This window comes from Zeus faber (assembly GCF_960531495.2).
Source record: "Zeus faber genome assembly, chromosome: 9".
NCBI lineage: Eukaryota > Metazoa > Chordata > Actinopteri > Zeiformes > Zeidae > Zeus > Zeus faber.
This window is the reverse complement of record NC_137197.1, coordinates 31,267,217-31,411,395: the sequence shown is the minus strand read 5'-3', so window position 1 is coordinate 31,411,395 and position 144,179 is coordinate 31,267,217. Positions and strand designations below refer to the sequence as shown.

At 43.5% G+C, this 144,179-nt stretch overlaps 1 protein-coding gene across 1 annotated transcript; it reads left to right on the top strand.

Annotated features, from left to right (window-relative positions):
• Positions 1–50,023: 50,023 nt before the first annotated feature.
• gal3st2 (galactose-3-O-sulfotransferase 2) lies at positions 50,024–138,129 on the top strand (the record flags this gene model as incomplete). Its single annotated transcript, XM_080006769.1, has 6 exons — positions 50,024–50,091; positions 69,455–69,565; positions 71,741–71,757; positions 72,097–72,455; positions 73,844–74,722; positions 137,863–138,129. The coding sequence occupies 6 exons, from the start codon at positions 50,024–50,026 to the stop codon at positions 138,127–138,129; spliced, it is 1,701 nt and encodes a 566-aa protein (XP_079862895.1).
• Between the last annotated feature and the right edge of the window lie 6,050 nt (positions 138,130–144,179).

The following is a 144,179-nucleotide window of genomic DNA, read 5'->3' as shown; positions in this document are numbered from 1 at the left end:
GTTTTTCTTCAAAAGTGTAATATCTTTACAACCAATCAATGTCATGAACCATCACAACCAGGTTCTGCTTTGTTGAATCCATGTCAATATAATAATGATAAAAATAAAATATAGTGTAATTATAACAGTATAAAATAATAAAAAAAAAAAAAAAACATGTCCTTAATATATGGCGGCCCTTACCAAATTCTAGGCTCTAGATAATAATAATAACTACAAATATAGTTGCAGGCAGCAATGCAAAAGGTCCAATTTAGGTGCAGCAATTCATTCTCCTGATAAAGCTATTCATTATAATCAAATTAATACAGTTTTTACACCAAAATTAGTGGATGTAAACCCACTGATATTAGGCGATTGGCGCCTTTCCCATTGCAATGAGAAATGCCATCTTTTTTTTTCCTCTCTGGTACGTCACATTCAATGTCACGAACACATCGGAAAAGGGGCGTTTCATGGTTCCAGTGTGGTTGGGAACACAACAGTAGAGGAGACCACCTAAACAAACAACATAAAAACAATGTAAAATTTGGATAAAAGTATTTTGAACCGTTCAAAAGAATTGGATCGCTCGTGAAAGACCCAACACTAAAGTAGAAGCAGCATGGGTCCATATCCTTGCTACTGATGCGCACCCATGTACCGGCTGGTGTGCTTACTGGTCCTTCAGGGATGATTTGTGGAAACTCTCCTCCGGTTCGTAGACCGGCAGGGGGTGTGGGTGTTCTCCGCTGTGCTCCCCATGGAGCGATCCCCATGTGTTTTTTCCACACAAGTATTTCTCATGTTCATGTGTTCGACCAATCACCGTGGACAGTGTGTGTGTGGAGCACTGCCAAGCTCTGGGCACCGATGAGGCTAAGCCAGCATCCTGGGGGCCTCTGTACTGACTGGCTGACTGGGCAGGGGTACGGGCAATATGTATCCCGCATCCCGAGGGCCTTCTGGGTACTGGGGTACTGCCGAGTCCTGGTACCGGGCCTTGAGCAGCAGCGCAAAGTGTGCTGCATCCGCCTTTCCTTCAGCCGCGAAGCATGCTCTCTCAGCCTGCTCTGCTGCCTCGATGCGTGCTCTCTCCATGGACCTCTTCGCGTCGATGCGTGCTCTTTCCATGGACCTCTCCATTTCAATATCCATTTGACGCTTTGCGTACGCGGCCTCCGTTCGTGCAACTGCGGCTCTTGCGCGGGCCGCTGTGATGGCCACACTGACGTTGGACCTGCTGGCTGATTTTAACGACTTATTGGCCGACTTGAAGGACTTGCTGGATGACCCGCCAAGCCCACTTTCCGCAGTCAGAGTTGTACTGCCATTGCGGTCCAGGCCTTCTGCCTGTTCCTCCAAGCCATGCTGCCCGCTTGGTCCTTGGAGTTCCGTGGAGCCTCGGGGTTCCGTGGGGCCTGAGGGTTCCATGGGGCCTGGGTGTTCTGACAGCCTTGGTTTCAGCAATGCCTTGAGGTGAAGCTAATCTTTATACTCTTCTGCCCTGACCACGTGAAGACTTACGTGGCTATACAGCGAGCTAAACACTCTTCCAATAGGTGCCCGGAAACGTGATCTCACTGGGTACGGAAAAATATAATTTATTTATAATATAAAAGAATTAAAAAAAAAAAAACATCCTTAATGTAACACGTCCCTTCCCACACTCTAGACAAGGAGTGGGCAAACTTTTTGATTCAAGGGCCAGATAGAGTTTTGAAGTCACACTTTAATTATAAAGCACATTTCATACCAGGGCAACACAATCAAAGAAAGAACATTTCAAAAGAATGCCCCTGAAACAACAGCAACAAAAACAACAACAAAAGCAACTACAACCGCAGTAGCAACAACAGCAAAAACAACAGCAAAAACAACAGCAAAAACAACTACAACAGCAGTTGCAACACCAGCAACAACAACAACTACAACAGCAGTTGCAACACCAGCAGCAGCAACAACAACAACAGCAGCAGCAACAACAGAAACACAACAACAGCAGCAGAAGAAATTGCAGCAGCTACAGAAACAGCAGCAGCACAGAAACAGAAAAAAGCAGCAACAACAGAAACAGCAGCAACAGAAACAGCAGCAAAAACAGTAGCAACAACTGAAACAGAAACTAACACCAGCAGCAACAACAAAATCAACAGCAAAAACAATGACAACAACAACAGCATCAACAACTAGCGCTAGCCAAGCCAAAGCTCCAAAATCTGAAAAACAGTTCAGGTGAGGGTCAAATAGTAAGGATATCACAGTGCGAACAATCCGAAATTCATAATCAAAAATCAGGTAGAGTTGGGAAACGATTCACCAAAGTAACGCAAACACCAAGATGTCACTGGAACCGGAAGTGGTAGCTCTCACCAGAACCAGAAATCTCCTCATCTGTACTGAGTCAACAGTGTGCACCATCTCCTCTCAATCCAGTCACAGGGCTTTAATTAACTGTCTGTAAATTACGAGTAGACCTTTGATATGAACTTATTTTCTCAGATATGTTTTAACAGTAGTGCATAAGTAGCTAATTTGTATTTTTTAACAGTGCCATTTCCATATTTTTTATTCAGGTCGGCTAACTTCCTTTTGGATCCAAACAGGACCAACTTGGCCTCGCTCAAAGAGGCTTATAATTCAGGTAGAGTGGACGTCTCAAACTTGTCTGACCGTAGAGTCCAAAAAAAATTATATTTGCTAATGTTTTGATATAGCAATCACTGGAAACATTTTAAGACACGCTGAAATGTGTATTGGTACCAGTGGGTCGTCTGCCTCTCCTCCTGCTTCTAATGGCCCATTACACAGAGGCAATGGCCAATGGCCGGATCATTTAGATCATGTAATAATGATAATAATATGTAATTGTGGCAGATTTGCCACCATACCAAGTGACGCTTTCAGGGACATCCGGCACAGAGACAGACGGTGGGGGGTTGATAACACCAGTTTATTGTAGAGATGGGGCTAGGCAAAGGGACATGACAAGGGCTCCCATCCTGACTGAGTGTGTGGATGGGGTTTTTAAACCTGATGCTCATTAGCCCAACCAACGAGCATCAGGTGTGGCTGCTCAAGCCTCCCCATACCCCCAACACCAAACTCAGGAAGAATTCCTGGCCAAAGCCTACCCCCCGACCACACCAAGCAGAGAACAAAAATGAAAAAAAAAAAAATGACACAGGGTTACTATACCTGAAATTAATATAACACTGGACTCTGAAACAGGGTTCCCATACCTCATACAAACAAATGTCCAAAAATTGAACAGGTCCCCTCCCAGAGGACCTGAGTTCCCCAGAGCAGAACGGTCGACCGGCCTCCTTCCACCATGGAGCCGACAGACTGAACCCTCCAGGCTCAGGCTGCTGCGCTGCTGATGACGGCGTGGCTGGACTTGGCTGCTGCGGAGGCTACTTGAAGGGGTGGCTTGGCTGCTGGGCTGCTGAGCGGTCCTCGGGGTGGCTTCTGGGTGGAAAAGATAACAGCCAGCAGTTACCTGTGGTGGTTGCTGCACTGCTTCTCCCCCGGTCTTCCACCAGACCCCCCAGGTGCTGCCGCTGCCAGTCGAGAGGGGGTTGGTCTGGCTGCTGAGCTGCTGGATGGTCCTGGCGATGCCTGCTAGGCAGAAAAGCTATCTGCCAGAGGTTACCTGTGGTGGTTGCTGCGCTGCTTCTCCCCCAGTGCTCCGCTGGACCCCCTAGGTGCTGCTGCTGCCAATTGGGAGAGGGTTGGTGCTGGGGCCGCCTGTCGAACCACTGGGGGCTCCAGGGCATCTTCAGGCAGCCCTTCTGCGTCCCTGCTCAGGTGCCAGTGTGGCAGATTTGCCACCATACGCCACCTAAGTGGCGTTTTCAGGGACCTCCGGCACAGACGACGGGGGGGTTGATTACAGCAGTTTATTGTAGAGATGAGGCTAGGTGGAATTAGTCAGGAGCCGATGGAACATGTCATTACAAAGGGCTCCCATCCGAGTGTGTGGACGGGGTTTTTAAAGCCGATGCTCGTTAGCCCAACCAACAAGCATCAGGTGTGGCTGCTCAAGCTTCCCCATCCACCACACTAATATATTGTGATTCTGACATAGAAATACATCTTATAATATAATCATCAGTTGAAGCTCTGAATGACACGTTGGGATGCAGCGCAGAGTTCAGACTGAACGGGGGTTTCGACAAAGATTCTGATTTATTTTGTTTATTTATTTGTTTCTTTCTTGTATGGAAATTTAAAAACTTAAACATAACTCAAAGAATTAGAGTGGGGTTTTTTTTCTCCTCCAGATGGAGAAGTGTGTGCCGCGACAGTTCCAGTGCTGGTGTGTTTTTATTCTAGATTTAATTATTTCCGCTAGTTTCCTACTTCCTACTTATATTCTATAACCCAACCAACCAACCGTTCTGCCTTGGATAAGGACAGTGGATTGCGCAATGGAGAGGGCAATCTCTGGGCCGCCGTGTCTCCGAACAAACCAAATTTTTATTTTTGATTTTAGATTTATTTTCCTTCGTTTCCTATTTGAACAAATCTAAAAAGAAATCCCTGTTGCTTTCCATTGCTATGGGACATTTTGTAAAAACTGGATGTTTTGGGTTAATACTTTACTTGTAAATAATAAATCCTGCTCTTCTGTACCGAGGAGATTTTCTCAAGGCTGCTTTTTGGTTCTGCATCGAATACCCACTGTAGGTATGCCATGAGTCTCTCCATCACCAGCACAGCCCGCAGACGCCACCGCCGTAACTAACGTGCACCTCTCCAGAAATGGAACTATGTGTCAAGGTGACGCAAGACTGAAGAGCTGTGATTGGTCCGCTTTTCCCCGCTACATATTTCGAGGGTTTCGGTTCATTTCCGCCAACAGTGAAAAACAAAATGGAGCAGATGACTGAGGAGGTTCAAAAATATGTAAATTTATACAACACATCACCTTCTTATTATAAAGACCAAGAAATGATACTCAATTTGTGGCGCCAAATATCCAGAGCCGTTTTTATTTTATTTTATTTTATTTTTTTTACCTGTGCTGTCATCATGCTAGGCATACAACACAGAGTATTTGTATGCAATTGCATCTAGGACTGACAGTCAGGACACTAACACTACACTAACAGTCAGGACTAACTGACTGTTAGTCTGCAAGTGGAGTTCAAGTTCCCGCTGGTGTTGGAATGCGTGCTCATATGGTTCATGATCTGTTGACATGATATATTCATGCCAAACCAGGGCTGAGCCTTGGCTTTGCAGCTGGTAGGTGTGTATGTGTGCGTGTGAAATAATAAAGTCAAGATTTTTAAATTCAGCCTCATTTAGAATTAAAACCAAACGTGAAATAGTCAAGTCAAGTTAAGTCAAGTCACACTTTATTTATAGAGCGTATTTCATACCAGGGCAACACAATGTGCTTTATAAATTTAATAAATAATACATTTAAAAATAAAAATAAAAATCTCAGATGTACTGTATCTTCGTAGATGTGTGCTTTTCTACCTGAGTACCGGCTCAAGCTATCACAGGGATCAAAGATGGCTGTATTTCGTAGCGGGCGGAAAACATTTTTTGAAATGTTTTTGTTTTTTATATCTGACTTGCTTTTTCTCATTTCCAGCCTTTGTCCGCCTCTCTCCCTTTCGCTGCGGCCCCCGCAACAAAATAAATCCTTGAATCGCTGATTCAAATGAACGCGGTTGTAATCTGACCCCCAGGACTTTCTCTCCTGAACAAGACACTGGCCCTTTATTCTCCTTCTGACACACACAAAAAAGAAACCCTTGCTTGCCCGACATTCGGTCCTTATTGAAGCCATGCCCAGATTTTTTATATATATATTTTTTTTTAACAGGGTAACCCTAACCCTTGAGGTGGTTTAAGAGCTTGAATTTAGTCCTCAGAAAATTTAAGCGCCGGAATACCTTCAAAAACCCTAACCCTTTTTTTATGCTGAAGTTATTGAAAAGTCTTTGGAAAAAACCCATTCCCCCTGGGTTTTGTTATTCCAATGGTAACATAATAAAAAATTCCAAGAATCACTTCTACAACATAGATTACGCCAGGGAAATGTGGATTTAATCCAGCATGGTTGGAAATAGACACTTATAATAATAGATGACAATGACATTAATGATAGATATATAGATATAAAATTGATATACTGAACTAATATAAATAATAGACAATTAAATTAAGGTTATATGAAATTTCATTGATAAAGACGCAATGACAACTGATTATTGTTTTGTGTGAGGACCTTGAAAATGAAAAAATAGTGCTTAAAAAAAGTTGAAAGTCCCTCAATACAATTTTGTAATGCCAGAATGATCCCTGTTTTGAGGACCAGGGCTGCTGGTGATTGTATATCAATCCTTTCTCAGTGGCACTGAGAGAGGTACCACAGGTAATAAAATAAAATGGGACTTTTTCATGTTTACACAGTGACTTAAATAGCCGTTTTCCTGCCGGGGGCCCTTGGTAATTGTCTTGGTAGTGTTATTATGGGCTAGGACTTCCCACAATGTCTTTCATTGTCACTTAACCCAAACTGTTAACCAACTCGAGACTTTGAGTTGGTTTTTTTTTCCCACCGAGATGATAAATCTGAGCTTGGAAACTCTTTCCGTCTGGGTGTATGATTATATGTTGACGATTCTCCTTGTGCTCTAGAATGCAGTGAATAATTGTGTGTGTGTGTGTGTGTGTGTGTGTGTGTGTGTGTGTGTGTGTGTGTGTGTGTGTGTGTGTGCATGCAGGCCAGACATTCCAGGGGAAGCACGCAGCAATCCATTAACAGACTGAGAAAGTGCAAACCGGCGAAGGCATCTGTTACAGATCCCCAGTAATGAATGGAATAGAAAGCCTATATTAAGAAGAAGACTTGTTGTTTTTCTTTCTTTCGTTCTATGACTTCTCTCCTTTGCACATGTTCACGGGAGCATTTTCCTACATCTGAGCAGTGGTACATTGTATTGTATCTCATTTTATTTGACTTTATTTGACTGTTTTGGTTTTTAGATCCACGCTTGTCTGCATTGGGCAAACCACAGATGCTACCCAGCTGATTTCTGGAGTTTGTGGTTACAGAAGACATACAGATACAATCCACTGTATAAACAAAAGAGAGAGGCAGAGAGAGAGAGAGAGAGAGAGAGAGAGAGAGAGGCAGAGAGAGAGAGAGAGAGAGAGAGAGAGAGAGAGAGAGAGAGAGAGAGAGCGCGGCAGAGCGAGAGAGAGTTAAAGAGAGAGAGAGAGAGAGAGAATTTTTTTTTCTATTTATTTCTATAGAGGTGGTGAGGGGAAGCGCGCTCAACCCGCTGAACCTGTTTGTGTATGAGGTTGCCGCCTGTATTTATTTTTTGCATTTTGGAGCCATTTCATGTATTTCTCCGTAACTGCCGCTGTGCAGTACAAGGATCCCACAGACAGCAGTGTTTCCCAATATTTTATCTGCACACTTTTCACAATGAAAAAATCCCGGGGCACATGACTAAAACGTTCAATTCACAAACTAAAATTAATTTACTCTCGTTCATCGCTCACCGGAAGTCTTCCTTCAGTCACTGTGCATCAAACCAACCAAATCAAATAAACAAAGAGTCTAAAAATCAAGAGACTTTTTTTATACTGATTGACTTGTCAAGAACCTACCGTCTAACCTTTCATCATTGTAATCGTCACTTTCAGAGTGAAAGTGATGGGCACAGAGTTGTATTCTGGCTGTAACTGAAAATCTAGATGAATTGGCACAACCTTGCAATTTTGATCTTGCAACACAAAGGCTCATTTAAATTTTTCTTTGAGTGGAATTTGAAAACTTCTTATGGTACAGCACGGTACAGTTCACGGCACCATCTATTAGTAATCTCATTATCAAAAAGTCTGTTGAGTGAGTCAGCTATCTATGTAATGAGAAAAATCCTCCACCTTCCTCCAAAACTCTCATTTGAGTGCTGATAATGACGCTATGACGCTATGTTCACTTTCCCTCTCCATGCATTCACTAGCTAGTAGCCTAGTGTTAGTGAGAATCATTTCTCATTTTAATTGGCCTTTAGTGTTAACCCCAACCCTTAAAAGCATGACACAACATTATTATTAAGTCAGCGTATTGAGATATTGGCACAAATTATGGATTTGATTTAAAAAAAAATTTGAGCTTTTATGTGTGTAAGCAACAAATGTCGTATACAGAAATCACCTCAACATCCAAAAATATCCCCAAGGCTTTGACCCTAATAACATCCAGTCCTTGTAGAATACCACAAGCTGGACAGCATCACAGACGTATACTTGTCTACACATCCATCTGTTAACGTTTTGTTTCGTGTGTGATATAGAATGTACAGTATGTATGCATACACCCACTACGCGCTACGCCGAACACAGCAAGCACAGGCGTGCTAAACCGACGGGGTCATCCATAAGTGAATAAAAATGCAGGCCCTTAACGCCGCCGTCCTGAAAAATATAGAAGGCTTAGTTTTGACGCATTCCTTGTTCTCGTTGAGGTTAATGCCAGATGCTACCACATCTGTCTTCGACAGATCTGGAGGGACACATCGGGCTCCAACTCCAAATTGCATCATGGTTTTGACGATGACATTAGGGAACAAAGATAATGGAGGCTAAGGAGAAAAAAGGGTTAACCAAATCCATCTCTAAATCCCTTATCTATTGTTCATTTTGGAGGAAAAAAAAGTTGTATATGTTTAAAGCAAACAGTCGGGCACATCGACTGTGCACTGTGCGCTGCGTGCGCTGTGTGACTGTCGCGCATCTCCTGACTCTGGCACACACCAACCTCACTGCAAGTCAGACAGACATTAAAGAACACTTCCTGCCGTGAGTCAAGCCAATCAGCGCCACTGGGGCGCTGATTTCCCCGACTTGAAGCAGATGTGCCGACGTGGGGAGAAGCCCGTGCTGGCGTCTGCAGGCCGCGGCTTAACCATGCCCCTCGTCTGCCACATACCTTCACCTCCCAACTTAGGCCCCACCCCCCCACCCCAGAGCGGAAGAGAAAATCGGCCACATCCATCTGCATCCCCATTCCGTGGACCACATTGAAGTTAAAAGGCTGCAGGGCGAGATACCAACGGCTGATCGGGCATTGGTATCCTTCATGCCGTGGAGCCATTGGAGCGGGGCGTGGTCGAACAGAGGGTGAAAGGGCGTCCCAGGATGTAATATCGGAGGGAGCTGATGGCCCACTTAATCGCCAAACACTCCTTCTCGATAGTGCTGTACCCAGATAGTTTGTGGCTGAGTTGCAGCACCAGCTGATCCGAACCCTCCACCTGTTGGACAAGACTGGCCCCCTGTCCGATGTGTTGGTCTGCAGACAGAAGCGGAGAGAAAAATTAGGGTTACACAGCACTGGCTTCTTAGAAAGACCTGCTTTCACTTCCACAAATGCCTGTTGGCAGCTCTCCAACCACTAGACCGGATCTGAAGCACCCTTTTGAGTTAGGCCGTTCAAGGGGCTGGTCAGCTCTGAAAAATCGGGGACAAATCGCCAATAGTAACCAGCCAGCGGCAAGAAGTGCTTTACCTCCTTCTTGGTCTTGGTCTCGGCGTGTTCGTAACCACTAGACTGCAGTCTAACGGCGTGACAAGGTCCATTGCAAGTCTTTCGAATGGGGACTACCACTAGTAGAAGGAGCCTCAATGGTGCTCTAGGTGTTGCCGAAGGATTGACAAACTGGCACTCAGGATACGCAGTGCACCACTTGTGTATGTCCGCTCCAAATGAAAACCGGGCCATGTCCCGCTGGTGTGTTTTATTATGTCCGAGGTGACCGGTCATCAGCCTTCCAACGGAAAAGGAGCCATAGCTGGAGAGAAGGATTACCCCATCCTGGGACACCAGCGTGGATGGGCCTCTGGTTGGGCTGGTTGGCCATGTTGGGGAACAGAATGGACTAATGTTCCCTTCAATGGCAGCCTCCAAGCTGTCAATTTCTTTTTCGATCAAAGACCTGACTGTAATCCTGGTACACAATGTATATTGTATCTCATTAAGGAAGTTATCACCTCAAATTTATTTTTGTATGTAAATTACTTCTTCCTTCAGATTTCAGGAGTGTCCAGGGGATCGAAAATGTCGTCAAGCTTTGCCTCCTTGTGGGACTCTTCAAACAAGAACTGATCCTCAACCACCAGGTGAATCCATTCATTCAGCACATCTTGTGTTGGAAAAGGTATCTAGATGATGTGTTTTTATTGGGACAGGGACTTCTAAGAGACTTCACTGCAAGAATTCTACAACATTACACACCACAACTCTAAAACGAACACCTGCAGTACACTATGTTATTTGATGCAAATGAAATGAAGTTTGGAGACATACAGTACTGGTAATTCAAGAAAACAAGAGCCTAAAAACAGACCTATACCGCAAACGTACGGATAGAAACTGTCTTCTCCACAGTGAATCATATCACCCAACGGCTATCAAAAAGAGCCTCCCTATTTCCCAGTTCAACCCAATCAGACCAATCTGCATCTCTAATGAAGATTTTAAGACCCAAACCAAGGAGCTTGAAAAACGTTTCAGTAAAAGAGAATATAAAGACACTTAAAAGTACCTCATCACATTTTTCCAATTTGTCACAGGCTGAATGCCTTGCTACTACTAGACCAAAATAAACTGAACACAGAACTATTTCTGCTATTCAGTATTCATCTGTATCCAAGGACATAGAGAGTGCAATAAAAGAACATTGGCACATCACTGAGACAGACCCAGTCTTTAACCCCCTCGAGTGGTCTATAAGAGACCCCCTAATCTGTGTAACATACTGGTGAGGGCAGATTTTCCCCTCATCACCATCCCATTTTCTGAGCTCTGTCCCCACTGGAGATTATCCATGCCGGCATTGCCAACAATGCAGTTTCACACAGAAAATTAACTAATTAAATCACGCTTACACAGGTAGAAAATACAACATCAAAGGTGTGATCTCATGTTCAACTGCCAATGTCATATACCTGCTTAAGAAAAAAGTAAGACCACCAGACCTCTAAAAACTAGAATCGCTGAACACCGCAGAGCCATCAGATATAATGTAACATCTAGACATTAACTCATTGCTCCTTAATCATGGTAAAACCGGTAAAATTTGCATATACTGTATATGAAAGTTTGTATATTTGTATATATGCATGATATGAACTGTGATATTTGCTATTTTTGTATTAACACTAGCTGCACTATGTCACATGGTCTTGTAATACGGACTATGGCGGACAAAGGGGCGTGGTCAAGCACCGGCTGCGGACGACAGCACGGTTCCCATTTCCAAGCTGCCTTGATTTGGACCATAAAGAGAGGGAGGGGCGCACAGCTCGTGAGCAGCCCAGGAGTGGAACACCAATCCTCCTGCGTCCGAGAGAATTATTTGCAACATTAATAATAGATCCTCAGAGATCTTTATATTGCCAGACACTGAACTGAACAATAAATCGCAAGACATGTTGGCGCACCACGGCCAGAAAGTCTCCCTCCCTCTCTGTAAGACAGACAAAACATTATGAAAACTCCCTGCCTTGATTTGGACCAATCAGGGCCGTGCGGGTGAAGGGAACCATGCTGTCGTCCGCAGCCGGTGCTTGACCACGCCCTTTGTCCGCCGCACGGGCATTTAAAGATGGCGAGTCTGAGGAAGAGCCTTATGCTCGAAACATCACTGCACTGAATAAAATCCTTTAAAAGGGATTTATTTTGGTGTGCGGATCTTTCCTTTCTACTTGGCTAGAATCTACTGTCCAACCACAAATGTAGGAGATTGCTTCGGAAATCCTCACCCAGAAGTTTCCTAGTGAATTCCATGACCAGAACATGTGAACTAACGTACAATGTCAATGTCCGATATCTGCTGGGTTTGTTCTGTAAGGCACATAGTATGTTCTCTTTTCCTGTGAGCTGCATATGAAATGGTCTGACTGAAATGATAACTCCCATTTGATAGTATATGACATTCCAGGGTTGTTATTAACCTCCAAATAGAAGTCCATGTGGTCGGAGATGAGCTTTCTTGATGAACAATATGTTAGTAATAGTGGGTCAAGTTGCCGTAAGCACTGATGTATGGGACTGTTTGTAAATGACTGTCTCGTTGGACGGGGCAGTGGTCGGACATCACTATGCCATAGTATTGGCAGTTAGTCACAAAGAAAATGGTCCTATGGTCAATCAAGTAGAAGTCAATTCTTGAGTATGAAAGGTGAACTGGCGAGATTAATGAAAACTGTCTGGTAGTGGGATTGGAGTGCATCCAAGTATCGAACAAGTTGTAGGATTGCATGAACAACAAAATTGATGCACCCGATTTAGAAACAGTTCAGTTTTGTCTGGGATTATATTTTATCTAATGTTGGCTGTAGTGTACAGTTGAAATCTCCCCCTCTCCCAGAGTTAAGATCAGAGAGATTTCCTATGAGGTGAGAGATGAACTGAGGATTATCCTACTATCCTAGTACACCTAGATTGCCATGTAGCTTTCCTGATACAATGACAAATTGGCCATTGTTATCTGGTATTACACTGATTGGTGTGAATGGAACACCTTTCCTTATTAGTATTGCTGCCACTGGACCGGATCTGTCTCCATAGATGGAGTGGAATATCTGTTTTATCCAGCCTTTCTTCAGCTTGGTGAACTCACTGGTTCAGAGATGGGTCTCCTGAAGATACATGAAACCCTTAACCCAATGACTTAAGGTGTGTGAAAACCCTGCTGTGCTTAATAGGATGTTGGATCACATTAATGTTCCACTTAATGAAGCTAATTTAGCCTAAGCCCGAAGTGTGAACTATTGTCTTGACATATTGTTAAAAGATACAATTGTGTAGCCAGTTGGATGGTTGTAGGTAAAATATAGATCCCTGTCATCATAGAAAATGTTGAAAAAAGTGTACAGACAAGTAATTATTTTCCACTCGGCAAAGAATACAAACAAAATATAATTGCCTTGGTTCCCTGTGCTGACCTTAGAGAAGATCCACTGCTGGTTGTTATGATTCGGAGGCAGGCCTGGTAGAGGATGCAATATTGCACCTCCTCCAGCCCCAAAGCTGTTGTCTCACCCATTGTATCCTGCTCCTGCTTTGGCCACTCATGCACTGTATTCTCGGTAGACAGATATGGCCAACCTTTCCAGTTTGATCTGTTGCATTTCTCTGGCAAGAAGAAGGATATTGGTACAATCTTGGAAGTTGTGCAGGCGAGCCACAATGATGTGTGATTGGTCACCCTGGCTGGGCATTGGTACTGTAGCAGTGAGTGATGTGATATTCTCTCCACATTAATAAAACATTACCATAGTGCTCTGAGGGGATGCTTGCTCCAAGATTTAGCTTGAGGTGGTGTCGTGACTAATAAGGTCCAGACCTGGGCCAGTAAAAAGTCTGGATCTCTGGATTACATTTCTATCTGTTCTGGCCTCAAAAACTTGCAAGAAAAAACACTGGAAGCGAGCAGAGTCTGACGTGAAAAAGTTTATTGTGTATATGAGAGTCAAGTACAGCAATAAACAGTGAGTGGCTTTCGAAAACCGACTGACAAACCGTTTTTTCGGACCTCATTATATACCCAAGAGGTTCCCTCCTCCTAGTACATGTCCTGCCCCTTTCAGTGCAGGGACCCAATCAGAGTCTTGGGGGTGTGTCCCAAGGAACCAATCACAGTCTTGTTACTAGGGAGTTTTTTCTGGTTCTCTGAACTAATGATGTTCTGTTTCAACATGTCTGGGCATGTTTTTCTTTGTTTAAACTGTGTCTGGCTGGTGTTCTGTCCAGGCTTGTTTTTGTAGACTTATTTCTTTCTGTTAATTTTACAATTCCCTTAGTTTTGGGTTTTATAGCATACATTTTTTTAAATACATATACCTTCAATATTGGCGGCTTTGTATAACATGTAATCAGTTTCTTGTCATGTGGGGATTAATAATTAACCACAACATTCACCCTTTGTGACTTCTTAAATCACATTCTAACAGAATAGGATAAACTAAGGAATTGAAGTGGTAGCACTGAGTATGCTGGACAATATATGATGTTAAGTGGTAACAATGAGTATTCTGGATATATTGCAACCAAACAAGCAAAAAACAGATGTACCTGTGAGCAAATGCATAATAAAACAACTGTAGTGAGTATATGGAGCAAATGCACAACACAAAAACTGTAGTGAGTGCACGAATCCTACAAGGATATATGCGGTCCAATAATATGGTGGGTGATGGGTGTATGTTATGAGTGAGAATCAGTGAAATATGTAAGAAATATGGGTATGGTGTTTTGTGTTTTATGCATAAACATTAGTGCGGTCATATTTGGTTATCAAAAAAAAATGTTTATACTCGATAATAGTAACTTATGATGGAAAATTACAGAAAATGAAAATGATAGAATCATTTGTGATAGATAAATATATGCAAAACCATATTTTCTGTGGTATAAACAGAAAAATATTACCAAATATCAACCTTAATACAACAACAACCTTAATACAACAGGTATGTAAGAAACCATTAATCTGCGGTAGCCTTTGGCTGTGAAGGTTACCAAGTCCCCCTTCTGCTAAATATGCAGCAGTTGTTGATTGAGAGTGGTTACCTGCTGGCGTAGATTGTCGATGACAGAGTATGTCCACTCTATCTTTGGATGATGACAGCTGATTTAGGTGAGCCTTAGCTTTGCGGCAGCCCCTTCGTGACTGGAGCTGCAGTTGTTCCCTGATGCGTATGGAAGGTGGCTGTAGCTTGTGGAACCCTGGCCAAGGGGGACCGCAAACCAGGTCAAGACAGAGCTGCCACCGTGGCAGGGTGGGCAAAAACGGGTCCACTGTGGTATCTGGGTCCTCCTGTGGCTGTTCCTGACAAGGAGCTGGATGACGTGTCTGAGGAGGCTGGTATAGTGGGACTGAGATTGAGGGGTCACATCCAGTTGTACTGGTCGATGATGATGAGGGAGGAGTCCACCGGGGCTGGAGTTGTAGAGGTGAGGAGAGCCAGCCATGTGTGGGATGTGGTGGTGTCCTCGGAGTGGTAGGGTGTCGTGGTTAGGGTCGAGGTGGTGGGGTGGTCTTGGTCTGGAGGTGGCATGGCGGAGGTGGGTGGTGCTGGAAGTGCGTGGCTCGCACTGCTTTTGGGATCCCAGGCGGTGGACCCTAAAATATGGAGTCTGTGCTTTGGGCCATGGGTTGTAGGCCTATGGACAATGGGGCCTGCATGGGTGGGAACTTGCCTGAGTGGAGCCTATGGCGGCTCTGAGGCCATTGATTTATTGTGGGAAATATCTGTTTTTGGGGCCACTGGTTTTCCAGGGGGACATACCGGGGGAGCATTTGCGGGGGATATAAAGCCTGGTCCTGTGTCATGAAATGTTGGTAGGGGGTACTATCAAAAGACCTGAATGAGAGGGTGTCAGCAGGCATGAATTGAACATATGGGACAGGGTTAGCAATCTGGTTTGAAGGGGTGTGTATTGTAGGGGCCGGTATGTGTGGGGCAGGATGGTGATCATTGGTGTCCTTCCAGTTGTAGCTGTCTACCATAATTATCTATTCAAACAATAGCAGAGTTGGTGGTGTCATAACTATACAATCTGCCACTGTACGGGCTCTTCCATAGACATGCATAAGGTTTGCACGGTTAGTTGTTAGTGGGAAGTGGTGGGGGTCCGTCTGACCTGTGTATTTGCACACCTCGGCGTCCAAGTTCAAGTTCAAGTTCAGCGTTAATGCGGAGGCTATCCAGGTGGTAGATGTCTGCATGTGGTGCCTACTTGTTTCCTTGCACGTGCACAAGGAACAGGCCTGTTATAGCCGTTGTTTTCTTAACCATAACACAAATCAGTGGGACAACACAACAAAAAGTCATCATTACTACTAACAGAATTGAACCAGTAACCATCCCTACGCCTTGGAGAACCTTGGGCCAGTAGGTTTAGTAAAAAATTCCATACTGCAACGGCCTATGTGTTCCAATTGGAATGTTGAACATGTTCTTTCCTTAGTCGTTTCAATTTCTTTAACGCTTCAGTGAGATTGCCTCCTTTGCCTGCATGAATGACTGTGCAACATTCGTCTCCCATGATGCCACACACCCCCTGATCTTCGGCAAGTAGTGTTTCTAGTATAACAAATCTGTTTTGCAGGGTCATAAGGGAAACAGCATGCAGTTGTTCTCTCACGCCTTCTAAAGCCTGTATAGTGTGGTTTATAAAGCGTCTTAACCCGACACTATCCAATCCAGGCCTATTACCCACTTTGTCACGGGGTACACCATAAGGCTCTTGATTAAATGCAACCTGAGGATCTAGTAGCCATGGAGTGGTCACACTGCTTTAGTGCCTTGTACCTTGTTACTCTGTTGGAGGGGCTAGTATTGTTAATTGTCCTGTTAACATAACTGATAACAAATTCCCGTCCACTTAGGCTGGAGCTGGGACACAACTTATTTTTCTCGCACAGCCGGAACATGTCTCCCAGGGGTAGAGTTAACTTAGAGAAGTCAGGCAGTCGGTATCGCTGTCCTATTTTTCTCGTACACACCATGGCCCCCATTTGGGGCTAGTTGTTGACATTTGAATTGTGCCTTTTCTGTGGTTGAGAACAGTTTCATATAGGCTGTGGTGGAGTTATTCGGGAACCATGTTTAATTTTTACATTGCACTAAACATTCCGTGTCATTAAGGGCTGGGGTGTTGCGTGCGACAACATTGCTTAGTTTGTGTCCCCTTGCTACACAAAGCAGAAAAACTATGTGACATGGGATTCTTATAACCGGTGGTGACAAAAAATCTGCCCCTGTCAGCATTTTGTTTAGCCTGGCTGGGCAGATGTTTTGGGTTAGTTGCGCATTACCCCTACCGCTAACGTCCCGTTGGCTGGCTGTACCTTTGTTCTGTTACCGTGTTTCAAAATTCCATTAGAGCGCTCAACTGTCCCTTGCGACTAAGGATGATACAGGCATCCAAATCTTTGTTTGATTTCTAGCATTTTTAACTCTGTCCAAAAAGTCTCTGCCAAGTGTGGTCCGTTGTCTAAGCTTATGCTGTCCGAAATGCCAAATCTTGGAAATACATCCCTGCACAAAAACTTCACCGCTGATCTGGAATCTCGCCCTGGTGTGGGCATGATTCCACCCACCTGCAGAAACGACAGACTACTACCATATCTCCCTATGTGTTGCATCTACATAGTCTATCACTAAATGTCTGAAAGGGCCATCTGATGGTGGAATATGTGCTGTGGGAGCCGAAAATGCTCTTCTGACATTGTAATGTTCATATACTTCACATTCATGCAATGTTCTGTCAACCGTGACTGATAAAAACCACCATAGAGCTTTAGGGAGTCTTAAAACCTCTCACCTTGCGCAATGATCTTTGTGCGCATTTCTAATGGAAAATCGTAGTAGCGAATCTGGAGCACAAAATGGCTGTCATTACTCCGCCACAAACCTTTCTGGGGCCCATCTAATGTTTTCAGAATCGCCCCTCTTTTTATCCACACAGATTTTTCCAGAGCGCAGGCTCGGTTCTGGGCCTGTATGAGGGAGGGCAGAGTCAATGATGGGCGCCAGGTCCTCAACTACCAGGGGTCCTATCGAAGTGAAGCATTGTTACCATTGGCTACCAGATGGTGTTTTCTGGTGTGCTGGACACTTGACAATGGCGAGCGCGGTAAGGAGGTACATGGCCGCTAGCAGCTGGGTGATAGCGTCCCCATGAATTACGGGTGTGCAGTCAGCTCTACGGAAACCTCTTTGTTTCCATATGTTGCCATAAACATGACATACTGCATGTGCGTACACTGAAACTGTGTATACATTAAGGCGTTTGCCTGCCCCCAGCTCGCATGCTGATGTTACAGCTTTATTCATGGCTAGTTGGGCAGAACATGGCTGAGCAATTTTGGCTGTTTGGATATCCATGAAAGTTTCGCCATCATCATTTAACTGTACAACGGCAAATCCCGAGTGGTTACCGGTCACATCGTTGAAGCAGGAGCCATCCACAAAGAGTGTAAGATTTGCTGAGAGGGGTTGGTTTTGCAGATCTTCACAAGTGTGCAGGAATATTTCTGTGTCCTGGACACAGTTGTGGGGTGTACCCTCAACTAGTAATACCATTTTGTTTGCAGGATTGATGGTTTTACAGCGGTAAATGGTAAGCTTGGGGGCAGAAAGTATTACTTTGTATCCCGTCCTTCTGGCCACAAACCGAGGTCTTGTGAGCAGCACGTGAAACTTCTGGAACGTACAGTATACAACATTACTGGGTGGCCCATGTTTAAGGGTGAGTCCTTTTGGAATGCAAAAACTGCCACCGCCAGTCCCTGATAGCAGGGAGACCACCCTGCTTCCACGTTGTCTAATTTAATGCTGTAGTATGCTAGTGTTTTTTTCTTATCGGCATGTCTTGCATCAGCACTGCACACGTGTAGCCTGCATGTTCTGCCACATATAGGTGAAACGGTTAGGAATAATCTGGGTTGCCGAGCGCTGGGGCAGATGTCACTTTTTAGTGCAACAAAGGTGCACTCCGCCTCCTCAGTCCACTTTAAAGGTGCTCTATTGCTCGTTTGTCCTGCCGCACTAATTAAAACATCTAGTGGGGCTGTTTTTAAAGCATAGTCACAAATCCAAGGCCAACTGTATCCATGTACCTTGAATATTGGTGGTTTAGTATAACATGTAATCGGTTTCTTGTCAAGTGGGGGTAAATAATTAACCAAAAAAGTGGTAGACATGCTAATTTTGGGGGCGAAGACACTAATAAGGTCGCCTGATGGATTTTGCTCCAGCGGCCGCCATCATGGTTCAGCTCTGAAACTGGTTTTGGAGAATCACCTTTCTGATGTCTCATTCTTTTCTTTTTGTTTGTTTTGTGTGAGATGGTAAATCTACCCACTGCAGAACCGGCAGTAGAACTGGCTATTCCCAAACACCAAACTAGACGGGTGAAAATACAGTTCTCTTCCTTTGGGGTATGTCAAATTAATTCTGTATCTTAGCTATTCAATTGAATTCTTCCTTGCTGTTGCTTTGAAACTTTTTGCTGTACATTTGACACACCTGGCGTTAAACATACAGCACATGCTCTCGCGTCCTAGTTTTTTTTTATTTTGGAAATTCATTTTTTTTATTGTGGTAATTAAGATTCAGATCCTTTTTACCTTTCCTTCATTGTGCTAACCTTCAGCTATTTTTAAACCGCTATTGGAGCTTGATGCAGAGAAGACACAATATGACTCAGGGCCCTGCTGAGTATGCTGCGCATCACCTGGTGCAGGTGTATTAGAAGTGAAGGCGAGCAGAGGAGTGTTTATGATGTCTAAATGATCGTTTATGGAATTTAAATGAATTTGTATTGATGGTATCATAATGATAATTTATGGTAACTAAATGAAAAATGTATTGTATCCACCAGAAACCATAACAGGGTGGACCAATGATGTCATTGCACAGTTAGTCACCATATGTAACCATTTTTCTAGTTGTCATCCTATAGCCAGAACTAATTTTAAAGAGATCATTTTTCTGTTGAAAAGACGTTTAAAAAAATGGTCACTGGTTCAAAACGGGTTCTAAAGTGAATATTTTTTCACCGACTATTTGCATTAGACATGGATTAAAAGTTAATATTTAAACCCTATTTCACCTGAATACCGGTTTTCAGTGAAGAAATTATTACGTGGGTTCTGAATTAGGCTCCAAAATAACGATGATAGGCTTATTTGCACACTATAGAGGATACAACATTTCAACATTGCAAAACTGGTGTTGAAATAGATGCATAAATACCGTTTTTTCCTCACTGCCGATACTGATACCAACTCTTTTTTCCCCTCAAATCACTAGACATGGCCATACAAGCCCTTCATGTGTGTGTGTGTTAGGCTTGGCATCATTCTTATCCATCTAAAAACACTATGTTCAAGCTGGGACACTTACACTTTTTGATTCAAAGTTCCCAGTTACATAAGTTGACATAAGATGACATACACCATGACAAATTAATGCCACACAACTTTGTTTATATTAAATTAATCTTCCCAAATCCAAGCATGCATCTCCCCTACATGATCAGTTGTCATATGAAGGGGCTGGCCAAGTTCGCTGATAGCAGTAATGAGGTCCATAACAGTTTCAACCCGACCGTTGTTGGAGCACTGAAGAAACATTAACATTCTAACATTCTTTAACCATCCGTGCTGTTGTGCTATGTACAACCCATTTCCATCTAATCAGCCATATAGTTTGGACTAGGCACAATGTAAACCTTTCTTTGTAATTGTTGTTGTTCTCCTGTACTCGGCACCAGCACCATCGACCTTGCAATCTTTTTACATGGTCTCTGAGACAGGAGGATGTTTTGTTTTGAACTCACTCATGGTTGTGTCCAATTCCTCATCAGAAATTTTACAAAATTTAGTGTGCCTTATGTTGTATCCCCGCATGAGCTTGTTAAACGTGGCTCTGGAGATATGCAGGAGCTAAGCTACTTCAGAAAGTGTTATCCCTAGCAGCAGTGAACCCTTGATGTCCTCTTTGGAAATTAAAGTATGCCCATCCTAAAAATGAGGGGGAAAAAACAGGACATTCACCAATATGATAATAAATTGTCATTTTTGCCATGCATACTATGTAACCCAAGTTAATACATTTCACATTAACATTGACATAAGCCTACTATGACCAATGTTGAACTTCAATATTAACCTAAAACAGTTTCATCAGTTCTTCTTTAATGAAGTACATTTAGACTTCAGGATTCAATTTGCCGACACCCATCCTGATTATAACTCGTCCAATGTTGACTTTTTGTCAAATCCCTTGCCATCACTATAGAACTCACGGGTTGTTCAATAGTGTCCATGGTAAAGCCTCTCAGTATTGGATGCCTTCAACTTTTTCTCCTGGACCACAGAACAGAAGCAGTTTAGTCTACCCTATTGATAGTAAAATACATCTCATGACGCACTTGGACACATCCTCAGTGATAGTAATTGGGATCATTGGGTGTTTTGGGTCTTTCTACTTGGGACACCCTCACCTAGGCAACCCGGAGTGATCAGTTCCCGGCCTGTGTCCAACAAGCATTCATCAATGTCTTGTCCCTTCTGATCCACAGCCATCTAGAGGCTTTCTCCGCTGCCTCTGAAGCTCTACCAGTAATGCCCAGGAGGCTATAGGTTTGGCACAACGACTTGCTCGCAAAGCCCCTGCCTCCCACCTCGATGGGCAAACACTTTGCATGCCACCCCTGTCTGCAGCACCTTTCCACCAGCTCCACATATTTCTCCCTCCTTTCCTTTCGTTGCCCTCTTCCATTCGTTCCTCCCTCCAGCTCCAGCATGACCACTTGTTTGGATGTTTCCGAGAACAGCACAATGTCCGGGTGAAGGGTGGTACTACAATGGCTTCAGGGAATTTGAGTTGGGTTTCCAGATCCACCCTCATTTTTCAGTCGCGAGCTGACCCAAGAAGACCTGCCTGGGCTTTTGGGCACAGGTTTGGATGTTGTCCCGCTCTCACGGTGCTACATATGGACTCAGCGATTGCCTTCAGCACTTGGTTGTGTCGCCAGCGATACCGGCCCTATCCCAAAGCTTTAGGACAAGCGCTGAGGATGTACTACAGTGTCTCTCTTCCTTGGCACAAGGGACATGATGGTGAGTCTACCTTCCCCCAACAACAGAGGTTAGATAGGCTGGGCAGAACATTGTACACGGATTGAATGAGGAACTTGATGCGGAAGGGTTCAGCCTTCCACAAATCAGACCATGTGACCTTGCGATCCACTGCCTGTTCCTACCTGGTCCATGTACCCTGCTGCCTGATTCCCGCCATCGGGCTAGCACGCATCTCCTCGACCACAGCTCTCACTTCTTTCTGGATCAAGTCCCACCTCTCTCTTTGCCTTGGTGTAGTTGGTGGTTTGTATGCTGCCCAGTCCTGTCCTGCCAACAGCAACAGATCCCACCAGCACTCTGTGGCATAGACGTGGTCCACTGCTTCCAGTGCCCGCCACTTCCTTCCAGTCCTCACCTCAATGCCTGTCTGGGGGACGTTTTGATCCCTGGACTCCCTGTATTGCAACACCTCCCTTGCTCTGGCAACCTTGAACTCCTCACTCAGACTGTTGCAGGGGAGTGTCAGTTTATTACTGTTGCCATACAGGGCAATGCTGCTCAGGATTCTTGGCAATCCCAACAACCTACGGAGGTGACGGCTAATCCTCCTCTCAAACACCTCGACTGTTGACAGTGGGAATTCATACACCAGCAGAGGCCACAGTATCCTGGGTAGGATGCCATGCTGGTATATCCAGACTTTGAATTTCTCCAGTAGTCCTGATCTGTCAACAGTTTTCAGCCATCCCTCTAGTTCTTGGTTGGTTGCTCTGATGGAGGCAGCGTCCTTCAGGGAGCAGTTGAAGGTTTTCCCGAGACTCTTTATGGGTTTTTCTGGATACCTCCGAGGGAGAAGCGGAACCGGTCTGTAGCCTTCCCTCTCTTCAGCATGAGAGACCTGGATTTTGACGGTTTGAAAGACATCCAAGCCTAAGTGATTAACCTCTTAAAGCCCTGGAGGATCCACCTGCTTCCTGGGACTGACGCGGTTGTAACTGTCTACACTCCACCTCAGCCGACTTGACCAGCATGTTCATGGCCAGGGCAAAAAGGGGCACTGAAATGGTGCAGCTAGTGATGATCCATTTTTCCAGTTTGTGCCACCCCGATGTGATAGGCCCAGAAGTAAATCTATTAAAGATGTTATAATAATCCAAGATGAGGTCCTTGGTGTTACTTAGGATGTGATGTCATTCCAATGCTGTTTGAACCAGTTTGTGAGGTATGGAGCCGAATGCGTTGGCGAAGTCTAACCATATCACTGCTAGGTCGCCTTTTCCTTCTCGTGCCTCTCAGATGAGCTGTGTTACCCCACCCCTGTGTTCTAGGCAGCCTGGAACCCCTGGAATTCCACCCTTCTGCACGGAGGTGTCCATGAAATGATTCTTCAGGAGGTACTTGGTCAGGCATTTGGAGATGATACTGAAAAATATCTTCCCTTCCACGCAGAGCAGTGAGATGGTCCTAAACTGCCCGATGTTAGTAGAGTTCTCCTCCTTTGGAACCCACACTCCCTCTGCAAATCTCCATTGTTAGGCTACATTCCCCCTCTTCCAGATCACCCTCAGGATCTTCCACAGACTTGAGCTTTGGGCACCTCTTATACACCACGTAAGGCACTCCACTGGGTCCAGGTGCTGAGCCTGGACCCAGTGGAGCAGCCTTGACCACAGCTTGAACTTCTTTTAAACTGGGCTCTTTGGTGCTAAAGTCAGTGGTTGTGTTACGACCGGAGCTAGGAGGGACCCAAACACACGACACAGAGACGAGAGGCAGAGAAGGGATGTTTATTAGGCCACACAGTTTAGATGGCCGTAGGGACCCAGTCAGGTAGGGATGGAGCAGGGCAGGGCAGGGATGATGACGACCAGGAAGGAGGGGTCCGGGATCCGGGTGGAGAGACGGGGAACCCGGCTGGATGGAGAGGGACGGACAGACTTTGTCGACAAGAGGAGATGAGCAGGCTAGGGAAAGACGACACAAGGAGACATAAACTAGGAACTTGGAACAAGCGCTAGGACTAGGAACTAGGAGCTAGGAGCTAGGAACTAGGAACTGGCCAGTAGCAATACAACTTGGGTAAGCTAGTTGACGGTCTGGCAATGAGTGACTGGGGAACTGGAGAATAAATACTGTGTGGGTGATGAAGGTAATTGATCCCAGGTGTGTGAAATTGGCCTAAGGGAGGAGACGCGGATGGGTCAAGAGCGGCCTCTAGTGGTGCTGGGAGGCCATGGGCCTAACAGTACCCCCCCTCTACGGATGCCCCTTGGTGGACATCTGGAACCGGAAGGGCAAGTGTGGTTGAAATCCCAGATGAGGGAATCATACAGGATTTGTTTCCAGGGGACCAAGGAGCATTTCTTCTGGACTGTACCCCTCCCAGTCCATGAGGTACTGGAGGCCCCTCCCCCAGTGCTGCACGTCCAGCAGGCCCACACTGTGTAGGCCGGGTGATTGTCGATGGTGCGGCAGGCGTGGTGGGGCCTTGGCGAGGAGGGAGAGGGGGCTGGAGACCACCGGCTTAAACAGGGACACATGAAAGGTTGGGTGGACACAGAGGGAGGGAGGGAGTGAGGGAGGCGGAGACGTACGGCAGAGGTTGATGATGGATACAATGGGGAAGGGACCAACATACCAGGGAGCGAGTTTTCGGGAGTCCAGCTTGAGGGGCAAGTCCTTGGTGGAGAGCCACACCTTCTGTCCGGGGACATACATGGGTGTGGGGGCACGGTGCCGGTTCACCTGCCGCTGGGACCTGGTGGATGCCTGGAGTAGGGCAGAGCGGCCCTCTTTCACATCCTCCGGCACCAACGGATATGGTCTTGGGCGGAGGAGCCTCCTGGGCAGGGAACAGCGGGGGTTGGTAGACCAGAGAGCAGTGGAAGGGTGACAGGCCGGAGGAGGCGTTGACCAGGGTGTTGTGGGCGTATACGGCTCAAGGCAGCTGGTCGCTCCAGGAGGAGGGGTTGGTGGTCGTAGGACAGTGGAGCATGGCCTCCACCTCCTGGTTTGCCCGCTCCATCTGGCCGTTGGTCTGGGGGTGGAAACCGGAGGAGAGACTGACCTGTGCCCCCAGGGCGGAGCAGAAGGCGCGCCAGACCTGGGAGGTGAATTGGGGACCTCTGTCTGACACCACGTCTGCCGTGGCGGTGGAACATCTCAGCCACGAGCAGGTCTGCGGTCTCTCTTGCTGATAGTTTGGGCAGGGCGAGGAAGTGAGCCGCCTTAGAAAAGCGGTCCACCACCGTGAGGATGGTAGTGTTGCCCCGGAATGGTGGGAGACCGGTGACAAAGTCCAGGGCAATGTGGGACCAAGGAGGAGTCGGAATGGGTAGGGGGCAGAGGAGGCCGGAGCGGGGTCGGGTGGAGGTCTTGCACCGGGCGCAGGTGGGACAGGCAGAGACGAAGGACCGGGTGTCACGGAGCAGGGTCGGCCACCAGAAGCGCTGTCGGAAGCCGGCTAGGGTGCGAGTGATCCCAGGATGGCAGCTGAGGCGGGAGGCATGGGCCCACTGCAGAACCTGGGAGTGTGCTCTGTCAGGGACAAACAGGCGGTTAGGGGGTCCGGTACCTGGGTCGGGCTGGTGGTCCTGCGCTCGGGTGACAAGAGACTCGATTTCCCAGGTGAACCTGATGCAACCTGATCTACATATATATATACTGTGTATATATATATATATATCAGGTATATATGGATCAGGTTGCATCAGGTTTAAAAACCCTGTCCACCCCCGTATCTATCTATCTATGTATATATATATGTAGAGGGGAAGACGAAACAATATATATATATATTTTACATTTACATTTTAGTCATTTAGCAGACGCTTTTATCCAAAGCGACTTACAATTGTTCAAACACCGACGGACGCAGCCATCAGGAGCAATTAGGGGTTAAGTGTCTTGCTCAAGGACACTACAGCATGCTAGCAGGAGGAGCCTGGGATCGAACCAGCAACCTTTAGATCACTAGACCACCAGCTCTACCGCCTGAGCTACCATCCCCCCCAGGGATGGTAGATGGATTATAAACAATATATATATATATATATATATATATATATATATATATATATATATATATATATATATATATATATATATATATATATATATATATATATATATTGTTTATATATATCGATCAGGGATATATAGACTCTCTATATATACACTCAGTCAGGATAGGAGTGTAATGACATGTTCCATCTGCTCCTGACTAATTCCACTTAGCCTCATCTCTACAATAAACTGGTGTTAACAACCCCCCGTCGTCTGTGTCTCTGTGCCGGAGGGCCCTGAACGCGCCACTTGGGTGGCGTATGGTGGTGAATCTGCCACAATAAAAACATACAATAGGCCTATATAAAATATTTAGGCACCTACTATGTTTAGTCGTTTTTCTATATCTATGGCACACCATGTGTAACCAGGAGTTAAGATACACCCTCTTGCGCACCGGGCAAACTTATTATGCTGTCAGCTCCGAGCTTATCTTCTTTCTTCGTTTGATTTTTACTTAGATCTGCAATTGTCTGTAATAGGTATCCACGCTCACTGAATTTTGATTGACACGGCTCATTACCATACCATCGACATCAAAGACAAACAAATTTATATATTTATTTGTCTATTTATTTCTTTTTTTTAATTTGTGAATTTATTTATTTATACATTTATTTGTTTATTATTTTTATTAATTTATTTCTACATATATTGCCATATTTATTTATGTATATATTTATTTATACATTTATTGACACATTTATTAACATACACTATTCACAAAAAGTTAGGGATATTCGGCTTTCGGGTGAAATTTCAGGATGAACCTAAAATGCACTATAACCTTTACAGGTGAACTTAATTGACGTTCTCTAAACTTTTGAATGCACATGTCCAACTGTTCAATGTTTCAGTACTTTTTGCACAACTTGCTGTTCTCTAACAAGGAGCTGAACAGCAAAATTCACAACAGGTGTTTGATCCATAAATCGACCAATACATTTCCTGGTTTAATAAGAATTGGTATTTAAACAGTCCCCTTCATCATGCTGTTCTGTCAAGGAGAGCGCTATGCATCAGCCACTGTTGTCACCAGACGAACCTTTGGTGGTGGTAGTGTTACAGTGTGGGCTGGTGTGTCTAGTCAATACAGAACTGCCCTACACTTTGTGAATGGTACAGTGACAAGCCCATACTACCTGAATAACATCATTACCCCAGTCATTGTGCCCCTGCATGAACAACACAGGCCTAAGTTCATCTTCATGGACGACAATGCTCCAGCTCATCAAGGTCGCATCATTAGGGAACGGCTGCTGGAGACTGGGGTACCTCAAATGGAGTGGCCTGCACTCCACTCCACTTTCTCCTCAGCAGACAATAAGTCGACTTGAGACCAGCATGAGACATGGTTGTCAAGCTGTAATTGATGCTCAAGGGCACATGACAAGTTATTGAGACTGACATTTTTTGTGGTGGTATACCCACCGCCGTTGTTGGCTTTTGTTTCAATAAATTGTTTGAGATGAGGAAATCACCATTGCATGCTTCTACTTAAATGCCCTACTTTCATGATATAATATCACTGTAGCGTGAACTTTTTACATTTTCCATAAATTTCACTCGAAAGCCAAATATCCCTAACTTTTTGTGAGTAGTGTGTATATATATACTCTTCATGTTTGGCGGGCTAGTAATATATATATATATAGTTGTGGCTATTGAACTTGCCATTCATGAAGACCTTCCAAACCTTTTGAAACTTTTTTTATGTGGTTACCTTATATTGTTTCTGATTCCAATGTAAAACACATATTCCTTATCGTACTGCGGCAACACATTTACTGTCTGTCTCACTTCCTAGTCCCTTGCCTTGACATGCCTGAGGCAGCACCTCCCGTTCAGCGGCCACATTATCGAACCGGGCACACAGCCACGAGTTGGCACCGACACATGTCTCTCAGGAAGTTTGGTTTGAGGCATTGATTGGTGGAAAACTGCAGTGGGTAGAATCTGATGTGTTTGGAAAAACCCTTATGGATTTGTTCATGGTGTGCTCGGATGCGGCTGTCTGGGCGGTCGCATGTACCAGACGCTGACAAAAACCAGGTCAGGACAGGGGGTTACAGGGACTGTTTTTACCATTTTTTGTCTGGGCAACACCAACAGCAGTATTTGAAAGAATTTCACTTCCAGACCGCCAGGCTGGAAGTCCAGTTCAATTTATTTTTGAAAAAAGTAAAAATAAGAACACATTTAAGGCCCCCGTCCATTTCACACATGCTTTCTTGCAATCTTCTTTATCCTACACAACAGGCATGTGGTTAGCAACTGAACGTCATAGACAGAAATATAGGAATACTTTTATACAGAGAGATAGATAGATAGATAGATAGATAGATAGATAGATAGATAGGGCTGTCTGCAGCTTGCTTTACTCATTATAGCGCCACACTTCCTGTAATCCTTTACTGGTTCAATGACATGTTGTTTGGCGCACACGTACCTGCTGTGCACACACACATACTGTAGGATATATATGGGTGGAGGTGCCAGTGGTTAGAGTGGTGTTGATCGCATGTGTGTAGCGGTGTGTTGCCATGTACAACGCAACAACATCAGGGAAAAATGTACCAGCGTACAGAATGAAGGGGGAAAAACATGACCTACCATAAACAGGAAGACACACAGAGAGAGAGAGAGAGGCACCATAGATAATCAAATGGATGCAACCGAGCAATGGAATGACAGTGGCGGAAGGAAGGCAATTGAAAGAAAGGAAATACACTCTGAAAAGCTGCAGTGAAAGAGGACTGAGATGAAAAATATTTGGCAGAGGGAAAAATGTAGAAGGAATTGAATAGAGATGAGAATATGTGCTGGAGGATGACTAGGGAACAAAAATAAATATTTCAACCACGGTATCAATCTCTCACCTTACAGTCAGGTCGCAAAATAAACAATTCTCCCAATTTTTCTCTGAATGTTTAGTTGCTAGTTTCAGTACACAATTGATGATATTGATTCTTGCTGTCTATTGTTTGGTGTATTGTAATTTATATTTATTTTTTATGTTATTTTTTTAACTTAAGTATATGTTTTCAATTTGTCTGTCTCCTAGTTATTGCATATTGACTCCTGCATATTACAATGGTTTTATCGCTTCAATTTCCCTCCGTGGATTAATATGAGTCTATCTATCTATCTATCTATCTATCTATCTATCTATCTATCCCCGAACGATGCTCTCAACTTATTACTCTCACACAACACTCGCTTCAATATTTGGTGCCTTCACACATGGGCACTGTTATGCGATTCATTTGGAAGTTAGGCACTCCCTGTGTCTACCCCCCCCCCCCCGCCCCCCCCACACACACACACATATCAACACAAATGCACACACACACACACACACACACACACACACACACACACACACACACACACACACACACTCTCTCTCGATATATATATATATATATATATATATATATATATATATATATATATACATTCTTTAGAAAAGCTATCCCCTCCATGCTCAGCATCCCTCTGTCTCTCTCTACCCATTTCATACTTTGGTGAGGGAATGTGTTCATGTGCACAGCGCCTATGCACTCGTTTTGCAGACTGATGCTGCCCCGAGTTGGCGGGCATCGCGAGTCCCGATATATAATCTGTAGAATAGGGGCAGGCAGTGATGTAAATAGAGGAGGGGAGAGGAAGAAGGATGAAATAATATCTGACCTGTCAGACATGGCCGTGGCGATGGACATATTTCATATTTTGAACTAGCAATTGACACAGCACATTCAAAGCCTAACATTGGCTACAGGAGGTTGTCGGTAGGAAGCTACGCAACTTCCTGTCCAGAAGTTTCAATAAAACCTGATAAACCTCATAGCAGGTTCATCAGGTAGCAACAGTTGTTGTTGTTGTTGTATTGTGAGCTTGCCATTTTCCTAAAAATTTGTTTTAACGTGTTTTTTTTAAGGCTTAAATGTTTGCCCCGAATGTAAAATGTATGTAAGAACAGTGAGAAGCTGCAACAGAGCGGTATCATATCCTTTAACTGATAATGAAGGTTGAATTTTTCCCAACACCTTCATTGTCAGAAATAATTGTCTGCCACAACAGAGACAAAGCAACACATTACCAGCAATATACCTCCAACAAATCAATGTAAAAAGAAAAATACACATAAAAAATGTGTGGCCAGTGGGATCTCTTAAAACAAGACAAAAAGCTTGACATCGAAGTTATTGCATAGTCTGTTATTTGTAGTTCAAGGAAGCGTCAAAAAATTCCTAATGAACCATAAAAATAAAGAATAAACCTAAAAATAAACAATAAACAGGAACCAAACGTGACAAAAAGTAATAACCCCCCTCCGAAAAAAAAAACAATAAACAAGAACAAATATTTACAACCTAACCTATACACATGTATATGGTATATGGTATATACAACCCGGCCTTATTAACATGTTGGCCATATAAACAGTAGTATGAACGGCCAACATGTTAATAAGGCCGGGGGTTGAAAGAACCAACCCATCCTTTTTAAGAGTTTCTCAAAATGTAGAACGGACTCATTTCCACATGTGCTCACCCTGAATTTAGTGCAACCCAACCGCCGTGTGGTTGTCAGCAAGACAGAAAAATTAATAATGAGGTGGGGAATAAATAGATCCAACAAGTAAATAATAGACTCGCAAACCCCCCTGAAAGTCACAAAACCCAAGAGCCATGATCCCATTCGGCACAATCTCGATTTCAGATCAAGGTTTCAGCACAATGGAAGATCAAGTGGTCCCATGAGGCCAACAAGGCATCAGCGTTTGAGACAGGGTTGTCAAGGCTGGCATAGTTTTCTATATATCGTACTGTAGACATCGTCATAGAAGTCCCCAGTGCGCAGCCATTTTGGGTGACTGCATGAGGGGGAAAAGGATCTTTTTGAAGATGTTAAAATTAAAAAAAACAAAGTTGGGGAACCACTGCGTTAAAAAACCCATTGCTCCATAGGGACCCAAATCGTGGTTGTGTAGACACTTGACAAACATCTTTCATTATATGAATTCTTGTCCTCAAACAGATCTTTAGTGGCCAACATAGATGCCACGGTTTCTGAAATTATAGATAGATAGATAGATAGATAGATATTAGTCATCCCTGGAGGGAAATCTCAGTGTCATAGCAGCTCACATCAAATAGGCAATAATAATGAGCCAACAGAGTAAAATGGCAATACATAATAAACCCTGAAGTTACTTGAGGAAAATATGCAAAAAACCTGTTGAAAAACAATAAATATAAACCTAAATCGTAAGAAACACACACACACACACACACACACACACACACACACACACACACACACACACACACACACACACACTTCCATCTTGTTTCACAGGAACGGGAGTTAATTCTATGCCGTTTGATGTAAAATAACTATGTGTATTTCACCCATTAGCACAATCAAATATTAAACATCTGAACACCCACCAATTCACACTCACACACAGAAATACAACCATGCACCTCATTTGGATTTGTTTCTCAAAAAATGCATAAAAATCTAAAAGTCCAATGCATTACCGGTGAATGGATAATAAGTCGGTGGGAAGGTGAAGGTCATTTCTTTGCTGTGTGTGTGCTCAGGGTAAATAAGTAGTGCAGTGCAGTTCCATCCAGTGGACATTATTTATAGAGCTTTTTACAGGTTCTTTACAGCTACAATCTCAAACGGCTTTATGGGCTCACATTGAGCGCTGTGGAAAATAGCCAACACTCACTTACTTTTAGCTCCATCAGAACTTATAAGGAAACCCGTGCAAAATGGATTATGTTATAGCCATTGTTATTAGAATGTTATAGTGCTCTACACTTCCTCTTTACTCATCATACTTATTCGGGTAATTAGTTATAATATTCATAATTTGCTTTGTGCAATATTTCAATACATTTCCAGGCTATATCAGTATCGATTTGTGCATTCAAATGCAGAAACATATTATCTATTAACTATAAGACTTCATAGTTATAACTCTGTCTAGACTATAAGATTGCTATAGTTAAATGATTGTATGTGTGTGATATTTTCTCTGTAGTTTGTCCACAGAAAAAATAATGCTATGGTTACACCACCGGCAACATAGTAATTAATAATACAGAAGCAGATGTTTATTGTGAATTTTCTGGTTCATAGGCTTATTGCCAAAATTGTAGTGACTGTTTAAAGGTTATATTTAATGTCAGGTTTATTGTACTCCATCAACTCAATCGCCATTTCTATCGTAAGTTCATATTTCTGTTCTTATTCTGTTCTTATTTCATATGTTATTGTATTTGTCCGTATATTTTATTCTTGGACATGACCTTTAATTTTTTAGGTTTATTATTTTTCATTTTTATCTATTAGTTTTATTATCTTTCTGTCATTTTTAGCCTCTATTTTTTGTTCATCATTAGGTTTAGGGTACATTGCCATATTTAATTGTGTACAGTTAACTGTTAGGTTTATTGTATATTTTCAAATTTTTTCTTGTTTTCTTTTTATATTTTCGTTTAATATATATTTTCCCACAGTCAAAGTGTGGTTTCTTCAACAGTGCTTTCACAACAGCAATTTTTAAAGCTTCAGGAAAAACCCAGGTCTCAAGTGATGTATTAATGATTTTCAAAGCAGAGCTTGAGATACTATATTAGTAGTAGTAATAGGGTATTTTTTCTATGTTTTTCTATAGTTAGTATTATATATAATATCATACTAATACTATTGTTCATTTTTTTTGTGGGGGAAAGCATGAAAAACCCAGAACTGATTAAAAAGATCTCCTTCCAGCTCGACGAGGCAAAAGGTGCTTGGTGAGCAATATGCAATATGGAGACTCATGTGGGAAGATACAAAATGAAATTGCAGCATTAGACATACTATCATGCATCCAAGGTAATAAGCAACGGCATTTTTGTGTTCATGTTGGAAACTGTAGCTCTCCCCCTCGACACATTATACAATTCTGCAGTTTTATGAGTGCCTGTTTGGAAAACTGTGAGTAGGCTTTAATGCTTTCAAAACTTGCATATAAAAGCCCTAATTGCAAGAGCTCCTCTTTAGCTGACACATGTTGCTAATTGGCAATCAACAAAATGTAACTCACTGGTGAAGCTGCTATTGTAATTCTGTGTTTCTTTTATCTTCTTCGTGCCCTTGTATGTAAATTGGCACGCAAAACTCTTGGGTCAAATAAATCAAGTGGACAGGTGTGACCAGTCGGTCACTTCCCAGGATGGAATGGAGGACGAAGGAGAAGGCCAATGGGTTCAGCGCTGTTTAGGCATGCGTTTATTTCTACAATTTGTACGATTTATACTCTTGAACCCTGAATGTAAGGGCTTGCTGGCCAAAATGATAAACAATAAGGGTAAATGTTTTAATCCGGGCGCAGGAGGAATCTCTCGTGCTCCTGGTGCTGTGGCTGGGGTTTTGGCTCCTGGTCGGCTCTTGAGCCCAGTACGCCAATCTTCTCTGCAAGGCAGACACACGGTTAAGAAACCTTCCTGCTCTGAATCGGACCAATTAATGGAGCTTATTTAGGCCGATTTGGGACAGCTGTGCGGCCACAGAAAGGGAGCCATCTGCTGGCGTGGCTTTACTACACCCCCTGGTCCGCCACAGCAGGTTTTAGATTGAGGCTCTGCATTTTGATCATTCTAGCTACAGTTTTTCTGAAACTTTTGTTCTGCACTCTCCTTAAACTCTCCTCAGTAAGTCAACATTCTGACATATGACACATCTATGAGCAAAGACGCCACATGCGTCAGCCATAGCAAGAGTTATTAACAATGGCAAATGCTTTTGACATATCATTTAAGGGACATGCTGTGAAACTCAACATTTTAGGCAACATTGCCAGTTCAATCAGCTGAGTTTTGCTGAAGGCAATGTTCTGGTTTGAGGCATGACAGTTCAGACCTGGCAACCGTCAACTCACATGGTGCTTCCTGGCTGATAATCACTGCACCTCTTCATTGTGATACGATAACATTAGATAAACAAACAAATTGTGACATGAATGAATCCACCTTTTGACGCCAAACAAATGGGAACAAGGGGTGACCAAGGAAAAGAGGAAGCTGGTGTCTCAGCCGTTGTGGACAGGACAGGACGTGCAGATAGGACTTGAACAAGTGCACAGTTAGGAGGAAAAAGGCTCTGACCCATACTCAGCTCTCAAGTCTTGCAGAGAATATGAACAAGGCTTCTGTTCCCTGCCGATTTAATTTTGTTGTTTTGTTGGGTTGGGTATATGTCAGCCCTTGGGGGAAAGAGTGATATGTTGAAGTAGGACAAGGGGTGCTTGCCTGTGTTTAACATGTTTAGGTTACAGAAAGTGAACCAGACATTTATTTCCCTTGTTCACAATGTTCTCGATGTGCTGGAACAATAAGCCCGATCCATGGCGGCCAGACCTCACAACTTATACCCCTTTCCCACAGCACCAAAAACCTTGTAACTCCCGCTAAGGTCTGGAATTTGTCACCAGTGGGAAAGGAAAAACCCGGGTCTCAGTCCTGGGTAAAATGACCTGGCAATAGACACGGGTTTTAATCGGCTCCACCTCCGATTGGCTCTGACATGAAAAGGACACCCGGGTCTTATTTTAGCGCCTTTACCTGCGTGATGTGATGCACGTTGGAAATTGGCCCATAAATTGACAGGAATATCTATGTATCATTCCATCATTTCATATCCAATTTAGAATCCAAAATCACAAGTTATTGAGATTTTTTCCACACGGGGGACCGTGAAATGTTGTGAGTGTGGGGCTCGCACCGTGGGGACCACAGTGGAGAACCCCCATGCTCCCCGCTGGCCCCCCGCGCACTTCCACCTGAGGACTGGTGCCTGCACTGGCAAGTTCTGCATGCTGATCCGATTCTTTTGAACAGCTCAAAATACTTTTTTTCAAGTTTTACAGTTTTATCTTGTTGTTTGTTAAAGTTGCTGTCTCCTCGACTGTTTTGTTCCCAATCACACTGGAACCATGACATGCCCCTTTTCCAGCGTGTTTGTGATGTCGAATGTGACGCATCATTCTCCTGGCAATGGGAATCGTGTCAAGCGTCTATTTTTAGCAGGTTGACCCGCTAATTTTGGTGTGAAAACAATATTACAGGCCTTAAAGGATCTACTGATAACATCTTGGTGCCAGATACCACAGGACACCTTTGTTGGTCTTGTGGAGTCCGTGCCTTGACGGGTCAGAGCTGTTTTGGTGGCATGAGGGGGAGCTACACAATATAAGTGGTCATTAAGAATGGTTTTAATGTTGTTACTTATGGGTGTATATAGAACCGTAACTGATAACTTAAAGCCTGGTGGACATAACAAATGCAGGTGTTTACATTTAGGTGTAGTGCATGATAGAATCAAGCCATGACCATCACCATCATGTTTTGTGGCATGTATAGAAATGCCGAGCAAGCCCAGTTGACCTTGATTTTGGATCAAAAGAAAAGATCTAAGTGATTTTGAAAGATGGCCCATTATTGGGGCACGGATTGCAGGAGCATAAGTCACAAAGACTGCTCGTGCACTAGTGACATATATATGTGAGGAAAACAGAAGAGCAACTCTTCCTCAGGTGACTGAGAATGTCAATGCAGGACATGATCAGATTGTGTCAGCAAGAACAATCCGTTGTCAGATACATAGAGAGGGATATTTCAGTAGGGTTGCAGTGTACATTTGAGAGTTCAGTGGCACTGGTCTACAGAGATATGGAATAAAGTGATATGGTCAGGCGAGTCATCCTTCACCATATTCTCCACAAGTGGGTGAGTGCATGTGTGGCGCACACCATTGCTGTTGGGGGCATTTTCCTGGTATGGTTTAGGTCCACTTATAGGGTAAAGTCACTGCAAATCGGAACAACGTTTTTCGTAATGATCACCTTTGACCTATGATGAAATATTTCTATTCGAATGGGAGTAGTCTCTGCCCCTATCCACAGGACACCAGGGGTTATTGAATGGTTTGATGAGTATGAACATTTTGTGAATCATATGCTATGACCTTCACAGTCACCAGAATGGTGTTGCATCCATGCAGTAGAGTTCCAGAGACTTGTAGAATCTATGCCAAGGCACATTTAAGCTGTTCCGGCGGCTCGTGGTGGCCCAACACCTTACTAAGACACTTAGTAAGGTGCAATACGCCATTGCAAATACACCATTGCAGGTACAGTTTATCACAGTTAATTTTTTCATCAAATAGATTTTTTTTTTACATGTTACGTTTTCATTTGGGTAAACCAATATTACAAGCTCAGAGTTTCAGACTTTTGTTCTGTCCTGTTTTGATTTTCTATCAAATGACATCGATAACAGTTTGGCTCACGCAACACTCTCATTGTAATAGAATGGAACGATGAACCTAAGTGAGGGGGTGAGAGAGAGAGAGAGGGAAAGGGGGGGGGGGAGAGGGAGAGAGACTGAATTCAATGCGAGAGGTGTTGCAAAAAGACAGGCTGATGCAAAATAAAGGAATGAACGGGATTCGAGAAAAAAAGGGTGAATCAAAGTTGTGGGAGTTTGAGTGCCGGGGGAACGGCCTGAGATTTAAGAGCAGAAGGGAAAATGGACCATGGTTTAATAAGCAAAAAAAGAATGAGGTGATTGTTTTCCCAAGAGGCAGAATTGCTATTTTAGAGAACACGGAAGGGAGTTTTAAAAGTGAAATTAAACGATTGGATAGATATGTAGTCCAACCCAATGAGTCAGTCTTCATCATGGGATTTACACCAAGCACGTGTGTTTATGTGAGCCACCGGGTCGACTTTCAGCATGCACTCTGGGAAATGACAAGCCACTCTGAGTTCATAAAAACTTTATTGTTTTCGAGGATGGGGGGGAGACCTCACTGGAGGGAGAGAACCTTGCCGGAGGCCACAGCAGGTCAGCGTCATTTTTTTTTCCAAACTCTCCTCTGAGCTCATCCTGCCTAACCTGCCGTACTGGCAAAAAAAAAACCTGTTATTGCATTAAAATGAAGAAGAAGAAGACGAAGAAGAAGAAGAAAAAGTGTCTCTCTTCCTTCCTTTTCCCCTTCTTGCTTCTTTGTTTTCCCATTTTCGTTGGATGTTCTGTCTGATTTATACAAGTGGGCATGAACTCGGTTTTTACAAGACAAACGACAAACAGCCGTGCTTGACGATTGCCAATAATCCCTCCGACTTCACTTTTCAGACTTTTATTGGGGCCGAATTTCAGCATTTTAACCAACTTCTCAAAGGGTGATAATTCCTCGAAAGTCCATTTCGCATAGCAACGGTTGCCCCCCTTTCTATTTTGTATTTTTTTATATTTCTGTCTATTGAAGCGCTTCCTGAGGCTCCTGAAGTTCAGGAAGGTTCTTTCCACCCTAAAGGCAAATTAATGCAGCGTACTCTGTGGACGTAATACACCTCCTACCTCCCACAGAACTGTTTACTCTTTGCCCCTTCGTCCGCATCTTCTGTTCAACATCTGTCTCGTTTGGGGGGAACCCCTCATTTGGGGAACCCCTGGGGTGACGGCGACTCTAACTGGCTTGAGAATGACTTTTTGTGGATACCAAACCATTGAGCAATGCAGCCTACACCCCTCTGGTTGCTACACAATCTCCCCTTTGGATTCTGTTGCTATGTTCATGTTCAATATAATCCATTCAGATCAGCTACCACTCCCACCCCCAAAAAATGATCAAAAAAATGTATCCTTTTCGGAGCATACTGACAAGCAATTTAACATACTTTTTTTTTTGTAACTGAAAAGCACATATAGCCTCGCCGCACCCACATAACTGAGTAATACAGGGAAATATCAGACTTTTTTTTTTACATTATTTTGGTTCTTCTCTTCTCTTTGACTGAAAAAATATTTTTTTGTATTGTATTTTGAGCCACCTGGACACAGTGGCATTTTTCTGTCTTGTGGAAATAATCCTCAGTTTGAAACATGCAGTAGTAACAGCACATCTTTAGAGCCAAGCAATGATCCTTTGCATTTCAGCGGTGACAGACAAATGTCCAAGGTGTCTCGAATCGATTGCAAAAGCTTTTCAAAGCTTCCAAATAATCACTGCTGTGTGTAAAAAAAAAAAAAAGGTCACAGTCAGGGTCTGCATTTTGAGTAATACGTTGGGAGAGACGTATGTAGTAAATAAAATTCTGTTAAAATAAGACCTTTTTTCGTCCTTTATTTAGACCATAAGTGTAGGCGAACACTGTGGAAAATCTACTCCTATTCTTGGCATCAAGGACGAGGCACCTATTTGGTATGGTTCTCGTCATTCACACAGAACAATTGCAAGCGCAATAGGAAATTCTCTTTCTACTTTTAATCCACCATGGGAACCCAGGGGCTATGTTCAGACTGCCGGTAAATGCATCCCAAACCCAATTTTTCACAATCCCCTCATATGTGACCCAGATCTGATCCGATACAGATCTGGTGCAAGGCATGTCTAATAACCCAGCCATGTGACCCAAGTCTTTTGCATTTTGTTTAAATGCTCAAATTGACGAGTCTCCCTCCCCTCAAATGGGAATAGCAATGGTTCCTTAGAATGCATATTCCCAGCAGTAGGACATTAGTAGTTAGTACTCGCCAAATTCCTCAAATTGAAACATCTTTACATAACAGTCGACCCAGTAATATAAATCAGGGCATGGCACAAATCATCGTCAACTTACAATACAATTTTGTTGAAAATATAATATCAACAACTTCTTTGGCTTAAAATTCCGAAGGAAGTAAGGCAGTATACTTCAAACTGAGGAAGAACTCAATGAAAAGCAACCACCAGCGAAAACATGTCCTTGTCAATTGTTAGCAAACTCAATATGTCGAGTATTCACAATGATACAGTGAGGGCATGAACTGGAAAATATGGTTTATTAGTAATCTTTATTACAAATTAACCATGATGTGAGGAAGCGTGGGATATTTCAACCAGTTGCAGTCAGGTGGAGGTTGCCAAACCTTTTTGGGGGTAGTTGACCAGTTCTTTGTTCTTGTTTGAAAAGTTCTGTTTTGAGTATAATGTTACCTGTTGATTTGTTTGAATTTGTTCAAGAAATTGCAGAAAACCTACTCCATACCTGGTAATCAAATGCAATGCGACAAATAGTCCCACCAGATTTCCCACCAAGTTGAGTTCTTCTAGAATTCCTCTCTTTACATTTGTTCTTGTCTTGATGGATTTGTTACCAAATCACTTTGACAGTTAAAGGCAGACTTAATTGTCACTATCATTGATGCCACTAGCCTTCTTTAAATCGTTCGTCCGCTATTCCGACATTTCTATCTTTCTATCCCTCTCTTTCTCTCTCTCTCTCTCTCTCTCTTTCCCCGAAGCACTGGATGCCCTTTTCCGTTCGGCAAATTAGTGCCATAAATACCACGGTGGCCGGAGCTCGGCAAATGCACTCCAAATCAATTGTCTACTCTGTAACTAACCTGCCAACAACCCAGGCCTAAGGGGCTCATTCAAAACCATAAAAACTACAAAAGCAAAGGCCCTGGCACTTTCCCCTGTCCATCAAACCCTGCCCTGCTAACCCCCGCAAGCAAAAAAATCACACACCCACACACACACACACACACACACACACACACACACACACACACACACACACACACACACACACACACACACACACACACACACACACACACAGACACACAAACTATGGAGTCACACAGTTCTATCCGCAGATCAGACATTCATTGCAGCAACTACGATTAAATGAGAAATGCCGCCAATACATCAGTAGTGGGTGTCAGTTTGATATTGTGTGTATGAGTGTGTGTGTTAGTGTGTTTGTGGAACATCAGCATTCTTATATACTGTATGTAAACCATTCAACGAAGCCTGCATTTGCTACTGGATCTGACCGATTGCATTTATCTGGATTGTCGTTTGTCACTTGTCTCTCTTTTGTGTTAAGGATGTTGCGAACCCAATTGCTCAGAAAGGGGTAAATATCTTTTTTACCAAGTACAATTACAAGCTATGACAGAGACTGGGGGGAACACATTCACTTAAACACTTTCCTTCTCTGCTGACTTGTCCTTGAGTCGAGTGATCCACATTGGACCACATAAAGCTATTCTGGTCAGACGAGATGGCCCTAACTTTTCTCCTTAAGTGGGTCTGCTTCACAAAGTCAACTGTCTCTCTCTCTCTTCGTGGCCCAGTGAGGATAAGAGGAGTTTATAATGAATATGTATTCCTGAGAGGCTGAGAGAAATCAAATTAGGGCGAGCCCCGCTCCTCTGACAGACTGAGAGGCTGACCTTTCCATTGATGACTAGTGTAGCTCATAGACTAAGGCACTGAGACAAAGACACAAGGAAAGATGACGTGTGTCTGAATGCGTGCGCATGTCTATCTCTGGCCTTTAATAATGTTCATGGCTTCAGGGATGATATCTTGGCATTTTGCATGTGTGCATAATGTATTGTGTGTTGTGTGTGTATTTGTGTGTGGGATTTTTTGAGTGTCTGGGGATAAAGGAGATGTGGATGCAAGCAAGAATGGCGCTTCTATTCCAAAGGCAAACTTGCAAGAGAAAATGAAGGAATAAAAACAACAAAACAGAAAAAAACCTCTGAGAAAACGAGAAAACAAATGACTTTCTAAGAGGGAAAGCGAGTGACCGAGAGGTTACACAAATGTGACAGAGCCCGACACAGAAGTATTTCTCACTTTCCGACACTTCAAAGTCTGTTCAAATGGTCAAATGGTTCAAATAAACACGCTGCTTTGTTTTTTGTTTTTTTTCTGGGGACAAAAATTATTGATGGCTCCATCTGGCTGGCCATGGTCGGCGTGGCATTCCTGCAATGATGGTTGGTTGGTTGGTGCCCGGGACACTTGTTTAGTGAAAGCTAGTCGCCCGAGTGTGGGGCGGCTTAGCAAAATCGGCGCGATAACGCGTTGACACTTCACACGTCTTCCTGTCGTTCTTTTTTTAATGTGTTGTACAAAGCGGAAATCCTCCCGACTGTAAATTGAAACGTTGAACAAGGCTGGGGCTTGGGAAGTTCCGGTACCATTATACTTAGGCTGTACAAATGTACACCTGGAAACCATGGACCCATTTCATGCTGGTTTTACTTTTGTTGGTCGCTTATCGATGAGTTGAGTCCTTTGAAATTCTCAGCGACGAAATAGATGTGAAATCTCAGATAAAACTGTCCAAAATGACTGTGGCAGACGAGTGGCGGGGTTAAGGCACAGTCTGCAGGTGACCGCTGGCTTTGTTCTGAGCGCAGCGCATCAGTGCAGCTGGAACCAGGTTGGCTCAATCAGTCCCATTGGCACTGATTGGTTGATCCAGCTGCGAGAGTTTTCATATAAAAGACTCCCCTTTCACCCTTATGTCCAGCATAGCCTTCAATTCTGCCTGCACGATTAAGCGTTTATGCTCAGGCATGCGATACAGACGGGAGCCTACTTGTATCCCCGGGGTTGTCTCCACATTGTGGTGGTGTATGAGGGATGTGTGGCCTGGCAGGGTTAGAACTCATCCGAGAAGCATTGCTGAAACACCACCACGCCCTAACTCATCCTCCTGGATCACCGCGGTGGCCAAAGACACAGATCCCCTGCTCTTTCCACTCCTTTAGGAGGTTAAAGTAATAAATCTGAGTCGCCCTGCCCCTATCTGTCTGCTTGACCTCATAATCGACCTCTCCAACCCGCTGCATAACCACAAAGGGCCCTGGCCACTTTGCGACTAATTTAGAGCTGGACGTAGGGAGTAACACTAACACCTTGTCTCCCGGTGCAAATTGACTGAGTCAAGCCCCTCTGTCATACAACCGCTGCTGCTGTTCTTGGGCCTGGACCAAATTCTTCCATGACTAAAACTTTTTTCTAACTGGTGCTAGGCCCTTCCTCCCAGTTTCCTTAATTAGGTCCAGACCATTTCGTAGGTCCAGATCTAAGTTCAGAGAGAGAAAATCCCGCGAAGGCCTCCCGTGAAGGATGGAGGTCAGTGACTGGTATAACCCCATTGTGCTGGTGTGTAAGCCTGTTGGGTAGGTCCAGTTAGACTATCGAAAGGTGAATAAGGTGTCAAAATTTGTCGCGTACCAGATGTCCTGGGTCGACAAGCTGCTTGACCGGTTAGGCATGGCTCAAGGCATTTTTCATGAGACTTTATTTAACCAAGGACTACTGGCAGATTCTCTTGTCCCCAGAGTCCAGGGAAAAATCGTCTTTCTCAAGTCCGCAGGGGTTGTACCAGTTTGTTACACTTCTGTTTGGGTTGTTCGGGGCCCCAGCCACCTTTCAGAGATTCATTACTAGGTCCTGCGTCCACACACAGCATATGCTGCCGCCTACTTGGACGATGTCATCATCCACAGTGACAGTTAGGGGCAGCACATGCAGGGAGGTATGTTATCTGAGGGACTTGGGTGGAGGACTGGTCCGACCCTAGGTAGATTAAACCGTTGCAGTCACAAACAAACTGGCTATTACAGGGGGTTTGTAGCTGACTTTTCGGAGCTGACCAGCCCTTTGCTGATTTAACTTGAAAGGGTGCGTCAGATCTGGTCCAGTGGATGAAAAAGCGCCAGCAGCAGTTTGAGAAGGTAAAATCAACTCTCTGTGGGAAGCCAGTGCTATTTACACCAAATTTTTCTCTCCCTTTCTGCTTGTAGACTGATGCGTCGGACAGAGGGCTGGGGGCAGTGTTGTCCCAGCAGGTGAGGGACAACGACGGGCTGTTGCTCTGCATCGAAGTACAGCAACGTGGAGAAGGAGTGGCCATCGAGTGGGCGGTCAGCACCCTCCGTTATTACCTCCTGGGGCGCCCATTCATCCTCTGTTCGGACCATGCTACGCTGCAGTGGCTCCACAACATCAAAGATACCAACGCGTGGATCACCCATTGGCGCCTGGCTCTCAAGCCCTTTAAGTTTGGTGATCCATAGGCTGGAGGCGCAGATGTTGGTAGTCAACTTCCTCTCCCACTCTGTGGGAGGGGTATGTAGCAGAGGAGGGGGCGTGGTTAAGCCATGGTCAGCAGGTGACAGCACTGGATTTGTCCTGCGTCAGCACAGCTGTACTGTACTATACTGTGGCAGGGAGAGTTTTCATATGTGTTGTCTGTCTTGCAGTGAGGGATTGCTGGGTGCAGGAGCCGAGACCCTGTGCACCAGATTGTGACCTAAACAGACTCGGACGCTGATTAATCTGATTTCGCTTTATGTTCATTTTTGGCCAGTGTGCCTTTTTGTTTATTAGTTGAATAAAAACCCCTCGGGGCTTTGGCCGGGTGGGGTCTCACCTTTGCACCTGCAGGTGTGTCTTATGCCTGCACGTGGAGATGCGTTGTATGCTGAGCCGGCGTTAGACAGAGCTCAGCAGAGGGGCATTCATTTTTAATGAGTGGGCACCTTTTTTTTCTAAATTTTGACATTGTTCGATACATATTTGATTTGTAGTGTGCATTAAATTTGAAGGTACACAGGGGTTTTATACCAATAGAGCAAAGAAAGTAAGCATACTTGCTTTTCACTGACGGTAGAGAGAAAAATAATCTCCTGGTGTTCTAGTCTTCTGCTGTGGTCTACCCTGAACATTAACATCCAAATAATCTCATTGAGTTGTCATGATCCAAACAAACACACCCACAATATAGGCTAGAGCAAATGAGAACAGCATCTTCAATTATGTGAACAAAACACACCCACAATATACAGTAGGCTACAACATCCAGAGACCATGCAGTACTATTGTCCAAACCAACACACATTCACACCATGTAGTGGAAGATATTAATGACTGCATTAACAAGTGTTGAACGTTCCAAAAAAACTTCACTTACTCTTCAGTTGCAAATAAAAAACACGTTTTAAACACAATCTATTTAAGATTCTCTGCTTTCTTCTCTAACCACATATTCGTCAAAACATCACTCATCAGGCTGATCAAACAGGAAGTAGTACTCTGGCGGCGATGCACTTCAAAATAAAAGACACATCGTGAAACAGTAACAGCAGGGATTTCTCTTGTAAATATATTAATATTCTTGTTAAATATAAGCATATTTTAATTTACTTATTTAACTTGTTAGTATGATCAATTCTAACCAATTTACTGTATTTATTTTAACGTATTCTCTATTTTAATTCACAACACGGCTATTTCTCGATGGTGGGAGTAACATTACCGGACAAATTGACAATTCTCAAACCCAGTGAATTCGACTTTGTTTGTGAACCACTGCGTAGCCTATGTCATATACAATTGCATCCATTATGACTCTGCTCATTGCCTCAATTAGTTAATTTTGTATTTCATGGTTTGTGTATGTTGCGTTGCGAGGGATTGTTTTTCCGACTTTATCCAGTGGTCCAAAATGTCCATAATGGCAGACATGTATCGATTCCTGGAAAGCTGCTCTGTGTTAATCAACGTGGAAATCTGTCCGTCTCAGTGTGTTTCCCTCGTTCCCTCCAAGCGGCCTTGCATGTCAGGTGCTCTTTGGAAGTCCCATGTATATGGAGACCTTTGTTGGATTTGATTGCATGCTTCCAGTCGCAATAACCCTTTGTGATAAAAGTTTAGTCAACATTGGTACTTGCTGACCGAAATTTCCTGCTTGGGAAACAGAAAGCGGTATCTGTTGTTACAGAGTACTCCAGCCAGTCTCTCCCATGATACCAGTTACTCACAAACAAACGTTTCTTCCCACCACAGCTTGGATACTTGTCGATTTCACCCTGGTTGAGCTTTTCATCGCCGAGATCTTTCAGTAGGCCTTGAGGTGGAGGAGGGTCCGTACTGGTGTTACTACTGGCGTTAGCTGGGGAAGCTGTGACAGACTCAAGAAGATTAGCTAGGCTTCGGTTATCTTGCTGTATGGGGTTTACAGGTGTGGATGGAGCGGCTGTGGTTTTTGAGCCATTTTCTTATGTCCATTTTGGCAAACTTTTAGATAGTTTGCTTTGGCTGTCTTGCACAGGTGGTGAATGTATTTCCCCTGTCAACTAAAAGTATATTTTTACGCAAGTAACGTAACATAATGTGTAAGTGCGTGTGGGAGGCGGGAGGCTTGGCGGTTTCCTCACAGTTATACTGTGATTTTTATTGCATATTTTCAACTTTTGTAAAGTTGTAACTGTTTGTAAATGTATACGTTTATTATTCCTTTGTGAAATGTGAATTAAATAAAACCAACATTATTTTGTAAATAATATCATCATTCAAATTGGGAGGTGTGGCGGACAAATGAGTGTGGTCAATGGCTGCGGACAACAGCGGCCACCAAGCTGCCTCCAAAACGGCCAATCAGCGCCCACACGGCGCTGATTATTCTGACTCGAGGCAGGGAGATTTCTCAATGTTTGTCTGTCTTGCAGACGGGGTCGGCGCACGGGCTCGTCAGCAGCCCAGCAGCGGAACGCCGTTCCTCCTGTGCCCAAGATGATCATTATTATTATTATTATTATTATAATATTCATCATTATCAATTGTGATTGATACTTGTGGCCAGCGTACCTTATTGTTCAAGGTGACAACAAAAACTCTCGCCATGTTAGCGCACCACGTCTCCCTCCTTTAACCATTACCTGTGGGCAGAGACTCCCACAGGGGGCCATTAAAGCCTAGTGGGGGGGGGGGGGGGGGGGGGGGCATTGCCCCCTAATGCTCCCCATAACGCCGGCCCTGGTTGTACGTGTGTGTTTCGGGGGTGCAGGGTCTCCTCACGCCATGCGTGATGGTGCTGCATGGGCTCCCGGCTTCCCTGGGGGCCAGGGGGTCTTCTGTGGCTGCAGGGCAGGATGCTTGGGGCTTTCCTGCGGTTGTGGAGTGTCTATTCAGCTGCATGACTCAAGGGTGGCTGCGGGGCCTTTTCCTCTGCTTGGAGGCGCTACCATATAATTCAGACCTCATACACCAGAACTAACTGGGACAAGTGCTGTGCCCTCACCGGTGGACACACACACATACAGGCAGACTCATCACAGGCACACACACACCACCAGCACCTGCTTTGAACACACCTCTGAACACCCTCCTGATTACATCCTTCTCCTTTTCTACCTCCTTTACTGCCATCACAGGAAGAGGCCACGTGCCAAATTGCTGTTCCAATTTTCTGTTTTGTCGATATGTTTATGTTTACGTTTTTCCATATACATGTTGTTGTTGTTTTCAATGTTTATTTGTCTCAGCCATGGTGAATCCCCCCTCTTGGGGTAGTAATGTTGGTTAGTTAATTATGGACTGAAAACATGGTAAGATCGTTCTGAAAAAAGGTAGATTGGTGGCGGTTCTTTGTAACAAAAAGCTGGGCACTTGTCATCCCACATTTATTGCAAGCAGTTCTTGATTATTAATGATGATTAAAAAGAGGCATTGCAGGTTGAAAAGTTGAACTCTACTTGCAGACTAACTCGGTCCTCGATGCAAACGCATAAACATACTCTGTGCTGAATGCTAAGCATGCTGACAGCACAGGTAAAAAAAATAATAATAAAAACCCTGCCGTGTCGGCACCTCAATGCCCGAAACTCCCCGTCTCCCTCCCTGAGCCTGTATCTGTGGGTAGAGTCTCCCACACTGACACTTGTAGAGAAACAGATACAGTATAGTAAATAAAAAATGAAATTGTGACAAACAAATGCGAGACGGAACAGGGACAAGCAAAGACGAGCAAAGGGCTCAGCCGTCTATTCTGGTCTGTTGGCACCCAGCTAATGAAGACATACTATACATGGAATCTAAACGCATTGGAAAAAAATGAACAACAGGATGAAGCATTCAGGCCGTGATCAGAGTATACTGAAGTGTCTGTGTATGTGTGTATGTATAGGTCTTTTCCACTACAAGAACCAGGAACAAGTGTTTTTCCACAAGTAGTTCCAAAATGGGCTCCACTGATCCCAAAAAATGTCCCCACAAGTGAGGTGGTACTTGTTGGGGTAACGGGAACCGCATTGGTGTGGACTCTCGTATTGAACAACACTAACTGGTCCAATGCAATGTCAGAATTAACAAGCAGACCAATTTCTTTCATACCAAAGTAGAGAAAAATAAAGATCCAACTTCAACCTGATTCAACCTGATCCTGCTTCAACTTCGTGTTTACTTCATTGCTGTTGCGGTAGTTTCGTTGCAATCCAAAATGGTTTATAAACCTTACCGTTGAACATTTCAAGTCACCCTCTCCTGGTTTGCATACTCTCCACGGTTCCTGCATGCTGAACAACTGAACAACAACAAAGAACTCTTTCCTGTTCAACTTAGGGCCACTTTACGTCATTTTCACGGCCGATTTGCCAACAATTTCAGATCGGATGGAGTCTGGGGTAGTCGCATTGGAGAGTCGTAGCTGTCATCGATATGTGTGTGTGAGTGAAAGACTCAAATCTCTCTCAGTACGATCCCAATCGGCTAGGAATCTCAGGAGAGAGTGTATTTGGCTCTCGCGAAAATACATTCTCTAAATGCTTCCTCATTCAATTCCTGGACTGCTTTGACACAAAAATTTGCCACAGTCGTCACTTTTAGGCAACATTCTTTTCAGCCGGTCAAATTGGGGACCTTGTAAGGGCTGGCGGTGGGTCGCCGTGGCCGCATGCTAGTAAGGGCAGAGGACAGGTCAGTAAAGCCTGTGTTACTGGAAACAAAAAAAGAAAAACTACAGTAATACCTTATGCTCTTCTTTCTAATCTACTGTCCACCACCTGCCCAAACCAAGCTTTGCTGTACACCGCTGCCTCTGTGCGCACGCTATATCTCCACACACACACACACACACACACACACCCACGCACACCCACGCACACCCACACACACACACACACACACACACACACACACACACACACACAGACACACACACACAAACATACATACACACACACACATACACACACACACACACACACACACACTGCACTGCCTCCGATGCTATCCTCTTCTGTGGGCATGCAGGAATTATTGTGTGTGTGTGTGTATGTGTGTGTACGCAGGCTTTGTGGGGAGGATTAACACAATGCCATGTTCACCCCTGTCGGGTTGACTGGCGTAGGCTCGGTTTACCTCGCTGTTCAGAAGGACACAGTAGGCTTTTGTGCCCCCCCCCTCACAAAGCCTGCGTCTTTAAACCACCTTCACATCACCACAAGAGAGGCACAGACCTTGGATTACACAGAGCTGGTACAGCAAAGAAAAACACCTTCTCTAATGCAAAAATGCGCTATTCTTGAAAGAAAGGGGTACTTTCTACTGGGACACACATACCTTGTGAGTGCCGGTGTAAGGCGCCTGTGTTTAATTGTAATTAAATATACCATCACTGGTATAATGACATAACACTCAAGATATATTTTGGGGGCTTTTTTTAAGTGATTGTTATTCATGTGAGGAACAATGTCATCTGGGATTATCAATATTTGAGTAGTCCATAGATATAGAGTCTAATAATAATAGATAATAGTCCTTTGAATAATTGTCCATAGATGCTCAGTCATCACTATCTAGTTTGCTGTAAATGGTTGCCTAGTTTGCAAAATGCAACCCATTAACACTTTTTTCCTCAACATAGACTGTAATGGGACGTGACCAGACCACTATCCAGAAATGTTCATAGTTCTGTATTTTTATTTAAATATAGTGGAGGATTTAATCTATCGGGGCTAAATCATCACAGCATCGGAACAGTTTCTTTGTTTCCCCCCATTGGTAGCGTGGTTCAAGTCCCCGTTCCACCCCAACTGATCCAGTGACATTCAAATCCATATCCTGTACACTGAATGAGAAGCTCAATCACAAACACATACAGTAGTTACAGGAATCTCAATAATGTCAGACAGTCTTACATCATTACATCTGCACGAATGTAAGAGAATAGAAACAGGATGTTGAGTGAGGGCAACCCACTGTAGCCAATGTTTGGATGTTGTGTGGCAATTGCAAAAAGATGTCCTTAATCAAATCAAAACATGTTAAAAGAAAAGACATGTGGGACTACGCCCGTTTTAACAAGCTTTTTCTTTTTTAAGAAATAATGTTCCCCCTATCCCACTGCATTTAAGCAAAGTGGGAAGCTGCAGCAGAGTGGTTTCTCAGCAGCAAAGCTTTCATCCAGGTCGTACTATGAACGGTTCTACATTTTGGGAAACAACATTTTAATAAGGCCAGGGTTGGAAAAAAAGCAAACCTATCCTTTTACTGTCACAAAAGAAGCAGCTCATAAATGGCGCGAGGTTAGTATGATATAGTCTTATCTAAGGGTTTTTTTACGCTGCGATTAAATGTGACAAACTTAATGTGTACCACGGAATATATAGATGTGACAGACTAACCTTGTGGGGAGCTGCTGGGTCACACAATTGAACGCTAAGTGGACGAGTCAGCAAAGCTAAATTCACACTTTAAGTTAGTCACTACAGCTAAAAGTGCTATTTTGGTAGAATATGCCCACAGGGATGAATCCAGTTTTTTTCCACCATGGTTAACAAGAGACTTCTGTACAGAAGTTTCTCTGTATGTGGTGCTAATGGCCGCCTTATGAATAGTATACAAACAAAGGACTCGAAATCCGCAAGGATTTTCAAGTCCCAGGCACAATTTTAATACTTTAAGAAAATAATGAGGAAAGCTCTTGTCTTACAGGTTGTTACATGCGTTTGATTTGACATGGCCAGAAACACTTGTGATCGGTCCCCGATTAGTCTGAGACTGAGGCTGATTTGATATTATCAATAATATTGATAATTAAGTTTCAGCTCCAACAGTGTGTGCTGGAATCCCAAGATGTGGTCCTCTGTGATAACCATCCTTGCTAAATCCTGTAGCGTGTTCACTATTGGGATTGGCCTTTAGGTTATAGTGTTCACTTTTTTGTTTTACCACTTGCTTTGGCATTGTTAACATCCAGTATGTTTCCCATGCCAATACAGCCCTTTACATCGAATTGAGTTTAGTGAGAGAGAGAGAGAGAGGGAGGCAGAGCGAGACGGTGGGGGTGCAGACAGACAGAGAGGGTGAGGGGAGGAGGAGGAGAGAGATCGAGAAGGAGGGAGGCAGAGACAGACGGGGAGGAAGGTGGGGGGAGGAGGGAGAGAGAGGGCGGGAGGAGAGAGAAAACGAGACGGACGGAGAGAGGTGAGGAGGGGGAGGAGAGAGCGAGGGGGAGGGAGGCAGAGACAGACGGAGAGGGAGGTGGAGGGAGGCAGAGAGCGAGAGAACCAGAGGGAGGTGGAGGGAGGGAGGGAGATCAGAATCACAGGTAACGGAGAGACTATACAGGAGTAAGACTAGAACCGGAGTTTGCTGCGGGACCGGGGTTCTGCTCCCATCCCCGCCCCGAGATGCCGCCTTTACCACGGCAGTCCGTCAAGGAGCAGGCGCTGCTCTCTTTAACTCCTTCCTGCGCCTCGTAAGTCAACCATTATTCGATTTCTTTCTGTGTGTTGGGGTTTTACCCCATAATCCGTGTTACATTTGCCGTGGGTTGTCCACACCGACGCGCTCCGATGGTCATGGAAGCGCGTCCTAGTCGAGGGGGGGTAACGCCGGCGGTACGGTCGCCGTAGCGGGAATTGTGATAGGGGATAACAAGGTGGAGGTGAAGAAAGTATTGAAAACTGGTTTCACGTACAGTATAAGTAGCGTGGTTTTGTTAAATATTATACTGAGTTACGAGTAAAATTAATAAAACATTCATATATTCTATTTTTTTAATTCTATATTCATTTTATTTTTAGTTGTTAATAAATAACTAAACGAAGTGCCAATAAAAGAAAAAAGTTAGTTCGCTTACCTCCAAACGAATCAGAGTAAACTGGAGTAAATCGTTCGAAGTTCGAAATAGAAAATACGATTTTTTCACAGATCATGCATTAAAAGCGAACAAATTACAAATGATGTACAAATTGATAGTTAACTATTTACGTATTTACATATAATATATATAATAGTAGTATAAAACCATCAGAATATTTTATAGAATCCCCTTTGTGTACCCTCATGTTTAGTTGTTTTCCTCTCTCTGTTCCGATTGGTTAATCAGATTAGTTGACATTAAGTCATCACATTACGTCATTTTACGTAACGTATTTTTGCAGATGACATGTCAAGGCAAAACAGAAAACGACAAAGACGAGCGTTGTGGTTTACTTTTGTGTGATGATAAACAAGCTCCCTAATAGTGGTCCATCTCTATCCAGCACCTAATTTATTGAAGAGTGATCCATCTACCGTGTATCGCACCCCTCTATTAAACATCTCAAACGCCCACACAATGATACTTACACTCGATAACAGCAGCTTTAAAGTGGACTATACCATAGAACAAGCACGGGTGAATCATCTTTAAAAAAATGTAATTGCCAGAAAATGGTCGATGTATGCTTTGATTTTTCTAGCCTCTCATCTCAGTGGCTTTGGACAAAAGCATCTGCTAAATGAATAAATTTAAATGTAAATTTAAATGCCATTTGAATGTTTCCATTATGATCAGGAGTAACCTCGAACCTTGAAGTGCATGAGCACCTGTTTCTAAATTCAACAGATACAAGTACAAGATGCTGTAAGGAATCAGAATAAAATGTGCATGTTAGTGCAATATGATATGTACTGATGTTAGGGCATTATGTCAAAATAACAACTTAAAAGCTAGTCAACATCCACAACTCATGCGTCGTTAGTGTATTGTCAATACAACAACTTAAAGCTGCCAACGGAAACAAGAACAGTTGTTCATAGCTAAGATAGCAATTCAATTACTAAATAACTTAATAACCCAAGTGATGCTAAGGAGCCACGTCATTGTTAACAGGACTTTGAGTACAAGTAATAGCCTTATGGGTAAGGGGGAAGATGTTTGTAGAACACATTTTTAAGAGTCAGAGTGCTCTGGGTCCATTGGGTGTCATAAAAGAATAAGTAAATTACAGCAGATTACATTTATACTCAAGTATCAGTAGAATTTATAGACTTGCAAGATATACTAAAACGGTGATTCTCAATTTTTTTCATATTAATGTCTGTCAGTGTTAAATATGATTTAGTAAAAACTTCCACACCTGTCTCAACTTTAGTTCAGGAGATAACAGCGAAACTGTGATCAGAACATTTTTTTTCTACATTGTCTGATTGTGATCACTTCTTGCAAATTATATGATGAGGTTAAACTATTAATCATTTTGCCTAGGACGCCCCCGGAACGTCTAGAAAGACCCCCATGATACAAACCACTGCACTAAAAAAGTACTGATCTGAAAAAGTACTCCCAGTAAAGTGAGCCGTTGTCATAAGTTCTTCCCCTGATAGACAGCACTCCTGTGAAAAACATTCTCTGTGAAACATAGACTACTACTTAACTACTGCAGCAGATGTGGATTCAATGACACTAATACCATTTTTACACCAAAATTAGTGGGTTTTCCTGCCAATCGCCCGTCAGTCGCCCGTCAATCGCCCAAAATTTGCTGGTTTTACATCACACCAGGGTTTTTTAAACATGGGTAAACCCGCTGATTTTAGGCGATTGACGCCTTTCCCATTGCAAGGAGAATTGCTGTTTTTTTCTGCCGTGTCACATTCGACGTCTCAAACACGTTTGGAAAGGGCCGTGTCATGGTTCCAGCGTGATTCGGAACAAAACATTAGAGGAGACAGCAACTTAAACAAACAACAACATAAAACTGTAAGACTTAGAAAAAAAAGTATTTTGAGCTTTTCAAAAAAATCGGATCGTTCGTGAACGACCCAACACTAACAGTAGTAGCAGCATGGAGTATCCATGCCGCTACTAGCATGGAGTATCCATGCTGCCGATGCGCACCTGGTGTGCACACCGGTCCTTCGGCAGCGGGAGCGGAGATGATCCTCCGGTTCAGAGACCGGCTTGGGGCAGTGCTGGAGTGGCTCGGAGCTATGCTATGCTTTCCCACGGAGCGATCTCCACACTCACAACATTTGCAGGGAAAAAAGTCATAAACTTTTGATTTTGATTTTGGATTCTAAATCGGATATGAAATGATGGAATCATACACAGATATTCTTGTCTATTTACGCAGCAACGTCCGGAACTCCAACGCATGTCGCATCACGCTGGTAAAGTGACCAAAATTAGCGGGTCGACCCGGGTGTCCTGTTTACATCAGAGATCATCATGAGAGGTGGAGCTATTAAAACCCCTGTCTATTGCAGGGTCCTTTGACCCGGGACTGGAACCCAGGTTTTACCTTTCCCACTGATGACAAATGCTGCATGTTTGCGGGTGTTACTGGGTTTTTGGTGCAATGGGAAAGGGATATAATTTTCTGCTCTGATAACCAATCTAAATTGGAGCCCTAAATCTAACCTCTTTCCTAGTTTGATGATCGTTGACAGATGTTTAAGATGAATTATGAATTGGCCATTATGGATTAAATGGTCGATCATTTTTTTTTGATGGGGGATTATCATTTACAAATATTGTCCAGGCACATATGTATTATTATAACCCTTGTTATTATAAAATTATTAAGATGGGATTATATATAGTATTGTTTTATAAAACCAATACTATATATACTATATATTTAATATTTAATATTATATTATATAATTGTATGAAAATCATACTATGCTGACGATTCAAATGTGTGTCAATAGTACATTCTTTATAACAAATCAATGACAGCTGCATGACGTGATCTACGGTCACTACTCTAAGAAACGCTACCAACCTCTTCTGTTGACCTACATCTGGATGCCCAGACCTCGGTTACGTCACCCAAGTCATCTGATTTTAATCACCTAGGCTGTAATTGGACACCGATTGGTAACCAATCCCTTGCCCATCTGCAAACTCGGAATATCAGTGGCCAACTGAAATGAGGCTGAAATCCCTAGACTCCATAGATCTTGTGCGTTGTATTAAATAGAAAAAAAGTCCATGAAAAAGTAAGACTTACAAAAAATTAAGATAAGACTTATGTTCCACTTTATTATGTAGTCAAAAAAATAAAAATAAAATACTCACAACAGGGCTGCAATCTGTACATTAAGTAGTTACTAGCTTTTTATTAATATGGTTGAGGTTAGCAAGTTTGTTTTCCATACCATCATTGAATACATATTCAGTGAGGAAAAAAAGTATTTGATGTTAAAATAACATGACAATAACAGCTGATCTCAGGGCCAGCGGCTTCAATGGCAGGGGCCACTGAATTTAGAAAGTTACTGGTCAGCAGAACCAGTGGAGCATTTTTGATCCTTGTCAACCACTGAATGGATAACCCCAGTTCAATGGAGTGAACTGAGAAGAACACATGGTCAATTATAGATTGCCCCAAGGCGAGGGGTGTGGGGGGGGGGGGCAAGGGCTCTGCATATACATGCTCACACCACACCTGGAAGCCGCTCTTTAGGGGAAGAACCACCCTATGCTTTTGTTCCGCTGAGGAGTTCTACTAAAGCAGTTGGTAGACACATGCTTGGATCGAGAGCTCACAGATTTCGCCCTTGTTAAGAATGCTCCTGCATTTAATAAAGAAGAACAAGAGTTTGTGACTGTTTGTGTAACTGATAGGGCCCTTTGTGTGGATCCATTTTACGGACCCACAGATACAGACACAGTTACAGATGTAAATAAAGAAAATGGATGGAAATATTACTCACCTCAAGGTAGGATACATCCTCACGTAGAGCACGTTGAGTAAAAGAATAGGGGTGACAGTCAACATAATACAAAATTAACAAGAAAAAGAAACAAATACTAAGTTACACTGGTTGCCGTAGAAGACTATTTTTGGCTCCACAAAGACAAAGGTTCCGAAAAGGACATTATTTTAGATATTTGCATTGTGCTTTTGCTTAATTGCCTTTTTGAATGCTAATCACCCACTACTCAATAGCTCGATAACTTGATAAGTTTAAATAAAGATGCTTTAAATATTACGAAGAACTTTATGAGGAACATGAGGAGCCATCCACTAAACAATGTAGTTTTTCATGAAAGCACACAGACTTCTCAAGAGGAACCCTTGGGAACCACTGTTTTTCTGTTGGTGTATAGTCCATGAAGGTCTCTGGTTGACAGCATCTTACCATGTCTACACCTTGAAGCACCTGACTGGTAGATTGCAACTGAACTTAATGAACCAGTAATTTCGTAGGCTGTAAATCGCACTCCATCATCCTGTAGTCCTCAAACAGCTGAAAGGAAAGAGGAACGCTGACTATTTAGAGTTGGCCTTGAGGTTTTTTACATGGCTGTTGTATCAATGTCTCTCTGTTTGGCTTAGATCGTAGGTAGATGTGATTTCTGTGATTGGGTTTGGTAGGTCGGGGGTGGGGGTTGGGGGGGGGGTGACCTTGTGAGTGATATCAGTTTCTAGGGGAGAGATTAGCAATGAAGAATGAATTCAAAGTCAAGAGTGTTGGAACAAGAGACTCAATTTCTAGATAAAGCACGTCTACCTACTGTAAGACCGACTTTGTGAATGCAAGTTTGGTTCTCAACCCTACTACTGGTCCTATAACAGAGGGGGAGATGTCTGGAATTCTTTCAATAAGCCAGAGTCGCCGGTACCCAAAAGTGCCTCTCAACTCATACGTCAGAGGGCAAAAGTTCAGGAGGAGTGTTTGTATACGCACACACCCGTGTGAGATGTTTAGTCGCGCACTGGAAAGGGGCGTGGAGTGGAGGACCGTGGTCCAGATGTTGCCTTAACCTGGAGAAACTTTGGAATTGTTTTGCTAAAAAAAAGTCTGTGCTTTTTCCCTGATTCATTCCTTCTCCTGCCCCCCTTTTTCTCTTCCTCACTATGCTCTCTTTACTTTCTCTCTCACTGTTGTTTACTTTATTCCTTCCTTTTACCTCAGCAGTTAAGTTCATGTGTCTTGGTGCTACTGTAACCACACCGGAGGTATGCACATGATGGTGTGTAGTCGCTTTGCCTAAGTCCATTGGAATGTGCGTTGTCTTCAATCTTTATAATTTAAGAGGCGCTACAAGCAGTCATCAGTACACGCGGTCAAGATGATGAGTAATATTTTCTGCTCAGAATAGATGTTTTTTTTTTTTGCTCTGCCTGGGAAATAGCAGTGCTGCCTTCACGTAAATACAATGTGCTTGTCTCATCTCTGGTTGGTATTGCGGCAATAGAGTACAATGGACTACAATGCACAAGTGGATTGTTTTCAATGTTGAATTATGAGTTTTGCAAGGACTGTGTCACAATCACATTTGGCTTTCAGAATTATACCAGCTTGGCTGCACATATCGCTAAAAATGGGAATTTAGCTTCTACCCCTGTGCCAAAAACAGGGTGACCAGATCAGATGATTTATAAGTCACTTGTATGAAATTGTTGAGGATATGACATTTCAATTTAGGTTGTGTTTCTGTATGTATTTATTTGGTATTTACTTATCGGGGAACCAAAAAAAACAACAAGGGAATATATACAGCTTTACAAACAATGTGTCTTAAAAATGCACAACCTCAAAGAAATAAATATCTATATTAAAAATATATACGCCCAATGTATTTTCTTCATGTGCATTTAGGGACTTGCTTTTCATCAAGGCTCAGAAATACTGCACGGCTATGCAGTTTTCCGTCAGGACCAGTATATATTCATCTCCTAACAAAAGAACCCAGCGGTTTTTGAGGTGGCCATTCGCTTTTCTCCACGCACGTGGGATCTTAAATGCATGCAAAAGAAAATACAGAAACCCAGCTCACCTCCCTAATCGCTTATTCCACATGTATTTCGGTCTGAGGGTCTTTTTTTTCCAGATCAGGGTGATTTCTTTCTCTTTTTATCAAAAAGCGTGGACTTGAGAGACATGAGACTGACTGACTGCCGATGAGATGGCTCCCACCACCCGCCTTCCAGGGATTACTCTTTCGCTTAAATGAGCTGCTGCATGTCTTAAGTGTGTCGAGTTGGTAGGCCAATGTGTGTGTGTGTGTGTGTGTGTGTGTGTGTGTGTGTGTGTGTGTGTGTGTGTGTGTGTGTGTATCTGTGGAGGGAGACAGCGGGCAGTCTGTGTGTTCTAAATATTGGACTGCCTGCTGTGTGGTTAAAGGGGACCTATTATAAAAAACTCACTTTCGCAGCGCTTGTGCACATACATTTGCATCTCTGATGGGCCTACTAACATGTTCAGCTTTGCTGCCCTGCCACACCTCACCAGGGTTATTATTCTAATTAGAACTGCCCCAGCATCTGAGTAACTCCACCTACGGCTGTAGCGCGACCGGACCCGCCAGCATCGAAGCTAAGAGCTAAGCGTGGGAAGTGCTCTGTTGGCTGCAGAGACCACCCAATTTTTTTTTCAAAACAAAGAGGAATTAATACCAACTGTCCATGACAAAACTGCAGATGGAAACAGCCCATTTTCAGACAGGGTGGACTGGGCACATGTTAGATTGGCTCAAATGCATAATCTAAGTGGTATTTTCAGCAAAAAACTTTAAAAACATTTTATAGGGATCACAGAGGCCTATATTAACTTGGTGAAAAGGGCCATAATAGGTCCACTTTAAGATTTCCAAAGTTAAGAGTAGTGCGGTTGGGAGCGTTGTTCTATGTGTGTGTGAGTGTGTGTGCTTGCGTCTGAGTTAAAAAATGCAATCCGCTGGCTGAGGTGTAAATTCGAGTCATACCAATGCTGCAGATGGAACTTGCAGGACTCCTGGGGAGACAAATGGATGTAGGTAGAGCAAGGGAGGGAGGAGAAAGAGAGAGAGAGAGAGAGAGAGAGAGAGAGAGAGTAGATAGAACTACCTAATTTCTTAAGTACTTAAAGTGGACCTATTATCATCCTTTTCAACAAGTTAATTTATGGTGTAACGTGATGAAGACCTATAATTAATATTTATAGTTTAGTTTGACGGCACCAATTTTGTAATAAAAAATGATAGATAACAGGCGGCGATAGGGGTCCGTAGCCTTTAGCGTCCCAATTCTGGTCAGAAATTCTCACACGGAATATCAGATAAATACCCAAATACTTCTTAATCAAACAATTAATGTTTGTTTATAATAAAATAATTCAATAATCAGGTAAAAGGTTGAGGTAGAAAAAAGGAATTAAACCGAGTTAAACAACAAACACGTACAAGGGTGTTGGCTGGCCGTGAATCCGTTCCACTCTGTTAGGCGGATCCGATGTTAACTACAATGGCGGCTGCTAGTCCTAAAATGGTTCACTGTTTATGTTAAACAAAGAAACTCTCCATGTTCACTTTTAAAACTCTGGATTCCAATCCCAGAGAAGTTTTCGTCTCATCACAGACATTGGTTGGTTGCCAAGATCATAGAGATCCAGGCTATTTTACTCCGCCGCAGATGTGGTTGCTATCAACCAGTTAGCTAGGCTAATCGATAGCACGGATGCTGGGCCAGGGAATCTTACTTTTGGCACAGCGCAACAAGCACATTTTATCCTGGATGATAGTGGTTTAATACTGGCACAGAGCAGCTATAAAATATTCATCAATTAGGCCTGAAAAATATAATGCTGGACTCCGATGCTTTCAAAGAATGCACAATGGTGCTCCGCGGTGCTTAACGCTTTCAACACCAAGCTGATTTCAGAGAAGCATTGTGATTTTGGTGTGGTCTGATATTTATCTAAATATAATCAACTTAACACACTCTTACTCAAAAGTGGTTGATATATCTATTTGAAGGAAAATCATAGCTTCACTGATATGCCTTCAATAGTTTGGTCCGTATCATTATGCAGCTTTTTGACAGATCTAAAACACACAAGATATAAAGAGTATGTTTTTGTATTTTGTGTTGCCGCCCGAAATGTTGTAATAGGCTGTTGTGTGGCCACTTGGAGCGGGGGTGTGTTTGTCACTTTAAACATAAGTAAAACAAAAAGGTTGTCAGACTCAAGCTAGGGCTAAGTGGAGAGGAGAGCAGAGCTGCATAAAGTCTGCATGCTACTGTTTTCAGCTATTGCCTGGAGGTGCTGTACAATGCTAAGCTTGCTTAGTAAAAGAAAAATCCCATCTCTTTACCCTGTAGCTACTGCCAGTAACGCCGGTAACGTTAGCTAACTTGACAATGTTATCGTCGCGGCAAACAGGATTCCATGATCCACGGTCTCTAGCTAGCTTAGCTAGTTACTCATCCACCTAGTACTCTGGTTAGCTAATGTAAGCGTTAGTGAATGGGTGTACAAGATGCAGAAATAATTTCAACGTTAGCCTGTGCGACTAAAGAAAGTTGTTTCTCACTCATCGTCAGGTATTGGATTCTCAGCTCGGTCAATTCTTGATTCAGTATGCTGTCTTTCTTCCTCAGTATCAGTGTCACGACCAGGGCTAGGAGAGACCCAAACGCACGACACGGGGAGACAGGAGGCAGACAAAGGATGTTTATTAGCCCACACGGTGGAGCTGGCCGGGGGGACCCGGTCAGGTAGGGACAGAGCAGGGCTGGGTAGGGATGATGATGACCGGGAGGAGGGGTCCAGGATCCGGGTGTAGAGATGGGGAACCCGGATGGATGGAGAAGAATGGACAGCCTTGGTCGACGAGTGGAGACAAGAGGGTAAACCAGGCTGGCTGGAGATGGACGGACAGACTGGGTCGACGAGAGGAGACAAGCAGGTGGGGAAGACAAAACAAAGAGACATAAACTAGAGGCTTGAAACAAGCACTAGGGGCTAGGAACTTGGAACTAGGAATGGAGCCAGTAGCTGTACAACTCGGGTAAGCTAGTTGACGGTCTGGCAATGATAGACTGGGAAGCTGGAGACTAAATATTGTGTGGCGTGATGCAGGTAATTGATCCCAGGTGTGTGCAATTGTGGGGGGAGGGGGGAGCTGCAGATGGGGCAAGAGCGGCCTCTCGTGGTGCTGGGAGGCCGTGGGCCTAACAGTACCCCCCTCTATGGACGCCCCTTGCAGGACATTTGGAACCGGAAGGGCGAGTCCGATTGAAATCCCGGATGAGGGAGGCATCCAGGATCTGTCTCCGGGGGACCCAGGAGCGTTCCTCCGGACAGTACCCCTCCCAGTCCACGAGGTACTGGAGGCCCCTCCCCCGGCGCTGCACATCCAGCAGGGGCCGCACTGTGTAGGCCGGGTGACCGTCGATGGTGGGGGGGGGGGTGGTGGGGCCTTGGCGGGGAGGGAGAGTGGGCTGGAAACCACCGGCTTAAGCAGGGACACATCAAAGGTGGGGTGGACACGGAGGGAGGGAGGGAGACGGAGGCGTACGGCACAGGGGTTGATGATTGACACAATGAGGAAGGGACCAACATACCGGGCAGCGAGTTTTCAGGAGTCCACCTTGAGGGGCAAGTACTTTGTGGAGAACCATATTATCTGTCTGGGGACGTATGTGGGTGCGGGCACACGGTGCCGGTTCGCCTGCCGCTGGGACCTGGCGGAGGCCTGGAGTAGGGCAGAGCGGGCCCTCTTCCACATCCTCCGGCAGCAACGGATATGGGCCTTGACGGAGGGTACGGCGAGCTCAACCTCCTGGGCAGGGAACAGCGGGGGTTGGTAGCCCAGAGAGCATTGGAAGGGCGACAGGCCAGAGGAGGTGTTGACCAGGGTGTTGGCAGCTGGTCGCTCCAGGAGGTGGGGCTGGTGGTGGTCAGGCAACGGAGCATGGCCTCCACCTCCTGGTTTGCCTGCTCCGTCTGGACGTTGGTCTGGGGGTGGAAGAGGACTGAAGGAGAGACTGACCTGTGCCCTCAGGGCCGAGCAGAAGGCGCGCCAGACCTGGGAGGTGAACTAGGGTCCTCTGTCCGACACCACGTCTGCCGGGATGCAATGGCGGTGGAACACCTCGGCCACCAGCAGGTCCGCGGTCTCCCTTGCCGATGGTAGTTTGGGCAGGGCGAGGAAGTTGGCCGCCTTAGAAAAGCGGTCCACCACCGTGAGGATGGTAGTGTTGCCCCGTAATGGTGGGAGACCGGTGACAAAGTTCAGGGCGATGTGGGACCAAGGACGAGTCGGGATGGGTACCGGGCGGAGGAGGCCGGAGCTGGGTCGGGTGGAGGTCTTGGACTGGGCGCAGGTGGGACTGGCAGAGATGATAGGACCGGGTGTCAGGGAGCAGGGTAGGCCACCAGAAGCGCTGGTGGACGACAGCCAGTGTGCGGGTGATCCCAGGATGGCAGCTGAGGCGGGAGGCATGGGCCCACTGCAGAACCTGGGAGCGTGCAGAGTCAGGGACGAACAGGCGGTTAGGGGTCCGGTACCTGGGTCGGGTTGGTGTTCGTGCTTGGGTGACAAGGGACTCGATCTCCCAGGTGAGCGTGGCGGCAAGGCACGGCGTTGGAAGGATGGGTTCTGGGTCCCCTTGTCTTCTCCTCTGGCGCAAACACACGGGACAGTGTGTCAGGTTTGGTACTCTTGATGCCTGGGCGGTAGGATAGAGAGAAGTTAAACCAGCCAAAGAACAACGCCCACCTGGCCTGCCGGAAGTTGAGCCGCTTCACCGTCCAGATATAAGCCAGGTTCTTATGATCAGTCCAGACGACGAAGGGGTGGATTGCTCCCTCAAGCCAGTGGCGCCACTCCTCCAGGGCTAGTTTGACGGCCAGGAGTTCCTGGTTGCCTATGTCATAATTGCACTCGGGTGGGGTGAGCCTGCGGGAAAGAAAGGCACCGGGGTGGAGCTTACCGTCGGTTGGAGAATGCTGAGACAGTACCGCTCCTACCCCCGTGTCCGAAGCGTCCACCTCTACCACAAACTGGAGGTTGGCGTCGGGCTGGGCCAAGACTGGGGCCGACGAAATGCGGCTTCTGAGGTCGAGGAATGCGGGCTCGACCGCGGGGGTCCACTTAAAGCCCACTGTGGTGGAGGTAAGGGCTGAGAGGGGAGCGGCGATACGGCTGAAGTTTCGGATGAAGCGCCGGTAGAAGGTTGCAAACCCGAGGAAGCGTTGGAGCTGCTTCCTATTGGCTGGGGTTGGCCACTCCATCACGGCGGCCACCTTCTTGGGGTCCATCTCCAGCCTCCCTCGGCCAATGATGAATCCTAGGAAGGAAACGGACCGAACATGGAAGACACACTTCTCGGCCTTAACGAAGAGACGGTTCTCCAGGAGCCGCTGCAGCACCAGGCGTACGTGTTTTACGTGGTTGGAGAGGGATTTGGAGAAAATCAAGATGTCGTCGAGGTACACAAAGACAAACGAGTTGAGCATGTCCGGAGGACATTGTCAATTAGGGCCTGGAAGACCGCTGGGGCATTTGACAGACCAAAAGGCATAACCAGATACTGGAAGTGTCCGAGTGGGGTGTTAAATGCGGTCTTCCATTCGTCCCCATCGCGGATGCAGACCAGGTGGTAGGCGTTGCGGAGATCAAGTTTGGAGAAGTGGGTGTCCATCAGGGGCAAGGGGTACTTGTTCTTGACTGTGATGTCGTTGTGTCCCCTGAAGTCGATGCAGGGACGGAGGGTCCTGTCCTTCTTGGCGACAAAGAAGAACCCTGCGCCCAGCGGAGACGACGAGGGGTGAATGATCCCGGCAGCAAGAGAGTCGCGGATGTAGGTTTCCATGGCCTCCTGTTCGGACCGGGAGACATTATACAGGCGACTGCAGGGGAGGGGGGCGCCTGGCAGGAGGTTGATTGCGCAGTCGTAGGGGCGATGAGGTGGTAGGGATAGCGCGCCCTGCTTGCTGAAGACAGGGGCCAGGTCCAGATATTGTGAAGGAACCGAGGGCAGGTAAGGGCTCTTGGTGTCCCCCGGCGGCGCGTCTGGCAGCGGGATTGAGGCCGAGCAGAGGCAGTGGGCATGGCAGTGTGTGCTCCAGGCGCTCACGCTACCCGAGCGCCAGTCCATCTGAGGGTTCTGGGTCTGGAGCCAGGGGTACCCCAGAACCAGGGGGTTCAGTGGGGAATCTATGAGGAAGAACCTCTAGGACTCACGGTGGTTGCCGGAGAGCAACAGCTCTCGGGGGCCGTCTGGTGGGTAATCCGGGTCAGATGTGACCCGGTCAGCCCCTTGACCTCGAGCGGTGTGGGGAGAGGGACGGCCAGCCTGCCTTAGCTGGACTAGCATGCCAGCCTTAGCTGGCATGCTAGTCCCAGGTCGACTAGCATGGAGGTGCTCCTCGATGGAGATCCGGGAGCGATCAGGTTGCATGGGCTCGGCATCGGAGAGTCGGGGGACTTCGGAGGCGCCCAAGAGTACTGGGTGCTGGAGACCGGGGCGTGGCCGCCCAGGTGGGAGGCACGGGCTGAAGTCTCGCCCCCTCCCTCTCACGCCGCCGCTCCCGTAGCCGGTTCCAGGCTCCAGGCGGTCTCCACCCGTTGGTCCAGGTGCGTGGGCTCGTCCCGCCGCGCCAACTTGTCCCGCAACTCGTCGTTCAGGGCGCGCTGAAACACGTCCTGTAGGGCTTCGTCATTCCAGCCACTTTCTGTGGCTAGTGTCCGGAACTCGACGACGAGGGAGGCGACGCTACGGGGACCCTGGCGAAGGGAGAGGAGTCTTCTGGCACAAACTGGGTGGTCGAAGACTCGCCTCATTTCGCAGGTGAACAGATCGTAGGAGAGACTCATGACTCCAAATCGCGGAACCCCAGCCGAGAGCCGACCCTCTCAGGCAGGAGATGAGGAATGCGATGCGGCCGCCATCGGAGGCATACGACAATGGCTGCTGCTGAAAAACCACAAGGCGCGGCAGGTGCCAAAATCGCCGACGAGAGAGGTGCTGGGAGCCCTGGCGGAGGGAGAAGGGAGGGCCGGTGGAGCAGGAGGGGACATGGGAGCCGGAGGAACCTGCAGGCTGCTGACGCCGCCGAGATGGTCCGGAGGTGTTCCGCAATTTCCCAGAGGGCCTGGTCATGTTGACCAAGCAACACTCCTTGATCCCGGAGTGCGCGGCGGAGCCCCTCTGTGTCGGCTGGGTCCATGTTATCTTGGCCCGACCGTACTGTCACGACCAGGGCTAGAGACCCAAACGCACGACACGGGGAGACGGGAGGCAGACAAAGGATGTTTATTAGCCCACACGGTGGAGCTGGCTGGGGGGACCCGGTCAGGTAGGGATGGAGCAGGGCTGGGCAGGGATGATGATGACTGGGAGGAGGGGTCCAGAATCCGGGTGGAGAGACGGGGAACCGGGCTGGATGGAGAAGGACGGACAGCCTTGGTCGACGAGCGGAGACAAGCAGGTAAACCGGGTTGGCTGGAGATGGACGGACAGACTGGGTCGACGAGAGGAGACAAGCATGTAAGGGAAAGACGAAACAAAGAGACATAAACTACGGCCTTGAAACAAGCACTAGGAGCTAGGAACTTGGAACTAGGAATGGAGCCAGTAGATGTACAACTCGGGTAAGCTAGTTGACGGTCTGGCAAAGAATGACTGGAAAGCTGGAGACTAAATATTGTGTGGAGTGATGCAGGTAATTGATCCCAGGTGTGTGCAATTGGCTCAAGGGGGAGCTGCAGATGGGGCAAGAGCGGCCTCTAGTGGTGCTGGGAGGCCGTGGGCCTAACAATCAGGACATAATTTATCGAATCCGTCCACATGTCACACTGGCGCGGGGCCGTGGCCACGTCATAGCGGGGCGGCGTCATTATGCAAAGAAGCATCAGGTCTGAATGGAAGGATGTGGGAGCTGCGAATCCATTGACATGATAAATAGGTGTTGGTTTGGAAAGACTGATAGAGAGAACAAATACAAGGTCTAACTTAATGCCAAATCGAACCTACATTAATAATTATCGTATTAATCTAAAATGGAAGGTCAGAAAGTTGCGATTGTAAGCTTTCTGGCAATTTTTTTGCCGCGCATGTATAATAAAACTACGCAGGGGTAGAGAGAGATTTATAAATCAAAGTCACTTTTTTTTACCTGCGATCATGCGGGTGCGATAAACAACCTCAGAGGGTTAAACACAAACGACACAGTGCTTCAGCACTACAGATAATGTTTTTTAGACAAGAAACAGGGTGAATTCACACACAGATTTCTTGCACTGTAAATAAAAAACACGCTTTAGTCACTCTCAGGGAAAAACAACGGAAGTAGCCGATAGCAGCTATGAGATCAGCTCCTATCTCTAATATCTCTCTGATATACCATATAATGATGTGATTTGGCCCCACATTGGGCGCCACTTTTAGCTTGATGAGGACCTATAATTAATATTTATAGTTTAGTTGGGTGCCACCAATTTTGTAATATATCTATAGAGGTCTGTATTTTTCAGGGTTGCCTGTTCTCCAGTCAGAAATTCCAACACGGAATATCAGTTAAATACCCAACTACTTATTAATCAAACAATGAAGGTTTATTGATAATAAAATTAAAATAATCTGGCAAAAGGTTGAGGTAGAAAAAAAGAAATTAAAGTGAGTTAAAGGACAAACACACACAAGGGAAGTAGGTTGAAGTGAATGGGGGAGTATTAACAGTAGATTGACTGGAAGGAATGCATTTAGATGCGTACAAAGGACGCAGCTAACTCACTATGAAGCTGAACAATAAAACAAAGAGATCACAGTGCCCAAACAACATCAGCTGCTATGAGCTTCCCGGACTCTCAGGATTACTGGTTTTGCGTCCATCTGTGACACCTATGGATTGGTTCCAGGTGTTTGGAGTCTCGTCCTTGGTACCAAATAATTCCACAGATCCCCACGTATTATTCGGCCCGGAACGGCAAGATGGGGCTTGGCGGGAATCTCCGGGGCTCGGGTGTATTGTAGGTTTGTGGGTGGAGTCAGCAGATTCAGAGGGAAGGTCCAGTGTGCGTACTGCTTTGCACCAGTTGAGGTAAAAGACACGAGGTTTAAAGGTTTAAAAGTGTGTCTGAGGAGCTGTACGACTTGGCTGAGTCGTGGCGCTTAAAACGTGGTTTCAAAAACGGAGGAAGAGAAAAAAGGCTGCATGGCAACACGCCAAAGAAAATGAAGTTATTAGGTAAACAAAGATGGTCACTAGAGCGCTGGAGTCTCAGGGAAGAGAACTAGGAGACAATGGTGTCTCGCTTGTATTATTTGCCTCGAGGGGGCAGAACTGGAAGTGACCTCCTTTGATGGCCACTGGTTGAGGGATTGTTGGGAGTAAAGAAGGCGTTCCCTTTTGATGTAGCTAATTTCAAGATCCCTGTTCTATTCAGAATTTTTCAATCCGTCTCGTTCAGTCATTTGATATAGGTATTAAATTTGTGTTTGCCAAATAAATCTTTTAATTAAAGAGAGAGAGAACCACAGACGAAAATCTGAAAAGTCCATATCATGTTACCAAGTGCCCACAACATTCATTTCATATTGCGCAATTGGCTGAACTGCCTAGGAGTTATACTCTTTTTCTCCTCTTTCTGTATCCTTAGAATTATACTCTCTGAGGAAGATTCTGGAGGAAGAAGATTCCTTTTGCTGCAGTGGCGAGCGTCTCTGATGTGGGTATTATCAACGATTTTGGAAAGGGGCGTTTGGGAACCCGTCTGGTCTGTTGCCAGCAGCTCTTTCCAGCTCTAGGGGCATTGCATTAGTGTCAAGACTCAGGACAGATACACCGAGTTCTGTGAACCTAGTTGGGGTTTGGCTCTGTTTTGCAAACCCCTTTACGGCCAGATCATGCTGGTCAGCATGTCCGGGTCTGCCGCAACACCTAGGTGATGGCCGGTGGTGGAATGGCGTTAGAGAGCGTTTTAAAGTGCACATCTTCCTTCATACCAGGTTCATTTCGGGGGCTGGCGAGCATAGTACAATTGGGGAGCTTCCTGTCTGTTTTGCTTGATTGACATGGCTGCACTAAGGCCTTTTGGTTTTAACGATTCAGAGAATTCCTTCTTTAGTGCCTAGCAGAGGAGCACATAGTTGTCTGTGACGCTTGTGTGTTGGCGTTCAAAGACTTGAACTGACTTAATTAGGTAGATTCTGGCGTATGTGGTGACATCTGGGTATCTTTCCAGGAGTCGTCACATAGGTAGGCCCCAGTGTCCTGGCTGCCTGTGGCGTTGGGGTCGAAACGTGGTATGCTGTTGTCAATCTTGTCCAGTTTGGGGCTTTCCTGCAGCCGGAAGTATCTACGCGCTGCGGAACTCGGAGGGAGCTTCCGCTTCTTGGAGGCGCCACGACGTAATACCGACCTTATACACCAGAACCAACTGGGATAAGTCATGTACACACACCGGTGGACACCTTACACACACACACACGCACGCACGCACGCACGCACGCACGCACACACACACACACACATACAAGCGGTCCCATCACACGCACAATTGCAATCGGGATACTGGGGGGAATTATTTTCCTTCCTATATGGGAAGCCACCACCTTAACACAGACACAAAAGTATGAATAAATAAAAAAAGTGTGATGTCCAAGTGTGCACCCTTGGAGAGTTACTGGAACAAAGGGGGAAATGTGATGTGGCATTTAAGGGGGTTAATTACACAGAGAATGTGTGACGTAATTATGGCTCTTTGAAGAGAATATGGCTCTGGTCGGCTGATGAGAATCACACTGATTTAATAAACGTATTATTTAAAAATATACAATCCACCTCTCACTCTCCGCTCATTCCCTCCAGCTCCGTGCTGCAGTTGGCAGGCAAGTGAAGCACTTGGGCTCGATGTCCTCTCACCCCTAATTCTAAAAGACATGTCAAGGGTCTGAGTGGCATTTTTAAGAAGAAAAATAATATTATTTAACAATAAAAAGACCTGTCTCCGTAGACAGTGGACGTGTTTCAGTTTCTCATCTTTGCAGCCAAGCCCCACGGTTCGGATCGGACACGCCATTTTTCGGAATGTTTTTTTTCCTTCCAGACAACTTTTGAAATATCTGTACAAAATAAATATTTATAAAAACAAACTATTTGTGCTTTTTTTGTAATTTGCGCCACCCCTACTTTACGGCAATGTTACTGCTTCCATTCCCACACACTTCCATTCACAGCCGTACTGGCATTTTCCCAAAGATACTATGTCGAGAGTGGGGAAATTTAGGGAACGACTCTTAGGAAACAGGGTTGGAGAGAGGAGGTTAGAGACTGGATCCCTTTCGCACATGATGCTAATACGGAACATTGCCAGTAGATTTACGACTTTCAGTGCAAGTGGGAAAGAGGCTTAATTTAATAACAGGTTTGCCCTGCATAGTGCAAACATACAATATATGATTTATTAAAAATAATAAATCATACAAATACAAAGGGAGTAGAGAAATATCTGCAGCCCTAATAGGTTTTAAGTTAAATTTTGACCAGGCACAGCTGCCGAATGAGGGGAGCACATGTCGTCAGGATTCAAACACTCTGCTGTCACCTAGTGTCTACAGACTACAGACTCCTTTACTAGCGGCAATGCCGCCTCTGCACTCTAGCGGCGGTAAACCAGATTTAGATTTGAAACCAGATTCATCTAATAATAGGTTCCCTTTAGTCCTCTTTTCCCTTTTATTTTTGCTTCTCTGATGCAGCAAAAAAAAACACCGGCTCTGCAATTGTTCCAATTGTGTAGTCTCTCTCTCTATCTCCCTAACTCTATTCCTAACCCCTACCCTATCTCTAACACTAAGCCTGAACCTAACCCTAATCTTTACCCGACCCTTACCCTAACATTTTCAACAGCATGTTAAAGTGAAGCACATACTGTCATTTTAACAGGAGTTATTTCCTATAAGCTAATCCCTCCAAGGCTCGATGTTGGAGGAGGGTTGGAGGTGGGGTTATATGGTCCCCAGGTTTAAAAAAAAAGATAGCACTACAAAACTGTCTGAGAGTATTTGGAATCAAGGTTGACCAGTGTCTGGAATCAGGTTTTGATCAAGAACTTGGGTATATTCCCACAAATGTGGTCCTTAGAGGTACATTTCTATTGGGATGAGATGTGTCGTTCTGCTTACCAGGAATGAGGGGCAGAGAGAGGGAGTGTGAGAGCGAGAGTCAGAGTGACACGGTAAATTTGCAGACAAACCACTGCGAATTGAGAATGGTGTTGAGATTGTTTTTTTGTTTTTTTTGTCGAGCTTGAAGTTGGCAACCGGCGGGAAATGAAATGGAAAATTCATCACGTTGAGGTTTGATATCCTGTTACACCTTGAGGCAGGTTGAGTGTCTGGACTCATTCCAGAGGGGAGGGCTAAAAGGCTACTGAGCATCTTTCTCCGGGTCTCAAGCTCATCATTAACCAAGTCCTCAATTGACACAAACGAACACACCCAAGAAACCTTACATTGTCAATTCAATGTGGCTACATCTCTCAAAGGGACATTTGGTAAAATATCATATTTGATATTTTTGAATATAGGCCCAAGCCTATGACTCACTCTACCTCGTATACCACAGCCCCCCTAAATTACATTAATGACATTCCTTTGATGATGTACTGCACATCTAGAAATCTGAACCATGTTGATACTACAAGATCCTCCAAAACAAACTCAAAGTAGCTCAAGATTTGTTTGGTTTTCTGGAAGAAGCATTTGAAAGAACAGCTTTTTGCCAACACCCAAACAGTTTTAGACAGATCAACTATTCTGATATATGTATTTCAAATGGCCCTGTTCGTTACTATATCAATAAATGCCATCGACATGATTGAATCTCAGCCTAGTCTCTATAATCACACCATATACTGTACCTGACCGCCCGACTACACTTCATGAGTCTCAGCAGCAAAACTTGGTGTTCTCTGACCTTGGAATATAACTGCTTGAAATATTGTAAGGAAAAAGGCTGTTTTCCAATAACACACCACACACACACACACACACACACCAGGAGGGTTTGAAAGAGCTGTCCTTGTGGCCTTCGGTAACAGTGGCTTGTGTGCTTGCTGCCTTCTGTAGGTGGTTGAAGAGGGTGCTGTGCAACCACCTGCGCTCTCTGTGGATGCTACTGGTGGTACTTACCGTGGTCTGCGTGGCCATCCAGATCGTCGGAGTCGTCCGGCAGTCCAGGTACAGTTGCGCAGGCCTCAGCAGGATTTGGAATTCAGTTCAGATGTGACGTAAGGTTTCTGTTTCGATCAATAAATCGAGAAGCCATTGAAGATTGTCATGTGGGCTTCACTGTTGCACCGGTGGCCAGCTTTACAGAGCCCCCCCTACCCACCTGACCTCACTGCTTACTGGGGCTGCGTACTCGGTTACTTGCTGTGCCTTGCCTGCCCACCATTAGGAAGGGGACAGAGCCCCTTGGCCCCCTCGTCCCTCACCCTGGCAGATGTTGGCTACCCACCTGACCCATCTTGAAACACGGACCAAAGAATATAATGCATGCACGAGTCAGAGGGTCTAACGAAACCCTGCTATGCAATGAAAGTGAGGGCTGGCGTGCGCCGGCCGAGGTGAGATCCCAGTTCCCGGGGCTTTTGCACACCACTGGCCTGCCTACGCACGGTTCATCGGGGAGGTGGAGCTTGAGTGCGTGCGATAGTACCCAAAAGACAGTGAACTATGCCTGGGCAGGGTGAAGCCAGAGGAAACTCTGGTGGAGGACCGTAGCGGTCCTGATGTGCACAGGCGTAGATTTTCGGGGGGACGCAGGGGATACGACCAACTGAATATTTCGAACACGTGCATTTGCGGCCCCCTCCCCAATAAAAAAACATGAAAGAAGCTTTCCTTTACATAAATAAATACATTTCCACCATAAATTGATGCAGAAAAGATACAAATTGGTGCATACTAATTCACCATAAAGGCAGAAATGAAGTGTTTGACGCTCAAACACTTCTTAGGGGGACGAACCCCTCGGAACCCCCTGCTTAATGTTTCCCCTACAATGTTCAAATGAAACCTATGCCACTGCTGACGTGCAAATTGGTCTACCAACCTGGGCCTTGGGTGCGAAACACTAATCAAACCATCTGGTAGCTGGTTCCCTCCGAAGTTTCCCTCAGGATAGTTGGTGCTCAACACTCGCAGTTTAATCTGGTAAATCGCTATCTCAAGCTTTTTATGTTCACATTTGGGTGGGGTTGGTTGGGTTTGGGGCCTCTCTGTTGCAAATGCCAGGGCCGTTTTTTGATCCCAGTCTGTCACTGCTGTTGTCTTAGTAATTGATTTTCGAATTGACTGAGCGGAACCAAAGTTGATGACTGAATAAATCCTGTATAATACAGTTATAGATAAATTAAATCATATCATATATTATTTTCATTCTAAAGCATATTTTTTACATCCACTAAAGCTTCTACAGGATCTACAGGAGCATTATCCCTATAAAAGATTTAAAAAAATGTAGACATTTTAGAGAAAAAGTTGACTTGACTAGGCAAGAAGGTTTTACCACTCCTATAAAGGGGATCCGACCAAAAGACATTTGAGAACCACTGCCTCAGTTTGAATGAAATGTTCAATATGTCACTTTAAACATTATAACTTTAAATATTGTGTGAAACGACGGATGGCCATGCCTAAAATATTATCCCGTTATCCATTTTCAAATTGAGTCATGTCAGCTTCCTCAATGATTATAATTCATACTAATATATACAGCATAATATAAATATATAAGTCATACCACAAGTCCATAGTCAGGGAATGTAAAACAAAATTCCAACTAGTACTAATTAAGATGTAAAGATGTCCAGTTTTTAAGATGTATTTCATCCATTGCTGACATTAAGGGGGTTAACGTTGGCCCACTATTACAAGTAATGAATTTGGAGAACCCAAGCCAAACATTTGCTAATTGAATGCTAGGGTTATTTGGCTTATGGTATTAGAATACACAAGCACAGAATACGATACGATTAAATTGAGCTACCACAGAAAACACACTGAGCCAATCCAGTCCGGTCTGGTTCGGTCACTCAAATAGGTTTGCATCGTGAAATGCACTGCAAGTTGTGATAAATTCAACAAATTATCAATTTAGTTCTTATAGAGCATACTCATTCAAGAAGGAGACCACTAAAACATCAATTTACACTTCCTAATGAATTCCTGATCAACAGCTTTGCCTGTTATTAGTACATTATGAATGGTCCATAAGAGCTTTGCTGATGAAATCTTATCATCATTGTGTAATCATTGTGATATATTGTCGAATGTCAAATATCCGTGATCATATGCAGTGCTGTATTGTATCAACATATGGACTCATAATATATGTCTCTTTGCTTTCAGAAATGAGAAACCTGCAGGTGAGGGACTTGCCAATCTCAGGTACAGCGCCAAGTTCCAGCATTCTCTTCCCACTTTGCAAAAGGGATTGACAAAAATAATACAGACTTGGCACCACCTGGCAACAGATGTTCCGCACAGGAGCGTGGCGAAGGACGGGAATGGCGGGGGTGCGGCGGGATACCTGGAGCTCTCGAATGAAATGCGAATATCGTTGATACACGTGGATAAGACAATTAACACGTTGGCAGATTTGCCGAAAGAGCGAAGTAAAGTTATGGCCACAAAGCTTTCGCCACCCAAACATCCAGCGGTAATTAGCAATTTCGATACAGAACGTTCTTTGGTTACCCAACCAGAGGGGGCGCTGTCTTACACGGCGTCAAACCGCAGCACTTTCAAGCGCAAGGCAGATGGGATCAAATTGAATCGTGCCCTGAACCCCCCCAAAGACTCCAGGAAAATAAGTCAAGGAACCTGTCAGGCCAAAAAGCATATTGTTTTCCTCAAGACACACAAGACAGCCAGCAGCACCATCCTCAACATCCTGTATCGCTACGGCGACAAGCGGAACTTGACCTTTGCCCTCCCGCTGAACATGCACAGCCAGTTGTTTTATCCCTTCACTTTCGCTTCCCATTTCGTGGAGCGCGTCAGAGGCAGGAGCATGAAGGAATTCCACATCATGTGCAACCACATGAGGTTCAGAAAATCTGAGGTGAGTGTTACCAAAAAGAAAATAGATAGATAGATAGATAGATAGATAGATGGATAGATGGATAGATGAAAACATTTGGAAAGATAACAGTTAACTACATAATAAATATGACAATATACACTTAACGGATTGATATACAACAAATATAACCTAAAAAGTACAGAAACACAAAAGAAAATAAATTAACGTTTTAAAAATAAACCCCAAAGATTTGGTCATATACAATAACTTATAAATAATGTAAATAAACATTCACTAACAGTGAACAAGAAAGAGGAACTTTTAAGATGAGAAGAAATGGTAATGTACAATAATCCTAATGATATGCTTTTAAATGAAAAGCTAAGATATAAGCCTAAAAAATATAGAAAAATAGAAAAATCTAAATATCAATATACCTCAATTCACACATTCTGGAAGTTGTGCAATTTTTGGGGGCAAAAAATAAATAACCAAAGAGTTACTTTCAGCCGTTATGTGTTGCAACCATGTGAAGTTGAGGAATTCAATGTATGTTTCTTTTTTAATAAACTAAACCACGTTGTCTGCATTATTTTTTTAGTTCTCCTTTTGGATTCAACAGTATTTTATGAACCTAAGCATATACACTGACTATGTTCTAGTTTACCCTCTTAAAACTTACAGAAATGAAAACTTAAACTTAAACCCTTGAGAAATTCTGTTGAAAAGGATACAAAAAAACCTTCTGGAGGGTTGACTCAACCTGTTTGGAGGATTTCATTTTGTCCTAACTCTGAAGTTCTATCTTGCATAGTAGTTACATCATATACCTTCAGAACCAGAAGCAATCAAGAATAATCATCATACTCCCCCGCCGTACCACTTTCTTTCTTCAGAAATTCAACAACATTGAAATATAGAACTCTGCAAATCATTTCAACTTACCCACTCCATAACATGTGAAACCCCTTGCCCATACACAAGAAATTAAAATGCTTTACAGCCCATGCTACTACCACCACCACCGCCACCACCGTCAAACTTCTAGATGCACTTTACCACAGTTACATGACACTTTGGATGGCCACCATTAACATCTGCATACAATTAATCTGCATGTTTTCATACTGTACACAAGGCCCTGTGAACAAAATTTTCAGGATATCCAACATCTCTAATGAAGGCCAAGACTAATCATTATGACACCAGATAACAGGACAGGGTACTTTTAAGTGCCTCATACAAACCCTGCATTGGGGTAAGAGTAGTTTTCGGCACTATGCCCTTTACTGCATATACTGCAAATACTCTTGGAATTTGAATAACTAATTCCCCCAGATGATTTCAAAGTTTTAATTTTGGATATTTTTAACAAAACTGTTGTGACAACGCTTTCAACCCCTCTCCGTCTCTGTCCCGTCCCACAGGTGGCGAGGGTGATGCCGAAAGACACCTTCTACTTTTCCATCCTGAGGCACCCGGTGACTATGATGGAGTCCATCTATATATACTACAAGAGCATCCCAGCCTTTCACAATTCCCGCAGCCTGGATGACTTCCTGGACTACGGCTGGCGTAGCTACAATACCTCGCTCACCAACAACCATTACGCTCATAACATTCTGGCCTTTGATTTCGGCTTCGACAACAACGTCGCGTCTGATGCCGAAGACCTGGAGGAGAGAGCCCGGGCGGCCATTGCCACCGTCGAGCGAGACTTTCACCTCATCCTCATTTCGGAATACTTTGACGAGTCCATGGTCCTGCTCAAACATGTCCTGTGCTGGACCCTGGACGATGTTGTTTCCTTCAAGCTCAACAGCCGGAGTCAGCGGACACGTAACACACTCCTACCGCAAACAGCGGACAAGATCATAGCTTGGAATGCCCTCGACTGGAGGCTGTACCAACATTTCAATGCCACTTTCTGGAGGAAAGTAGACACTGTGGTGGGAAGGGAGGCCATAGGAAGGGAAGTATCCCGCTTGCGAGAGCTGCGGGCCCAGCTGACGAAGACGTGCCTCCAGGGCGGCGGGGCGGTGGACCCCTCGAAGATAAAGGACACGGGGCTGAAGCCGTTCCAGTACGGTGCCGCCGTCATTCAGGGCTATAATTTAAACTCCGGCCTAGAGGGTCAGACAAAAATAAATTGTCAGAACCTTATCACGCCGGAGCTACAGTACACGGATATTCTGTACACCAAGCAGTTTCCTGAGCTCGCCGCCAGGCACAGGAAAGCATCTAAAATGAGCGCATTGCAGCGGCAGCCGGGCTTAAACAGAACCATCATGTTGGGACAGGCTTGGGCAAGAAAAGCACATCACAGGAGTACTGTGAGACACAAAGACCTAAATAGTAAAAAACCAAAGTTGCCCCAAAGTGCCCCGTTAACACACTTTACTCATAGAAATAGCAAGAAAATGCCCTAAAGGTGTTGACTTCTTAACTGATAACTTGCATTGATAATTAATGGGACCAATAATCTTTATATGGGCAGTTAGGCAAAAATGTAAGTTTGTTAAGTCCAGGTAGTTTTAACTGTTAACATTAGACTTGTATGACTTCATACATCTAACAGAAGCACAAGTACAATAAAGATTGACTTCGAGTTTCCAAACCCTATGATCAATTTGTAGGGGCAGAGCAGGTTGAACACAAACTATTGCAATATCAATATTGTTGATATTCATCTCATTCCTCATCATTCATCCCAAATGATGTTGCTTAATATCTTCTGTATCGTGACTAACATCACTTACTACTGATTTGAGTCAATCAGATACAGTGGTACAAATACATTCAGAAGGTACTGCGGGTGTGGCCCCACCGGCCGACTGAGTCCTACAGTTTGATTTTAAACTTTTGCCCCACTTAGAATTGTAGGGATGATCTGGCAGTGGCATGCTTACACTTTCGTAGGAAGCAGTCACTTTGGCACTCGAGCAAATGGGTGGGGGACAGGTGATTACTCCCCAGCTCCCATCATGCCAATGTGATTAGAAATGAGAGAGGGTTACAAGGAAAGTGATAAGTTATTTTTCTTTGACTGAACATCGAAGGGATTTTAGTTCTCAGTTAACAAAAATAACTTGTGCTGTACCTCAGCTTAATTTAATTACTTCCTCTGTCACAGAAACTATGAGTATTTAGGGGTTGACGCAAGACCAATGTATGTCATTATCGAGAATAACTTTTGTGGCCACACTTTTTTTGCTTCAAAATACCTCAGCACTGATTCCTGAGCAAAAAGCTTTAATTATATAGTCTTCAGTTTGGGGAGCAGTACAGCAAACACTGGTAAGAGAAACGAAATGCGGAGGAATGTCAAGTTCTTCAAGTTCTTTGAATCCACGATGACTTGACCATGAGATCTTCACTCCAAAAGAGAACTAATGCTTTCGATGGTGTCTTAAATTGTAGTCCACTCTATTATCAGAGAGGTGCTATTATAATTACTACCAAATTATGACATTTTGACAAATCAAAACATAATTTCTCAATCTTACTGCACTTTAGTTTACTCAGAAATATTTAATAGTGAGCAATAACTAAGAGGTGAGTATTCTTTGTAACACAAATGAGCGTTCGTGTACCTTTTGAAGATCTTTTATGTCTGAATATCAATGCTACGTGGGCGTGTGTATGTGCATGTAAAAAAAAACGTCAATAAACAGATGACATCATTACAAATGGATTGCGATTGTGACGAGCCAGGCACGGTGTGTGCGAGTATTTGGACAACAGAGCACAACCATGCCCAATTAACCCATTCCCTGTAGCCGCATCTGTCCCAGAAGGTGCTGGCAAAACAAGCCGCAGACAGGACTGTGTGCCAGGGGCGTGAGGCAGCCAGAAACTGAGTTTTCAAACTTTTTTGGAGCGATTCCCCGGGAAACCCGGGAACATAGTCATCAGAACACCAGCAGCTTGTTTTTGAGGTTTTTTTCTTGTCATATTTGTTCATTTTGAGATTCTGAATAAATGATAAAACGCAACAGAAAATACGTATTCTTTTCTGTTGCATTGAAGCTCAGACCAGAGACCGGATCCCACATCTAACCAGCTTGTTTATATTTCAAGTTGGGATTGTCTTTTTACATTAGATCCAAAATGGGAAAATAGCGCTATATGCAGAAGGGAAGGATATGCCTTCAAGTTTGTGTATTTCTCCCTCACATCAATGTACATTGACTGAAGAGGATACATTTGCCCACCCCACCACCAACATGATGGTGGTGAATGTCATCCCAGTAAAATGAGACTGTAGTTCCAGGGCCTCAACCAATCACTCAATCTGTTGAAGTTAAATTGTTATAAACTTTGTTCGTGGATGGACTTATCGTTACAGAGGAAATCTGAGACAAATACTTTAGGTTAATAAAGTATTTAATCTTCTACAAGAGGAGCAGTTTCAGTGTAACAACATAAGAATGTCACAGAGGAAGTGCTCAGTTCTCACTGTAGAGCTCAGCTTTTTATACAGTCTTCTTGGAGTGGCGAAGCTGGCGAGTCGTTGAGATGTCGGTCAGGAGATGTCGCGACGCCTCCGCATGGGTCATGCTGATGAGACAGTTTCGCTGATGGAGCAGTTTTGTTGAGACAGACCATCTGTTGAGGTTTCCCGTATCTGATGGTCGAGACATGTTGCCTTTTTCCTCTTTACATTAAGGCACAGAAAGTGACTAGTTCATGTAATTTTTAAGACGTGAACTCTATTTAGCCTATAAAAGAAAAGCAGAGTCCACATACCTTGTACAAAAGTTCATGTGAAAAGTACAGCAAAACATAGACATAAAATTCTTATAACACAATCACTCATTTTATGTGAAATTATTGTTATTTTCTTTTCTGGCGTATTTTGCATGTGTTAGTTGGTTCGTAGACACAAGAACAAGTGGGGATGCATACAGTATATTGATAAATTGGCAAAGTTACTATATGTTTCTTGTTCATAATTGGATTCATGTGAGAAATAATGGCTGGAAGTAAATTAAAAAAGGAAAAACAACAATGGCTATGCAGAAGCAGTATAAAACAACAACAAAAGAAACACTATTTAATGTGTTTTTGGATTTGAAACCTTTTATTTAATGTAATACCACATTATTTATATTTTTGTTGTTCCTTTGTTCAATTTATGTTTGCTCCATATACCGCAGAGCTATATTGGATATATAATATGAGGGTGGTTATAAGAAAACATGCCATTTTGTGTCCCTCAAACAAATATGCTGAAAATCTGAAAAAACAATTAAAACAAATAAAACATTTTATATTTTGTTTCCATGATATATCTAGTAACGTAAAAACACATGAATTGTTTTTTCTTTTGTTTCAAGAGTTTTAAAAACTTTTCTGTGCAAAGCATCTTGCAAGAAATGTTAAAACTGCCTGTCCCTCATAATGTTTTATCTTCTTTTACTAGCTATTGAGTCAAACTATTATAAAAAGTCAATAGGCACTATCATATCAAAACTTGAAATTATATGTGGCCGCAAATGTCGTTTCATTACTCATGAATGGGTTTTATGTGTAAAATGTTGAAAAAAGCAACTGTTAATTCAGGTCCCCAGGTTGTTGTCAACCCTGTTACTTTTTACAAAAACAACCCGTCAGAGATAATGGACTGTTGCAAAAGTTGCACCATTTCCAGGAAGTGAAATAATTTCCCTTTTATGAAGTTCATAATGAAAAGACAAGTGTCCTCTTCTTTTAATACATTTTCTTTGAGTTATGTAATGTCTGACAGAGGGGGCAAAATGGCACAGTGCATTGCACTGCTGCCTCACTGCAAGAAGATCCTGGGTTTGATTCCCACCTGGGCCGCTGTTGGCACCACACTCTGGTGGTTTATCTCCCGATTAGGGGCCTTTCTGTGTGGAGTTTGCATGTGCTCATATGGGGTTTCCTCCATATAACATCATAAAGAACATGATGCATTTTATTTAAGTTTTTAAGCTATTACATTGCAAATGTTATTTATTCTGTATGCTGCTAGACTACCTGAGTAACAAATTTTGTTCCTTCATGTTTTTAACATGTTTGAATGACAATAAACAAAACTGATGAAGTGATGAACTAAAAACATGCATAAGAAACATCGTCTGACCAGCGATGGACATTAAAGTTGGTTCCCGGGCGCTGTAAGCTGCCCACTGTTCCTGGCCTGCCCACTGGAGGAAGAACAAGCCTTTGAAAAGACATTTCACCCTTTTGCGTATGTGTGTGTGTCGGCCGTAGCCACATGTGTTGTGGCGTGTGTGTGTGTGTGATTATAAAAGACGACCTAAAGTTTGTCCAGTTTAATCTTTAAGCTTGTTGTGTCATCCCTCTTACCACAAAAGCATATGTAAAAAAGCAATTTGTTTGGAATTTTAAATGTAGATATATAACAACATTTAAGCCTCTCATGAATGCGCACCATGTGGTATCATGACCTTACCACATGGTTGGTAATGGCTGCCAATAAAATTTTTCATCAACCCTGTGAAGATTCTAGGGTATCCGTATTGTTTGTTCATCCAAAAAGGGGCTTAAAGACTTCTAAAACAATACTTTAAATATCATGACATTAAGAATGGGAAATGGCACGTTTTCATATAATGCCCCATTAACAGTCAAATGTTTTATTTATTTTATTTGATGCAGAAAACTACAAAACTAAAATGGAACAACTTGGGGTGGAACATTACAGAAAGCCCTGATAATTAATTCTTTTAAAATTGTTACAGTATTTTTTGTTAGTTTTGTTAGTAAAAAAAATAAAAAAATCTTATTTTTATCCATTTTGAAATACATACATATTTCATACATTTATATTTATATAAAATATAACGTTGCCTTAAGCAAGTGATTGTAACTAATGTGAAGAGAACAAATTTTATTTAATTAATTTGTTCTCTTCACATAAGTAACAATCAAAAGACCAAAAAATGACACTCCCCCCCAAATAAAGAACTCTGGCAAAATAAACTTAAGGGTCAGAGGTCAGTGGCTTCGCATTTATGCTGTGTTCATGTGGTACTCAAAAATCTGTAATTCTGTGTTTCTTGTGTGTTAGATTGCCTCTATTCGGGAAACACAGACGCCCAAAGCATGTGCTTCTATGCCAAGCTTGGGACTTTTACAAGGTACAAAATATATGTCAACATAAGATGATAACTTCTGACTTGTTTAGATCGAGGTGAGATGTGTTCTCACATAAAAACCCACAAAAAGGGAATTTTATTCACCATTGTGTGTGTGCTGCCATGTTGTTGTGACGTCAGGTGTGCTATCTTGGTAAACTTTTCTTGAACTCAAGCAATCTGCTGTGAATTCCGACTTGCAATTCCGATTCAAATGGTCGTTCCTTTACACGGTTTCTAGTAGGAGGTCTGAGTTTTCCGAGTTCCCAATTCAAGTAAATGGCGCCTTCAGGTATAAAAGGTAGTGGCGACCGCTGCCACACACTCCCTACCGTACCCTCAAACCTACAAAGTGGAAACACACATTTAAACCTGTTCCCCATCCTATCGATGAAATTTAATTAATACCTTGGAGGAATTTTCAGTCTTTTGAGGACACATATAATACAATTACACATGCCAAATGATGGAATTGAGTGGATTTCACCATGAAAACAAATAAGACAGTTCCACCTGAGTTTTGGTGTGACGGGGGAGATGAGGAGATGGACTTCAAATGTGTAGGAAACTTTGTTTTAAATTCTTAAAATAGGCTGTGTACTGTGTGCACGAGTGATGATAGAAAGCTGCAGGCATTGCAGAGCCAAGGCCTGCTTTGTTCCTGAACACTGACTTTTAATTTAACTTGGTTAAACTGGAAGCTGTGTCTTGCTTCCACACTTGGGGTTCGTTTTTCAAAAGCCAATGATTTGTTTTATTTCCCCACAAACTCAACCATACTGTATTGGTCTTTTGAAACATTGTTTTAAAACATGAAAAGAAAATTAATTATGTGAAGGTGATCCGGTTACATTACAATGATATCATGGGAAAATATGACGATCGATGATCAGTAGTAACCTCTACAACTGTGTTGCTCTCGGTTGTGCTATTTGACTCAAAATATTGTGGAGGACTTTCTTACTTACAATTTGCAGCTGGAATGTCCATTTCTGCTTATATTCCTGAGGTGATAACTGTTAAAGCCAGCCATCGGTCCCCACATCCTCCACATCCATGAACCAAACTCCACCACTAGAGGGAGCCTTTGTCTAAGCTCTGACAGGTCCAGCAGAAGGGGTATTTGCAGCATGGCTCTGGATCTACACCTTGTGTTTGCAAGACCTAATGACAGTGAGACCCAACAATAATTTGCTGCCCTGGGGTCCATGTCCCAGTATGCAAGGATTGACTTTACATTATGGTGCATAAGCCAAAGTAATTCCTTATTGCCATACTGCATGAATACATAAATAGTTACTAAACATGTATGCGTATGCCGGCCGCATACATTTGTGCCTTTGGGTGTTTTGGAGCTAAACCTATATGGACTTTGCATAGTTTGTGAATCGCGTGTGTGCGTGTGTGTTTATTCAAATGACATCAGTGCATGTGCGATGGATTATCTGTGTAAATATTTGTATAATGTGTGCGTGAGCGCCTGTGCAAAGTGCAAGCCGGCGCAGAGGCATGAAGCTCTAATCAAGAGGTGTGGCACTCGTAGGCAAGGATGAGCTGTCTGTATGTATCTTTAAATGTTATATATCTGTATATACAAATAGCCTATCCCATATACATAACTCTATTCCTATTTTGTACCCCCACTTTGTATTGTCTTTTTGAGTCTTTTATTTTATTTATATTATTCTATTCACTAACGGCATTACGTTTTAGGAATGAGTTTGTTTCACTTAGTTAGCCAGGGAGGAATTGCATTGCAAAGACATTTCACTGCATATATGTATGAACATATGTATATGTATGTGACAAATGAACGTCTTGAATTTTGAATCTTGAGTTTGGAAACATGGACCTGGGTTATTTACTCGTCAACCCAATCATGCTCCGATGGATAACGGACAAACAGCAGCCAGCATGGAGGACATTCTGCATCTTGCATTATAACCTACACGAAACACACATATACAGTATATACCCATATGTAAACAGACCTGAACAGACTGTTTTGTATATGCGGTCACACCATGGTAATATATGAAATATGGTCTGCATTTTAAAGGGCTGACAAGCCTGTCAGGAGCCAGCTACTCTACTCTCAAGAGTACATTGACTATGTACTAGTGTCTATTGCCTTTGTTTTGAACTGACAAAAAAAAGATGAAACATGTTTGCTGCTATATTGTCAAAGTATGTCACATTGGGAAAGATTTATTGATGATTAAAGATACCCAACCCTTCCAAAGCCAACATACATATATTTTCTGTACCTGCCTACCTATCAATGTAAGACACGTTTCAAAACATTATTTGCATTATAGCGCAGGTATGGCAGTCTTATAAAAACTTGATACATGATGAAAACAAAACAAAAACAATGCTTTAATCAAACAATTCTTCGCGGTAAGCTCTGTAAACTGAGATCTGTTCGTACATGGAGTAAATAAGGGGAGCAAGGGGTGTTGGTGTAGATGTTTCCCACTGTGTGTGTAGGCTCCAACACATTTTTATGCTTTATCATTTCTAACATGGTGTTATGGGCACTAAGCATCTGCTCTTCGGTCTTTTTTAGATTGCAGAAGATACTCTTGTCCTCCAATTTGATAAAGTAATAACATATAGTAAGACAAAATCAGACTGAAAATAAGACTGGTGGTTTTAAAACCACCAGTCTTACTTGATGCACCAATGAGTTGGTGGGGAGAATAACGCATTTCAGCCTCACTTGTGGAGAACAGCATCTTTGCGTGTGTGCATGGGTGTGTGCTATGGATGCATTCTTGAGCGGGTGCATGTATGAGATCCTGAATAGGTATGAGAGCGAGAGACTACATGTCAATAGGTGAGAGATGGATGGACGAAAAGGGAGGCAGTGTTGCTGTGCAGCTGGTAAGGGAGCATGGGTGGGGATGGCGATGGCGATTGAGCTGTGGGTGGGGTATTGGAGGGTGTACCAAGGTCAAGCTGGGCTGCTCCACTACTACCCATCGGAATAGGGCTCTCCACTCCTGCACTCAGTATTCCCCCGGTCTCCTGCCAATCTGTCTGCCACAGCCTGCACATCACTCATATCCACATGTGTGTTGCCATGTCTTCTGGAGGTGTCATGACTTCCACAGAGCAGACCTCGCTATGCAGTTGTAAACACAATATAAAATGTACAAGAATACTGTCTGTGTTTCTGTTACTGCTCACTCTGGTTTATGACAACTGCACTCTCGGTCATTTATTTCCTGCCTTCTCCTCTTCTCGAATGAATTCTAATGCTGTCCAACACCGACAGCTTGCCGTGCTGTATCTATCGTTTCTACTTGGACACAATCTTCCACCCCCACGTGAACCGTTGGAATAATCAAATTTGCACACTCAGTTTCTTGATCAGCTGTGCCCCGTTAAGAATGGATTGCATTGATGCCGCCGGGTCCTTCCAAATAGCACGATGGGAAGCCTAGGCTCACATTGCATTACGACTCTCGTAACCAGGAAAATGTACACCACACAAAACCTGAGAAGAAAACCACACAGAACAGAACAAAGGAGTCAAAAATAACGACACGGTTTTAACATGGCGATCACGAAGCCCACCGTCCAAAGCCTCGGCTTGCCTCCCATAAATAAAGCACAGCCAAATCCTAAAATTAGGCCATATGCCCCCAAAGCCCCCACAGATATTAGTTCTGGTGACTGCCTGCCTTGGTACGGGCCGGGCCTGACTTTGGACTGGGCCAGGCAGATACGGGTGCTCTTGCGCTAATCTGTGTTTGCTGTGCCACCTCTTCTTATCCAGGACGGACAGATTAACACGTGCACGCCTCACTGACCTCATTCGTGCTCTGGCTGGCTTCACCACCCCCCCCCCCCCTCCTCTCCCCCCACCCTGGCTAGTCCCAGTCCGACAGCTACCCCAATGGTGCAATTCTGATAAGATACACACACGCATGCACAAAAACGTACACAGGCCAGGAGGTGATTAAGCTAAATTCCAAAATTTAGTCCAATGGGGCAAATGTTTAAGCCTGAGAAAAGAAAAACCTTTCTAATCTTTTTTTTGGAAAATGGTAAGCGCACAACATTGTCTTATACTGAGAAGAAAAAAATGGTTTGAGGAAAAACTGCATTATACTGTATATAGTTCAGAATTTTTGAAACAGCTCTTCTGGCTACCATGTGAGATTGAGATACCAGGAACAGGAAGTTGTGCCGCTTCCGACTGGCAGACAACGTTATGCTGTACAGGCAAAATCCTCCTTTTCCGCTTCTACAATTACATGTTTGCCAAGCACTATCTGAACAGCATGCACCCTAGGCAAGGACGCGTTTTTCCCATAACAAGGAACACCTGTGACCCGCTAGCAGAACACACAGAGACACATAGTCGAAGACAAATCCTTACAAGGACTTCAAGGTCATCAACAGACGGGGCAGTGCATCACCCCACCCCAACTGTCCCACACATCGCACCACATATATACACACGTACTTCCTGTATCCAGCAGGACAGGTGAGCTCGACTACAGGCTGCGTCCTGCGATTCGCTCTCTCCCTCTCCTCTCTTTGCAAAGACTAACTCTGTTCCTCTAAAATAAATACACACGCATCAATTATTAAATTAAGAATTTGTTCACGATCCTTTATTACAAAAATGACCACGACACTGGATAAATTGCGAAAGTCTTTCAAATAAAATGTGATATTTCTGTTATTCAAAACATTTTCAAAAATGCACTACAATAAGATAAATTATTAAGACAATCCCATTTTTTAAAACTGAATTTTTTATCAAGGCTTCAACATTTTCCCCATCGGACTACATTGAAGCACAGTATGAAGCAGTTTTTAAGCACAAGTTTCTCAGAAGCCAAGTTAGGCGATGAGCATATCTGATGAGAACTACCATTTTAATAAGACCTGGGTAGAATTATTCTTTGGTGTCCATGGAACACGGCGACTAAAATATCTAATGTTTCAAATTCAGTATACATTTTATCTGAGTATTGCTTTTGATTGCTCTGAAGACTGCCTTTCCATGTTAGTTGACAGTTCCATTGAGTTGAAAGACGACGAGACCGGGATTTGTTAAATATAGTGTGAATATATGGAAAGTTTAACCATAGTGTAGGTCTGTCGATAAAATGGGCATTAAGGCAACATGCAGAGGCAAAAACTTCCTGAGTTTAGAAAAACACTCAGAAGGGAAACGTTGTTTGTTGTAGCCTGTTTAGAAAATCGCTCATTTGTGAGCCTTTTTGTCTTTCCCTGCCAGCTGTTGGTTATGTTTTGTGCATATGTTATCTTCAGATGTACATCTGGCATCCAACACCGCCATGCCTGCAATGCAAACACAAGCACCTTTTATGAGTTTTCCTTTTCTTCACAGAGTACATAGAAAGAGTGAGAACTTTGGACACAACCTGATCGATAATCAATGACACAAGAAGTAATATTTTATTGGCTGCTTGCGCAAATTTATGTGAATGTGAACATTATATAGTCAATCAATGCCAGTCAGTCCACTGTTACCTCGATGGCTGCTGAGATATCAGGCTCCCGGAACAGGCAGTCCACACTGGAATCTCTGTTTTGGAGGAAATGTCCTCACCCTCAGAATTGGCAATCTCTGCTCAATACCTGTTTCATGAATCACTGCGCTTACATCCCTGAATTTAGGAAGAACATTCAGTTAAAAAACAACTGGCGTTGCAAGTCCCAAGCAGTCATGTTTGAAAATGAGGGTGTAGGTTCTATGGCTTTTACGGATTCCTAGCTCTTTGTCGAATGTCACTGATTACGTTTGTAATTAAACCGAAAGAAGCATTGGGATTTGGTTGTCTTTGTCACTAAAATGTGTAACACCGCTATCTTAATGTAACCATTTACAGGCTGTATTTTGAATAGGGCCCATTATTATCCCTTTGAGATGTGTAAAATAGTTTCTGTAATGTTGTGTACTAAATACCTCCCACCCCACTTCCTTTTGACAGACCTGATACATTTTTAGTTTTCAAAAAAAAACCAATAAAGAAATCTTTTGTAATTAAATCCACAACAATTATAACCGTTATTTAGGTTAAAATTTTACTTAGGTCTGTAATACACCCCACAATTTTCCAATCTTGTAACGTTGGTTGAATTGATCAGAGATAGTTGGGAATAGAGCCCATACAATTATTTGAGCTGACTCCGATAATTTTGTAATATTGTTTGATTCCACATGATGCTTTAAACCAATGTTAAAAATGTTGCAAGGAACATAATGTGAATTAGGTGCGCTTCAATCAGTTTGGTTTGCCCAAATTTTTATATTCCATTGTTCAATGTCAATAAATGGCTCTTTGACATAAAGTTGATGTGTATCACACTATTATAAACATATACAGTGATGGTTGCATAAATGTAGGAAAAAAATACATTAAATTGTTAATCGAAATTATTTGGAGGACCATTTAATTGTCAACTAAAAAATGATATGATCCTAACAGCGCTAATTTGGAGCTGCAAGAGTCTCTACCCACGGGTACCGGTTAAGGGAGGGAGTCAGAATCTTTCACAGGAAGTCATCAATCAAAGGCAGACAAAATGTTCAACTGTATAATATCTGTCACTGTTTCTGTGACACCCAGTCAATAGCTGTAGAATCTCCTGTCTTTGAGAACAATGTTAGAATGTTGTCTGATTAATTTTCACCCCATTGTCATCATTGTGTTACTGTATTTTGAAAGGGACGAGGCAACTCTCGCCAGGGAAGCCCATATAAAGCCAGTACGGCACATATCACAAAAGAAAGCCTTATTTAGAGCAATTGTCATAGAAAATGCCGAAGACCAACAACTTGATCGTCATCAATTAGTGTGAAAGAATGTGTGAGATCGTGGAAATCACGTTGGTGAAATTGAATAATTTGAAGTCAAGATTTATAGTCTAAGCGAAATCGGTAACCTTTGCACTTTCAAGGTTACAAATATTAATCTTAATTATATTTAAGTTATTGTAAAAAAAATGTGGTTGTGAAAAAATGTGAAAAAAATGTCTGAATTTTGATCTGATTAATCTGAATGGTGACTTTTTGACCAACAAACTTATTAGTACCCAAAGCGCCAGTCAGGAGCAAAATCCTCCCCTCCTAGAAAATGCCAATAGGTGGGCTATAATTGTTTCTTTGTTTTGGTAATAGAATTTGACCAAAATGACTACACAGCTGTGAACATACAACACATACAGAACAGATGCAGGGTTTCTACTGAATTGCCATGACTAGCGTAAAGAAAATTAAATTTTCATTATATAAATCCAGAGAATCTATAAAAGAAAAAGGGAGAAACTGTATTTCATGCAGGAAAGGCTCTAAATAGTACAGCCTGGTCTCACGCTTTTTTCGTGGTCATAGCCACAAAAATGTATCTATGGAATCATGTCCCATTGTATGATTGTCTGACTTTTGTGCTATAGAGAATGAAATTCATTTGAATAGGGAGATTTTATTCGACTTTATAAGTGGGATGGCATGGGGAAGGAGGGCTGCACAGATACACTAAAACTAAAACTAACCGTACGCCACCGCGGATAGATGGGGTGGGGGCGGGGGGGATCGGGTGCTGTATGTATTTTAAATGCATCACTTTCAATTTCCTTGTGACTAGCACAAAATAAAAGCAACATAATGGTTTGGATTTTTTCTATGGAATCATCTATTAAATTGTATTGTATATCTATTAGTATAGTATATTTCTTACCTAAAACATCTTAAATATGATAATACAGTAATATTATTAATCATAAATGTAACTACTGTACAGTACAGTATTTATAATCGAAAGAGAGAGAGCGACGATGGCGTGGTGTTGTTCTCCCTCGGGCTAACAACCACTGAAAACATGGAGTGTTTTGAACGTCGCGCAAGTAGTCCACCCGTTCGTTAGTACGAACCATTGTATGTAACTCGATTTTTTTAAACAATAGACTTTATGGAGGTTGGAACGTATGGGCGTTCGTAAGTTGTGTGTTCGTAACCCCGGGGACTGCCTGTAATCTGCAATTATTTTTATATATTTCAAACCCTAACGCTGAACCTTAATTCTAAAAACGACACAAACTACAATTCTGTGCCATTTTGTGATGGATCTTGATCTAATTGCCTCATGGGTAAAGTAGTTATATCAAGTTCAAGATATTATTTGTCACATACATATACATACGGTCATACATATATGCAGTGAAATGTCATGACACCGGGTGATTACGCACAATAAGCTCTATCTTCTTCTCGTTCTTTCGGCTGCTCCCGTTAGGAGTCACCACAGCGGATCATCTGCCTCCAATACCATCTGTTCTGCGCATCTTCCTCCCTTACAAGAACCGATTGCATGTCCTTCCTCACCACATCCATAAACCTCCTCTTTGGCCTTCCTCTTTTCCTCTTTACTGGCAGTTCCATCTTCAGCATCCTTCTCCCAATATAACTCTCATCTCTCCTACACACCTGTACAAACCATCGCAGTCTGGCCTCTCTCACTTTTTCACCAAACTGTCCAACCTGAGCTGTCTCTCTAATGTATTCATTCTTAATCCTGTTCATCCTTGTCACTCCCAATGAAAATCTCAACATCCTCAACTCTGCCACCTCTAGTTCACCCACCTGCCTTTTTGTCAGTGCCACCGCCTCTAAACCGTACAACATAGCTGGTCTCACTACCGTCCTGATGACCTTCCCCTTCACTGTTGCTGGAACCCTTCTGTCACAGATCACTCCGGACACTCTTCTCCACCCACTCCACCCTGCCTGTACTCTCTTCTTCACCTCTCTCCCACACTCTCCGCTGCTTTGGATTATCGACCCCAAGTACTCGAACTCATCCGCCTTCTCCACTTCCACTCCTTGCATTCTCAGCTTTTCACCGTCCTCCATCCCATTCAGGCACATGTATTCTGTCTTACTCCTGCTAACTTTCATTCCACTTCTCTCTAATGGTTGCCTCCACTTCTCCAGGCTCTCCTCAACCTGCTATCTACTCTCGGTACAGATCACTATGTCATCCACGAACATCATAGTCTACGGAGACTCCTGCCTGAGTTCATCCGTTTGCTGTTGAGGTGTCTTGGAATGTGTGGCATCCCAAGACAACCCCATCGTATAAGATAATTACTAAGAGACGGTGCCAGGGGTCCTGAGAGAGAGCGCACATCACCAGGAGTCCCAGCGATAAGGTAGGTGAAATGTGACCTGTGACCTATGTGGGGGAACCAAATGGTTAACATTGTCTTTGTAGGGGAACCAAATGGTCAACGTTGTCTTTGGGCAAGCATAAAGTTTCGCCCAAGTTTCATTCGGTAGAGAATCCATCCGGCTCGGTTCTCTCCAGGACGTCTTAGGCAAGTCTAGTCTGATGCTGTACATTTGTGATAAACCTATAAGTCAGCATCAGCGGTCACTCCTTCTTCATCAACACATCAAATTCATCACCATTGCAAACAAGAAAGGGCTTAGAGCTGATCCTTGATCCAATCCCACCTCCACTTTGAATGCCTTTCGTCACGCCTACTGCACACCTTACAACTGTCTGACTGCACTCATACATATCCTGTACCACTCTTACGTACTTCTCTACTTCTCTACTCCTCTCATTCCACTACCAAGAGTCCTTGTTTTCCTTCCTCTTCCCACATGATAGACCGAGTACTTCCTCACTACTTTTTCCGTTGTTTCCCAGTCATCCGGTAACCGTTCCTTGCCACCTATTGCCTGCCTTACTTCTTCCCCAAATTGCATGCAAAACACCGTCTTTTTCAACTTCCACCATTTTATCTTTGGCTCTTCTTTCACTCTCTTCCTCTTCTTGGCCTCCAGAGTAATCCTACAGACCACCATCCGATGCTGCCCACCAAAACACTCCCCTACCACCGCTTTACAGTCACTAATCTCTTTCAGATTGCACCTCCTGCATAAGATGTAGTCCACCTGTGTGCACCTTCTTCCTCTCTTGTATGTCACCGCACAATAAGCTCTATATGCTTTAAAAATACAAAAAAATACTAAAATGTGTGTAATCGACACGAGGTACTCACGCAGGTGTCCACTAGGGGTGGCGCCACAATTGTGATTCTTGGTTCTATAATTATTAAAAAGAATTAATTGTCTGTGTTGTATTAAACATACATTTAAATCCTTCTAAATGAAACTTACCTTAACTTACCTCCAGTACTTACCTCACACGTGCAAACTGTTGTGTCCATTTATTCCATCATTATATATTATATATCATATACTTTTATTATAAACCTACAACCTATAACCTACAATTGAAAAAAATGTATCGGTGAAAAACAACATGCATGTGTTACTATGGGTTAATTTGGTCAGGGAATATACCCATGTTGTCAGAATTTACATATGTAATTGGCAAATCCTTGATTCATATGTGACCCACTGTGGAATTTATGTACATTTGGTATCTTTTACTTAGTTTTTTGCAGCATTTGAAAGTGAAGAACCAGAGCTTCATAACAAGGTGTCACTTGTGCGAATCAAGAATAATATTTTTTAAGTTATGACTTGTTAATGACGAAAGTGTGGCAAACTGTGTTTCTGAGATAACATAGTGGGTCCCAACACTTGGACCCATTCAGCAACAAAAATTTAAAATATGTTGAGAGATTAAACACAATGAGACACAAATATGGAAAAATCTTTCTTTTTCAACTTATTTGGCAGCTTGTGGCGATTTTAGAAATGCACGACATAACAGGTTTTGCTGCGGTGAGTCACATATGGTTAGGCCACCACCCCTCTAAATGTACATGTCCAGAGCTCTCCAAAACAGTTGACCTTATTTTGGTAGCTCTTTTAATTACTGCGCTATAGGACTTCAAATGGGGCGTCTGGTCTGGTTCAAAGGTCAATATCTAATTTTAGGGTGCACTGAAATCTCTCAAATTTACATAGTATGTTAACCCACAAACAAGACCTTTCCAAAAATATGTTTGATTTTGAAAATCAAACCCTGCCATTGCAGTGGGCCATCAAATATGGATTCCCTTAAAAAAAAGTTGATTATCCTTTTAAAATGAATCACACGCGTTGACTTTGTCAGCTCTTTATTGAACATAATAAAAGGGAAATATACAGCAATAAACTCAAAACTAGCGGTCGTTAAGAGGTAAAAACTCGACGGCCACGGTGTGCCCTGGCGCACGGCTCGAGGAAAGCAGCCAGCCGCTTTTCATTATAACCGACCCACGGATTTCTCATTTCTCAATTCGTCTTTAGTGATTTCCTGTGCCGGCGCAAGTAACGAGACTGTGTTTTACTGTATGTTGGCTTGCACCAATATGTTGTAAATTCCTTGTTTTTACCGAAGGAATACAATTCTTTTGAGGGTCACAAAAGCCCAAAAAACAGACAAAAAAAAAAATAGGCAGTGTTTAATAGTGTTGTTGTGTATTTGCATGCATTTGTATCTAACCATTATCGCCATGCCATTATCGGAGCGTAGCAATGGCTGATTTGCTGAAATGAAACTACATCATAAAATTGTTAATGGTAGATCGCTATGTGTGCGTGAATTTAAAAAGGACTACTGTATTACATTAATCTACTCTACATCTGCAGGCAGGTGTAGCCGATGTACTCGGGCATGACAGGAATTACATGCAGAACATGAATGGGACCGGGCCTATGTGGTCCATAATCACATGTCAGGCAGCGGCGGTTAACCAGCAACACGTTGGAGGGGAGAGGCAGACTATCTTCTTGATGGGGGGGCTCCATCTCCTCTGAATGATTTAGAAAAAGAAAAGAGCCACAGAGGAGTTACATTAAAATGCGGCCGGTATCAGTACTCTCAGGAGATATATTTTGCATTTTGAGTGAAAGGGGTTTGAAAAAGGAACCGCCGACACCCGACAGAAGCAGCACCAACAACAAGGCCTGTTTTACAGCAACTATTAGTGATGACTGGGCTTGGGGAGGTGGTAGCGTAATTATCTCAACAGGATGCCAATTTCTCAAGGGTACATTGTGCTGTCCCTTCTTTGTTGGGAGTTCTTTTGTTTAGCTATGACTTAATTAGGAAATGGGAGGGATTGGAAAATACAAGTGTTTCTTCATTTTTGAGGTCTCCTCTGTGTTACGGATGAAAGAGACACTTACGCCACGGAAATTCAAGGAGCATTTAAGCTATTCATCTCGTCGGGGATGCGGGGCTCGAGTGAATTGATTATGGTTCATTATGGTTGGCGCTCCCCCATTCAAGCTGGCCACGGGGGGTTTGAAGAAAGGAAACTCAACAAACAAGCATACAAACCAAAAAAACGGGCTTTGATTTCCAGATCGATTGTCATTCGACGCTGTGTTTTTCCTTTGGAAAATGTAACCGTTCTCCCTCCCTGTAATTAGATTTGCCCACCTGTTAGTTTTCTGGGTGGAGATCAGCCCACAGGGAGTTGCGAGGGAAGATGGTCTGTGGATTGTACAAAACGAAAAGATGGGAAAAAAAAGTAGTGGGTAATGAAAGTATGTTATTAGAAAAAAGGCGGGGGTCAGGCTGTGATTGAGCATTTTGGTTATTTTGGAACTGCTGTTGAAAAAGATTCATTTATCTTCATCTTTGTGAATCCGTTACCCATTAGTAATGTCTCCGATATTTTGGGCCAAATTATCACAGACCTTGAGTAATGTCTGCGTCTTTTCATTATGTCGTGGTATAAGGGCATGGAACAAATTTATCATGCAAGTCATATCCTTCAACAATGTGGCCGTAAATGGTTAACTCCAATATTTATATCGAGGTGTGAAGTTTTCTTTACAACAGGCAACCATACCAGACCCTGTTTATATAGAATTATTTGTATTTATTGTAACATTTATTATTTAATAAAGGATGTGCTCTTTTCACTTGGTGTTTTCTATGATGGATTTTCCAACGCAGATGAAGAAATACTTTATTCATTAGAAAAAAATGGTCGCTTCATATCCAGCCGAGGCGCTCAATATGCACTTGATAAGACAGGCTTTAATGAGACAAGCGCTTAATGCCGCTCTGATTCACACACAACCATCCAGACGAGGCAATTGTGTTTATGATTTTAAAGGAGAAATTCGATTGAATTGCCACTTAGAGAGTAGTAAATATATAGTAAGAAAGGTAGAACTTGATTTGATTAAATGTAATGGGTATTTCCAAGAAGCGAGTCAAACACCGTCTTCAATGAATATTGTAGACCATAGTTATTTTTTTGGCTGCATGTCATCTGAAAATAAATTTTGTCAATTAAACAAAGGTTCTTGACATAGCTTAAGAGAGTCTTATGAGTCTTACATCTTCATCTTACCCCCTCGTGTTTGCTAGAGCTCTGGAAATTGGTATAATAATTCCTTCGCCTCAACGTGATCCGACAAAAGCCAAAGGATAAGCAAGACAAAGGGGGAGAGGATTATCTACTATTTGTAGACTTTTGGAAGGCTATTGGTGGCCAGCGTGGTAATCAATATTGGAATACACAGTCCTGAAGCTGGAAGTGAAATTTTGTCTAAAACAAGGCTAATTAAAATCATAATCACCTAATGGATCCAGTGTGGAGTAATATTACACTAAATTATGGTTAACCCATCACCCCATCATATTGGGGGAGGTGGTGGGGTACATTAAAACTCTGACCTTCCATTCAATCATTGTGGATGTGAGTGGACGTGCGCAAATGCATCAGAGAATGCAACAGTTAAACCTACCACCATGTATAATTCATTATATATATTTAATAAGGTATATGCAAATCACCCTCCACATGAATATGGATCACGTGGGCACCCGAGACTGTAATTTCACCATGGATACAAGCAGTCATCTGCAAGATCACATTAATTTGGGAGGCATATCCAGAGAGATGTACCCGTGGCAAAGAAGATGTTCTCCAGCTATATTTCTGTGTCTTTCAATTTAAGAAAGCCAGTATCAACACAAACAAAAATTAACTTTTTAAAATAAACATATGTTTTTCTAGATTGTGGTTTCTTAAAGCAACACCACATATGTATGTAGCTTTTTTAACTTACTGTAAAATAACAGCTTCAAAATCATTTTGATGGTACACTGAGTTGTAACGTGATGGAAACCATAGAACAAGTGCATTACGCTTAACGGCAAGGAGCACTGTAACCTAGGTGTATGTAACAAAGACTGTTATTGGACTGATAAAGGTCAAATTTGTCCGATAAAATAAATTATTTCGGACACCGGACCAACGACATTACATTATTACGACAATTGTGTAAAAGTGCAATTGTACTCAGAAAATGTAGGAGTGCTAATACCAAAAGTAACATAATTCTGCTTTAAAAGAGAACTTTTCTGGTTTCAACACAAATCACACATTATTAATCTCACATTCCACACACACACACGCACACACACTCCCAATCTATTATTGTTCATTCATATGAGAAAACATTGTGCGCATACATATTATTAGATTAGATTCGATTCAACTAATTGTCATTGCACAGAGTACAAGTACTTAGGCAACGAAAATGCATTCCTCAGCATTTTACCCATCCTAGTAACTGATGTATCTAGGAGCAGTGGGCTGCCATATAGTGGCGCCCAGGGAGATGTTAGCTGATGTGTCCTGCTCAAGGACACATCAGCATGCTACCAGGAGGAGCTGGGGATTGAACTGGCAATCTTCTGATTACGAGATGACCCTCTTCATGTAATGACACTTTTCCACCTCTGTGCCGGAACCTATGAACCAGCTTTGTTTTGCCTTTTCTACTGCCAACCAAGCTCCATGTGGTGTGGGGATGCTGTGTTTTGAGCAGCCACACCTGTTTGTTGGTCTAACAAGCAGCAGGTAAAACTCCCATCCCCACACTAGGCTCCAATTTTAGCTCCTAGTCTGATCTAGTGAGTGAAGGGTACCAACCTGACCACATGGGTGGAGTTAAGACACGCTGGAGGTTAGTGGTGCAACAGATCACAAAACCCACAGTTCGGATCATATCACGGTTTTGTGTCATGGATCGGATCAGTTTTCAGATCAGCAAAAAAAAAAAAAAAAAAAGGAACGGGAGACAAATATAACTTTGCTTTCCATCTATTCTGTAAAACACTGAAAGGAAGGAACTTTTGCCGATGATCTGAAATGCAAACAACATTTAAGATGTCCAATGTTTAAATAAAATCGAAAAATACATAACAATTCAATACTCAATTGTTAAATTAAAATGAGGCACGCATGATACCTTCTTCATTTAAACAAGGTAGTGAATGGAAAAATGATTAGATCCGCCTGCAGTAACTGAATTTAATTCCAATAAGAAACCAGTATCATGTTCAATTTCTCACATTTATAACAAACGGAATTTCATGAATGAATGGTAAATGGTTTAGAATTAAGCAAGTTACAGTCAATTTTGTAGAGAAGTCTGCGTCTCTCAATATACATTGTATTTGTTTACTAGCGGCTTTTGACTACTCCAATATGGCATACAAGCAGACGCATAGCGGCGCCATACAGCAGCTCATTCACCACGTGGTAAAGTAGCAGCAACATAGCGTGACGTAAAACATAGCACACATCTTTCTCGTCTATCTACTTTCCACTGCAACTCTGCATCGAGATTTAAGGAATTATTACTTTAAAACCTAACAGCGACAATACAACCAAATTTCACTATGACAGTTAAATTTTGCAATTGCGGTTCACATGCGTGCCAAACCGTAGGGGGCGTCCCATACGGATAAAAAAATCATCTACGTTCCATTACACCACTACTGCAGGTCAACCGTCTTCCCAAATGGAAGAGCTAGATTTAGCTAGACTAGAATATACTATTGTGCTGGGTTTTTTTTTATTATTTTTTTTTTTTAATAAATTGTTGACTTAAACGTATTCAGGCAAGAAGGACCAGACTGACCACCTCACAGTTCTTAAGGAGATATAATTGGAGCACAAAGAACAACTGGAAAGGTATGTACAGTATGATCAATGAGAGAGAGACTCTTCCTGCTGCTCATGAAGGACTTTGTCTGTGCATGGGCTGATGAGGCTGCCATCAGAGAGACGGAAGCAGAAGAGTTTGTTTCCTTCAGTCAGGGTTTCCAGGCTGTCTTCAGACAGCCTCCCCTCGCACTGGACTGAAAGACTTTGGTCAAACTGTTTGATTTGGATATAGTTTTACAATTTGTATATAGTTTAAGGATTTGGTCTTGTTTAATTCACTTATGTTGTTCACCTTTCGTGTTAAATTGTACTTTTTTCCTTTGTTTTGTGATAACTTTGCTTATTTGCGTCGGTTTTTGTTGTTTTGATGTTTAAGTTTCAGGGGTTTTTAATGATGAATAAACATTGTTTCACCATCAGAGGGAATAAAGGGTTAGGGTTAGGGTTAGGGTTAGGGTTAGGGTTAACCCTAAGTCAAAGTCAAAGTCAAACAGTGTAGGAAATTGCACAAGTTGTTTTTTTTTCACACTAAAAACAGTGGAACTACAGTGAATTAGGGTGATCGGTCCTCGACGCACACCCACTTCCTCAGCCTCAGCCATATGTGGCAGTACCACTAGGTTATTCCAGTGTTGCACGACACCCCACTGAACTCTGTACTCCTCGCCATCAGCTTCACAAATATCATGCAGAGTGCAGTATGCATGCATCATCGATCTCATCAGGGTTAAATCACAGTAATTTTTCTTCATGAGGCAATGCCACCTGCCATGGGTCTGCCAAAGGTTTTTTAAATGATAACCCTTGCTCTGCATGTGTGGATGTTGCACAGCTGCTGCTCTGCTCTTTAATCAGTAAATGGCCTAAAAATGACAGCTTTGTAAGAAATATGTGACACCCCCTGGGAGGTAGTAGCCATCATGTCAACTTACATATGTCCCTGGTGTGATCTGGAAGATCTGGTAGAAATCGGGCCTCATGCACGCTCCCTGCCAACCCTGTGAAGACATTCCAGAACGGCCCCCTTCCATCAACAGCTGTTTGCAGGGTGATGGAGTGTGGTACTCAAAGTCAACACAGAACACCCCCCCCCCTTCCCCTATCTCTGCTCAAAATAGTTGGCCATTTCCTCAAGCTCCTCCAGGGTTGTAGATCGGATCAATTGGGCACTATTACCTCTATTAAAGCTGTGCCTACCCTTTTGTTTTGGGGTACACACAAACTAAAGTTTATTTCCAGCCTCTCCATCACGCGCCAGATTTAATGGCAAAGGAAGAGAAATGTTTCTTCTGACATTTGGAAATACTATACTCATTGGGCCTCACTGGACCTATAACTTCCCACCACTCGTTAGCTCTGTTGACAGATGGTGCGCTGGCAGTATAAGCTACAGTTGTGTCCCAAGATAAGGGACATCACCAGCTCAGCCACTTCAGAAAATTAGAGAGCCTTAATGGCTCTCTTCATGGCTCTGTTGAGCGGTGGTAAAATATCAGGGTTAAGTTCAGAAAAGTGAAATAACTGGTTAAAAGGACCACATTAAAAATGACTTAACTTTGCCCTTTATTTTTTTTGCTCATCAGCATAATTCTGTTTGGCCTTAGTTGAACCCTTGCTGATACCAAACTCCTTGTCGCACGTGCAGGAACACCTCGATCGATTCCACGCTCCATCTGTCACCATCTGGTCTGTCTCGGTCGGTGATAAACAACACCATTAGCCAGAGGTGGAGGGTGCTGTTGACCTACTATGTACATAGTGTTGGGGAGGCTCAGCCCCACCCCACCCCACCCACAACCTCCTGTTCCTGTTCCCCCTGCCTAAATTCCTCCCCTTTGGATGTGGGCCTAGAAAATGAGGAATCAAATTAGGAAAATGTTTTTCTTGCTGACATGGCTAACTGGATACACACAGATATCCCAGGATGCATTTCAACAAGGACAGTGGATCAGAAATCAGAAATTGAAAACAAGTTCTGTGAACATACCTGAAGGACATACGTACTTTCTGGAACAAATCTTCTCTTTTGACTAGTTAGTATTGATGGACGGACGTAGACACGAGAGGTCGAGAAATGCAAGATGAGAGAGAGAAAGGAGAAAAGAGGAGGTAGGTAAAAAGTGAGAGCAGGAACACAAGGAAAGGTCAAATATTAGCAGTTGTTACTGATCCGACTGCTAATCATCCAAGTGGTGGATTCCGCTGAGGCCAGTAGAGGTTTCCCTGACATATGTATGTGTCGGTATGCATATATTAGTCCGAGGCTCTGTGTGTGTGTGTGTGTGTGTGTGTGTGTGTGTGTGTGTGTGTGTGTGTGTGTGTGTGTGTGTGTGTGTGTGTGTGTGTGTGTGTGTGTGTTTTGCGCCAAGGGGTCTGTGAATAATAACACAGGAATTAATGACCATATGTTGCTTTGCCTTGGCACCAGAATTGACAGGCTTGTCAGGTGTGTCTGTTTATCAACAGGGATTGGGGATTGTCAGAGTGGTGGTTGTGGTGAAGAGGAAAGGTGGGGGGGTGATGATGATGATCAGGTTAAAGGATCACTACAGGCTCATTAGACCTGACAAATTATCCATCTTGTACAACTGGTTGTACACACACACAGACACACCCACACACACACACACACACACTCACACACACACACACGCACACTCACACACACACACACACACACACACACACACACACACACGGTTATATTTGAGCTTATAAGTACTCATAACCTGGATTTTGTTCAATTAACAGAGACCTGGCTGGATAGAAATGGCTCAGTCGCACTCATTGAGACAGCACCTCCTAATTTCAAGTTCATCCAAACGACTAGAGCTGACCAGAGAGATGATGGAATAGCTGCAGTCTTCTCTGATATCTATCCCTGCAAGGAAATCCTCCTTGGAGAATCTACGTCTTTTGAACACCTTGCTATATCAATAAACTCCAGTGCCCCGATTTTAATCATCGCTGTCTATGGGCCACCAAAATCTAAATGTGGCTTTCTTGATGAATTCTCTGAGCTACTGTCCAAGGTCTCCACTGATTATGATTCTGTTATTATCTCAGGTGATTTTAATATTCATGTTGACAATCAAACAGACCCAGATTAGCCTATTAGAGGCATTTGACCTCTCTCAGCACGTTTCTGGACCCACCCACATTAAGGGGCATACTCTGGACTTATTCATATCAAATGGACTAAATATCACTGTACCCTATGTCATGGATGTTGCTATTTCAGATCACTGTTGCATTTTCTTTGACGTGTCTGCTCTTCCTGTACAACAGAGGGCTACCCGAACAATTAAAAAACTTATCATTAACAATAATACCATTGAAACATTTAAGAGAATTGTAAATGAGTTACCGCTGTTCAAGGCATCATAAACTGAGGTTCCTGTGAACAACTTCAACTCCAAAATACAAAATATCATTGATAAGATTGCACCTGTTAAAACTAGAAACATAGAAAAACAAAAAGCCCCCTGGAGAAATAGAGCAGTTGTTAGGCAGCTTATGAGAGAGTGTCACCAGGCAGAATGAAAAGACAAAACCTCAGGTTCATTATGAAATTTACAAGGAGAGACTCAATCGATACAATATAGAAATAAAACAGACCAGACAGTCTTTCTTCTCTAAAATCATTAATGAAAACCTCAACAATAGTAAAGTGCTCTTCTTCACTGTTGATTGACTTATTAATCCACCATCTACAACCCTGTCAGAGATTCTCTCCACTGAAAAATGTGAAGAGTTCGCTACATTTTCAATAAGAAAATTAATTAATCAGACAGAATATTAGTTCCTCAACATCCAGAAATACACCTGCCCTTCAGTTCCCCAGTAATATGACTGCTGCCATGTCTCATTCAGTCCCCTTAGACATAAAAAGACTGGATGATATTGTTGGTCAGCTCAGGTCCTCCACCTACTGCCTGGACCCCCTCCCTACCACATTTTTTAAAACAGTTTCCAACTGCCAAGCACATGAGGTATTAGAAATTTTAAACGGCTATCTTCAATCAGGTATATTCCCTGCAGCATTTAAAACAGCTGTCATTAAACCACTCCTGAAGAAGAACAATCTCGATGCAACAGTTATTGCCAACTACAGGCCCATTTCCAACCTGCCGTTCCTCAGCAAAATACTTGAAAAAACAGTTTACCTTCAGCTTAACAACTATCTAACCTCAAACAGCCTTTTAGACACCTATCAATCTGGCTTTCGACCTCACCATAGCACAGAAACAGAACTTATAAAAGTTCTGAACGATCTACACATAAACACTGATGCAAAAAAACGATCTGTTCTTCTGCTCCTGGATCTCAGTGCTGCCTTCGACACTGTTGACCATCAGATTTTATTAAGGAGATTACTTAAATGGGTTGGCCTATCTAGCCCGGTTCTAAATTGGTTCAAAACCTACCTACGTGTCCAAGTTCAAGTTCAAGTTCAAATTCAAGTTCAAGAGATTATTTGTCACATACATATACATACGGTCGTACATATATGCAGTGAAATGTCATGACACCCGGTGATTACGCACAATAAGCTCTATAAGCTCTAAAAATACAAAAAAATACCAAAATGTGCGTAATCGACACAAGGTGCTCGCGCAGGCAGCCGCAAGGGGAGGCGCCACAATCGCGATTCTGGGTTCTATAATTATATAATAGAATTAATTGACTGTCCATTGGAGATTTTGTGTCAAACAAAGTGGATACTGTATGTGGAGTGCCCCAAGGTTCGATTCTGGGACCATTATTGTTTAACCTCTATATGCTTCCACTGGCAGTTATTGTAAAGAAACACAAAATAAATTACCATAATTATGCAGATGATTCACAACTGTACATATCGCTATCTCCTGATGACCTACTCCCAATACACCCCCTCGCTCAGTGTATTAATGATATTAATGCATGGATGTCAAGGAACTTTTTACAACTGAACAAAGACAAAACAGAAATACTCATCTTTGGTGCAAACGCTCAAAGACAGAAAATTGTTCTCTGTCCCTGGAGAGCAAGAATGAAGCCAAAAATCTGGGTGTAATCATAGATGGCAATCTAAATTTTAAGAGCCATATAAATCAAATCACAAAATCAGCCTTCTACCATATAAAAAACATTTCAAAATTAAGAGGCTTTCTGTCAAAAGCAGACTCCAAAAAATTCACTTGTGCAGCGGCTACAGTTAATCCAAATGCGGCTGCACGGGTTCTTACTGGGACAAAATTTTGAACATATCACACTGTTCTTAGATCTCTACATTGGCTCCCTGTCAAAAAATGAATTGATTTTAAGATTCTGCTACTTGTATATAAAGCTATAGTTATTCAGGTAGTTTCAGCTAAAGCTAAAGCTAATGGCCTTACACCTCAGTATATAAAATAAATGCTAATTATACACAAACCAGCAAGAACGCTCAGGTCCACAGGCAGTGGTCTTTTAACTATCCCTTGTACCAACTCTAAAGCAGGAGAAGCTGCTTTCTGTATCTATGCCCCAAGTAAATGGAACACCCTACCGAGGGACCTGAGAGAGGCCCCCACACTGAATACTTTCAAAAGCAGGTTAAAAACCTTGCTGTTCGCTACAGTCGATGACTGACGTCCGTCCGTCCGTCCATCCGTCCGTCCATCTGTCTGTCTGTCTGTCTGTCTGTCTGTCAGTCTGTTTCTCTGTGTTACTGGTGCTGGTGCTGTGGCTGCTGCTAACCTTATACCTAAACTTAACCCTCGCTTACCTTATGGCTAAAATGAAGCATCTCTAACCCCATACCGTAACTTAAACACCTCTAACCTTATACCTCAACTTAACCGTCTCTACCCCTTTCGGTTCCGGTGACTTCTTTGCGTGTGCGTTGCTGTTCTCTTTTTTGCTCTTGATTTTTGTTGCTGCTGCTGGAGTTTATGTTGCTGCTGCTGTTGTTGTTTGGGGCTGGTGCTGCTACTGCTGCTATTTATGTTGCTGTTGTTGTAGTTTCTGTTGTGATATTACAGTGAGAGGATTATAAGAAGGGTGTGTTTTCGGAGAGATAGTCAAAAGGATCTCCCTCCCGAGGTCAGAATGAAAAACTTGACCCGTAATTTAGGGACGCTAATTAAAGGACCATGACTGGATTAAGATGAGCGGTGCACACAGTTGAAATTTCCATTTCCAATGAGGGCTACCACTTCCGGTTCAGGAGATGTCTTTGCTCTGTGTTACTTCGTTGGGATGAGATGGTACACACTGTTGAATCAATACAGATGAGGAGATTTCTGGTTCCGGTGAGAGCTACCACTTCCGGTTCCGGTGACGTCTTCGCTTGTGCGCTGTTGCTGCTACTATTGCTGCTGCTGTTTTCTGCTGTTATTGTCGCTGCTGCTGCTAAGCTTATACCTAAACTTAACCATCCACTGTGACTGGATTTAGATGAGATGGTGCACTCCGTTGAAATCTCAGTGTCTGGTGAGGGCTGCCACTTCCGGTTCTGGTGATGTCTTTAATGTGCGTTGCTTTCCTGAGAACTGTTGACTCAATACAAATGCGATTTCTGGTTCCGGTGAGAGCTACCACTTTGTTGTTGTTGCTGCTGGTGTCAATGTTGCTGCTCCCATTGTTGTTGTGTTTGTGGCTGTTGTTGCTGCTGTTGTTGTTTTCTGTTGCTGCTGCTGTTGTTGCCACTGTGGTTTGGGTCGCTGTTCTTGTTGTCTTTGTTGTTTCTTTTGTTGTTGCTGTTGTTTCAGGGGCATTCTTTTGTAATGACCGGCTGACAACTATGTTCTCTCTTTATTATTTGTATTTCTTTGTAAAGCGCATTATGTTGCCCTGGTATGAAATGCGCTCTATAAATAAAGTGTGACCTGACTTGACATGACTTCAAAGGACAAGAATAATGCAGAGATTGCCCTATTCAGCAGGGTGTCAAGTACCCATTCAGCAGGGTGTAAAGTGGCCATGTGGCAAGTAGCCATGTGACTTTGTTGGTCCTCCAAGCTATTTGCATTCTGGGTGTTTCCTGGATGAAGTTAAGTGTGGGGAAAACTTTGACGCTGAAAGCAAGATGTTTGTTGCAACCTCGTCATTAACAAGCCATAGCTTTAAAAATATTTGCTTGATTCGCACAAGTGACACCTTGTGCACAAAAAAACTCAAACAGCACCAAATGTACCTAAAATCCGCGGTGGGTCACAAATTATATAATATAGACAAATTGACAAAGTGACACAAAACACTATGATTCTACACAGCAAAGGAAATTACATTCTGCAATTTACGACTACTGCAAGACAGAAGAATCAAGTGACAAAGGATTAACTAAAGGTATACGCGTGAATAACACGTTGTAGCATTTTATCGGGCCAATTAGTCACAATAAAAAGTAACCAATCTCTAAAGGAGTTTTCGATCGGAACATCGATGGATTGTTTTTGTTTTCATTGAAGACATTGTTGAATTTTTGTGAGTAGGACAATTTGCATTCATTACATGGATGAACATCAATATCGAGAAAGCAGAAAGAAGACATTGATCATCAGACATTGTGGGTGTATATTTTCGATTAACTACCTGAATATTTTTTCATTAACTACCTGAAGGGATTGTTAATAAAGACTGAGGATAATGTTTTGATTGTGGAGTCGTGCAGGCTTTTTGTGTGTATTTTACATGCATATTTTTTACATGGAGGTATAAGCCCACTTTCTAATTATATCAGGATTACCACGATTGGTCCGTTAAAGACAATTAACTCCCTAATATCAATGGGAACCAGCCTATAACACTGATTTTAAAGAAAAAAAAGACAACTAAATTGACTCCAAAGGCTATGGAAATATAAATTGAAAGTATTCAAAAGTAAAGTAAGTAAAGTAAGCTTAACTAAAGCAAGTAAGTTGAAAAAAACTGATACTCGTGCAGCATAACTTATGCAAGCAAATGACAAAGTGTCTGAGGTAAAAAAGAGTTTGAAATATTTCATGAATACGTGTGATGATGCTGTTGAAATGCTAAAACATAAAAGTTGATTTGCCACTTCCTGAAGATGAGTGTAAAAGACATTTACATTTACATTTTGTCATTAAGCAGACGCTTTTATCCAAAGCGACTTACAAGGGAGAATAACATTCAAGCTACATTGCGACAGAGACATTATTGTAACAATAAATACTGCTAGGTAGTGCTAAGTAATTGTAGGTTAGGAGAGGAGGTACTCACTGAAGAGCTGGGTCTTCAAGTGCTTCTTAAAGACAGAGAGGGAGGTCCCTGCTCTGGTCATTTTTGGAAGCTCGTTCCACCAACGTGGAACTACAAATGAGAATAGCCTGGATTGCCGTGGCTGTATGGCCGGCAGAGCCAGGCGACGCTCATTTGACGAGCGCAGCATCCGGGGGGCAACATGTGCTCTTACAAGAGCATTTAAGTAGGCGGGAGCATTCCCAGCAATCACTCTGTAGGCCAGCATAAGAGACTTAAGACAAAACCATTGGTTTAAAACAAAGATGGGTTTAAATAACTGTGGCGGACGAGGGGGCGCGGTTAAGACACAGTCTGCAGGTGACTGTCCTGGCTGACAGAGGGCTTGGGGGCAGTGTTGACCCAGTAGGTGGAGGGTGCTGCCCGGCCGGTGCTCTTCATCAGCCAGAAACACTCTGAGCAGGAGTCTAGGTACAGAAAAGGAGAAAGGTACTGGAAAAGAAGTTCCTGGCCATCAAGTCAGCACTCTGGTACTACCTCCAGCAGCACCCTTTCACCCTTTGTTCAGACCATGCCCTGCTCCAGTGGCTCTACCGGATGAAGGATACCAACGCACAGGTCACCAATTGGTACCTGGCTCTTCAGCCCTTTAAGTTCAAAGTGACTGGATCAAGGAAATTGACAACGACGTGGATCTGTTGATAGGCACCAATGCTCCACATCTAATGGAACCTCTGGAGGTTTTTAACAATCATGACAATGAATAATATGCAGTACAAACTCAATTAGGATGGGTCCTCAATGGACCTCTGAGAAGTGAAAACAACAGTGATTGTTACAGCAAACAGAATTCCTGTTGCCAAGATAGAGGGGCTCTTAGATAAATTAGATAAATACATTTTTAGATACATTTTTCAATGAAAAGGCAACAGAGGAAAAACTTGAAATGTCAAGAGAGGACCGAAAATACATGGAAATGGATTGTATTGAATTCAGTCAACCTTGAGGAAAGCTCTACCATTCAGAAATGAGGATATCACTATGCATAACAACCGCAACATTACTGAACAGCATCTTCAGAATTTAAAGAGGAAGTTCAAAAGAGACTTGAAACATCAGAAAGACTACCCAGCTTTTTTAAGTGAAGTTATCAACAGAAGATACACTAAGATTGTGCCACCACAACCATTGTTCCATCAATTACACTGTAATGACAGCAAGGTGTGGTACCTCCCTCATCATGGTGTGTACCATCCCAAAAATTAATCTTTGATAGTAGTTTTTCACTGTGGAGCAGGTTTTAAAGGTGTGTTAACAGCCAACTACTGCAAGGTCCAGATCTCACTAACACTCTGCTTGTGTTACTACCAGGGCTAGGAGGGACTCAAACGCACAACACAGAGGCAGCTGGTAAATGGTGTAAACAAAGGACTTTTATTAAGAGTCACTGGTGTGACGATGGGAGGGACCCGGTGGGCTGGGTCGGGCGGACATGTCCTGGAAGATAAGACTACCGGACAAGGCGAGGCAAGACAGGACAGGGACGGTGTGGACGGGGAAGGAGGGATCCAGGTTCTGGACGAGTGGACAGGGAACCAGGCTCTACGAAGTAGGACCGGAATGACTTGAATGTGGAGAGGGAAACATGCAGGTTAGTACGTAGTAGGAGACCAAACAATCTGATTCTCAGACTTGAAGGTTTTTGTGGTGGTCTGAAGGAGACTGGACTTAAGATCCAGTAGAATATCTGATGCTATCTTGTGCAAATTATGCACCGAAGAAAACTGCTGAGGATAACAAGGATTTCTTCCCATTGTAAAGAGAGGCCGTCTCTCTTTATTCATCTATTTTTTCTCTTTATTTTATTTATTCATTGATTATGTGAATCTAGTCACTGGGGTTGCACAAGCGAGTGTATCATCAGTGCCGGTCCCAAGCATGAATAGAGAGGGTTGTGTCAGGAAGGGCATCCAGCATAAAAACCATGCCAAATCAAACATGCGGACAACAAATCTGATTTCCATACCGGATCAGTCGAGGCCCGGGTTAGCAACGACTGCCACTGGTGCCGTTAGCCAACAGGGTACCAGTGGAAATTGTGCTACTGTTGGCTGAAGAAGAAGAAGAGGGGGGAGGCATGTCCAGAGGCAGCAGGCGTCTGAGGGAAGAGAGAAGTGGCAAAGGCAAAGGAAAAGGCATACAATGAGTTGTGTGAGTGGCTGGACAGTGAGGAAGGAGTAAATGACTTGTACCGATTGGCAAGACAAAGGGACCAAGCTGGAAAGGATGTACAGCAGGTTAGGGTGATGAAGTATAATGATGGGAATGTGCTGACTAGCGAGCAGAGTGTGTTGAGAAGGTGGAAGGAGTACTTTGAGGAGTTGATGAATGAAGAAAATGAGAGGAGGAGAAGAGTGGATGATGTGGGGATAGTGGATCAAGAATTGTAGCAAATTAGCAAGGATGAGGTGAGAACATAATTAAAGAAGATGAAGAGTGGAAAGGCAGTTGGCCCAGATGACATACCTGGTGAAGCATGGAAGTGTTTAGGTGAGATGGCAGTGATGTTTCAAACAAGACTGTTTAACACCATCCTGGAAAGGTAGAGGATGCCGGAGGAGTGGAGAAGAAGTGTACTGGTACCCATCTTCAAGAATAACGGGGATGTACAGAGCTGTGGTTACTACAGGGGAATAAAGTTTATCAGCCACATCATGAAGCTATGGGAAAGGGTAGTGGAGGCTAGGTTAAGAGGAGAGGTGGGGATCAGCGAGCAGCAGTATGGTTTCATGCCAGGAAAGAGTACTACAGATGAAATGTTTGCTTTAAGAACGCTGATGGAAAAGTACAGGGAAGGCCAGAGGGAGTTGCACTGCGTCTTTGTGGATTTAGAGAAAGCATATGATAGGGTGCCGAGAGAGGAAGTGTGGTATTGCATGAGAAAGTCGGGGGCAGCAGAGAAGTACGTAAGAGTGGTACAGGATATGTATGAGGGCAGTCAGACAGTCGTAAGGTGTGCAGTAGGCGTAACGAAGGCATTACAAGGGGAGGTGGGATTGCATCAGGGATCAGCCCTGAGCCCTTTCTTGTTTGTAATGGGGATGGACAGGTTAACAGATGAAATCAGGAAGGAGTCTCCGTGGACTATGATGTTCGCGCATGACCTTGTGATCTGTAGCGAGAGTAGGGAGCAGGTTGAGGAGAGCCTGGAGAAGTGGAGGCATGCATTAGAGAGACGAGGAATGAAAGTCGGCAGGAGTAAAACAATACATGTGCCTGAATGGGTGGGAGGGCGGCAAAAAGCTGAGAATACAAGGAGTGGAAGTGGAGAAGGCGAATGAGTTGAGATGTTGAGATTTTTATTGGGAGTGACAAGGATGGACAGGATTTAGAATGAGTACATTAGAGGGACAGCTCGGGTTGGACAGTTTGGTGAAAAAGTGAGAGAGGCGAGATTCAAAGTTCAAAGTGTTCAAAGTGTTTTATTTGGCAAGTGTACAGTACAACACAAGGTCATTCAGTACAATGAAAATCTTGGGGCATGACAGGCAACAACTGCGTAGTGGTCATAAAAAGATAAAATAACAAGGCAACTATAAGGAGGAAATATATATATATATATATATATTTTTTAATAAAATAAGAGTCAAATATTAAAAAAAATAAAATAAAAAAAATAGAAAGTAAGAGTCGATGTTTCAAATACGGGCAAGAGGTCACAGTGTATGTACATAAAATACAAATAAGATAATATAATAAAAATAATCCTAAAACGGAAACTAAAATAATTGGAACATTGTAGCAGTTCCAACAGAAATAGGTTTGTCTATTGCACAAGATGTGGATATAAATATAAAGTGAGGGAGTGCCGGTGGATATGTACATGTAGTTGTGGTGATGTACATTTAATTCGTTGCGGGTTGAAAAGACTGATGGCCTGAGGGTAAAAACTGTTGGTGAGTCTGGTAGTCCGTGCCCGGTTGCTCTGGTAATGTTTGCCAGACGGCAGCAGCGTGAACAGTCCGTAGCCTGGGTGGCTGTAGTCCTTTAGGATTTTCCGTGCTTTCCTAAGGCATCGTGTGCAGTAGATGCCTTGCACGGAAGGGAGGTGGCAACCAATGATGCGGAGCAGCTGCTATACCAGGCGGTGATGCAGCCAGTGAGAATGGTGCATCAGTAGAAGCTGGTGAGAGTCCTGACAGTCATGCCAACTTTCTTGACTCCCTCAGGAAGAATAGGCGCTTTTGGGCAGTTTTTATTGCCGCGTCCGATTGCCTGGACCAGGAGAGGTCATCACTGATAGACACGGTGAGGAACTTGAAGCAGGGGACTCTCTCCACTTTAGCTCCCTCGATGTGGATGGGGGCGTGCCCCCCGCCCACCCCGCTGTCGTTTCCTGTAGTCCACGATCATCTCTTTAGTCTTGCAGACGTTGAGAGAGAGGTTGTTATCCTGGCACCATGTTGTCAAGACGCTAACCTCCTCTCTGACCTAGGATGGTGGTGTTGTCCACAAAATTCCGGATGGTGTTGGTGCGGCGCATGGCCACACAGTCATGTGTGAACAGGGCTTACAGGAGGGGACTAAGTACGCAGCCCTGCAGGGCTCCAGTGCTCAGCGTCAGTGGAGAGGAGAGATTTCCCATTCTCCACACCTGGGTCTGCTCGGGAACAAGCTTAGCGGGCAAGATTGTGTTGAATGCTGCGCTGTAATCTACAAACGGCATCCTCATGTATGTGTTGCTCTTGTCCAGGTGGGAGAGTGTGGTGTGCACTGCCAGGGTGGTGACGTCATCCGTAGATCTGTTCAGACGATATGCAAATTTAAGGGGGTCCAGGGTGTCAGGAAGGGAGGAGCAAATGTGGGTTCTGACTAGCCGCTCGAAGCACTTCATGATGGTAGAGGTCAGTGCTACGTGGCGATAGTCATTCAGGCAGGTGATGGGTTGTTTCTTTGGTACCGGGACAATGGTTGTCTGTTTGAAGCAGGTGGGGACTGTAGACTGGATCAGGGAGAGGTTGAATATGGAGGTGAATACCTCCGCCAGCTGGTGGCGCATGCTCTGAGGACATGGCCTGGAATGCCATCAGGCCCTGGAGACTTCCGAGGGTTTACAAGAACAGAGTGCAGTCATCCTGGTCCTCCGCTAGCCTTGCAGCCGGGATGGTGTTGCTCGCCTCAAACCGTGCGTAGAAGGTGTTGAGCTCATCGGGAAGAGAGGCGGCTGGCTGGGCATTACTCCTGTTTCTCCTGTGCTCTTAGCTTAGCACAGACATCACCATTAACCAAGGGTTTCTGGTTGGGGAAAGTCCTGACCTTGACTCTCGGGACGAAGTCATCAATGCACCAGAGATGTAGGCTGAGACATAGTCCGTGTATGCATTGATGTCCCCATCAGCTGCGATACAGATCATCTGCCAGTCCGTGGTTTCGAAACAGTCCTGGAGAGTTGCAGTGGATTCCTCACTCCAGCATTGGACTGTTCGACAAACCGGTTTTCCTTGCTTTAATCGTTGTCTGTGGGTTAGTAGGAGAAGAATGGAGGTGTGATCTGCCTTACCAAAAGCAGGGCGGGGGAGGGGTTTGTAGCTGTCCCGTAGTTGTGAATAACGATGCAAAACTTTCCTCATATTAGCCCTGTTCAAGTCGCCACAAACAATAGAAGCTGCCCCAGTCCATTGATTACCTAGTAAAGGTCCTCTAACGGGCACGGTTTATTCGCCTGAGGGGGTATGTAGACTGCCGTTATTATAGCAGAGCTGAATTCCCGCGGGAGGTAGAAGGGACAGACTTTTATAGTTAAAAGCTCCATGTCCGGAGAGCAGTGTTTTGAAAGTACTGATATATCCGAACCCCAGCGAGAGTTAACCATAATGCTTACCCCACTGCCTCTGCATTTACCTGACTCCATGGTTCTGTCGTTGCCGGTAGATGGAAAATCCAGCCGGAGTAACGGCAGAGTCCGGCGCCATTGCGTCCAGCCAGGTTTCTGTGAACGCCAGCACACAGCAGTTCGCGATGTCCCGCTGGAAAGTAATCCGTGCGTGTAGTTCGTCCATTTTACCATCCAGGGATTGAACCTTTTGCCAGTAAAATGCTCGGTACCGACGGGTTGCAGTATCTCGTCCGAGATCTGCATAGAATTCTGACACGTTTGCCTCTTCTCTTTCTCCTCCGCCGGCATATTTGTAAACACAGCGGCGACAGGACAAAGCGATCGCAGCACATACTCCGGTAAGTTGCGAAAAAGTCTGTATTAAGTGTCGATCATCCAGGAGTGCTTGTCGTTCATATTGTAAGAGCGTCAGTGCACTTCATGCAAAATAAGAACAATACAAATAGTAATAAACACAAAACTACGAGTTGAATGCAGAGCCATTGCAGGTGCGTCCATACTACTGCGCACCCGGAAGTAGGTTGCACCCCTTCAGATTGAGATGGTTTGGACACATGTGTAGGAGAGATGATGGATGGATGGGGTGAGGGAGGACATGCAGGCGGTTGGTGTAAGGGAGGAAGATGAGCAGAATAGAAGGTATTGGAGGCAGATGATCCGGTGTGGCGACCCCTTATGGGAGTAGCTGAAAAAAGAAGAAGAAAAGAGAGGCTGCCTGAACTTTGACAGGAATATGCTTCCTTTCATCTGAAACCTGTGATTCCATCGTAATTTTAGAAGACATTTGCTATCAGCACCTAGTGGAGATAATGCAAACATGTTCAGAACCTCCTGTTGTTCTAAAATTACACCTCGGCTGGACACCCACTCTGACAGGACAATGGGAGAATCCTGCCGAATGGCAGCCTATTGACTGGAGCCGATTCAGTTGCATTCTATATAACTTTTCCTCTTGGGACTAGAATTGGACTGAAATTATATCTGAATCTTCTATTTTGCAATGGATCACAAGTCCCAGACCAATGCCTGTCGAAGGAGGTCACTTCCGGCTTTTTTCAGGAAGTATAAACACACCGATCGGCTACTTACACACTTTCTCTTGCGACCACTTTGTTTCCATTAGGTACCTTACCTTACCTTACCTAGCACTTTGCCACGCTGGGTTTCTTTGTCTTCATTGTTTTTGAAACCACTTTTTTCACGCCACGATTCGGCCGAGTTGCAGAGATCCTCAGACACGTTTCTACCTCGAAAACATTTTGCCTCCTCCCTCCTCCTGTTCTGAGTGAGTAGTCCTCATACTGGACATTTCTTCAAACCTGGCAGACAAATCCTTCCCCTGGTGGTGTGTGGCTACCCCTGGTGGTTAGCATACTATTTTTGGATGAGCCACTTCTCCTGTGTTCGAACGAATGCACTAAATTCTCTGATGCCGCTAATGAACCACTAACATACCACACAACCAGCTCCAGAAAAATCCCAGTCAAACAACCTTCACTGCATCTCGTCGTTCCAGAACCCAACAATACGGGGGGCCCGCGAAATTACTCGTGGCCCAGATGAGATGACCCATCGTAAGCCAAGCTATGGTGATCCAGGGAACTGCAAATTAGTAAGCTCTGAACAACGGTAAAGTTCATGGTTCAGTGATGTTGGAGTGGTCATGGCGATATCTTTATTTCTGTTATTCAGTTTAGAGTTAGCTGCACCATTAGTGCGTTTTCAAAGACAACCCCTCTCAGTCAATCCAGAGTAATACCTTCCCATTTCCATACCAGACATTACCCCACTTCGCAGGTGTGCTTGTGTCTTAAGGTATTTAATCTCCTTTTCCTCCTCCTCAACTTTTTTACCATATTTTTTAAATTCTGTTATTATAAATAAACATCCATTGTTTGGTTATGAAGTATTTGGGAATTAATCTGATATTCCATGTAAGAATTCCTGAATGTAGAATCCAAACCCTGTGATACAGATAACTATCGCCACCTGTGCAGCCATAAAATGACTTTTTTTCAAATCTTTGTATAAATTTGGTGGCATTCAACTAAACTAAACTTATAGATCCCAATCACGCTAGACCACATTGTTTGAATCACTGCCACCAGAGGAAGAGGCAATGCAAATGATACAAGACCCTGCTTCAAAGAGGAGTATTTCATCTTGATCGTCAAAATGGATCACCAACAGTCGGACAGTGTAGACATCTATTCCAGAGGAGAAAAGATTGAAGACAACAACAGATCTAGACTGGGATAGAGATGACTTACCCATTGAGCAAGCTCTTGGTCTGTACATCAGTGGAAACAAGCCCATACACAAAACGTGGACTCTTGTCTGTTATTAGTTCCATCTATGATCCCTTAGGCTTTCTTTCTCCCTTCATTCTCCCATGTAAACTATTGCTGCAGGAGATGTGCAGAGGAAACACAGCTGGAATGAAGAAATTCCTTCTTTCACTCATGGCAAAAATGGATGGCAGATCTAAGAAAGATTTCAAAGTTCAAGGTTCAGTGATGCATTAAGGGCAAAGCAAGATCAAGAGAGAGAGGGCGATCTCGGAGAGAGAGGGTGATCTCGCGGGGAGCATGCTGTAATCTCGCAAGAAGAAGCGGAAGTGAGTAGTGTGCGGAGACCCAACATGGCGGCGCCCTGCTACACTAACTAACTCACCGGTAGCTCCACCTCAGACAAAATAACAAAGTGAATTGCAAATAATATTTATATATATATATATAAAAAAGGGAACACCGCACAAAACCAAAATTGAGGATCTCGAGGATTATATAGATTTTTTTTATAAAGCATACGTGATGGAAGAGGACCAGGACCGCAATAATCCCGAGAAAAGGAAGAAGGCCGACTCAGCAACGGACACTGATGATCTCATACCAGGTGCCCTAGAGGTTAGTGTCTTGGACGAGATTAACAAGAAGCTGATCAAAGCCAGTCTTGATTTCCTGCACCGCACGGTCGGCGAGATGCAAAGAGACAATGCAGATCTGAAAGCTCCGCAAAGCGTCTCACAGCGGAGATGAAGGTTGTAAAAAAAGAAAATAAAATAATGAAAGAGACCATCCTAGATATTCAATCCAGAAGTATGCGGGACAACCTCATCTTTTCTGGGATCCCAGAGAACAACAGTCCCCAGAAAATATGGTGAAAGACTTTATCCGCACCGCCCTGAAACTCCCGAAGGACATCGTGAAGCAGATCACCTTTCACCGAGTTCATCAACTGGGACACCCCGTGGGGAACCGTCCATCATTGCTAAATTTTAACACTTCAAGCACAAGGAGCTGGTTAAAAGCAAAGGATGGGAACTGAAGGGAACCACGCTGGGTATGAACGATCAATTCCCCTGGGAGATCAACGACCGAAGGAAGGTGCTTTATCCTGTCCCAAAGGAGAATCGGCAGAAGGGTAAAGGCCTATCGATGATTGTTGACAAATTATATATAGACGGTCTGTTATACCGAGACTCCTCCACCGCACCCTGGTTATTCTGATCATAATGTATGTATTCTTGTAATTCCAGTTATTATATACTGCAAGATGTAGGAATAGGCATGCTATCTATGTCAGGATTTAAAATATCGCTCACTCTCATCTCACCTTCCTAATTCCCCCTCCATACTTCTCTCATCATCTCACCTCCCTAATCCCTCTCTCCTTACTTCTCCTATCACTCTCACTCTATAATGTCTTTCACTTTATGTATGTGTAATCCGGCAATGTTCTGTGTTTATATTTGTCTACTTGTCATTTGTTCATGTAGTTAGGTATCCCTACAAACTTCCTACAATACTATGGCAATGAAAAGGAATATAAAGAAGGAAACCCCAGACTTATCTTTGGGAAAGCATGGGAACAGTAGTATAGCTATTGTGTTGGATGCACTGTGTCATCACCCCCTAACTAGCTTCAATGACACCCATTAAGTTTGCTCATTGGAATGTATGAGGCTTGGGCTCACCTGCTAAATGTAGCAAAATCCTAACTCACCTCACCAAGATGAACCCCAGCTTCTGTCTATTGCAAGACACCCACCTCACTGCATCTGAGCACCTCAAACTCAAAGCTAAATGGGTTAATCAGATGTTTTCCACATCATACAACTCAAAAAAAAGTATCCCATATCAAAATAAAACCACAATATCAGACCCAGAAGGGCGTTTCATAATGATTAATGGGATTTTAGGTAACATCAAATTAACCATAGCTAATATTTATGGCCCCAATGAGGATGACCCAAATTTATTTCACAATATATTTTCAAAACTTTAAGAATTTTCTGAATCAATTACCATATTCTTCAACACACGAGACTTCAACACAGTACTGGATCCAAATTTAGACCATTCTCAAAACAGAAATATTTCCAAATCCTGGCGTTCGTCGGACACTACAAAACAATATATGAGTGATCTTGCTCTTGGGGATTGTTGGCGATCAAATAAACCACATTCTAGAGAATACACATATTACTCACTACCCCACCAATGTTTCTCTAGAATCGACCTTTTCTTAACAAGTAACTCTGCACTGTCCAAAGTCACAAATCCAGAAGTCCACCCTATTGTAATTTCCGATCACGGGCCGATTCGTTTCAACCTGATAAATAAAACAAACCGGAACTCTCCCGGCAGGGGGCTGTTTAACACCTCACTTTTGACAGATAAAGTATTTAATCATTTCTTTCCAAGAGAATGGACTTCCTTCATTGAACTGAATGACTCCCCAGAAATATCACCATCCTTACTTTGGGAAACAGCTAAGGCAGTTCTAAGAGGTAGTATTATTTCATTCTCCACTCACAAGAAAAAGAAAGGACAAGAATGCCAAAATAAACTCGAACAGCGACTAAAGGAGTTGCATTCCCAACAAGCCCACTCATCTTCTGAGCAAATCCGAAATGAGATCAGGACAATTACATCTCAACTTGAAACTATCGTCCATCAAGGGACACAATTCCTTATGACACGAACAAGAGCAAATTATTTTGAATTCAATGACAAATCAGGTAAATGCCAATCAATTGAAACGTGACAGAGAAAAATCACTTATTACAGCCATCAAAGATTCACAGGGTAGAGACAAACAAGCTTTGTCAAAGGCAGACACTCATCCAGCAATATGAGTTGTTTATTCAGTCTGATGAGCATATCTAAAAGGAACAACTTAAATACTGTTATTGCCTCTTTGGATGCCGAAAAAGCATTTGAAAGAGTGAATTCTCTTTTCAAACCTCAACAAATTTGGCTTTGGAGAGTCCCTCATTCAATGGATCAAAATCCTCTACAACTCTCCATCTGCTTCTGTCATCAATGGTTACACCTTACAGTGTTTCACTCTACAACGCGGCAGAAGACAAGGATGTCCGCTCTCCCCTTTACTATTCGCCATCTTTATTGAACCCCTCGTGGCAGCTATCCATCAAAAAAGTAATATTGTAGACATACAAACCGGAAACTCTGTTCACAAAATCCCTTTGAATGCAGACAATATCCTACTGTACATACGGAACCCAATATCATCCCTACCGGAGGTGTTCAATCTTATATCTAAATTCTCAGCTATCTGAGACTATTTAATAAATTGGACGAAAAGCTCTCATTACCACTCATTGGGGGGGACTGTAATGCTGCAACCCAGAAACTTCACTTAACCATCACAACGGGCATTATTAGATACCTTGGTATTGATATCTCCCCCAATCTATCAGATTTGTTTACCCTTAAATTCACTCCATTGCTCAAAGAAGACCTCATTCGATGAAACAACCTACCCATCTCACAAATTGGTAGGATAGCAGCAGTGAAAATGAATATACTTCCAAAAATAAACTATATATTTTCAATGACCCCAGTGCAACCAACAGTACATTGGTTTAATACTCTCGACTCAATAGTCAACAAATTTTATTGGAAATACAAGAAACCAAGAATTAAACTAGCAACACTACAGAAAAACAAAGACTGTGGAGGCCTAGCAGCCCCAAACTTTAGATACTACTATCTAGCAAACCATCTTCAATTTATAATTAAATGGTTACAACCAGAGCAACAATTGGCCCATGGATGGCGAGACATTGAACAATCTGAATGTCAGGAGTTATCATTATCCAATCTACGATTCCTTACTGAATCTATAAGGAAACATAATTTCTTTAAAAACGCACAACTCTGTCAGCCTGGTGGAGATTCCTCAAACTCAGTGGTTACGCTCTATCTCCAAACAAATTCACGCCAATCTAGCACAACCCAGATTTCTTGGTTAAAAACAGACCAATAATCTTTAGGTCTTGGAAAAGACAAGGAATTACTCATCTGGAACACATTTTTGAAAACAATTTGCTTATATCCTTCCCAACTTTAACCCAAATGTATAATATCGGTGGCCACGGCTTCCTTCAATTCCTTCAATTACAGCAGTCTCTAAAAGTTAAAATCAAATTGATGAACAACATCCTACAACCACCTCAAATGATTGAACATCTCACTCATATCGGTCACTTGAAAAATTCCTTTTCCAGAATATACAAACTTTTATTAAAAACAGACGACACCTTTTCTTTACCTACAATGAAATGGGAAAGAGACCTTGCCGTTCCCACCGATATCAACCTGTGGAAGCTTATTTGCAACAGTTATTTTTTCTATGACCCTCAACTCCAAAATGCAACTCATCCAATATAAGATTTTGCACAGAGCCCATATCACAGACCACAAAATGTTCAAAATGGGTTTTGTGGATGAAGACATTTGCTCCCACTGTTCCCTTGATACCAGAGATGACTACCTTCATGCCTTCTGGCTGTGCCCACCTATCCTAGCATTCTGGACCAGCATTCCATTCTCCCCGTCTATATGTCTTCTCGGTGACCTCTCCTCAGTCGACCCACCACTGAAACACCACCAACCCATTTTGATCGCCTTAACAATGGCCAAGAAAACTATATTACTCAATTGGAAAAATAGAGATAATCTCACCACATCCGAATGGTTGCAGATATTAATAGATTACATCTCAATGGAAAAACTATTGGCAATATCCCAAAACAATGTTGATTCATTTAATGAAATATGGGCTACTTTTATCACTGACATAACAACATCATTTAATACTTGAGTCTTCCTAAGTCGGTGCAATGTCGTTGGACTTTGGGGCATGTGGCGCCCGCTCCTTTGCCTCAGTTGAGCTGGCCTGTCTCCAGGGGTGGGGGGGGGGACGTGCTTCCGGGGAGTACCTGCAGCTGGCATCCATGTGTGGTTCCGGGCGTGGTTGTGGGTTCTGGGGCTCAGGTTGGGGGCGGGGGGTGTGGGTTGCTGGTTCGGGTCTCAGGCCCTGTGGATGGCGGGTCGGCACGCCACTGGGGTCGCCCGCCCCCGCAGGTGGGGTGGCTGGGTCTGCATGTCGATCCGGTCGCGACTTGCCTATCTCTCCCAGTGCCAAAACTCATACTCAGCACATACACCACACAATAGACTGAGGGCTTGCGGGATGGGCGAGGTGGGGTGTGGGGGGCGGCTGTTGGCCTTTTGCTTCTGCGGTGGGGCTTCTCTGCCGCTGGGGGTGGCGGAGGGCTCGTATACCTGGCGGCCTGCCGGCATCGCCGGGGGTTGAGTGTAACATTGAGGTGCCCCGCGCTGGGCACTTGCTGCTACGTGTATGCTCACTTGGCACTCACGCCGGGCGTGGGTCGGCGTGGGGGTCCTGCCGGCCCGACCATGGGGGCAGGGTGTCGTTCTGTCACTGTGGGGCCGTGATCGGGGCCCCCGGTCTGTGCCTTGTTCCCGTGGCCCGGGTTCTGTGCCGGCGGCTGCGTCTTGTGCCTGCGCCCGGGGGTTGGTTTTATGTGTACGCCCCTTCGGTGCGGGGTCTCCTCGTGGTCCCTGGGACTTGGTCATGCTTCTCGGGCTGGGCGTGGGAGTTGGGTCTTCCGTGGCCGCAGGGCGGGGTACCAGGGGATCTCCTGCAGCCGGGGGTTGTCCGCGGGGCTGTGAAGTTCGGGGGGGCTTCGGGGCCCATTGCGCTGCTTGGAGGCGCCACGACATAATACCAACCTTCTACACCAGTACCAATTGGGATAAGTCATGTGCACTCACCGGTGGACATCATACACACACACGCACCACGCATGCACGCACGCACGCACGCACACCTGCTTGGAGTGCACCCCAGCAACCTGGGGTGCTTTCCTCTCCTTTCCTCCCTCATTTACTGCCATAACTATGACAGGAAGAGGTCACGTGACCAGTTGTAGTTCCAGTTTCCCTGGACCTTATTCAGTTTTTCAATACATGTTGTCATCCAATGTTCATGTTTTGTGTAAATGTTGTTTGTTTCTCTGTTTATTTGTCTCACCGTGGTGATTCTCCGCCTCTTGGAGTAGTGATCAGTTGTTTATAGACCAAAAACATGATAAATAGTTCTCCAAAGAGGGGAGTTGGTGATGGCGCTCCATAACCAAAACTTTGCTCTTGTCATTCAACAGGGTATCCACAGAACAGAGTTATTGCAGCAGTTCTTGATGATTTAAGAATTAATAAAGAGTTGCATTGCAGGTTGAGAACTTGAGCTCCACTTGCAGACTAACTCTCTCCTTGATGCAATGGCATACAAATACTCTGTTGCATACTGTTGTATGCACAGCATGCTGACAGCACAGGAAGAAAAGAAAGGGCAAAGCCATAAAATCAGAATTGCATAATTTTTCAGACACAAGTGCATGTTATGGTTATGGCATTGTATCTTACTACAGACTGACTTTCGAAACAGGAGCACAAGTCTCGTTCATGTTGGGAAAGTCAAGAGTTGCTTCAATGAAACAGACTACTATTCCCAGACTTTAACTCATGGCCTCTGTGCTAGGAGCTTTCATTTCAGTTGGAGAAATCAGTTTTCTGGACAGACAGCATAACTACTTAAGTATGTCATGAGTGAAACTACAAGGTTGTGACAAATTGAGTCGCTATTTAATGGGAAGCAACCCTGCTGATGATGCTTCCAGATGAATGTCTTGACTTGCAAGAAAAAAAAGTTGTGTTACTCGCACTCGGCAAGGAACAGCACTGATGCTATTAGCTGTTAGCCTGCTAGCGCTAGCCTGCTGGTGAATGCTACACATATACACTGCTTCCCATTATTGTTCACATTCTCTCTCAAGTGCATCTCTATTCCATAATATTTAATCTCCTAGCATATACTCTCCAATAGCATTCAGTAAGTAGGTTAGTTAAATTAGCCCTCACTGGGTGCCTCCCTCCATCCCCTTCTCCTCAACCTATACATAATACTAACACACACACACACACACACACACACACACACACACACACACACACACACACACACACACACACACACACACACATACACACACACACACACACACACACACACACACACACACACACACATCTAGTAAGAGCCCAAAAATCTGTGGTTTTTTCAGTCTTGATTACAATTACTGAAAATAATTTGTTTTTAATACAACATAAAACATAATACACATAAATAACAAATAAACAAATAATGAAATAATTAAACAATAATTTACACACTTATTGAAGCTCACACTGCAATTTCAAATATATTCGCCGCCCATTAAAAACAGAGTTGTTGGCAGATGTTGAGGCAATCAGTGTGTGTTCCAAACAGGTCAATGGGATCCCTTTCATAGACTCACCCCTATTGTCTCCACTCAAGTTGATTTTTATAGTGGTGTTGGTGATGGTCCTCTACCCACCAAACAGAGAAAGATCTTATTCACTGTTTGTGAAGGGGATACCTCCAAAGTTATTTGCAAACTTTGCAAGTTTAAACTGAGAAGAGGTAGGGATTCCAAACACTACAATACAACATCCATGGACAACCACCTATATCATACTCATCACACGAAAAAACATACGGCGCAAGGGGTCACTTCCAGCTTGTCCAGCCATGCTCCATCACAGGGCACTATGTTTATATCGGGGGCGTCGGGCTTCTCTTCCTCATGGTCTTTACCAACACTTAATTGGTAAGATGATCTGCACGGATCTTGAGCCCTATTCTGTGGTGGAGAGGGAAGGATTGAGAATAGTCTTTGCCAAGTAATTTTACACGAACAAGGAATTTGTCTTGGTGTTCGGTGCATACATGAAACATAAATGTAAAACAATAAGCAAAATATTAGTAAAATATATAAGAATATGTATGTGCAATGTCCATGGATAAAAGTCCCGAAGAATGAGGAATGTGCATTAATGTGACGCATTGACATACCCATTCAGTTTAAGGCAAGGGGGGGGGCGGCGGCTCGTTGATGAGACCAGTTACAGATGGGTTTTTGTGACGAGAGGTTTTGGTCTTTTTGGGAACAGTTTGTGTCCGGGGTGGGAGGGGTCGGTCACAATCTTACCTGCACGCCTCAGGGTCCTGGAGGTGTACAGGTCCTGGAGAGATGGCAGATTGCAGACAATCACCTTCTCAGCAGAGCGAGTAAAACGCTGCAGTCTGCCCTTGTCTTTGGTGGTTGCAGCAGCGTACCAGATGGTGATGGAGGAGGTGAGAACAGACTCAATGATAGAGGTGTAGAAGTGCACCATCATCGTCTCTGGCAGGTTAAACTTCCTCAGCTGCCACAGTAAGTATGTCCTCTGCTGAGCTTTCTTGACACTGAGCTGATGTTCAGCTCCCACTTGAGGTCCTGGGAGATGATGGTTCCCAGGAAGCGGCAGGCCTCCACCGAATCGACTGGGGAGTCACACAGGCTGATGGGTGTGAGTGGGGCTGCGTTCTTCCTGAAGTCCACAACCATATCTACTGTCTTCACAGCATTGAGCTCCGGGTTGTTCTGGCTGCACCAAGTCACCAGATAGTCAAGCTCCCACTTGTAGGCGGACTCATCCCCACCAGAGATGAGCCAAATGATGGTGGTGTCGTCCGCAAATTTCAGGAGCTTGACAGACTGGTGGCTGGAGGTGCAGCTGTTGGTGTACAGGGAGAAGAGCAGAGGAGAAAGAACGCAGCCTTCAGGGGAATCTTTGCTGATGGTCAGAGAAGTGTTTTACCTGTCTGTCAGACAGAAAGTCTGTGATCCACCTGCAGGTGGAGCCAGACACGCTCAACTGGGAGAGCTTGTCCTGCAGAAGATGATTGTATTAAAGGCAGAGCTGAAATCCACAAACAGGATCCTGAGGAGTCCAGGTGTTGGAGGATGAAGTGGAGGGCCAAGTTTTGTGCATGGTCTACGTACCTGTTGGCTCTGCAGGTGAACTGAAAGGGGTCCAGGATAGGGTATGTGATGGCTTTGAGGTGGGACAGCACAAGGCGTTCAAAAGACTTCATCACCACAGAGGTCAGGGCGACGGGTCTGTAATCATGAAGTTCTGTGGTCCTTAGCTTCTTTGGGACTGGGATGATGGTGGCGGATTTAAAGCAACCTGGTACATGGCATGTATCCAGTGTGGTCTTGAAAATGACTGTGAACACCGGAGACAGCTGTTTCAGCACAGTGCTTCTGGGTGGATGGAGAGGCAGAGTCTGATCGGGCTGCTTTGCGGGGATGCTGCCTCTTGAAAAGCCTGTTGACGTCCTTCTCCAGGATCAAAAGAGTCTTCACTGCGGTGTGTGTGTGTGGGGGGGCTCTAAGGTGAGTAATTGTGAAGAGGTCCAGTCTCCTGCTGTGGTGGGAGAGGTGGAGCTGGAAGGCTGGGGCTGGTGGAAGATGTCACGGGGGATGGTGTCAGGACTGTCCCATTGTCTTTCAAAGCGACAGTAGAAGTTGTTCATGTTGCTGGCCAGGCGTGAGTTGTTCAAGGAGTAAAGTCTTTTTGGTTTGAGGTTCGTGATTTGTCTAAAACCTTTCCAGACGGAGGTACTCTTTGTGTACAGTCATTTGGCATCTCGCACCTCTTTGCTAAACCTTTACTTTGCCACTTTAAATATGTCTCTGTCCCCACTCCTAAGCACCTCTTCCTTCTCCAACCTTAGCTCTCTGAGTTTAGCTGTGAACCAGGGCTTGTCGTTGTTATAACTCACCCTGGTACGTGATGGTTCACAGCTCTCCTCACAGAATCTGATGTATGATGTCACAGCCTCTGTGTACTCATCCAGACTGTTGGTAACAGTCCTGAAAACGTCCCAGTCCAAGCAGACCTGAAGATCCTCCACAGCTTCACTGGTCCTCTTCTTGAATGTCCTCACCACAGGTTTACACAGCTAGAATTTCTGCCTGAATGCAGGAATCAGGTGGACCATGATGTGGTCAGAGTGCCCCAGTGCAGCTCGGGGGATGGCGTGATAGGCACTGCTTTCTGTGGTGTAACAGTGGTCCAAAGTATTCTACTCTCTGCAGGGGCATTATAATAAACTGTCTATATTTGGGGAGTTCATGGCTGAGGTTTCCTTTGTTAAAGTCGCCAGGGACAATAACTAAGGAGTCCGGGTTAAACCTTTATTCGTCCCACAACAGGAAAATTGACATCGTTCCAGCAGCCAAAACGGGACAGCAGAAAATAGAGAGCATAGGTACACAGTTAATACAAAATATATAGAAACATAAAAAATAAAGAAATCACCATAAATAGAAACCAGTAGGAATCTGGTTGGCGAGCATGCGCTATGTGTCCTGCACGTTGGCTTGTGGTGGTATGTAAACACTGACCAGTATGAATGAAAATAACTCACAGGGAGAATAGAAGGGTTTGTAATTAATGAAGAAAGATTCTAGATCAGGAGAACAGTGCTGTAGGATCACTGTCACGTCATTACACCAGCTACTGTTAGTGTAAAAACAAAAACTTCCACCTTTTGTTTTGCTGCCGGAGAGTTCTGTGTCCCCATCCGCTCTGAAGAGTTTGAAGCCTGCCAGCTGCAGCGCAGAGTCCGATATCGTTCCACTCAGCCACGTCTCCGTGAAGCACAAAACAGAGGATGAAGAAAAGTCTCTGTTCTTCTCAAACAGTAGTTGAAGTTCGTCCAGTTTGTTTCCCAGTAAACGCACGTTAGAGAGAAATATTCCAGGTATTGATGTGTGATGTTTGCGCTTGTCTCCCTCTCCTCCCTCTCCTCACTGCATGCACAAAGGTGAGTGCACCTTTGATTGTTCAGTAATTCCACGGATGTGGCGATGAAAGGGGAGATAAATCCACAGGGGTTGTAGCCCTGATGTTCATGAGCTCTTCTCTTGTGTACGAGCTCCCAGAATAGTCAAAAAAACTAATTTAACAAACACCAGCCCTGCTCAGGCCATTCCCTGGATCCCCTGTCCTGCTGGTCCTATTGGGGCGTCTAGTAGCCGTCCCAATAGGACAAGGGGGGGCACACCTGTCCCCAGTTAGTAATCTCATCTTCACCTTCCTCGGCACTCCTTTTGTATTTAACCTGGTCCCATTCACTCTGTCGGGGTCGGATCGTCACGTGTTTTTGAATATGTTGGTGTTTATGTTCCTGCAGGTTTCCCTGGGTCAGTGCCTCAAACTCTTGGTTGCAGATTTTTCTGCCGGCTTAACTGTTCCTGGTTCCTGTTTCCTGGCATTAAGAGAGTGCACAAATAGTGGTATAATATAGACACTTCATAGACACAAAACAATATGATTCTAAACATTGCACAAGTACTAACAGAGCTAAGGAAACTACATTCTACAATTAGGTATGTGTGTCAATGTGTTTAAGTATTGGCCGAATAAGTCACAATATAACCTGATCAACTAAATAAAACTATAAACTGCAAGCTAGCTGACACCTGACATACTCTGAATCTGTCTGCTATACTTGAAAAACGTGGCTTGCTAATTCCTATGGGGGGAGATTTTTACGGAAAATATAACAAAAAATAAAAGTGAGAGTCAAAATTGAGAACATTAAATAACTATTGACTCAAGCATTTGTACTTACATTTAATAATATGCTATTGAGACCATTGTTTGTTTGGTTGAAATTCCATCCCACTCATGGGAAATAAGGAATTATCTGTCTATTAAAACAAGCTTAGTTAAAAAAAAAATCCTCGCTACCTGCTTCGATCTTCACAGATTTTTCCATACTTGCCTGCTTCCACAATAGTGTGACCACGGTCACCGCGTAGTACATCACTTTGATCGTGTTCCCATGGTGCTTTGCTTCATGTAAGCTTGCTCCCATTCTATCCAACCAAGTCAATGCAGCCCAGGATCGACTAATGGGTTCAGTGAAGTGTGTAGCACAAAAAAAAAAAATCTATCTCAAAGAAAGACTAAATTTATAACAAGAAATACTTGGATCAAGTAAAATGATCTGCCAGTGAGAAATATAATAATAATAATAACAATAATAATAATAATAATAATAATAATTATTATTATTATTATTACTATTATTATGATAATAGCTTTATTTACAAAGCACATTTAAAAACAGAGTTTACAAAAGTGCTTTGACAGAGAAATAAAAGCAGAGCATTTAGATGATGAAATTAAAAGGCAAAGGAACATTAATAAAGAGTGATTAAATTCATTCATTATATTGTAATAGCGATAATGAGACAAAAAACCCAAAAAGTAGATACAATATGATAATAAGAAATAGAAATAACAGGAAATAATATAAATAAATGAAGAAGTAAAAAATTAAATAGATGAAGAAATGGGGCGACACCTCATGAAAGCAGATCTATAAAAATGGGTTTTGACAAGTGACTAAAAAGAAGTCACTGACTCCTGACAGAAAAGGCACGGTCACCTTTAGTTTTAAGTCTAGACTTCGGAACAGCCAGCGTACTGGCTCATATGGGGTCAGCATATCTATTATGTAGCTTGAAGTCAGACCCTGACGTGCTTTAAAAGTGATCAGTAAAATCTTAAAATCGATTCTGAACCGAACAGGGAGCAGCCAGAAGAGAAGCCAGGATTGGGGCGATGTGATGTCATCTTTTGGAACCGGTAAGAAGCCTAGCTGCTGCGTTCTGAACTACTTGGATGTGAGAGAGTTACTTTTGGTTGATGCCAGAAAGGAGGTAGTCACAGTATTCTAGTCGTGAGAAACTTAGGGCATGGATTACTTTCTTCAGGTCGCTGTGTGATAGTATTGGTTTGATACTTGAAATGGTTCTCAGTTGAAGGTAGCAGGACTGGACATTTTATTTACTTAGTTGTTAAAAGTTTAGGTCAGAGTCAAACAGTACTCCCAAGTTTATGGCAACATACTTAATATTTGTGGACAGAGTGCCAAGGCCACTCCCAATGTGACTTTGGGGGAATTTTGGGTAGTGAACAGTATGATTTCTGATTTGGAATTATTGAGTTGAAGAAAATTCTGTGCCATCCAACAGTTGAAATTATTGAGACAATCTACAACAGCAGCCTGGCTGTTTGGGTCACCAGGTCTCAGAGGAAGATATATCTGTGTGTCATCTGCATAGCAATGAAAAGAGACAATGTGTCTTTGGATAATTTGGCCAGCACATAGATTGAAAATAAAATCGGACCTAAAATGGAACCTTGCAGTACACCACAGGTAATTTGAGCTGTAGAGGATGAGTCGTTATCTATGGAAACTGCGAAGGATCTTTCTAAAAGGTAGGAATAAAACCAGGCAAGTACAGTGTCCTTGATGCCACCCCAGGTGTTAAGATGGTCAATTAAAACTGCGTGATCTACAGGGTAAAAGGCTGCACTTAAAAAATCTAAAAGAATTGAAATTGCACAATTCCCCCTATCTGCTGCTAAAAGGATATCATGGGTTACTTTGAGGAGGGCTGTTTCTGTGCTATGTAAAGCTCTAAAACCAGACCGGAAATTCTCAAATTTGTTATTATGACACATAAAAGCCAAAAGCTGGGTTGATACCACCTTCTCTAAAATCTTTGAAGGAAATGGATGCTTAGAAAGGGACCTAAAATTGTTAAGAACAAACTGATCAAGGTTTGGTTTCTTTAAAAGAGGATGGATCACGGCATGTTTAAAAGCAGAAGGAAAAATGTATTTTTCCAGCAAGCTATTGATAATAAATAATAACTGGGTCCAATTGTGTCAATCACCTCTTTAAGAAAGGTGATGGATATAATATCAAGGCTGCACATGGTTGATTTCATGTGGGATAGAGTTTCAAGTAAAAATTATTATGACAAAGTTTCAAAATTGCTAAAATAACTGTCAATGACCCTACTAGCATGTACAGTATAGCTTGGTCAGGCAGTGTAATTTCCTGTCTTATATTCTTAGCTTTTTTTGCAATAAAGTTTAAAACCTCCTCACACATCTGTGGTGAGGCATGAGTATGATGGGGGGGGGGGGGGGGGGGGGGGGGGGGGGTTGGTGACGGAGTCTATTCCCTTTAATATAATTCTGGATTGGAATGGTTTGCAACGATCAGGTTAGAGAAGGAAGCTGCTCTTGCTCCTTTAACTGCCCTATGGTAATTGTGCATAGCATCTTTCCAGATCTCATGAAATATGTGTAAACCACTCTTCTTCCATTTCTGTTCCTTTCTCCTACAGTCTCTCTTAAGGTCCTGGGTGGATTCATTTAAACAGGGCTGCAATATTAATTTGACTTTTTGTCTTTGTATGGGGCGACAGAATCCAGGACAGTGAGACACATGCCATTAAAATGGGAGACAAGATTTGGATAAAAGGAAGTTAAATGCGAAGCAGCAGCATTGAAAAGCTCAGAAAACTTGCTGACATAGAGATAAAAACACGGCAGTAAACAGGATTGTTATGAGTGATAAAAAATTGGAATAAGACCACACTGAATAAATCCACTTTGTGATTGGACACAGATATCAGTTGTCTACATGTTCTCAGAGCTGAGACCACTGTACAGTACTAAGTCAAGGGTGTGGCCCTTAGAATGTGTAGGTTCTCATACCGCTTGAGTGAGGTTAAAAGAGTCCAACATCCAAAAAAATCATTAATAAAAGTGTGACTGGGGCAGCAGAGATGTATGTTAAAATCTGATTATTTTTCATAATTTGATATCAAATGAGATACAGCTCTGCAAATTCTTGGTTAGAAACATTATTTGGTCTCACAAAAAAAATTACGTTACAGATACTCCTCACTTCATAACCGAGTTCTGTTCCTACCAGGTCAATAAGCGAATTGGTCAATAAGCGAGGAACCGCATTATTTCACGGTAAGGGGGCGTTGCAATTGCAAACGTTAGTGTAGTGAATACTGACAGACGGGACCGAGACTGAGACAGAGATGGTTTATGCTGAGACCTATTATACAATACCAACTGTTAGGAGAGCTGGTCCTAATTCAGAACGGTTGTTAAACAGGTAGGTTGTTAAGTGAGGAGTACCTGTATTACAAAAATCGTTAACTTTAGAAGTTTGCTCACCGTCAACAGTGTGCACCAACAATGCACCTCCTGCGATAGTAACCCCCTTGTAATATAAATTCCATATATGCATTGCCAATAAATTGAACAAAACTGTACATCATGCAAATCTGTTCCCATATGTAGGCATCACAAATCCATGTTATAGTACATTACAATTACGTTTGTTGTTAAATCTCCACCCCCACTCCTTCCCTATCCTTAGGATCATGCCATCTCTCTCTCATTTTCCTCACGCTCTTCTTGCCGTTGCCAGCTCAAAAGGGGAGAAGTTTCACTTTGGTGTGTCATGCCAGAGCAGTGTCACTCAGGAACATTAGCCCAGATCAAAGTCCCCCCCCCGTGAATTATTTATGAAACGAGAGCTGAAAATAGAAAGCAGCAGTGTGTTTTTTGTTGTTGTTGTTGTTGTTTTCTCACACTGAAAGACAGCGGTGTAGCATACAGAGCAGAGCTACAATAGCTAATGCGGAAAATAATCACTGCAATGATGCCTTTCCTTATTGACCGTGGGAGACAGAGAGAGTGAGATAGAGTGTAAAGGAAAGGAACAGGGTGGGAGGGGTTCACTGATCTTACAGCCATTACTACGATGAGGAGCGTGGAGGTATCCACCCACTCTCTACTCTACATGGAGCTTAACACCCAAATACAGGCTTGTGTTCTAGATAGGGAGATATTTTTTCGTGTGTTCCAACGCTTTGTGTTATTTTATGATGCATTGCATTCTTTAGTGGATGCTCATGTTCAAAGGCACCCTATGATAAGTGCATTTGTCATTAGGAGCACCTGAATCACTTTGAAAGATGGGGAAGGAACAGCTGTTTCCCTAAGACAGTGTTTCCCAACGATTTTTCCTTCCACGGCACACTACTAAAAATGTCAGAAAAATGTATTACTGAGTGTGGCAGTTCCTCTGACACATGCCACTCAAGTGGCTTTTCCCCGGCTCCACTACACAGAGACACAGGCAGTGATGAATGCAATGAAAACACACAAGTTTATTGGAGAATATTGCAAGCTGTAACAAGCCCTGAGCAGATGGAAACATGTCATTACAAAGGCTCACTTCTGTGTGTAGGGGTTGGGTGATTTAACCCGTTCTCGATGAGCAACAGGTGGACACCCAGCCCTGATCCTAGCCCAATTAACTAGACCCAAGACAGGTGTGGCTGCTAAAATCAGACCACCTTCACACCACGTACCTCCAACACAAAACTTAGGCCATGGGGGATCCCTAGCAAAGTAAATTAAATAAACAAAAGAGCCCAACAAAACACATAACAGCACAGTCCATGGGCAACCCTCCCCAATGGCGACCAAACAGACACCCCCTCCTTGCTTCTGGAGTGTGGGGCCTCAGTGTGCCGGCTGCTGGAGGTGTGGCTGGGCTTGGCTGTTTGCGGGAGCTGCTTGAAGGGGTGACCTGGCTGCTGCGCTGCTGTTGGTCCCAGCGGTGGATGCTTTGAGGAGTAGCTAGCTACATGTGATTACACTTGCTGGCTGCTGCAGCTGCTTCTCCCCCTTTCCTCCGCTGGCCAGCCACTGGGTGCTTCTGCTGCCAGTTGGGATAGGGCTGATGCTGTGGCTGTCCGTCGACCTACTGGTGGATGCAGTGCGTCTTTGGCCGGCCCTTCTATGTCTCTTCCTTGTGTCGGGTCCCTGTTCAGGCGCCATTGTTGCAGAACAAACTGTGTTTCCACACGACACCCAAGTGGCTTTTCCTGCGCTCCCAAACACAGAAATACAGCACTTTATAAAGATTTGGTGAAAACATATGAAAAGACTGTGAACAATGTAGTACTCAATTATAGAGTTTGACCGTTAAATTGTTTCTCACAATTTACGGAGGAACAGCAAGTGCCCAGAAATGTGCAGAAAATAAACCAATGCTCTTAATTTGTCTTAGCCTTTCACTTAAAAAATAGAAAAAATAACCGATAAGACCACCATTAAAGTACCGGATCGATAAGCAGTATCGGTAAGAGTAGTGAAACTTGTTATGCTGGAGCTGCCATTCTGTTTGGAACTGATGAATTGGATGAATAAGTGCAACCTTGCAATTTTGATCTTGCAACACAAGAGCTAATTTCACAAATGTTCATGTCACACGTGGCAAGCTCTCACAGAGCAGCAGTTGAAAAAAAAACAATCGTGGCCATAGCTGAGACATAATAAAGCTTAATTTCCTGTATCCAATGAAAATTGTAATATTGTGGTTATCACAATCCCCAAGGCCTCTAGTCATTTGCTTTACCAGATAAGTGAAGTGTCGAGCACCAGCTATCCCGAGGGAAACTTTGGAGGGAACCAACTACTCAATGGTTCAATTAGTCTTTCGCCCCTATGCCCAGGTAGGATGACTGATTTGCAAGTCAGAACCACTATGGGCGTCCACCAGAGTTTGTCTGCCTTTGCCCTGCCCAGGCATAGTTCACCACCTCGATGGACCGGGCGGAGGGGGGCCCTGGGAAACGGCGACGTCGGAGGGGAGGGGCGCTGTAAAGCCTTTGCTAAACCACATTCGCCCGAGCCCTTCCAAGCTGACCCAGTGCTGGTTGGCACGTAAGGCCTATGTCAGTAATAACTGCCTTGCTGTCTTTGCTTGGGTGGTTTTCAGTGAACACGAATATTGCCATAGTCTAGAGACATAAGCTGCCTTGGGATAATTTTATCCATTGTTTCCTTGTCTTGTGATTTGTGGGTGAAAGGTGCAAGGCTGGATTAGTACCCCAGGGCCCCCTGGGGGTACTAATCCAGCCTTGCAGATAGTGTAGTATAATTTTAAGCTTATTTTTAAGGGAATCAATGAATAAGTAAACATGTTTTTGCATTGGGTATGCCACATTTCGAAGCAGATGTGGAAGGCAGTCAGGAGCCCCCCCCCCCATCAATCACCTATAGAAAGGAATGCAGGAGGAGTTGTGGTATCAAATCAACATCATTAAGTATATAATTGCACAAAAACAAGATATAACATATTTAGACATAATATGATCAACGTATTCAGACAATATGAATAAGAGTGAAAGCATGTGGGCCCTCCCGAATGTTGAATGGGTGTAGGTCACTTTAAGTGACCTAAAACCTTTCTCAGAAATGTACCAGGCTTCTACCAAAATATTCTGAAACCAGAAGTAATTGTGTCCATCTAGTGGGTTGTAAGGTCAGAAAAATAGAAGTGAAAAACACATAATGAGAGGCCCAGATGTCAAAGTCATTATGAAAATGAGGATGAGTCGAATGCTTTGAAAAATAATATAATATAAAACTTTGCAAGCCAAAATTTTGTTTAGTGTACTCTGCAGACTCTCACTCCGACCTTGTTATTTTTTAATAAAGTCTTATCTGTGAACTCAACTTTGCCTGAAGTGCTGCCTTTTTGATAAAGAACCAAAGAGCATTTTTCTCCACATTACTACAAACAAATCTTTCGCAAGTCTTCGCATCACTACAGGAGTTGTTACAGTTGGGTAGATGGAGGTAGTGGATATGTATTGATTTGTTTTTTTACGTAGTGACAATAAAATAAAGCTCAGGTTGACTGAAGAACTGCTGTGGTTAATTGGTAACCCCACATGAAAATAACCTATTATATGCTATAATAAATCACCAATACTCAAGATAAATGTATCAAAAAAACCTATTAAAAATGTACTTTATAAAACCAGCAGAGGGAACTAAAGTCCTCTAGAAAACAGGAGGAAGAGAACACAGCTAAAACAGAGAAAGCAGGCCTGAGTCACATGTCCATATACGGCGCAGACGGTCCAAGAATCATAGAGTCAGCTCTTTTCTGGGATAGGAGCAGCTGTCTGGAACCAAACAAGACCACACGCCCATATACAATAGGAGCCACTTGGAGAGGGCAGATTGAACATGACAGAGCCCAGGCAGATCCGTGATTGGGGCGTGGTTGACCCATGCAGGGTCCCTGTCGGGTCCGTCCTCGGATCTTGCCTGTCATGATATCCCCCTCGATGACATAATTTTGCACTGGCACCTGGGAACGCCCCCAGGCTGCATTTGTGGAAAAGCAGTTTCAATGCTTTATCTGTCCACCGATATACACCTGTTTAAAGAATGAATTGTTTGAATCAGTGTATCTGTTTTTATTGTAGATGTATTTAATTGAATGAAACTAATGAAAACACTGTGCGTAACCGTGTGTAATATGTGTTTCATTTTACATAAAATAATGGTGAAAAATCCCAATAAATATAATAGAACTTGGCCTGTCTGGCGTTGCTGGTGATGTACAGGGTTCGTGGTCACATGCCCTCAGGTCATTCATTCTGTCCTTCATTACCTCCAGCTCAGCCATCAGGGCAGCACATCCCCTGCATTGCTGCTGCTGCTGTAGCACCTGGAGTTGGGCTTCCATGATACGCATTTTCTCATGAACTCCACATAATTCTGTTGAGTATAATACCGCTGTGTGCTTGTTGTACGGCAGCCACGCAGACCTCTGCGAAGCAACGATGGTGGCAGCCTAAAAAAACAAAACATATATATTTGTCGTTTATGTCAGCCTCCACATGTTTTGGGAGAAAGAAAACATTAAATAGTGATCTGTATCTTTTAGTGACATTATCATAAACTTACCGAAGCAGACCGCAGGTAAAGCCTTGGGCCATCTCTTTGTTTGCAATGGTTGATCATTTTCACCCAACAGGTCTCAGGAATGTACTGACAGGGAGTTTAAAAATTGCCTTAGAGATAGGCATTTGCATGTGTCACTAGAGAGCCTTTAAGGTGGGGACACTTGGCCAAGGAAGTGTATATAAGAGCTTGTAAATATTGCTATTATAACTGTAAAATAAGGTGTGTGTCTGTAATTTAGCTAGAATATTATGAACAATACATACATGAACCACCTTGAGTGGGTAGAGGGTCAGAATAAAACACCCAGAGATAATTAGAACAACCAACGCAGGAGTGAAGGGATTCCTGGTGCTATTTGGATTAACATTGTTCATTCACACTGTGGACCGGTAGCACTGCACCTGTTACTGAAGTTCTGGTGACAAGGGAGATCTGGTTTTGGACGGGCCAATCAGAAGCCACGCTGCAGGAAGTGCTGAGTGATGTCGACTGGGTCGTGGTTCACGCCACCCCTGATGATGTCAGTGAGTTTACGGAAGTGGTGACGAGCTTCATTGCTCGTGCGCACACCGCTGCTTGTGCCGAGTCGTGGCTCATGTCCGGGAAAATGAACGATGTTGTACAGGGAAAGAGTGGAGTCACAGTTCCAGCTGTCTGACACCGGACACTTGTGGCAGGGGTTGCGGAATATTATGGACTACAGAGGCAGAGCTACCACCACGGTGAGTGCTGATGCTTTTGCATTAGCCCTCTGGTTGTGTATTTTTCGAGCTTATAGAGCTTGTGCGTAATCACCGGGTGTCATGACATTTCACTGCATATATGTATGTATGTGACAAATAATCTTGAACTTGGTTAGCACAACAGAACCAACTTCCGCCGCCGGAGGTGAGCGCACAGTCGGCACACGATGTGGGGAGGGCTCTGGGATGGGTGATCACCGAGGGGGCAGCCGGTCCAGACAACATCCCCAGACATGCTCCGAGGACCTGCGCCGACCTGCTTTCCCGGTGTTCAGCCTCTCCCTGGCGGGATACATTGAGAATCATTAACAGGTGAATCATAATCAAATTGAATTGTGAGGCCACACCACTGGTTTATAAAGTTTGAGTTATTTATTTTCTCTTTTTTGTTTTGTGTTCTTGTGTCAAAGCGATCTGCTGGCCTCGAGGGGTAGTCTGTAGTGTTACATCAGTAATGGATTGGCATAATAGATTGGTCAATTGGTAAGGATATGATAAATAAGTAAACAGTATTGATTAAACACCATACATTAAATACAAATACTGCATAAGTAAATTGTCAGTTTTGGTACGATATACAGTCGTGTTGTGTTTTCAAATCCTTACCGGCTACTTTTTCCCGGTAAGGCTGGTAATTGTTCAAATATGATCAAACAGCATTATTTTATTTTACCAAGAAGTAATCTTGACCTGACATTGAATAAGGTAGCTGTTGATATACAGTATAAAACTTATCATGCAGGTTAACAAAGAGGGATTTGTTTTGTACACTGCAGTGGTAATGGAATGTGTAAGTTCGCTTACCAAAAATTGAAAAACTGAAAGTAATGTGAAATATTTTTAAAGCTATGACTTGTTAACAACAGGGGTGTGGCAAACCATGTTTCTGAGATAATCACCTCCAAAGTTTTGCCCAGACTTTCATTCAGCCAGCTCCCAGAATGCAAATGGGGTTGACAGACAAACAAAGCCTCCTGGCTACTTAACATACTGCTGAATGGGCCAACCACGAACAGCGTCAACAACACACAACTAATTTTGTTTTCAAAAAACCTTTTAACAGTAAGAATATACGTTTTATAAAAGTGGAATTATTTTTGAGTTTAAAAGTGCGGACAACACAACAAAATGTAGTCTATCAATATTATGAGTCTCAGAAAGTCTGAAATCTGAAAATCTGTCACCAACCTCAATGGACTTCATCACGTTATCAACTTCTTCCGTTGTAACAACAACGGTGTCACGACCAGAGCTAGGAGAGACACGGGAAGATGGGAGGCAGGCAAAGGATGTTTATTAGTCTGGACGGTGGAGCTGGCCGGGGGGACCCGGTGAGGTAGGGTTGGAGCCGGACTGGGCAGGGATGATGATGACAAGGAGGAGGGGTCCAGGATCCGGGTGGGGAGACGGGGAACCAGGCTGGATGGAGAAGGACGGGCAGCCTTGGTCTATGAGCGGAGACAAGCAGGTAAACCGGGCTGGCTGGATTTGGACAGACAGACTGGGTCGTTGAGGAGACAAGCAAGTAAGGGGAAGACGAGACAATGAGAAATAAACTAGGAACTAGAAACAAGCACTTGGAACTTGGAAGGGAGCCAGTAGCTGTACAACTCGGGTAAGCAGATGACGGTCTCGCAAGGAATGACTGGGAAGCTGAGACTAAATACTGTGAGAGTGATGCAGGTAATTGATGTGTGCAATTGTGTGTGTGTGTGCAATTGGGCTCGAGTAGGGAGCTGCAGATGGGGCAAGAGTGGCCTCTAGTGGCGCTGGGAGGCCGTGGGCCTAACAAACGGAATCGTTGGTCTCCCCCGGTGGTTCTTGAAAATATTCTGTCATCGTCACATTCATTTTGAAATCCGCTGTTTGAAATGTTCCCCAAGTCTTGAGTAATATCAGAGTCAGCAGCGCTGTCATTCTCCGCGTCGCTGTCAGAGAACTGACTATCATCGCGGAAAATGAAGTCCAGTACGCGTTGCTAACACTGACTTGGATCTATCGCACTGATCAGATTAAGATCAGGAATATGATTCAGAGCTTCCCCCTGGTTTGCGTAATCCATAACGATACGGAGAAGAACATTTTCACAGACAAGTGAGACCGAAACACCCTCGTGCTGCGCTTTAACTGTCTGTATACGGAAGTAACGTAGGTGCGTGACGCAAAAGGTTCTTCTTCTTCGCCGTTTCACAACAATGGCTCCGTGTGTGTAAAAGTAGTACGATTTAAAGGTTGAATTCTATCAAAACGGTTTCACATTGGGACTTCATATCACATGGAATATGGATGAATTATCTTCACCTGGAATGTCGCTTTAAAGGAAGCCATCGATCGGCGTTGTTCAGCGCTGTTCTGTGTCTCGGTAAGTGAACTGCGTTTCCGATGTAATCTAATGGGAATATTTAACTCCATGGTTTAACATTTTTTTTTAACCATTTATGAATAAAACTTGATTTTGAAAATATGTTGAAAGATAAAAAAAAACTACAAAGGAACACGAATCTGGATAAATCAAATTTTCCTTCAAGAAATGTTTTTTCAACTTTTTGGCTTCTCTGGTGATTTTAGAAATGCGTGAGATGGCAGCTTTTGCTGTGGTGGGACACAATTATTGTTGTAATTGTGTATTGATGAATATTAATTAACCCGTATATTCAGTGTTTATTTCTGCGGTTTAAAACAGCTTGACCTTTGACCAGTTTAAAAGTGATTGCGTCTGATGGGGAAGACCTGAAGGATTGGTGAAAGGGAATTGCAGATTTGAGAGGCCATAATGTGTCCAGCACTCCTTGTTATTGTTGATATTATTGCTATTTGTATTTACAGTAGGTGATTTGCAAATACGGCTTAATAGGCTCAAATGGAATTATTGTGAGATGAAATGCATGCAAGCATATAAATGAAAAGACCTTGATTGAATTTAGCTCTTTACCTCTTATTGAGCTCCATCGTTTAAATTATTGTCAGATATTATAGTGTCCTATAGAACCAGAATCATTTTGATTAGCTCTTATTTTAATGTGACATTCTCCTAAATTGACCTAGTTGTTGAAGCAATGTTCAGAAGTTGAGTTAATGATTACTGTGATATCATCGAGAGACACTTCTATCAGAGAACCCTGGAGTGTTTTCTTTATGACACTGCTGTTTGAAAAATGTCTGCAGCAAGCACATTATGCGCCCCGGGGCTTCACCGAGGCTCGAAGGACATTCCTATTCGTCTGATATTCTGCTGGGAGACACTCTACTCCTGCACTGCCGAGAAGGTCTGTGAAGACCTTGTGTACAGAGATCCAGCTTGGCCAACATCAGGTTGAATAACTTGAGACATTTTCTGGACACGAGAAGTTCTGTTGTGTGAAATTAAATACAACCATCGACCTTGCTGCTCCTCCTCTCCACCGACGAACATTAAGTGTTTGGCCTCCAAGTGCCACAACCAACCTGAACCAACTGTGCTCCCCTGGACCTACGTTTGGTGATGTCATTGCATCAGACAAAACAACAAACTCCAATCTGAATGTTTTTCTGCAACCATTGCGAGCTGTGGGATTGCCTCAAGTCCTGCTGGAAATTATATCTTTGTGATCCTCGAAGGCTGCCTTTGTGCATGTTTGCATCCGTTGTCTTCTAATCTCTCTTTCCTTCTCTCAGAAAAACTACATTGTAGTTCGAGTATTGGCGAATCTTAATTAAATAATTTTCTAATTTCTAGGAAACGGTTTGAATAGTTAGTAAATGAAATTGTTAAGTAGAAACAGGATTAGGCACAGATCATGGACAAAAGTGATTGCTTCATTGATTGTGTTTACTATGTTAATAATAGCCCTTCTAGGGTTTGAGATTGTTTCAATTTGAATGCTGGCTATGTTATTGTCATATATATATAATTTTTTTTTTTTAAGTAAAGGCGTTAACTTGATTAACTTGATTGGAAATGCCAAATATTTTTAATTTTTTTTTTTATCATTTTTCTCTAATCAGACTGCAGGATGATGTGACTTATAGTTAAATACCCCCTGGCCAAGAGGTAGGACTAGCAGTTCAAAGCTTAAGACATAATTCATGTGAATATTTAGAAGCTAAGGTGATACAAATTGACTAAGAGATAATGGATAGTTGATTAAATGTTATTGATCAACGTCAGTCAGGCTTCTATTAGCTTAATGACTGCTGAGATCTCAGGCTTATTGTATTGTTTGCAGTTAGTTGTACCTTTAAGGGTATAAGTAAAAATAATATAAATTAATGAGGAGTATAGTATTGAACGCTAAATGTTTTAGTGTGTGAATCATATTATTTTTCCTTACCCTCTCTAGTTGCTTAAGCTATTGATAGAGTTATGTGGAGCCTCCGGTAATGTTTTTTCTGCCACGTTACGTTAGTTTATTTTGGCTGATTTTGAGTTTATTTATGGCAGCACATTAATTTGAATGACGATAGTTGATTGATCTGCTTGTGTCATGGATACACAAGACTTCCTTAAATACTTAGAACAGGATGGTCACGTAGTTTATTTTTTCCTCATAACTAGCCGACACAAAGAACGTATTTAAGTCATGACATTTATGTATTTTTTATTTATTTTCTCCTCAGGGTCGCACCCTGGCATGGCCTTTCTGGGCTGTTGTGTTTATTGTTGTTTTTGAATTGTGGAATGAGGCAAAGTTAGCCCAGCCATTGACAAGAGAATGTTTTTGTTGCTTTAAAATAGGCTTCTGAACATGCTCTATGTTGTTGGGTTGCTGGATGGCAAAACTGTGAATAAGGCAGATGAGTTTATGTTAGCTGTATTGTTACAATCATATGGAGATTAATTATGCCTTGTTGCATGCTATGCTCAGAAATTTGGTGCCAGGATTATTGGAATTGATTACATGCTTTAGCCTTTACCTTGCTACAAAGCAAATCGGCTCATTTCTCTCCAACACCTCTCCATCATCAACATGTGCAACTTTCACGTCACTCATGTCACTTTGAGGTGATGCACCTGCTCCTAGTGCAGCTACTCTTCCTCCTGCTTATGGAGAGTCACATGACTGCTGGGCAGTGATAGCCGTTGCGGCTTTGCCCCACTCAGATCTGTCTACTGACGCTCTTGAAAAGTTTAACTACGATGATTTAGACTCGTAATGATGGGAATGCAAGGACGATCACAGGGTGTGACTGGGCTGTCCCTGCATAAATTGCTGACAGGGAGACCAAGGCGATTAGGTCTGTCTTCTGTCAACAAAAGCCACAATCGAATTACATTTCGTAAACCAGTAGTGATCAGATTTTCCAGTTAGTATTTATCACTTTTAGATGTACTTCATTAATGGATTGCGTAGATGGGATTATATTCAGGCAACATTCGAGAAATGCATTCCAGGAAAATTTGAAAACCCTGCATGATTCTAATGATATTCTATGAACATAATCTCCTACATATTAGACATTGTGATAATAATTGTTTGTTGACAAACAAACATTGATAATTGTTGTTACGCTAGGATGCATGCATTTATTTTGGTACTGAGATTGTAATCGGCTAACATAACTGTTTGGGAATTCCAAGAATTATTCCACGTTCCACACTTTTGGACCTAGACCAAACAATGTTGTCATACTCTATCTCCCTCACCTAAGTGTTTAAGTCTATGTGCCCAGGTCAAAGCAAGGTCCCATTTGAAGGACAGCTACACGACCAGAGAAGTGACCGATAATTGTAGCAGATGGTTACCACTGGCGTGGGATCCCAACAGCAGGGCCGACCCAAACACCAACCACCTCCACTACGCCAGCTCCAGACTGAGACCACCCCACCAACTCAACCCTCACCACGACAACCTACCGCTCCGAGGACACCACCGCACTGCAACTCCAGTCCATGTGGACTTGTTCCGCATCGCCACAGACCAGGACGACTGGATGTGACCACTCAGTGGTAGCCCCACTACCCAAGACTCCTGCAACACGTCATCCGGCTCCTCGTCGGACACAGCCACTCCAAACAATTCCCAACTAGAACACAAAAAACAAGGTAAACCTGTTCTTTGCTCAACCTGCCATAGTGACAGCTATGTCTTTGTTTGTTTCCTGCTCCCTGTTGGCCAGGGTTCTACAAGCTACAGCCATCAGTCTATCTGAAATATGTGTCAGGAATCAACGACATTCCAGGCGCTCAGTGCCAGCATCAAAGCCTAGGCTTGCCTTGATCATCTGGCATTGTGTGGCACGGTGGTGCAGTGCATTACACTGCTGCCTCCCCGCAAGAAGGTCCTGGGTTCGATCCCCGCCTGGGCAAATGCCCTTATCTCCAAAAAGGAGCCATTCTGTGTGGAGTTTGCATGTTGTTCACATGGGGTTTCCTCTACCTACCATCAGTAAGGACCCCCACCAAAAACATGCACACATCATCGTCTGACCAGCGATGGACACTTGGAACGAGGTCCGACAAATTTCGACAAATGCTGCTCATGGCTGCCCCCCGGAGGAAGGACAAGCCAGGATGGGTTAAATGCAGAGGCCACATTTCACTGGCCACCACCCCAAAAAGCATGTGCATGTGTGTATATGTATATGTGACAAATAAAGATTCTTCTTCTCATTATACAAAGATCAAGTGGCCATACTCAATATCGCCAATAACAATCTGCACCAGCAGGTGACCACCCTCTATTCAACGACTGCGGCATATTCAGCGGCTGCGAAGGGGAACTTTGTGAATGTCACCGCCAAAAGGCTTTCACAGATGAATGGTTTCTTACGTACCTGTAATATTAAAATTCTTGTTGTGTGATGGTTATTTGGTCATCTTTTTCTGTTTATACCACAGAAAAAATGGTTTTACATATTTTATCCATCACAAATATTATCGAGTACATACAGTTTCTTCTGATAACCAAATATCACCACTCCAATGTTTATCCATAGCAAACCCTGCACCCATAATTCTCACATAACTCACTGATCCTCACACATAACTTACACCACCTATACTGTTGTAGCATTTGTGCACTCACCACATATGTTGTGTTATGCATTTGTTTCTTATACTCACTACAGTTGTTGTGTTATGTATTTGTTTCCTATACTCACTACATTTGTTTGATTATGCATTTGCTCACAGGTACATTTATGTGCCACTTTTTTACTTCCAATATATCCAGCATGCTCATTGTTACCATCTATAAGCCATATGTTATCCAGCATAACCAGTATTGCCACCAAAAGTCCTCGTTATTCTGTTAGAATATGACTTCACAAAGTTACAAAGGGGGGAATGTTGTGGTTATTTAGTAACCCCACATGAAAATAACCTATTAGATGTCATACTAAACCACCAATACTCATGATAAGTGTATCAAAAACCTTTAAAATGTACATTATAAAACCAGCAAAGAGAGCCAAAGTCCTCTACAAAACAGGAGGAAGAGAACATAGCTGAAACAGAGAGAGCGGGCCCAAGGTCACGTGCCCATATATGGCGCAGCAGGTCCAAGAATCATAGAGTCAGCTCTCCTCTGGGTAAGGAGCAGCTGTCTGGAACGAAACAAGGCCACATGCACATATAACGCACAGGAGTTTGAGGAATCATAGAGAACATCCCCTTCTAAGAAAGGGGAGGGTGTTCAAACTATGAGCTGCGATTGGCTCAAACCCACAAAGAATGTTTCTCCTTGGACATAAAAGGGAAACAAAGAACTTGCTCAAACAGTCAGTTCCCGCAAAGCCTTCTTAAGGTTTATTGATGTATCTGTCCCTCTGATATATAATGAACTTTTTCGCATCAGACCCCTGTCCAGTTCCAATGTTTTTTATATACGTTTTTGAAGCCAGAATAAGAAAGAAACAATGTCCAGAGATCCAGGCTTTTTTTAGTGGCCGTATGTCTGGACCTTTGTTTAACCACAATAGAACAACTGCAATGTGTGTTTGCATGTGTCAGAAGGCAGAAAGTCTGCCAACAAATAGCCAATTAATATGTGTGGTGTGTAAATTATTAACGCATTCATAATATGATTTGTTATTCCTGTACAAGTACTCCTCACTAAATGACCTACCTGTTTAACGACCGTTCCGACTTAGGACCAGCTCTCTGACCAGTCGGTATTGTGCGCTGCGTACAATACCGCAGCGAGCATGCTGCATGCTGCGTGCGTGGCATCTCAGCGTGAAGCATTTCATTGCATCTCATTGCTTTAGATAAAAGCGTCTGCTAAATGTAATGACATTGCACATCGCCATTCTTTGTCCCTTGTTCCTGTAGTCTGTCAGTATTCACTACACTGGATTCGGGCCTGCGGTCCGTACCTGGTGCCTGCGCCCTGCGTTCTGTGCCTGTGGCTGCGTCTTGTGCCTGCAACTGGGGGTATGTTGTATGTGTGCGCCCCTGGGGTGGGGGGTGTCCTCGTGTTTCCTGGACTAGGTAATGCTCCTCTGGGCCAGGCGTGGGGGTTGCTCCACAGCCTTCTGGCTTCTCTTGGGGCCCGGTGGTCTTCCTTACACCCACACATACAGGCAGTTCCATCACACACACACACACACACACACACAGCACCACACCGCCTTCGAGTGCACCCCAGCACCTTCCTGATTGCATTCTTCTCCTTTCCTCCCTCATTTACTGCCATAACTATGACAGGAAAAGGCCACGTGACCAGTTGTAGTTCCAGTTTCCCTGGACCTAATTAACTGTTTTTCAATCCATGCTGTCATCCAATGTTTATGTTTTTGTGTAAATGTGGTTTGGTTCGATGTTTATTTATCTCACCATGGTGATTCTCCCCCTCTTGGAGTAGTGATCAGTTGTTTATAGACCAAACATGATAAATAGTTCTCCAAAGAGGGGAGTTGGTGGTGGTTCTCAATAACCAAAAGCTGTGCTCTTGTCATTCTACAGGTCATCCACAGGACAGAGGTATTGCAGCAATTCTTGATGATTTAAGAATTAATAAAGAGTTCCATTGCAGGTTGAGAACTTGAACTCCACTTGCAGACTAACTCCGTCCTAAATGCAATGGCATACAAATACTCTATTGTATGCCCAGCGTGCTGACAGCACAGGTTAAAAAAAAAAAAAGTATTCACTCCACTAGCATTCACAATTGCCACGCCATATTTCCAGGATAGTTCTTTCTCTCTCCCTCAATAACACTCTCTCTCACACACACACACCCAGAGTCCCCACACAAAGTCCTGTGCCCTACAATCTCTTCTGCCTTGTTGCTACAGTTCGACATTTAAAACTACAGTACTACCTTGAGTGACCTAAACCAACACACACACACACACACACACACACACACACACACACACACACACACACACACACACACAATACATGCATCATCTAGGAGTGATGAGAGAACCCATTGATGAAGAGGTCTGCTGCAGCCCACTGACAACAACCCTTGATTTTGTCTAAGGTGTGCCAGTTTTTGAAAGACACAATTTGCATGCGTCTGTATAAATACAAAATAAATTGTCGGTGAACATTTTTTCTGTATTTTATTTTTTTGGGGGTGGGGGTTTCTGGTTATGTAGGGTCTGTGAATGTTTTTGAAGTGCCAGAATGTGTTAAAAAGGCCGTGGCCCAATCGATGGAGCTCCTCTGGCCAATATAGATCCTATACTGTTGGTAACTATACGCAATAACACTGGCAGTACACATTACACACTGTAATAAGCTAGTTAGTACATAGTAATAATTAATATTTATAATTGATACCCTATATACCCATAACAATTATTTATCCTGTGTTGCATTTTGGATATCATAAATATCTGACTATTTCTGTTTACTAGTTTGTTTGGGCAATTTGTATATATTTGACAGTACCATTTTTTGTATTTTTTTTTTATTATACATTTTTTTGTGAAATGCACTAAGTCTGAGTCTATTTCGGCAATCTCTTAATTCAAATATCTATTGAAGATGGGACAGTGGTTTGGTCGCTGTACCTCTCGCACTTTCCCATTATCTCACATTCCTTCACTTCTATCTTAAGTCTTAGTCTCAAAGGATATCGGCCTCAATCATTGCCCTGATGGCCCAGTCTCCAAGTGATAATTTAAGGGATTCCTAATTTCGCATTTCTCGAAAAGCTGCTTGATGGTTTAAACACGGTAATCATCACAACAGGCATCATTTTACTTGGCCTTATGATATACCCTGCAGGTAAGGTCACAAAACAATGCATTTTACCCTAGTGAGAGGACCCTGGAGGCTGGCTGGATGATTGGACAGCATGAGGGTCAGAGAGTTAAGCTGGTTGACGGAAGCGGTCAACAACATCGAAATCAAAGGATTTTCCGACAGTCTGACATAATCTGGAAGCAGGTGGAGTCCCTCTTTGAGCCACTAGAGGGCACTGGGTGTATTCCAGTGTACTATGACAGCACACACTCTGTGGCAGCTATTCCACAGAATATGTGTGGATGGATGGATGGATGTACCAATTTCAGCACGTAATAATAGACAGCCGAAAGGATGGTGACATCATGTATGAGCACATTTATTGCAGTGCTGTGTCCTGTGCATGAAAACCTTTGCCCCAATATGTTCATTTGATACAACTTGGCATATGATAATGAAATCACTATTATTCAATGTAGTTGGGGGAATGGTTTTGATGGAAGTTTGCAGTCGGAATCCGATTTGATGTATTTTTTATGCCGCGTCTTCAAAGTCGTCAAGCATACATTCCCATTTCCATACAGTTTGCAAATAGGAGAGCATTTACATAATTGGAAAATTGAGAAGGCGGCCTTGGACCATGGCAAAAATGACTATGACATGTGTGATCACAGTGTAATCTTTAGATACGCCAGTGTTAACCTGACACTGTGTTGGAAGTGGTTGTCTTGAAAGCATTTTTGAATGCAAAAGCAAGTAAGTATTTTCATGTGTCTTGGTGTTGATTCAGAAGTAATCGAGACAAAATATTCTCAGGCACTTTGGCACAGAGAGCAGCCATGCAATACATTGTCCTCGTGCAGTGAAGGTGGTGGATTTGCATAATGCGTTTCTACGTGCTCATATCTACACACACATTATTAATGGTACACCAACATCATTAACTGCTCTCTCACCTTTCCTCAGAACACACACACACACACACACACACACACACACACTTCTTCCTGTTTGCCAAATGCCCTTCAGGCACATTTTACGCATGTCAGCTATAGCTGAGGCTTTGGATCTCACCAGGATGCATTCGTTTGCTTGCTTTTATCCAGCATGACACAAGCCTATGAGCATTCCCTCCTTGTGTGATTTCCACCTTCTGTGTTGGCATTGCACTTTCTTTAGTTTCTTAGTTCATAAGTGGTCGACAAATGTCCCCAAAAGCTTCCAAATGTTGGGTTCCACAACAGGGGAGTGTGAGTGAGGGCAAGTTGCTGTCGTACTTTAGTGTGCACAACTTCTCTTAAGGATCCCTCAGGAATGCCTCTCTGATCCGGATCCGGATGAGATCTGAGCTGATCATGCCTCTTCTGTGGTTTCAAATCAGAACCGGGCAATATCCGCCAAACAAACGCAAAAGCCTGCTTTAGTCCAGAGGAACAATTGACAGATCTGGGCCACAAGCAAGACTCTTAAGAGCAGATCTGGGCCAGCTCTGGCTCCTTGTCATCAATATTGCACACTCAACTTTTTGTGTATATACTGTATATATAGATGCTTTTTATACTTAATCAATGCACTCTCGCAATTAGTTTTTGCCCCATCGGCAAAACCAAAATATTGGTTCAATGCGCGCGCACACACACACACACACACACACACACACACACACACACACACACACACACACACACACACACACACACACACACACACACACACACACACACACACACACACACACACACACACACACACACACACACACGTAGTTCTTTCTGGTCTCTTCTCAGACATTAATGACATTATAAATGTCAAGCAAGAATGCATCCTCAGAGGGCTTTGTACTCAC